Here is a 108,513-nt window from a genome sequence, read left to right on the forward strand (position 1 = left end):
ACGATATGGGCTATAGCCCATGGTCCAAAATGATGAGAAACGAGGCTAACTTTTTTTTTCAAAATTTCAAAAAACATGGGCTATAACCTTTCGTTTTTGTCATTTCGTAATTTTTTTCAAATCTTTAAAAATGATGAAAAACGGCGCGCTATAGAATGCCGTACGATATGGGCTATAGCCCATGGTCCAAAATGATGAGAAACGAGGCTAACTTTTTTTTTCAAAATTTCAAAAAACATGGGCTATAACCTTTCGTTTTTGTCATTTTGTCATTTTTTTCAAATCTTCAAAAATGTTGAAAAACGGCGCGCTATAGTATGCCGTACGATATGGGCTATAGCCCATGGTCCAAAATGATGAGAAACGAGGCTAACTTTTTTTTTCAAAATTTCAAAAAACATGGGCTATAACCCATCGTTTTTGTCATTTCGTAATTTTTTTCAAATCTTTAAAAATGATGAAAAACGGCGCGCTATAGTATGCCGTACGATATGGGCTATAGCCCATGGTCCAAAATGATGAGAAACGAGGCTAACTTTTTTTTTCAAAATTTCAAAAAACATGGGCTATAACCTTTCGTTTTTGTCATTTCGTCATTTTTTTCAAATCTTCAAAAATGATGAAAAACGGCGCGCTATAGTATGCCGTACGATATGGGCTATAGCCCATGGTCCAAAATGATGAGAAACGAGGCTAACTTTTTTTTTCAAAATTTCAAAAAACATGGGCTATAACCTTTCGTTTTTGTCATTTTGTCATTTTTTTCAAATCTTCAAAAATGATGAAAAACGGCGCGCTATAGTATGCCGTACGATATGGGCTATAGCCCATGGTCCAAAATGATGAGAAACGAGGCTAACTTTTTTTTTCAAAATTTCAAAAAACATGGGCTATAACCCATCGTTTTTGTCATTTCGTCTTTTTTTTCAAATCTTCAAAAATGATGAAAAACGGCGCGCTATAGTATGCCGTACGATATGGGCTATAGCCCATGGTCCAAAATGATGAGAAACGAGGCTAACTTTTTTTTTCAAAATTTCAAAAAACATGGGCTATAACCTTTCGTTTTTGTCATTTCGTCATTTTTTTCAAATCTTCAAAAATGATGAAAAACGGCGCGCTATAGTATGCCGTACGATATGGGCTATAGCCCATGGTCCAAAATGATGAGAAACGAGGCTAACTTTTTTTTCAAAATTTCAAAAAACATGGGCTATAACATTTCGTTTTTGTCATTTCGTCATTTTTTTCAAATCTTCAAAAATGATGAAAAACGGCGCGCTATAGTATGCCGTACGATATGGGCTATAGCCCATGGTCCAAAATGATGAGAAACGAGGCTAACCTTTTTTTTCAAAATTTCAAAAAACATGGGCTATAACCTTTCGTTTTTGTCATTTTGTCATTTTTTTCAAATCTTCAAAAATGATGAAAAACGGCGCGCTATAGTATGCCGTACGGTATGGGCTATAGCCCATGGTCCAAAATGATGAGAAACGAGGCTAACTCTTTTTTTTCAAAATTTCAAAAAACATGGGCTATAACCCATCGTTTTTGTCATTTCGTCATTTTTTTCAAATCTTCAAAAATGATGAAAAACGGCGCACTATAGTATGCCGTACGATATGGGCTATAGCCCATGGTCCAAAATGATGAGAAACGAGGCTAACTTTTTTTTTCAAAATTTCAAAAAACATGGGCTATAACCTTTCGTTTTTGTCATTTTGTCATTTTTTTCAAATCTTCAAAAATGATGAAAAACGGCGCGCTATAGTATGCCGTACGATATGGGCTATAGCCCATGGTCCAAAATGATGAGAAACGAGGCTAACTTTTTTTTTCAAAATTTCAAAAAACATGGGCTATAACCTTTCGTTTTTGTCATTTCGTCATTTTTTTCAAATCTTCAAAAATGATGAAAAACGGCGCGCTATAGTATGCCGTACGATATGGGCTATAGCCCATGGTCCAAAATGATGAGAAACGAGGCTAACTTTTTTTTTCAAAATTTCAAAAAACATGGGCTATAACCTTTCGTTTTTATCATTTCGTAATTTTTTTCAAATCTTTAAAAATGATGAAAAACGGCGCGCTATAGAATGCCGTACGATATGGGCTATAGCCCATGGTCCAAAATGATGAGAAACGAGGCTAACTTTTTTTTTCAAAATTTCAAAAAACATGGGCTATAACCTTTCGTTTTTGTCATTTTGTCATTTTTTTCAAATCTTCAAAAATGATGAAAAACGGCGCGCTATAGTATGCCGTACGATATGGGCTATAGCCCATGGTCCAAAATGATGAGAAACGAGGCTAACTTTTTTTTTCAAAATTTCAAAAAACATGGGCTATAACCCATCGTTTTTGTCATTTCGTCATTTTTTCCAAATCTTCAAAAATGATGAAAAACGGCGCGCTATAGTATGCCGTACGATATGGGCTATAGCCCATGGTCCAAAATGATGAGAAACGAGGCTAACTTTTTTTTTCAAAATTTCAAAAAACATGGGCTATAACCCATCGTTTTTGTCATTTCGTATTTTTTTTCAAATCTTCAAAAATGATGAAAAACGGCGCGCTATAGTATGCCGTACGATATGGGCTATAGCCCATGGTCCAAAATGATGAGAAACGAGGCTAACTTTTTTTTTCAAAATTTCAAAAAACATGGGCTATAACCTTTCGTTTTTGTCATTTCGTCATTTTTTTCAAATCTTCAAAAATGATGAGAAACGGCGCGCTATAGTATGCCGTACGATATGGGCTATAGCCCATGGTCCAAAATGATGAGAAACGAGGCTAACTTTTTTTTCAAAATTTCAAAAAACATGGGCTATAACCTTTCGTTTTTGTCATTTCGTCATTTTTTTCAAATCTTCAAAAATGATGAAAAACGGCGCGCTATAGTATGCCGTACGATATGGGCTATAGCCCATGGTCCAAAATGATGAGAAACGAGGCTAACTTTTTTTTTCAAAATTTCAAAAAACATGGGCTATAACCTTTCGTTTTTATCATTTCGTAATTTTTTTCAAATCTTTAAAAATGATGAAAAACGGCGCGCTATAGAATGCCGTACGATATGGGCTATAGCCCATGGTCCAAAATGATGAGAAACGAGGCTAACTTTTTTTTTCAAAATTTCAAAAAACATGGGCTATAACCTTTCGTTTTTGTCATTTTGTCATTTTTTTCAAATCTTCAAAAATGATGAAAAACGGCGCGCTATAGTATGCCGTACGATATGGGCTATAGCCCATGGTCCAAAATGATGAGAAACGAGGCTAACTTTTTTTTTCAAAATTTCAAAAAACATGGGCTATAACCCATCGTTTTTGTCATTTCGTCATTTTTTCCAAATCTTCAAAAATGATGAAAAACGGCGCGCTATAGTATGCCGTACGATATGGGCTATAGCCCATGGTCCAAAATGATGAGAAACGAGGCTAACTTTTTTTTTCAAAATTTCAAAAAACATGGGCTATAACCCATCGTTTTTGTCATTTCGTCTTTTTTTTCAAATCTTCAAAAATGATGAAAAACGGCGCGCTATAGTATGCCGTACGATATGGGCTATAGCCCATGGTCCAAAATGATGAGAAACGAGGCTAACTTTTTTTTTCAAAATTTCAAAAAACATGGGCTATAACCTTTCGTTTTTGTCATTTCGTCATTTTTTTCAAATCTTCAAAAATGATGAAAAACGGCGCGCTATAGTATGCCGTACGATATGGGCTATAGCCCATGGTCCAAAATGATGAGAAACGAGGCTAACTTTTTTTTCAAAATTTCAAAAAACATGGGCTATAACATTTAGTTTTTGTCATTTCGTCATTTTTTTCAAATCTTCAAAAATGATGAAAAACGGCGCGCTATAGTATGCCGTACGATATGGGCTATAGCCCATGGTCCAAAATGATGAGAAACGAGGCTAACCTTTTTTTTCAAAATTTCAAAAAACATGGGCTATAACCTTTCGTTTTTGTCATTTTGTCATTTTTTTCAAATCTTCAAAAATGATGAAAAACGGCGCGCTATAGTATGCCGTACGATATGGGCTATAGCCCATGGTCCAAAATGATGAGAAACGAGGCTAACTCTTTTTTTTCAAAATTTCAAAAAACATGGGCTATAACCCATCGTTTTTGTCATTTCGTCATTTTTTTCAAATCTTCAAAAATGATGAAAAACGGCGCACTATAGTATGCCGTACGATATGGGCTATAGCCCATGGTCCAAAATGATGAGAAACGAGGCTAACTTTTTTTTTCAAAATTTCAAAAAACATGGGCTATAACCTTTCGTTTTTGTCATTTTGTCATTTTTTTCAAATCTTCAAAAATGATGAAAAACGGCGCGCTATAGTATGCCGTACGATATGGGCTATAGCCCATGGTCCAAAATGATGAGAAACGAGGCTAACTTTTTTTTTCAAAATTTCAAAAAACATGGGCTATAACCTTTCGTTTTTGTCATTTCGTCATTTTTTTCAAATCTTCAAAAATGATGAAAAACGGCGCGCTATAGTATGCCGTACGATATGGGCTATAGCCCATGGTCCAAAATGATGAGAAACGAGGCTAACTTTTTTTTTCAAAATTTCAAAAAACATGGGCTATAACCTTTCGTTTTTATCATTTCGTAATTTTTTTCAAATCTTTAAAAATGATGAAAAATGGCGCGCTATAGAATGCCGTACGATATGGGCTATAGCCCATGGTCCAAAATGATGAGAAACGAGGCTAACTTTTTTTTTCAAAATTTCAAAAAACATGGGCTATAACCTTTCGTTTTTGTCATTTTGTCATTTTTTTCAAATCTTCAAAAATGATGAAAAACGGCGCGCTATAGTATGCCGTACGATATGGGCTATAGCCCATGGTCCAAAATGATGAGAAACGAGGCTAACTTTTTTTTTCAAAATTTCAAAAAACATGGGCTATAACCCATCGTTTTTGTCATTTCGTCATTTTTTTCAAATCTTCAAAAATGATGAAAAACGGCGCGCTATAGTATGCCGTACGATATGGGCTATAGCCCATGGTCCAAAATGATGAGGAACGAGGCTAACTTTTTTTTTCAAAATTTCAAAAAACATGGGCTATAACCTTTCGTTTTTGTCATTTTGTCATTTTTTTCAAATCTTCAAAAATGATGAAAAACGGCACGCTATAGTATGCCGTACGATATGGGCTATAGCCCATGGTCCAAAATGATGAGAAACGAGGCTAACTTTTTTTTTCAAAATTTCAAAAAACATGGGCTATAACCCATCGTTTTTGTCATTTCGTCTTTTTTTTCAAATCTTCAAAAATGATGAAAAACGGCGCGCTATAGTATGCCGTACGATATGGGCTATAGCCCATGGTCCAAAATGATGAGAAACGAGGCTAACTTTTTTTTTCAAAATTTAAAAAAACATGGGCTATAACCTTTCGTTTTTGTCATTTCGTCATTTTTTTCAAATCTTCAAAAATGATGAAAAACGGCGCGCTATAGTATGCCGTACGATATGGGCTATAGCCCATGGTCCAAAATGATGAGAAACGAGGCTAACTTTTTTTTCAAAATTTCAAAAAACATGGGCTATAACCTTTCGTTTTTGTCATTTCGTCATTTTTTTCAAATCTTCAAAAATGATGAAAAACGGCGCGCTATAGTATGCCGTACGATATGGGCTATAGCCCATGGTCCAAAATGATGAGAAACGAGGCTAACCTTTTTTTTCAAAATTTAAAAAAACATGGGCTATAACCTTTGGTTTTTGTCATTTTGTCATTTTTTTCAAATCTTCAAAAATGATGAAAAACGGCGCGCTATAGTATGCCGTACGATATGGGCTATAGCCCATGGTCCAAAATGATGAGAAACGAGGCTAACTTTTTTTTTCAAAATTTCAAAAAACATGGGCTATAACCTTTCGTTTTTGTCATTTCGTCATTTTTTTCAAATCTTCAAAAATGATGAAAAACGGCGCGCTATAGTATGCCGTACGATATGGGCTATAGCCCATGGTCCAAAATGATGAGAAACGAGGCTAACTTTTTTTTTCAAAATTTCAAAAAACATGGGCTATAACCCATCGTTTTTGTCATTTCGTCATTTTTTTCAAATCTTCAAAAATGATGAAAAACGGTGCGCTATAGTATGCCGTACAATATGGGCTATAGCCCATGGTCCAAAATGATGAGAAACGAGGCTAACTTTTTTTTTCAAAATTTCAAAAAACATGGGCTATAACCCATCGTTTTTGTCATTACGTAATTTTTTTCAAATCTTTAAAAATTATGAAAAACGGCGCGCTATAGTATGCCGTACGATATGGGCTATAGCCCATGGTCCAAAATGATGAGAAACGAGGCTAACTTTTTTTTTCAAAATTTCAAAAAACATGGGCTATAACCTTTCGTTTTTGTCATTTCGTCATTTTTTTCAAATCTTCAAAAATGATGAAAAACGGCGCGCTATAGTATGCCGTACGATATGGGCTATAGCCCATGGTCCAAAATGATGAGAAACGAGGCTAACTTTTTTTTTCAAAATTTCAAAAAACATGGGCTATAACCTTTCGTTTTTGTCATTTTGTCATTTTTTTCAAATCTTCAAAAATGATGAAAAACGGCGCGCTATAGTATGCCGTACGATATGGGCTATAGCCCATGGTCCAAAATGATGAGAAACGAGGCTAACTTTTTTTTTCAAAATTTCAAAAAACATGGGCTATAACCTTTCGTTTTTGTCATTTCGTAATTTTTTTCAAATCTTTAAAAATGATGAAAAACGGCGCGCTATAGAATGCCGTACGATATGGGCTATAGCCCATGGTCCAAAATGATGAGAAACGAGGCTAACTTTTTTTTTCAAAATTTCAAAAAACATGGGCTATAACCTTTCGTTTTTGTCATTTCGTCATTTTTATCAAATCTTCAAAAATGATGAAAAACGGCGCGCTATAGTATGCCGTACGATATGGGCTATAGCCCATGGTCCAAAATGATGAGAAACGAGGCTAACTTTTTTTTTCAAAATTTCAAAAAACATGGGCTATAACCTTTCGTTTTTGTCATTTTGTCATTTTTTTCAAATCTTCAAAAATGATGAAAAACGGCGCGCTATAGTATGCCGTACGATATGGGCTATAGCCCATGGTCCAAAATGATGAGAAACGAGGCTAACTTTTTTTTTCAAAATTTCAAAAAACATGGGCTATAACCCATCGTTTTTGTCATTTCGTCATTTTTTTCAAATCTTCAAAAATGATGAAAAACGGCGCACTATAGTATGCCGTACGATATGGGCTATAGCCCATGGTCCAAAATGATGAGAAACGAGGCTAACTTTTTTTTTCAAAATTTCAAAAAACATGGGCTATAACCTTTCGTTTTTGTCATTTCGTCATTTTTTTCAAATCTTCAAAAATGATGAAAAACGGCGCGCTATAGTATGCCGTACGATATGGGCTATAGCCCATGGTCCAAAATGATGAGAAACGAGGCTAACTTTTTTTTTCAAAATTTAAAAAAACATGGGCTATAACCTTTCGTTTTTGTCATTTTTTGTCATTTTTTTCAAATCTTCAAAAATGATGAAAAACGGCGCGCTATAGTATGCCGTACGATATGGGCTATAGCCCATGGTCCAAAATGATGAGAAACGAGGCTAACTTTTTTTTTCAAAATTTCAAAAAACATGGGCTATAACCTTTCGTTTTTGTCATTTTGTCATTTTTTTCAAATCTTCAAAAATGATGAAAAACGGCGCGCTATAGTATGCCGTACGATATGGGCTATAGCCCATGGTCCAAAATGATGAGAAACGAGGCTAACTTTTTTTTTCAAAATTTCAAAAAACATGGGCTATAACCCATCGTTTTTGTCATTTCGTCATTTTTTTCAAATCTTCAAAAATGATGAAAAACGGCACACTATAGTATGCCGTACGATATGGGCTATAGCCCATGGTCCAAAATGATGAGAAACGAGGCTAACTTTTTTTTTCAAAATTTCAAAAAACATGGGCTATAACCTTTCGTTTTTGTCATTTCGTCATTTTTTTCAAATCTTCAAAAATGATGAAAAACGGCGCGCTATAGTATGCCGTACGATATGGGCTATAGCCCATGGTCCAAAATGATGAGAAACGAGGCTAACTTTTTTTTTCAAAATTTCAAAAAACATGGGCTATAACCTTTCGTTTTTGTCATTTTGTCATTTTTTTCAAATCTTCAAAAATGATGAAAAACGGCGCGCTATAGTATGCCGTACGATATGGGCTATAGCCCATGGTCCAAAATGATGAGAAATGAGGCTAACTTTTTTTTTCAAAATTTCAAAAAACATGGGCTATAACCTTTCGTTTTTGTCATTTCGTAATTTTTTTCAAATCTTTAAAAATGATGAAAAACGGCGCGCTATAGAATGCCGTACGATATGGGCTATAGCCCATGGTCCAAAATGATGAGAAACGAGGCTAACTTTTTTTTTCAAAATTTCAAAAAACATGGGCTATAACCTTTCGTTTTTGTCATTTCGTCATTTTTTTCAAATCTTCAAAAATGATGAAAAACGGCGCGCTATAGTATGCCGTACGATATGGGCTATAGCCCATGGTCCAAAATGATGAGAAACGAGGCTAACTTTTTTTTTCAAAATTTCAAAAAACATGGGATATAACCTTTCGTTTTTGTCATTTTGTCATTTTTTTCAAATCTTCAAAAATTATGAAAAACGGCGGGCTATAGTATGCCGTACGATATGGGCTATAGCCCATGGTCCAAAATGATGAGAAACGAGGCTAACTTTTTTTTCCAAAATTTCAAAAAACATGGGCTATAACCCATCGTTTTTGTCATTTCGTCATTTTTTTCAAATCTTCAAAAATGATGAAAAACGGCGCACTATAGTATGCCGTACGATATGGCCCACGGTCCAAAATGATGAGAAATGAGGCTAACTTTTTTTTTCAAAATTTCAAAAAACATGGGCTATAACCCATCGTTTTTGTCATTTCGTCATTTTTTTCAAATCCTCAAAAATGATGAAAAACGGCGCGCTATAGTATGCCGTACGATATGGGCTATAGCCCACGGTCCAAAATGATGAGAAACGAGGATAACTTTTTTTTTCAAAATTTCAAAAAACATGGGCTATAACCCATCGTTTTTGTCATTTCGTCATTTTTTTCAAATCTTCAAAAATGATGAAAAACTGCGCGCTATAGTATGCCGTACGATATGGGCTATAGCCCACGGTCCAAAATTATGAGAAACGAGGCTAACTTTTTTTTTCAAAATTTCAAAAAACATGGCCTATAACCCATCGTTTTTGTCATTTCGTCATTTTTTTCAAATCCTCAAAAATGATGAAAAACGGCGCGCTATAGTATGCCGTACGATATGGGCTATAGCCCATGGTCCAAAATGATAAGAAACGAGGATAACTTTTATTTTAAAAATTTCAAAAAACATGGGCTATAACCCATCGTTTTTGTCATTTCGTCATTTTTTTCAAATCTTCAAAAATGATGAAAAACTGCGCGCTATAGTATGCCGTACGATATGGGCTATAGCCCACGGTCCAAAATGATGAGAAACGAGGCTAACTTATTTTTTCAAAATTTCAAAAAACATGGGCTATAACCCATCGTTTTTGTCATTTCGTCATTTTTTTCAAATCCTCAAAAATGATGAAAAACGGCGCGCTATAGTATGCCGTACGATATGGGCTATAGCCCACGGTCCAAAATGATGAGAAACGAGGATAACTTTTTTTTTCAAAATTTCAAAAAACATGGGCTATAACCCATCGTTTTTGTCATTTCGTCATTTTTTTCAAATCTTCAAAAATGATGAAAAACTGCGCGCTATAGTATGCCGTACGATATGGGCTATAGCCCACGGTCCAAAATGATGAGAAACGAGGCTAACTTTTTTTTTCAAAATTTCAAAAAACATGGGCTATAACCCATCGTTTTTGTCATTTCGTAATTTTTTTCAAATCCTCAAAAATGATGAAAAACGGCGCGCTATAGTATGCCGTACGATATGGGCTATAGCCCATGGTCCAAAATGATGAGAAACGAGGCTAACTTTTTTTTTCAAAATTTCAAAAAACATGGGCTATAACCCATCGTTTTTGTCATTTCGTCATTTTTTTCAAATCTTCAAAAATGATGAAAAACTGCGCGCTATAGTATGCCGTACGATATGGGCTATAGCCCACGGTTCAAAATGATGAGAAACGAGGCTAACTTTTTTTTTCAAAATTTCAAAAAACATGGGCTATAACCCATCGTTTTTGTCATTTCGTCATTTTTTTCAAATCTTCAAAAATGATGAAAAACTGCGCGCTATAGTATGCCGTACGATATGGGCTATAGCCCACGGTCCAAAATGATGAGAAACGAGGCTAACTTTTTTTTTCAAAATTTCAAAAAACATGGGCTATAACCCATCGTTTTTGTCATTTCGTCATTTTTTTCAAATCCTCAAAAATGATGAAAAACGGCGCGCTATAGTATGCCGTACGATATGGGCCCATGGTCCAAAATGATGAGAAACGAGGATAACTTTTTTTTTCAAAATTTCAAAAAACATGGGCTATAACCCATCGTTTTTGTCATTTTGTCATTTTTTTCAAATCCTCAAAAATGATGAAAAACGGCGCGCTATAGTATGCCGTACGATATGGGCTATAGCCCACGGTCCAAAATGATGAGAAACGAGGATAAGTTTTTTTTTCAAAATTTCAAAAAACATGGGCTATTACCCATCGTTTTTGTCATTTCGTCATTTTTTTCAAATCTTCAAAAATGATGAAAAACTGCGCGCTATAGTATGCCGTACGATATGGGCTATAGCCCACGGTCCAAAATGATGAGAAACGAGGCTAACTTTTTTTTTCAAAATTTCAAAAAACATGGGCTATAACCCATCGTTTTTGTCATTTCGTCATTTTTTTCAAATCCTCAAAAATGATGAAAAACGGCGCGCTATAGTATGCCGTACGATATGGGCTATAGCCCATGGTCCAAAATGATGAGAAACGAGGCTAACTTTTTTTTCAAACATTTCAAAAAACATGGGCTATAACCCATCGTTTTTGTCATTTCGTCATTTTTTTCAAATCCTCAAAAATGATAAAAAACGGCGCGCTATAGTATGCCGTACGATATGGGCTATAGCCCATGGTCCAAAATGATGAGAAACGAGGATAACTTTTTTTTTCAAAATTTCAAAAAACATGGGCTATAACCCATCGTTTTTGTCATTTCGTCATTTTTTTCAAATCCTCAAAAATGATGAAAAACGGCGCGCTATAGTATGCCGTACGATATGGGCTATAGCCCACGGTCCAAAATGATGAGAAACGAGGCTAACTTTTTTTTTCAAAATTTCAAAAAACATGGGCTATAACCCATCGTTTTTGTCATTTCGTATTTTTTTTCAAATCCTCAAAAATGATGAAAAACGGCGCGCTATAGTATGCCGTACGATATGGGCTATAGCCCATGGTCCAAAATGATGAGAAACGAGGATAACTTTTTTTTTCAAAATTTCAAAAAACATGGGCTATAACCCATCGTTTTTGTCATTTCGTCATTTTTTTCAAATCTTCAAAAATGATGAAAAACTGCGCGCTATAGTATGCCGTACGATATGGGCTAGCCCACTGTCCAAAATGATGAGAAACGAGGCTAACTTTTTTTTTCAAAATTTCAAAAAACATGGGCTATAACCCATCGTTTTTGTCATTTCGTCATTTTTTTCAAATCCTCAAAAATGATGAAAAACGGCGCGCTATAGTATGCCGTACGATATGGGCTATAGCCCATGGTCCAAAATGATGAGAAACGAGGATAACTTTTTTTTTCAAAATTTCAAAAAACATGGGCTATAACCCATCGTTTTTGTCAAATTGCGGAATTGCGGAAATTGCGGAAATTGCGAAAATGGTAATTGCGAAATTGCAGAAATGGAAATTGCGGAAATTGCGGATTTTTTTTTCCATTTTTTAATTTTTCTTAAATCCTCAAAAATGATGAAAAAAGGTGCGCTATAGTATGCCGTACGATATGGGCTATACTATAGCCCATATCGTACGGCATACTATAGCGCGCCGTTTTTCATCATTTTTGAGGATTTGAAAAAAATGACGAAATGACAAAAACGATGGGTTATAGCCCATGTTTTTTGAAATTTTGGAAAAAAAAGTTAGCCTCGTTTCTCATCATTTTGGACCGTGGGCTATAGCCCATATCGTACGGCATACTATAGCGCGCAGTTTTTCATCATTTTTGAAGATTTGAAAAAAATGACGAAATGACAAAAACGATGGGTTATAGCCCATGTTTTTTGAAATTTTGAAAAAAAAAGTTAGCCTCGTTTCTCATCATTTTGGACCGTGGGCTATAGCCCATATCGTACGGCATACTATAGCGCGCCGTTTTTCATCATTTTTGAAGATTTTGAAAAAAATGACAAAATGACAAAAACGATGGGTAATAGCCCATGTTTTTTGAAATTTTGAAAAAAAAACTTATCCTCGTTTCTCATCATTTTGGACCATGGGCTATAGCCCATATCGTACGGCATACTATAGCGCGCCGTTTTTCATCATTTTTGAGGATTTGAAAAAAATGACAAAATGACAAAAACGATGGGTTATAGCCCATGTTTTTTGAAATTTTGAAAAAAAAAGTTAGCCTCGTTTCTCATCATTTTGGACCGTGGGCTATAGCCCATATCGTACGGCATACTATAGCGCGCAGTTTTTCATCATTTTTGAAGCTTTGAAAAAAATGACGAAATGACAAAAACGATGGGTTATAGCCCATGTTTTTTTAAATTTTGAAAAAAAAAGTTAGCCTCGTTTCTCATCATTTTGGACCGTGGGCTATAGCCCATATCGTACGGCATACTATAGCGCGCAGTTTTTCATCATTTTTGAAGATTTGAAAAAAATGACGAAATGACAAAAACGATGGGTTATAGCCCATGTTTTTTGAAATTTTGAAAAAAAAAGTTAGCCTCGTTTCTCATCATTTTGGACCGTGGGCTATAGCCCATATCGTACGGCATACTATAGCGCGCAGTTTTTCATCATTTTTGAAGATTTGAAAAAAATGACGAAATGACAAAAACGATGGGTTATAGCCCATGTTTTTTGAAATTTTGAAAAAAAAAGTTATCCTCGTTTCTCATCATTTTGGACCATGGGCTATAGCCCATACCGTACGGCATACTATAGCGCGCCGTTTTTCATCATTTTTGAAGATTTGAAAAAAATGACGAAATGACAAAAACGATGGGTTATAGCCCATGTTTTTTGAAATTTTGAAAAAAAAAGTTATCCTCGTTTCTCATCATTTTGGACCATGGGCTATAGCCCATACCGTACGGCATACTATAGCGCGCCGTTTTTCATCATTTTTGAGGATTTGAAAAAAATGACGAAATGACAAAAACGATGGGTTATAGCCCATGTTTTTTGAAATTTTGAAAAAAAAAGTTAGCCTCGTTTCTCATCATTTTGGACCGTAGGCTATAGCCCATATCGTACGGCATACTATAACGCGCAGTTTTTCATCATTTTTGAAGATTTGAAAAAAATGACGAAATGACAAAAACGATGGGTTATAGCCCATGTTTTTTGAAATTTTGAAAAAAAAAGTTAGCCTCGTTTCTCATCATTTTGGACCATGGGCTATAGCCCATACCGTACGGCATACTATAGCGCGCCGTTTTTCATCATTTTTGAGGATTTGAAAAAAATGACGAAATGACAAAAACGATGGGTTATAGCCCATGTTTTTTGAAATTTTGAAAAAAAAAGTTAGCCTCGTTTCTCATCATTTTGGACCGTGGGCTATAGCCCATATCGTACGGCATACTATAACGCGCAGTTTTTCATCATTTTTGAAGATTTGAAAAAAATGACGAAATGACAAAAACGATGGGTTATAGCCCATGTTTTTTGAAATTTTGAAAAAAAAAGTTATCCTCGTTTCTCATCATTTTGGACCATGGGCTATAGCCCATATCGTACGGCATACTATAGCGCGCCGTTTTTCATCATTTTTGAGGATTTGAAAAAAATGACGAAATGACAAAAACGATGGGTTATAGCCCATGTTTTTTGAAATTTTGAAAAAAAAAGTTAGCCTCGTTTCTCATCATTTTGGACCGTGGGCTATAGCCCATATCGTACGGCATACTATAGCGCGCAGTTTTTCATCATTTTTTAAGCTTTGAAAAAAATGACGAAATGACAAAAACGATGGGTTATAGCCCATGTTTTTTGAAATTTTGAAAAAAAAAGTTAGCCTCGTTTCTCATCATTTTGGACCGTGGGCTATAGCCCATATCGTACGGCATACTATAGCGCGCAGTTTTTCATCATTTTTGAAGATTTGAAAAAAATGACGAAATGACAAAAACGATGGGTTATAGCCCATGTTTTTTGAAATTTTGAAAAAAAAAGTTATCCTCGTTTCTCATCATTTTGGACTATAGCCCATATCGTACGGCATACTATAGCGCGCCGTTTTTCATCATTTTTGAGGATTTGAAAAAAATTACGAAATGACAAAAACGATGGGTTATAGCCCATGTTTTTTGAAATTTTGAAAAAAAAAAGTTAGCCTCGTTTCTCATCATTTTGGACCGTGGGCTATAGCCCATATCGTACGGCATACTATAGCGCGCCGTTTTTCATCATTTTTGAGGATTTGAAAAAAATGACGAAATGACAAAAACGATGGGTTATAGCCCATGTTTTTTGAAATTTTGAAAAAAAAAGTTAGCCTCGTTTCTCATCATTTTGGACCGTGGGCTATAGCCCATATCGTACGGCATACTATAGCGCGCAGTTTTTCATCATTTTTGAAGATTTGAAAAAAATGACGAAATGACAAAAACGATGGGTTATAGCCCATGTTTTTTGAAATTTTGAAAAAAAAAGTTATCCTCGTTTTTCATCATTTTGGACCATGGGCTATAGCCCATATCGTACGGCATACTATAGCGCACCGTTTTTCATCATTTTTGAGGATTTGAAGAAAAGTTCCATGGACTTCTAATATGGACCCCCAACCCCCAACTGACTGCCGAGTGTGACCGTGGACTGCCATTTTTGGTGGAAGGAGAAGAGAAAACCAAGAGTACCTTCGGGCTTGTCCCTAAATAGACTTGTAACCCAAATGTAGAGAGTACAAACGCAGTAAAGAACCTGGGGGTTATCATCTCTGAAAAGGCAACAATGAGCAGAAAATGAACCATGTAAATACAACAAATTGAGGGCACCGCAGGGAGTTGAACCCCATTCTGGTAAACCAGTAGTACCACACCAGTGCCTTAGTTTGTTTTGTTGTAATTTACAGGTCCAAAAGCAATCACATTCATAATAATTTGAATCATAATGGACTATAAATGATAGCCATGATTATGTCTTACAATTGAAATCGAGAAGAAGACTAAGGAAAACTCCTCAGACATAAACTAAGAAAATATTTAATTTTTCCGTGCTCATAAAGAGCTGCAAAGTGCTAAAAGTGAAAAGTGCAGCAGAAAACCTTTGGGTCATAGGCCCATCGTCAATGCCTCGCCTACTGACCGGCATGAATTAAGTTTTAGCTGCAAATGGCAGCATAAATAAATCACATCAATACACACCACATAATGTGATGTGAACCGACACGATGAAGCTTCACTCGCACATTATAAAAGACATACATCACATCAATCCACATCACATACCTAACCCTAGCCCTAACCCTAAATTCATCATGTGATGTGGGGATGACGTGATGAAGCCTTACTCACCAATGTGAAATGATACGAGACATAAACACACATCACATACCGGGCCTGTGTTCATATGTGATGTGGGCTTAGATGAAGCTTTATACTCACAAATTGGATCTGATAATATAGCACAAACAATGCTCTTATGACCTAGAGGTTTGCTGCTGGACTTCTCACTTAAAGCACTTGGAGCGCTTTATGAACATGAACAAAACAAAAAGATTCTTGGTCTCCGCCCAAGCAGTTGGCCTTAGGTTTGTGGCCAGTCTTTCTAGCCAGTTGTCCCACATTTCTATTTTAAAATCTACATGTTTTCAAAAGAATTGCCCACATTTAAATATACATTACAATTTATGCCATTTGTGGACGATTGACAAATTATACGAGGTGCAAATTATGCAATGGCAGAAGCATTCTTTGGACCCCAGTATTTGTCAGCAATACAGCAACACTATGAACATGAGAACACAACATACATACAACACTGAGGATGACATTAGAACACAAGAGCAACGAACAGAGTGCATGGCGTGCAACGAGCTATCCGCAATTTGTGAAATAATCACATAAAAATATCACATAAATGCACATCACATACCGGCCTGTGTTCATATCTGATGTGAACTGACGTGATGGCGCTTTACCAGCAAATGACACAACGCAAATGACGTGAAACGATACAGCTCCAATCAAATGATTAGAAACTGTATGAGAGACACGACCCGACACACGCACCACATACACTAGTGAAGAACTAGTGATAGATAGGAAAGAAAGAAATGACTTATGAAAAATAAAGCAAAATGCGATAAAAAACTCTGACCAGAAAAAACAATAACTTTATTAAAGCAAAGAATAGAAGAGAAGATGAAAGGTCGGGGTAGAAACCGTGCATGTTCGATACTAATACGTTATATTCAATAATGGATGATCTTTGCATCGTGAGCTTGTAGATCAGCTATTTGCTACTTTAGTGTGTGACACTGTAGCATGACCAAGTAAGGAAATTAATTTACAAAAGGTTGAACTATGGAGATACAAGGTTTCTGCCCGACATCAAAAGATAATAAACTACGCCCAATTACCTTCAATATCAGCACTAAACAAAACAAACTAACCAACGAAGAAAATCTGCCATAATTTTCTTCCTGTTAGTTTGGACAGATCTACAGCATAGAAGGCTGTAAACAGTGTTAAGCAGGCTACATGCTACCATAATGATACCGGAAATAAGTCGCATGACGCCAAATCACATTTTGTACACACAGTCCACTAGTGAAGAACTAGGGCAATGGGCAAGGAGAAATAAAAAAAAATACTTTTTTTTATTAAAAGAGAAAGGAAATAGAAATTCTAATAACTCGACACAGAAAACAGCACAGAAAGACTACAACAGAACATACATAATGTGATGTGACGTGACGTGACGCGACAGCTTTACCCGTAAATTATGTTAAACAATACATAAATCACATTGCGGCATGTGATGTAGAGTGGCATTATACGCAGATTACGTGAAACGATACACGGTGCGAATGACAACCTATGGTATGGTAGCATGTAGCATGTAGCCCACTTACACAAGCATCAGGAATCAAAAGGTTCATTACTAACCTTCACTGCCAACAGCACCCAGGAGTGGCAACAGCACTGTACCTTCAATACCGACGTCGCCTTGTCAGCTTCACGTTCTGAAATGACAAGAAAAAAATATATCTATTTAGTTGTCGGCCTACAGGATGACATTTTGTAAGTCATAACAGTCACTAAAAGCTGTGTCACCAATATCTTACTTTATTATTGTCACAAATTGTGATTAAAGCTCCTATAAGCAATAATGTCAATTTTAATGATTTTTATTTCATTCAGCAATGAGTAAAACACACATGATTTAGTCTCTGCGATACATCCAGGGGCCACAATCCGCAGTCAAAGATATTCCTAGAAGCTTTGTCATTGGTCAGAGAAAAAAAAAGAACCCGGTCAAAATGACTGACCAATCAGGAAGTAGACAGGCAAATCGACCAATGACAAAGCTAGGAACATCTTTGAATGCAGATTGTGGCCCCAAGATGTGTCAGAGACAATATTGTTTTACCCATTGCTGGCAGTCTGAATACCAATTTTTTTTAAAGTAATTACATTTGACATATTGCTTATAGCAGCTTTAATGATTCAACCCATTAAACGGCGACTTCACCCCTTTTGCAACCAGAGCTTATTTTAATGATGTTTGGGAGACAAGAAACACTTTCCTGGGTTTTTTATGTGGGTAATCGTCGTTTTTATATATGTAGTATTTCAAAAGTGTCCATGGGCTCCATGATGTCATGGACAATGGGCTCACTTCCTCCCTAGACTACATGTTGTCTCAGTAAGACAGCCCTCCCCTATGCACAAGGAGCAGTGCACCAAAGCATTATGGGAATTGTAGTCTGGGTAGGAAGTGTCCATGAAATCATGGACACATTGAAATACTAAAAACACATAAAAACCTCAGTAAGGTTTTTCACCCAAACATATGTAAAATCATATGAATGAATGGTCAACTTGACATGTAATGGTGACACTGCCCTTGTTTCTACTACAGCCACATGTAATCCAGGTACATACCATGGGGGGGCTTCCGTCGCTCAGTTGAAGATAGCCGGTATTAATAGAGCCGCGTAGGTTGTATGGCACAATACGTCCAGAGCACCGTACGCCTCGTAATCTCAGGGAGCGTTCGTTGACACCGTTATACGTTTCAGCTCAGCCGAGTAGACACTCTATTATCAATACCAGCCATCTCCTGATGACCCCATCCAAGGTCACACATGACACCAAGGTCACATGATTAACCTGCAAGACATAAATAAAAACAACATTACTCTTTATCCAGATTTCATACATTGTAAAATTCATATAATATTTCACTTTATCGTCTACTCAGGCTTATGTGAACACTGCAGACAGCTTTTAAGTTGCTTGATTCAGTATTTAAATATTCATTTTAGCTTTTTAGCATTTTAACTTAAAAACTGTCTGTAGTGTTCACATAAACCAGAGTAGATAATACAATGACAAAAAGTTAGTTTTTTAAAGTGAATTGTCCCTTTAAGATATTGGTAAAAAAAAATCTAAACTTCAAAATCTACATTATATAACTTGAGTCAAAGTTAAAAGGTTTTGGCATCAAAATGTACTTAAACATTTCAAATGGGACAATCTGCATACTTGGTCATTTTGAACAGAAAAAACCTTTTGAAAATAGCAGATCTAAAAGCTCACAATGTGTCACATCACATTCACAATGCATTGTGAGCTTGTAGATCAGCCATTTTCACAGACAAGACAATGCTTTTGTTGCGATCAAGGCCCAAGGCCTCAGTCACACATAAGCATATGTTCTGGGCTCTGCCTGCATGTGTTTGATTGCCCCCCAAAATCAAACACAAATGTTTGGTCAAAGCATGTGCCTCCCATTGGAAATGCATTGGGGCGGCCATTAAACAGACAAGACAAATGGTTTTTTTGTGTGATCGAGGCCCAAGGCCAAAGAACGAGTCCTATAAAAGGACAAACATTGCTGACATTGTTGTCCATTTAGTGTCACAATAAACAGTCTTATAAATACTCTGTTTAAACAATAAACAGTCCTATAAATCATCTTAATGTCTAAACAACAACAGTGCTCAAGGATAAAACCGTGTTTCTCAAACAAACGCTTCTTACCTTGGAACAGCTCTGCTCACAGACAGCATGAAGTGGATCCCAAACCAAACAGCATGCTGGGAAAAAACATGGCCGCTCCTATTTAAATTCAAAGCCCCGCCCACTGGATCCGGTCACCTGTTCAACTAGTCCGTCCGTCATTGGTCCGTTAGTCAGAATGATTTGTGTTTGGATCATCCACTGTTGATGTAACTGCTGTGTGCACCCCACACACACACACACACACACACACACACACACACACGCACTCATGCACTCACGCACGCACGCACGTGCATTATTTCACCCTTTGGTTGGTTATAAAGGCTTATATTAATAAACACAAGGACGTGTGTGTCTGTGGCTGTCTGTATCAGCCTTTATAGGTTTGTTTATTCCGCCATCTTGTTTGATATTTGTTTGAGTGTCACCACCATCAGCCTTTAACAGGTGTTCAATCAGGCAAATGAGCACCAGCAGCCATCTAGCAGCTGATGCACTCTGGGAGATGTAGTTGTTGAGACTGTAGAAGTTGTCTGAGGTGTCTTGTAGAAGATCCATGCTCCATTTATGAGTTTTAACTCAACAATAACGATTCATTATGAACTAATAACCTATAAGCTCATCAAGTGTGGTAGGACAAGGTGTCAAATCTTGAGGTCCTGCAGAAGTGTGGTCTACCCAGTGTTGAAAGCCTGATCATCAAGGCCCAGTTCCGGGCAGTAATGATACTGCCTGTGATACTGACATGATACTGATACGATGTAAAACTTTTCTCAACAATATGACCCGTAATTACATTATTAACTGTGAATTGAGCGGCTACATGTAACACATTATTACATGATTACATTATGCAAAAATCCATTATTATGTTATGCTCTCATGATGTATTACATTGTGACCTTATTAGCCTACATTATGGGCCTTTACTACATTTAGGTTATCACATTATGAACTGTTATTACATTATGTGCCGTTATTACATTATGAGTTGCTATATTAGACTCAGTATAATTATGATATTCTAACTACCATAACATCCCTGAAACTGGCACTGCTGGGAAGGCAATTCCCAGCTGCCTTTGGTCTAGACCTCTGGGTTTAAGTAGAAGCGTTTATGACTGATTGGACTTGATGGCTCGTGCTGTTCTTTGGTCAAGAACTGGGGGAACCACCTGGAACTCTGTCCTGTAGTGTGAATGCAGTGATAAAATCTTCCCCGTGTCAGGCTAGTTCGGGATAAAATGCAATTATTTCACATAGCCATCTTTGTGTTTCTTTTAATACTCTAACGGGTATATACGGCAAAAAAAAAATGGCGCGCTATATTATGCCGTACGATATGGGCTATAGCCCATCGTTTTTGTCAAATTGTGGAATTGCGGAAATTGCGAAAATGGTAATTGCCGAAATTGCGGAAATGGAAATTGCGGAAATTTCGGCAAAAAAAAAACGGCGCGCTATAGTATGCCGTACGATATGGGCTATAGCCCATGGTCCAAAAAAGTTACTGCTCCAATATACTGACTGAGATACTGTATGTATGCTTTTGTGAAACAAGCCTGACTTGGACAGAATCTTAGCTTTGGGGACAGTAGGGTAAGTGGGGTGTAATTCACACACACGCAAAAGGAGTTACAACCTTTTTATGGATAAGGGCATACCAAGTCACAGCATTGTGGTACAATGGACAAAATTACAGGAAGACACACATAAGAACCCCCACATGAACACATGCATGCACCCGTGTGCATGCACATATATAAACACTCATTCTTTCTCACAACAGGCAAACTTATTTTTTTAACAGGCCAGTATAATTCATAACTTCATATCAGCGTAAAGAAGTACCTACAGAGTACAGAAAACAAAATGTTGCCAGCTTGAAGGCAGCGGCTGAAAGAAGTTTTACTATACAAGATGACACAGAAACCAAACAATTCTGAATGATGTCATCACGGTTCTTGCCAGCGGATTGGTTGATACACTGGTTGCATCTTGTAACATTATTACAGTTTTTAAGTCCATATAAAACCATTTACATTTGGGGTAAATGTCTTGAGTACAAAAAAGGCACTGCCATTTGTTATTCTAAATATGACTTTCCCAGCCTCGTGCATGCAAATCTAAAATATAAATTACACTTTTTTCAGTTGTATGTTTTTCTTCTACACTTTTTTGTCCTTTTTTCTTCATTTTTTTATTATTAAACATACAATATTCCTTTTTCTTTTTCAAATATATACGTAAGCCTGCAGTCAATACAGGACATCGGCTCTTCAAAAATAAAATACAACTAAAACGAAATCGAGAAGCACAGTCAAGCGGTAAATCTTTGTTACAGAGCGGGTGCTGTCGAGGTTATGGAAAAATGTAAATAAAATAAAAATTGCGTCTCAGCATCCCATAATGACAGCGAAAAGGAAAAAACAGTATATAGGTCTTCATTTAAACTACATAAATATATATTTTTTTCTTTTTGGAATATCAAGGTAGCATCATAAATGTTAATACTGCAGTGTTCAAAGCACTCTGGGAATGCCTCTCTATAGGTCAGATAGTCTAAAGTAGGGCTGGGCAATATATCCATATTATATCAATATTGTAATATTGACTACATATTGTTGCTGTCGAGAGGAAACCACAAAACAATTTTTGATATTCTTTGCATAAATCAGTGCAATGGAACACCCTTTGTCTGTGTGTTGGATGAAACCTCTTAACTCCATTGGACACTCAAACTGTCTTCTAAAGCAACTAACTCCACATTTTGGGGTTAGGTGGTTTATTCCCGACAGCAGCTCACACAACACGTGTAGTGAGCGTGTACATTTACAATTTTTACTATTTTGAAAATGTAAATTATAGTCAAAACATGAGATTATCGCCAAAATATCGATAGTTTATTTGGTAAAAAAATAAATGTGATATTTGATTTTGGCCATATCTCCCAGCCCTAGCCTAAAGGCTAATTATTATTTAGTTGAAATCTTCAACTAAGTATGCCCCATTCTTCAGGCAGCAGCCGCACGCAGCTGAAGAAATGTTTGTAGCTCTCATTGTCTACTGCTACTTCTTCTCTAACAGGCGCTTATCCTCGTTGCTTACATTGTTATCACTGCGATTACGATGCTCTTCTACCTTTGGCTTGGAATTGCTGTCAGAAACCAGCATGCACCTCTCACTTGGGGTGGGGGGGTTAGGGGTCGAAGGTCGGCCTCTAGGTATAGTAAAAGCCATCCCTGATCTTATCTTACGGCTGGTGACTTGCCTCTGAAAATGCATCAAGATTGTGTATTAGATCATTGACTGGCTCCGATTATTACATATGACAGCATTTGGCCATGCAGGCAGCTACCTACTATATACCAAAGCAACAGCCAAAAAAAACCAAAACAAAAGAAAAACATCAGTCTCAACAAGACCAAGATAAAGATACAAATAAGAGATTAAACAACTAAATACAAAACAAAAAAAAATAAAAAGTCAAAAATAACTATGTTAATATTTGAGATGTATGTATGGTCACCAGCCATAGCATGTTAATACATATGGTACTTTAAATAATAATACACTTGATGACTATAAGAATCACCTCCACAACAGTTATGGAAAACAAAATGAATAAATAATAGTTTAAATCTACTTAGTATTTATATGGCAGTGACACTGAAAGACTCCGAATACATAGGCATAGCCATGGAAAAGCATGACGTGCCAACCGACCCACTCACGATAAAATGGATCTGTGTCGTATATACTGTATACGTGCTTTGTGGAATCCCATTTCACACACACGTACACTCACTATAATTCAGAGAGTACAACTAATGTTCTGGGCTAGAAGCACTGTGCATGCACACTACTCAAAACACTCACTTGCTGCACGATGTTATTAACACACAAACGTGTGTGTGTGTGTGTGTGTGTGTGTGTGTGTGTGTGAGAGAGAGAGTTTAAAGTGTGTGCATGTACTGTATGTGAATGGTTGTAACCAAGAATGGCATGGATGCTGCAATGGCGTTCATGAGCTTCTCTCCTGTTTGCCGGTCAACAGCTTTAAAGTCCCTATCGACTAAACTTCCCATTTTTAAATGGCAAAAGATGGTTTGGCCAAAGACCTTTGGAGTCGAAGGTTCCAGCCCGGCAATGGGCTGGTTTTAGTTTGTTCCTGGGCACTGTGATGTAGTAAGAGAGGACATACAGTATCCCCAGTAATCAGGAAGAGATTAGTGTGTGATTTGTCTCTTGGGCAGGTGGGGAGGAAACTCTTGTGCCAATCCCTAACATTTGCCATTAAACCTTTTTCCATCTCTCCTGTAGGACTCAATACTGTCTACTGCACTTCACCTCTAGGTTTGAGCTTTGGCCAATACCTCCCCCTGCATTATACCACTCTTCCCTCGATTGGCTCGGGTTGATGTAACAATACTGCCTGGATGGATGTGGTACAGTCTTGTGATTCGGTGTGGCCATTAGTGTTGTGTGTGTGTGTGTGTGTGTGTGTGTGTGTGTGTGTGTGTGTGTGTGTGTGTGTGTGTGTGTGTGTGTGTGCGCGCATGCATTGCAGGCGCCAGGTGCAGAATACAAACGGAAATACCAGAGAATTACAAGAAACTAATAAAGAAACTAAACAATTGTAATCCACAGTACCCCTCACAACAGCCTTTCAAACGGTTCCAAAGTCAGAAAGTTGCAAATGTGGATATCTGTGAAAACTCTTTTAGCTGTTCTAAAACAGCGATAAGCTCGTCTCCCACGGGTTAATACCATCATGTGCTTTCTTTTCGACACAGTGGCGTTTTCCGACCCAGCTTATTTAAACATAAACCCATCTTTATAAAGTCTGCTTTCCAGACACAATGAACCAAGGATAAATATTAAGACACAGAATGAACATAACATTGATAAGTATGCTAAAGAAAATTCAAGGTAGGCTGACACTGTCAAAATGTTCAGACAGCCATATTATATAATTCGATCATTGATAATTTAGGCAGTTCTTTTTCTTAAATAAGGATTCCCCATGTCCTCATTTTCTGAGATAACTGTTTACTGACAACATCGCCTGTCTCCAGACTGCTGGCCCAGCTCCTCTAAGTGCCTGCATGTTATTGGACTTCTGCCCTGTCCTGACGGCCTTTGGCCAGCAGATGGAGGTAAACACAAATGAGAGACAATCTCTGGGAGCAACACCCTTCATGGACTGACTATAGCAGATATCATGTTGCTTCAAGGAAGATGATTGGTCTGACCACCAAGTCCTTCTACTGCCAGGTTGAAGCTCCCGTCGTAGCTCATCTTACTGTCTTCCTTTCTTCCAAGACAGAAACATGTATCCTCCATTCCTCAACACATCACCCTTTGTGAAGCACAACCAGCCCTGATCTCAACATAGATAATGATTCCCCTGACGACACAACATGTATCAATCTCCCATTTAAAACATAAAAGCCTATACTCACAATGAATACCTACAAAGGCTATTAATTCAAAGACACATGCTATATAGAAACAATTTGAAATTCAACTGTGCCAAACTCACTTCCTTATATATCACTCACACGATTAGGCCGCCAAAGGTGATCGGACATGACATCACCTTCCCCTATTACTCGTAGCCATTTAGAGGTCCTGCCTCTGATTTCATATCATTTGTTTTAACGTCCACTTTCCCTTCCTCCACTAAAATCACTTCCTAAGCACCCACATCTATTCTTCTCCTTGTCCTACACTATCGCAGTACTTCCTGTGTCTTTCTTTTGACTCCTCCCTCATCTCTCTCTCTCTCTCTCTCTCTCTCTCTCTCTCTCACCCCTCTTCATACATTGGCTGTGCTTTAACTTTTTCCCTCTTGTTACATTTTCACTCCAACATAACTTGGCAATTGGCATTTGGCAAGCAAAATAAAGAATAAGCACATTGGTTGTAAACTAGCAATGATGGCTACTGCATGGGAATTAAAGCAACCATGGCAGAATGCTGACACTGTAAAGAAAAAGGGGGGAGGGGAATATATATATATATTTATATATATATATATATATATATATATATATATATATATATATATATATACTTTCATACCTGAAAAATTCATTACATGTTTTTGTACCCTTTGAAAGTAGCATCATTATGTAAACAATACATACAAATACAAATTATTTGCCACCCGATACAGAGCGAAGAGTTTCCTCACGCTTCCAACCATTCTCACTTAATGCTCAAATCCACAGTCGAAGCAGTCAAGGAAATAACAAACTTCCCTATGTGTTTTTTTCTTAAATTCGCCTTGCTTTTTGGGTCTGAGGTACTATAAGGGTTTTGAAACGCATCGACTGCCAAGACGTGATCAGGACATGACCATGTTCTGATAGGGTGGGGACCGGAAGGGCCTTTACAGGTACACCGCAGTCTTACTGTGGCATCACCTGTTCCCACAGTTCTCCCCATTCTGCTGGGCCTGACAACATGACTGCAGTACTTCCTCTGTCCTGCCAGAGGGCGATCTTCAGACACTGTCCAGATCATATTCAAGGGTTTTCGCTCCCCCCCCACCCCACCCCACCCCACCCAGACCCAGAGGAATGAGAGCGTACTGGGATAGCAGGAAGTGTACTTTTTTTTTCCAAACCCGGTGGAAGGTGCCAATGTGATAGCCTGTGTAAGCCGAGTGACTCGGTTTTGTCACTCAGACCCCGCCCACAGTCCATTGGTTGAGCTCTACCATTGGCTACAGGATGAGGGAATGGGAGAGTTGGTGACCTCCAGGTGAGTTATCCATCCTGGGTGTTCACGGTGGCACTGCCTCTCTCTCCGGTCCTCGTCTCAAATTGTCGATGTGCGGTCAGCGCCATCTGAACAAGAACAGAGAAAAAGCATACAAATGAAATGCATTAGACTTTAACTTTCAGTGAACCTTTCAGGTGCTTTACTTGAGTGCATGTGCATTTTTGGATACTTGACATGACTTTCACTCCACTCCACTACTGGGTTGAGTACTTTGTCCTCCACTCATCCCCACCACACAGTGTAAGTACTCATTCCTAAAACGGTCCCAATACTTGATTCTGATTGGCTGGTTTCTGATTAGACCACGTAATGAATCTCATGGTAAGTTGATCAGTTTATATCAATCCCAGGTGCATTATTTCTTTCCACAGTGCTGTAGCTGAATTTCCTTACCAACCGTGGCCATGTGGGCTTCTAACCCATTCTGACCTGAGATCAGATTCATACGAGGTTTTCCACTGGACACACACTGGTCTGATTAACCCATTCTGACCTGAGATCATAGCGCGATCAAGCTCGTAGCGCGCCACTCGGTGGCGCGCTATGAGCTTGTAGATCTGCTATTTTTCAATAGCTAAAGCATAACATGATGCTAACACCAAAATGGGTTCCCGGTCAGAATGGGCTAAGCACAGCCCGCGCTCATAGGATGGTGAATGACATGGCTTGACTATTCCCTTGTCATCACCGCTGATCGCCCTCACAATGTCTCGGTCGCTTTGCTATAAGCAGCTATGCTAGCGTCTTCCATTGTATTGTTCACAGACATATTAGTTAAATCTGGAATAAAAAATATATGAATTTTTCTATCGAATATGTTAGTTACCATGATATTTATTGACCTAACACTTAAGTTTTGTTGTGTCTGTACAGTATAGGCCTAACACACAGCCTGGCTGGACTGCCTGAGTAAACAAGGAAGTGGCTCCGCCTGATGGCCGCAAAGTGTAAGTACTTTCTTTAGTGGATATTATTAGGAATAGTGTTGTGATTTTCATGTTGCCATGTTTGTAGCCATTTTAGAAAAGCAATAAGCCACGTGAGGTCCAACGTTACCTTTTATTTTATAATGTCTGAGAGGGTTGGAGGCTCTCAGCCAACCTATGAACCGCAAGGCCGCAATGTCTTTTTTCGGTGCTATCCTTTTGGATAAATGTGCTTTGACTGTACCATGTACTGTTTTGCATTTGTTATTGTCTAATAAAATAATCAATCAAAAACCTATTTATTTGCCACTGTGATGTGATGATGAAGATGCAGCTCTCACCATGCTGGCTCATATACAGTATCTCTGAGTATGGTTGTGCTGTATGTTCGCTAGCAACTGTCATGGACTGAAGCCTTTCAGACCCAGTGCACAGTGAGGGGCCAAAGGCCACACCTGCATGGTGGTGGCAGCAAAACACACACTACCACACACTACCCTTAACATGCTTTTTTGAGCTGACACTGATTTAGCTAGAGGCTGAACAAACATAATCGTCACTGTTGGGCAGAAAACTTGAAGAACATTGCCTGTCTTCTGATGGATTCAATGCCGTTATTATGTTGTCATAAGATCTTTTTAATACTTTTCATTGGTTAAATATTCATACAACTCTTTTGGGCTTATACATTTTCTTTATACACAAGGATTCTGCCTGACAGCGATGACATGATTTGTGCCCATAGTTCCAAGGCCTGTCTAGTCTGTGGAGGCGTGTGGGTGCAGTGGACGAGACCGGAACTATAGGTTTTGACTGAGTTAGCATTCCATAGCTGGGGGCACTCCCTCCCTCTGTACCCACCTCTGCTTCTTGCCTTTCCCCTGCTGCTAACCACCATACATGCACACACAGCCGTGCACACAAAGCAACACTTGTCCGCCGGCTCACTGAGGCTCACTGTCTTTAGCCTGGGAGTGCAGTTTGGTGGGGGGGGGGGAGGGGCAGGGGCAGGGGCAGGCGGCGACTTTACCCTGGGCTCAACTCCACTTCACGTGGGAATGGTTACTCCGTTTAACCTGCCCCTTGCTTCCACCCACTCACCCCCCCCCCCTCTTTTCTCTTACTCTCTCTCTGCACTGTATGCAGTCAAACACAGGCCGGAGCAAACCTTTACAGTGCAGCCTGTACCACAATCGCCACTTCCTACTGACTGTACTGTATGGAGTTAAGTGAATCACTTACAATACTGAAGTAACTCCAAATTCACACACTCTACACACAATGGTCGGCAGACAACGGGGGGTCCCGTGTGGCACTCATCAGCAGTGATCGTGACCCCCCCCCCCCCCCAAACTCCACATTTGCATAAATGTGTATTCTGCGCAGGCATGCAAAAAAAATAAAAAACATCCAGTATAATGAGTACATGGCCTCAGGTCTCCCATGGTCGTAACAAAAACTGCAGTGAAGTAATCTTGGAAACCACAAGTAGCCATGTGGCCCTTAGGGCAGGAGCCTAGTATCTCCTGTTTATGTAGCATGTGCATCTCCCAGCCATGATGTACAGTACAAGTACTGTACACACCCTGGTCATGACGCTAGTATGTCGAAGGGGTTACCCAGTGGTGTGGTGGAATCTGGGGATACGTTATTTTAATGTCACGTGATGCTCTGAGACAGCACAATGAAAATCCATATTGTGCCAAATATAAGACCACTCTGATTATAAGACCACCCCAAATTTTCAAGACTCATTTGTGGAAATATAACATTGAAGACCACATTTTCAAGACTCATTTGTGGAAATATAACATTGAAGACCACATTTTCAAGACTCATTTGTGCAAATATAACATTGAAGACCACATTTTCAAGACTCATTTGTGGAAATATAACATTGAAGACCACATTTTCAAGACTCATTTGTGGAAAAAGAACATTGAAGACCAAATTGTCTATTTGGTCTTCATGTTATTTTTCCACAAATGAGTCTTGAAAATGGGGGTCGTCATAGGGGGCGCCGTAGATGCAAAAAAAGTAACCGTTTGTTGCAGAAAAAAAAGACATTGTAATTGGCTAGCAAAATTAGTGGGAGGGGCCTAGTAAGCGATACCACACTTTTTTCAAAATTGCGACATTTCTAGTTTTAGGTTTACGAGTGCAAGTAATTTTAGTTTTAGTTAAGAAATCTACATTTTTTTATTAGTTTTGTTTTATTTAGTTTTAACCTTTTGAATATTTTTCAAGGAACATCTTGATGAAGTTAAGAAATGTAGGATAAATTAATAAAATGCATGACAAAAACAAAAATGAAGATTGTTTTATGTTATTCTAGTCTTGGTTTGACATTGTGAATTGAGTGTACAGTGTGTGTGTGTGTGTGTGTGTGTGTGTGTGTGTGTGTGTGTGTGTGTGTGTGCGTTACCTCCCAACGCGTGCTCTGTCATGCTCAGACACAGAGACTCGAGGCGGTTGTTGATGTCTGGTTCCGTCACTGGCAGCTGAAGATCTAAATGACAATTACAACAAAGTTAAAACAAGCATAATTGAACATAGCATGATGCTCTGTTGTAGAATCTCATCAGAGCACGGCATGAAGGAGAATTTGTTAGCCAGATTGGCACCAGTGATCCAACTGATATGGCCATATATAGAGATCTCTATCTGTCTGTCAGTCATTGTCCCTTTTATAGGCATTTATGCTGACTAATTTGTTAGGGCCGGATCCGAGTGGAATAGTAAGAGAGTGGCGTTGTCTGGCGACACGCTTTGATCTCACCGCAGAGCGGGTGCCTATGGGCTATAGTTCCAAACATTGGAACTATCCCATTGAGATAGAATGAGCACTTCCGCATTCCATTGTTACAATGGGAGTCAACGCTAAGTTCCACTCTCATACTCTCATAGTACTCTCATACTATTCCACTCGGGGCCGGATGCTATTATGACACATTGAGGTTAGACAACACAATTCATATTTGTCCGCAGCTGCATTGGGACTGGGAAATCCTTAAAAAAAATATGGTTATGGCTGATCGTGATGACATGACCTTGATGATGTGGTTCGTCCGCCTGCCCCTCCTCCCTTAAGGCAAATTTAATGTGTGGAAATATTGGGCCTTAAATGTACTGTATTATGTATTTAGAGAGTAGACCATTTGTAAAGGAAATGTACATATGAAATGAAATGGAAAAGCAAAAATACATCTAAAATAAATTGTATCCAGTGTCGTCAGGGGCACGAGCCAGCCACCTATTAATAATCTGTCCAATAAGCTAATATGGCCATAAGCATGACAAGATGCAGCGGCTCGCGCCGTTTCTCAACTTGAAAAGAGAAAGAATGCGCACGCAAGCACGCACGGCAAAATTATTGGGTAATAATGGCGTTTCAAAGAAACTATACATCGTGCAAGTACATTAACGGTGCAGAAAAAAGCTCAAGTTATAGCCAGAATACTGAGCAAGTGTGGAATTATTTGGAGCATGCGTCTGCTGTGAGACCCTCCCCAACACTGAGTCCAAACTCCACGGGTGTCCTCCTCTTATCTGGTAAACAGATGTTCTAGACAGGAATTTGTACATAAAAATGTTTCTTTTTAGTTTGATAATGATAATTTAGCTGATAGTTGCCAAACAGTTATCAAAGCATGACCTAAATAGGCTTGTTAACAATATGATGCAGTGATGCTAGCGTGTGTTCGTTCTCTAAACAAATGACAAAACGTCTCTTCAGCTACAGTGTCTGCTCTCTCTAACCCCTTTTCATTTCTGAATGGACAAGAAAGCACTCAGTGTGCTCTGGAGTGTGCTCCGATGTCCTCGCTAGGAATTTACCAACACACAGTTCATGAAACATGCATTAATTCACCAAAGAAAGTTAGTGAATTAAAAAATAATATATATATATATATATGTATACAGACGTCTAAATGTAGACGTCTAAATGTAGACGTCTAAATGTGTACGTCTAAATGTAGACGTCTAAATGTAGACGTCTAAATGTGTACGTCTTCTCTTATGGGGGTCCCTGGCATATCTTTTCAAATGGGGGTCCACACTAAGTAGTGTCAATTTGGGGGTCCTTGACATGAAAAAGTTTGGGAACCACTGCTTTAAACACTTTAGCACTTTATGAACATGAACAAAATAGATGGGTCCCCCCTGGAACTCCCTCAGGTACCCCTGGGGGTCCCCGGACCCCACTTTGGGAACCACTGCTCTAATGTATTGGCACCTACTGGAGGCCACTACTAACAACTTTTGCATTACTATGATTGCCTTTTTGTATTGCCAACAGATTTATTTCGTTGTACACCTGTGTTCAATGACAAAATAAAATCCATCCATCCATCCATCCATCCATTGGGTGTAGCCAGGCTATATTGTGTGTAGATTGTATGGACCAATATTGCAGAGTTCAACTTACAATTGGAAAAGATCAAATTTGAATTGAGAGGGAGTGAAGATAGATTCTACCAGACATGGCAACCCTTCATTGAATATTTCAATATGTGCATGATAACCCCTCCTACACAAGGAACTGAGTGTTTTTTCTTTATTTAATTTTTTATCATTTAAAAAATAATGTCTGTAAGTCACTTAATTGACAACAACATGTTGGGAAAGTTATTCTAGTTTTGTTTGTCTGTAAACTGTTTTTTGTTTTTTCATGTTTATCACATTTATGTCTTTTTTATTATGTATTGTATGTGGAACATTTACATTGCCTGTTATTTTTTTCATTTTATTTAACTGAACTACTCATTATCAGTGTCGATAATATTCTGTTGCCTAATAAAAACAGTATTAAAAAAAATATTGCAGAGTTCAGGTCCCAGTTTGAAACCAGTGAAGAACTAATGAAACACAACTGGGATGGAAAGTAACATATGACACAGAGAATGTGTAATGGATGTACGCCCTGATGGTTACACCCAAATCTCAGCCAATAAATGAAAGTTGAAGACAAAAGGAGCAACAGGAGAGAGATGTGAAAGAGAGAGGATGGAGGAACGTGTAACATGGCTAGGTCTGTAATGATGTACTTAATAATAATAAATAGTAATGGATTTTATTTATAACACTTTATATTCGTCAGAATCTCAAAGTGCTACAGCAAATGAATAAACAACACACCATTAAAAACATCTAATAAGAACAGGGACATTTAAAACTTAAGGGCAAGGCTATAAAAATGCTTTGGTAAAAAAGGAAAGTTTTTAGTCCTCTCTTAAAAGTGTCGACCGACTGTGGGGCTCTCAGGTGGGCGGGGAGAGCGTTCCACAGTTCGGGGGCGACCGAGCAGAAGGCCCGGTCACCCATGATGCGTACAGTAGGTTAGTCTTTATGGGTGTACCCCTGATGTACTGTATGTACAGTAACAGAAGGGTGTCAAATACAGAGTGGATTTTCTATAATGAGTGGGAAAAGTATTTCAAAGCCACACTAGAGTAAAACCCTGGTAAATATGAAAGTCAACTAAAACGAATAACGGGGGAAAAGAATTGTAGACAAAATCAACTGTAGACTTAGTAGACTAAAATTGTATGATATTTAGTTGACGAAAACTATACTAAAACATTTTTTTAATTTGCTGTCAAACGCCAAATCAACAATGGTAGCAATATTATATATTACAGCTTAGTCCTACTTGACACACTATTTTCTTTGCAAAGGAAACCCATTTTGAATGCCAAAATGTATTAAAAGTTAAAAGAAAAAAGTGGAAAGTAGACGTACTTAAACATATTGTACTCAACTTAAGTACAGATCCTCTTTACTAAATATGACTTAAACACCTCTGACAGCGACACAAGTGTACAAACCCTTCTCAATCAGGTATTTATTTTCTTCTTATCTTTTCCACAATAGAATCAGGATAATGCTTCCATATTTTTTGCCAAAGGAGTTGGCAGGAGACAAAAGAAGTGAATCCAGATCAGTCCTGTGCAGTCACAACTCACAATGGCTCAACAATACTATAGCCTCTGTAATCACATTACATTCACTGGCAATTACCGTAGCTGCAGCAGTATTAGGAGAAGCCATTGTATTGATAACACAACTACAGTACCACAGCCAACCAATAGTTATTGTGGCCATTAACTAGGGTGGTGTGGGGTTTGAACAGGGGGCACACGTTTCTCAAGCTAAAAGCTATCTATCCCACAGGACCACGCACAGCATGTTTTCAATCTCAAACATGTGTTCATAACGATTCCCGTTATGAACGATTCAAAATCGATTAATCATTTCCACAAAAATCGAATTTGGTTACATTTACGGGAGTTTTCACTACATGGTGTTTGTGATATGGAATGTAAGCTTACTCTAATCACAGTAAACATCAACATGTCTTCAGTCATTTTCAAGTTACTGTATAGTATAGTCACTTCAGTTGGCTGGAGTAGATTGTGATGAAATCCTATGTATTGAATCGATAATCATTTTGAATAGAGAATTGTTTTGAATCTGGGAAAAAAAATGCTTTCGAATATTTAATTTAATCTGAATCAAATGGAATCGCGGGACACCCAAAGATTCACAACGCACACACACACACACACACACACACACACACACACACACACACACACACACACACACACACACACACACACACACACTCAGATGTGGTCGTGAGGTTTCATACATGGGGAGGAGAGTACTAGTATAGAGGATGGAAGGGATGAAGGATTAGGCTACAGGTCTACATCACCCCCTTCCTTGTTGTCAACTCAACACAGACTGGATTAGGCTACAGGTCTACATCACCCCCTTCCTTGTTGTCAACTCAACACACACTGGATTAGGCTACAGGTCTACAGCACCTCCTTCCTTGTTGTCAACTCAACACAGACTGGATTAGGCTACAGGTCTACAGCACCTCCTTCCTTGTTGTCAACTCAACACAGACTGGATTAGGCTACAGGTCTACAGCACCTCCTTCCTTGTTGTCAACTCAACACAGACTGGATTAGGCTACAGGTCTACATCACCTCCTTCCTTGTTGTCAACTCAACACAGACTGGATTAGGCTACAGGTCTACAGCACCTCCTTCCTTGTTGTCAACTCAACACAGACTGGATTAGGCTACAGGTCTACAGCACCTCCTTCCTTGTTGTCAACTCAACACAGACTGGATTAGGCTACAGGTCTACATCACCTCCTTCCTTGTTGTCAACTCAACACAGACTGGATTAGGCTACAGGTCTACAGCACCTCCTTCCTTGTTGTCAACTCAACACAGACTGGATTAGGCTACAGGTCTACATCACCTCCTTCCTTGTTGTCAACTCAACACAGACTGGATTAGGCTACAGGTCTACATCACCTCCTTCCTTGTTGTCAACTCAACACAGACTGGATTAGGCTACAGGTCTACAGCACCTCCTTCCTTGTTGTCAACTCAACACACACTGGTCCAAGCCAGGCCAGGCCAGGCCAGGCCGGGCGGTGCAAATCCCCTTGCAGCCAGAGTGAAGAGCCGAGTTAGGCCTGGCCTCTGCAGCCCTTCACTTCACTGAGCTATTTATAGGGTTCCAAATCCCTGTTACCACTTCAGCTCCTCACGCCTACCCCAGCAACACACGCACTACAACAACGTCAGAATAAATACAATTCAAATGAGCATGTTTCTCTATCTTAATCAATCCCATCATCTGTCCATTGGCAGAAAGAGAGAGAGAGAGAGAGAGAGAGAGAGAGAGAGAAATACAGTACAAATCCTCTTCGTTTATACACTCACAGTGTAGAAATATGCACTGAGGGTTTTACTGTGTACTCTCACTGTGCTCCACCCTAGAAGGTAAGTGTTGTACAGTTCTCTGCAGGTCATCAAACAAAGGAAAGGATAAAAGCTGTGAGGCACCACAAAACGTAGGAAAGGTGTGCCAGTGTGAAAAGAAAGTCCCCCTTCGCCCCAGCTCACTCTTGACCGGGCGGCCGTCATTAAGATCTGTAGCTGACCTGTCTTCGTCCTCCCTCGAGAGTGGAGGATTATATTAGTGATATAATAGATATAAAAAGTACACAGTAATTTAACATTGGGGGTGTAACTTCGGGTTACTTCAGTAACCTCAGTTGTATAAGTGACTCGAAGAAGAGAGTCATATGGGTCCGAGACACTTGGTGGCGCTGGAGCACAGAACAAAACATAAACTCACGAGCTGCTGAGAGGCGGAAGTGATGGCGCCAGTGTGTTTGGCTGCTCGTCTCCTGCTCTCGTTTTGGTTTGTGTTTCTGCTGTATCTAAGCCTTGGCACTGTTCAGATTAAGTCTCTGCTGGTGTATGATCGCCAATCCCTCCTGGATATCCGACAAAATGCCAGGATTATTGGTTCATTTTACCACAATGAACAAAAAACCGCGCCGCCGCTCCTAACAGGAATCCCGACTCATCTGCTCTCGGTCGCGCCCCCGCCGCCGAGGAGGAAACGGCTCCGCCGCCGTGGCAAACGGAGTGGCAAACTGGTGAAGCTGAAGGCCCGGGTATGTTTTTCGTCTCTGTCTCACGTGAAACCTGGATTATCGTCTCCCTCCACCCTGCTGCAACGACTCCGGGACCCCAGCGCGACCTGCCGCGCTCCTGTTGCTAGCCTGGAGGTGCTATTCCAGCCCTGCCGCCCCTGCGCTCCTCGGCTCTTGAGACGTGGGGTGAATCCCCGCAACCTGCGGTCGCTGCCCCGCGATCCTAGCTCCTCCGGATCAAAGGCTCCAGCCCTTGTCAGGATTGGCCTGGTGAATGCCAGATCGCTGACAAATAAAACTTTTATCCTGAGGGATTTCTTCAGCTCCCGCGCCCTGGATCTCCTCTGTGTGACAGAGACGTGGATGGCGGCGGGTGAGTGCAGCGCCCTCGTTGAACTGTTGCCGGCCGGCTGTTCCTATTTCAACTCCCCGCGGCCCTCGGGCAGGCAGGGTGGGGGAACAGCGGTCATCTATAAGGATGATATTAAATGCAAGCAATGCTCTGCTTCTTTCTCCAGCTTTGAGGTGACTATGTTTGAGGTGGGTCGTATTGAGCCTGTTTTGTGCGCACTCATTTATCGACCCCCTAAATACAACAAGGATTTTGTGACTGATTTCTCCAATTTCCTGGCTGGAATATTGCCCAACTATGATCGAGTGTTGATTCTCGGAGATCTGAATGTACACGTATGTTGCCCCGATAAACCGATGGTGAAGGACTTCCTAACCCTCATTGAATCGTTTAACATGGTGCAGAATGTGTCGGGTCCTACTCATGAACGTGGGCATACGTTAGATCTCGTTATCTCATATGGGCTGCCTATCCGTAACCTAGAGATCTGTGATAGTACGTTCTCTGATCATTGCCCTGTTCTGTTTGATGTTGCTCTCTCTTGTACGGAGAATAGATCTAGGGCTCCTGCTAGACTCTGTCGGACTCTTAACCCCCGCACTGCTAGTCGCTTTTCAGCTGCCTTTGAACAGTTGTGTGCCCCGTCTGTCTCGGCTGTTCCCACAGAGGAACTGTGCTCTTGGTTTAACTCTTCGTGTGGGACCATAATGGACTCTGTGGCCCCAATGAAATCCAAGCTGCCCAGGGCAAAGCCCGAGCCCTGGTTTAATGACAGAACCCGTGCAGCTAGACAGGAGTGCCGAAAAGCAGAACGTAAATGGAAGAAGGATAAGTTGCAGGTTTCTTCTCAGATTTTAAAGGAATCCTGGCTCTTCTACCAGAACACTGTCAAAGAGGCAAAAAGAGATCACCTAGCGAATATTATTGAGTCTAACCGTCTTAATCCACGTGTACTTTATCAAACCATTGACTCTGTTCTTAATATCGCTCAGCCTGTCTGTTTTGAATCAGCTGACATATGTAATGACTTCCTGCACTTTTTCATTGACAAGGTGGTAAATACAAGGGCCCTCATCACTGCTCCTGCCTCTGACCCCTCTGTCTGTGTCCCATGTCCCGCCGTGCTCAGCTCGTTTGAACCTGTAACATTGTCCGTTTTGGAGGATGTAGTCAGCCACATAAAGGCCTCAGGTTCGCCGCACGACATTATCCCGGCTCGCCTCTTTAAAGAGGTTTTCCCCAGCGTAGCTCACACGGTCCTGAAAATCATAAATAGCAGTCTCTCTTCTGGTCTTGTTCCCACGTGTTTTAAACATGCTGTAGTGCAACCACTGCTTAAGAAGCCAGGCCTCGACCCCACTGTGTTGGCTCATTTCCGGCCCATATCTAAATTGCCTTTTATCTCTAAGATACTAGAAAAGGTTGTCTATGCCCAGCTACAGTCTTTCCTAGAGGAGCATAAGATCCCTGAGGTCTTCCAGTCTGGCTTTAAAACCCGGCATAGTACCGAGTCTGCACTAGTTAGAGTATTTAACGACATCCTCATAGCTAATGATGCAGGCGACTATGTCATTCTGGTCCTGCTGGACCTGTCGGCTGCGTTCGACACAGTCGACCACAGCGTCCTGCTCTGGCGCTTGCAGCACCTAGTGGGTATCTGTGGAACGGCGCTGGAGTGGTTCAGGTCCTACCTGACGGGCAGAACCATGTCTGTCAGCGCTGCTGGCTCTGAATCGTCCCCAGCGCCGTTGTCGTATGGTGTTCCACAGGGCTCTATTTTAGCCGCAGTGCTCTTCTCCCTATATCTCCTGCCGCTTGGGTCCATCCTCAGAAAACATGGCATTTCGTTCCATTTCTATGCTGATGACAGTCAGATCTATGTTCCCCTAAAGAAGAAAGACGCTGACCCTAAAGCTCTTCTCTCTTGCCTGGATGACATTAAAGCCTGGATGGCCCTAAGCTTTCTAAGCTTCAATGAGAAGAAAACTGAGGTGGTAGTGTTTGCCCCAAATGGTTCTGGTAACCCCCCTCCTCTTGATCTAGGCCCCCTGGCTCAGTTTGTGAAGCCAACAGTCTCCAACCTAGGCTTTAAAATGGACAACGATTTTAAGCTAGATCGCCAAATTAGCTCAGTGGTGAAATCTAGCTTTTTTCATTTGCGACAACTGGCAAAGGTAAAACCCTTTTTAACCACTCAGCACCTTGAGACAGTAATCCATGCCTTTATTACATCTCGGCTGGATTACTGTAACGCCCTCTACCTTGGAGCCAGTCAGTCCTCCCTTGCTCGGCTCCAGCTAATTCAGAACGCGGCTGCCCGACTTCTTACTGGCACGCGTAAGAGAGAGCATATAACGCCCATCCTCGCCTCTCTCCACTGGCTGCCAGTGAATCTTAGAATTAAGTTCAAGGTTCTGCTTTTTACTTTTAAAGCTCTAAGTGGTCTCGCCCCTCCATACCTCTCCGAGCTCCTCCACCCCTACTCTCCTGCCCGCTCCCTCAGGTCAGCTGACCTGATGCTGCTAGAGGTCCCGAGGGCGAAGCGGAAGCTTAGAGGGGACAGAGCCTTTTCAGTCGCTGCCCCCAAGCTCTGGAACGACCTTCCCCTGCAAATTAGGCAGGCCCCCTCTCTGGCCATTTTTAAAACCTTGCTTAAAACGCACTTTTATTCTTTGGCTTTTAACACAGCATGAGACCTCTGTTTCCTGAACGAGCCTCCCCCACCCTCCTTCCCTTGTTTTGTGTTTTGTTTTGTGGGTTGTCTTTGTTTTCTGTGTTTTTAGTCTATGCGTTTACTTACTGTTTTACCTATGTACTGTACAGCACTTTGTGGCAGCTATGGTTGTTTTAAATGTGCTTTATAAATAAAGTTGAGTTGAGTTGAGTTGAGCTAATTTATTGGTTCGTGGAGCTGTCACTCAAGGCGGCGCCTCCGGTCCTGACCCGCAGGTATAAAACCGGTGGGCGTACACGCCGAGTCATTCCTATCAACCATTTTTCTGCCGCTTGCCAAAGCAGACGGGCAGTACAATGACTCTCTTCTTCGAGTCACTTATACAACTGAGGTTACTGAAGTAACCCGAAGTTGTCTAAAGTGCCTCTCTCGAAGAGAGTCATATGGGTCATCATAAAACTCCCGTATGATCACCCCGGCTGACAGGACCGCTCCACGGTCCCCCCTTTTCCAGAGAGACGTCACCATCACGTGAATGTGCGTCCCTCCCGCAAGGGAGACTGAGAAGGTTAGCCAGGTCACAGACCTGGCTAACCAAAAGAAGGTCTCTTCTCGGCCGTCGGGCCAACACCCGGCGGCCCAGAGTCCCTCTAACAGGTAAAAATTCTAAAAATACTGATAGAGAGGTGAGGGAAAACACCCTGGGAAGCCAACAGTAAACCTGTCCCCTGCTACCCAGGAAGTTTCCCCAGCCCACAGACGCAACCCCTTTAAGAGGGCGGGATCCCAGGAACCCCCACCAGGCTCTGCCTGGCGGTCAAGGGACCCCCAAGAGGAGCCGACAGCCATGCTGCCTTATGTGCTCCCAGCAGTCTGCAGGGCTCATGTCTTACCAGACTAACGTGCGGCAGCTCCCAGAACTGCATGGGCCAGGTTCACGGGAGCCACGTCGAGATTGTAATATGTGGCGAAAGTCGACGGAGTCGACCAACTCGCCGCCGCACACACATCCTGTATAGGAACGCCCTTCGCTAAGGCCCAGGATGCTGACATTCCCCTTGTGGAGTGAGCACGTAGCCCCTCGGGGAGATCCACTCCACTGGTAGCGTACGCTAGTTGTATGGCCTCCACAATCCACTGTGAGAGCCGTACTTTCGTGACGGGTTTCCCCTTCCGCTGTGCTTGAGGGGCCCACGCAACGAACAGCTGATCCCCCTTCCTGAAGGGGGCCGTCCTGGCCTTGTACAGTTTCAGTGCCCTGACTGGACACAGGCGATGTAACCGTCCATCCTCCTCCGAGGCAAAGGGCGGTGGGTGGAAAGCCACCAACTCCACTGGCCCACAGCCAGAGGGAAAATTCTTCGGCAGGAACGACAGGTTCGGCCTGACCGTAACTCTAGTGTCATCGCCACTGAATCTCATGCAGCTCACGTTAACTGAGAGCGCGTGAATGTCACTCGACCTCTTAGCTGTCGTCAACGCGACCAGCAAAACGGTCTTTAGAGAGAGGAACTTCAGGTCCACCGCGTCCAACGGCTCAAAGGGCTCCCTTGTGAGCGCATCCAGCACAACCGTCAGATCCCAAGCTGGAACCAGGGATCTAGTAACTGGCCTGAGATGCATGACACCCTTCATGAACTGTCGGACCAGCGGGAGCTCGCTCACCTGGCCGTTGTTTATGCCCAAGTGGTAGGCGGAAATAGCCGCCAGGTTGACCTTCACCGAGGACAAACCTAGACCTCTGTCCAGGAATTCCTGTAGATAGGACAAAATGAGAGCCACCGGGGCTTGGAACGGGGGGATCCTTACTGGCCTTTCCGAACACCAGCGCACAAACAGCTGCCACGCTGTGTTGTAACGCCGTCTGGTAGACGCGGCCCTAGCGCTCAGAATGGTCTCGATGACATTCTGTGGCAAACCGGTTATTCCGAGAGCGGCCCCTTCATGGGCCAGACCCATAGGTCCAGGTCCTGGGGGCGTGGGTGGAATATCTCTCCGCCGGCCTGCGTGAGCAAGTCCCGCCTCAGGGGAAGTTGCCACGGTTCGCGGTAAAGGAGGGGGACAACGTCCTGCCTCCATGATCCCCATGCCGGAGCCACCAGCAGTAGTTGGACATCCTCCAATCTCACTCTGGCCAGCACATGCGGAATTAGTTCCAGTGGCGGGAACGCATAGAGCAGACCCTGTGGCCACTGGTGCGCCAGTGCGTCCAGGCCCAGCGGTGGTTCGCCCCTCAGCGAGAAGAAGAGAGGACGTTTCGCGTTTTCTCTTGTGGCGAACAGATCCGCCTCCGGAAAACCGAAGTTGTGCCATATCTGGTCCGCCACCTGAGGGTGGAGAGACCAGTTGCCGTAGCGGAGGGGGCCCCTCGAGAGGAGGTCCGCCGCTGAGTTCAGCAGGCCCGGCACGTGACATGCTGTGAGGGAGAGGAGACGACTGTCGCACCACACCAGCAGCCTGTGTGCCAGTGTGCACAGACGTCTGGAGGTGAGACCTCCCTGTCTGTTGATGTAGGACATCGTCGTCGTGTTGTCCGTTCGGACCAGGACGTGGTGTCCCTGAAGAAATGGTTCGAACTCCCTCAGAGCGAGGAAGACCGCCATCAATTCCAAGTAATTGATGTGGGCGGTCCTTCTCAGGTATGCGTCCCACAGACCCCTGGTTGACCTGCCCTCGTGTGTGGCACCCCATCCCGAGAGGCTGGCGTCCGTGGTGACGATCTTCCTGGATAGGGGAAGGCCCAAGGGCACCCCTTCCATCAGTCTGTGTCTGTCTGACCACCACCTCAGCGCCAGTGTGCAGGCTGGAGATACTGTCACACGGCGGTTCACACACCTGGTGGGAATGTGCAGGGACCCGAGCCATCGTTGGAAGGGCCTCATGTGCAGTCTCCCCAGTCGTACCAATGAAATGGCCGACGCCATGATGCCTGCCATGCGTAGGCATGTGTGTAACTGGAGGGTGCGTCCCGGTGTGAACAGTGACACACACTTCAGTAGGTCGTTGAGTCTGTCTGCCGACAGCCTCGCCGTATACGCAACTGAATCCAGTTTGATGCCTATGAAGTCTGTCGACTGCGTAGGCACCAGCATGCTCTTGGTGTAGTTCACAATGAACCCTAGGGAGGCCACGTGGGTCAACACTCTGGTTGTGGCCCTCGTTACCTCCTCCCTCGATCTGGCCATCAGGAGCCAGTCGTCGATATAGCTCGCCACTCGAATGCCCTGTTGACGCAGGGGAGCGAGGGCGGTTTCTGTGCAGCGCACAAACACCCTGGGGCTTAGGGACATCCCGAAGGGGAGGACCGTGTACTCGTACACTTTCCCCTGGAACCCGAACCGCAGGAACTTCCTGTGAGGTGGGTAGATGGGGATGTGGAAGTATGCATCTTTTAAGTCTATGGACGTGAACCAGTCGCCTGGGCGTATGGTACGTACTAGAGACTTGGCCGTCAGCATTTTGAACGCAAACTTCTTGAGGTGACCGTTGAGTGCCCGTAGGTCCAGAATGGGGCGTAGCCCCCCCCCCCTTTTTCTTGACCAAGAAGTAGCGGGAGTAGAACCCGCTGTGACATTGGCTCTGGGGCACCTCTCTGACGGCTCCTTTCTCCAGCAGAGAAGCTATCTCCTGTTGGAGAACTTGACCCGCTTGGCCCCGCGAGTCGGTGAAGAGAATTCCACTGAATGCGGGGGGTCTCATTGCAAATTGGAGCCTGTAGCCCTTTGCTAATGTGCGTAGGACCCAGGGGGACGCATTGAAGCGTTCCCATTGGGCTACGTGCTTGGTCAAGGGACTTATCCCCTCCAGACCCCGTCTGGAGGTAGTGTCCACCGGATGACCAGAGAAAATTTCGCCATGACCCGTCTCCCTGGTGGCGTTTAAGCCCGCCACAGGCCTCATATGCCACCACTCTGCTTGGGGCAGCGCTTCGGCTGTCCCTAACAGAGGGTTCATGGTCCCCCGACAATGTGCTTTTTGTTGTTTTTTTGTTGTTTTGGGCAAAGCCTTTAATACAGAAAAAACATGACACTGTGCATTCGTGCAAACATTGTGCGGCTCGGCGACAGACCCACCCGTGGTGGGGATCTGTGCCACGAGCTTCAGCCTTTTTGGGGGCGGTCCCGGTGTGCAGCCCGGGGCTGCTACACTCAGGCCGAGGCCCAAGGCTGTGGGGGGGTTGGGAGGCGTCCAAGCTCGCTTCCCTTGGAGACGGGGTCGGAGGGTCACTTCCGCTGCTGGGATCCGCCGGCCTTGGGGACTCCTCTCTTGGGCCTGGTCGAGGCGGAGGGGGGTCGGCGGCGTTGGTCACGGTTGGCCTGCTGTCGTCTGCCCCTACCTTCAGTTGGCTGGTCGCCCGGTGGAAGCGCCGGCGGGTCTGCCCTGGGCTGGCGAGAGCGCTGTGGGGCTTGGCGGCCCGCATCGCGATAGTCTGGTCGTCGCTGGGACCACTGTCGTTGGCGCTGGTCCGTGCGTGGGGGCTGCCCACGCTGTTGCAGGAGGACTGGGCGAGGAGCGAGAGCAGCGAGTGCCTCGCAGCCAGGCCTCTGTTGCTCTACTGCAAGCGCCATTCTTTCTAGGGCCCCCTTGAAGAGGCCACCCGGTTCGATGGGGCCCTCCAGTAGCTCCTTCCTGGCCGTGGCGTCGAGCTTGGGGCTGACGTCGAGCCATCTGATCCGTTCAGACATGATAACTGCAGTTCCCATCCTGCCGACCAGTGCTGTGGAGCTGCAGACAAACTTTATCGTCTCCTGATGGAGTCTCTTGATCTCGGCAAGCTCGTCGGGGGTGGGGATCTCACCCATACCGTTGAGTATGACCGAGAGGGAGCCCTGCAGCAGCGCAATGGTATTGTGGTGCTTGCCGGATGCGGCGATGAGGGAAAAGAGCTTACTGCTAGCACTGCTGGCGTCCTTGTCCCTCTTGGTGGGCAGGGTGGGTTCCTTGGCCAAAGGTCTGATGCTTGGGGCGGTGGGATCCAGTAGGTAGGCTCCTACTGTCGAGCCGACGGTTGGCATCGCCCCAAGACCTACCGACGGCATATCAATGGTGTCCAATGGCACCTTGGTATGGCGAAGAGTGGGGGGGGTCTGGCTGGGTTCCTTCCAATTGGACGTGAAGGTGGAGTGGAAACCTTGGGCCAGCGGGAGGATAGTCCTCCGCGCGGGGGCCTTGTTCTCCGTTCCAGGCCAGTGGTCGTCTGGGTTTGGGGGAGGTGCCACCTCCGGCCAAGCACGGTCACATCTGATGGCGGCCTGGCGTAGGAGCTCGGTGAGGTCCCATTCTTCGACGGGTGGGCGCGGAGCCGCCGAGGCCCCGTCGGGGGCCTCAGGGGGTCCATTGTCCTGGGGAGGAGCCTCCTCTTCCAGGACATGGCCACGGTGAGATGAGTTGTCGTCATCGTCCTCGTCATCGTCGAGAGCTGGTGCGTCGGCATCCAGGTCTCTGTCGTCCTCATAGCCCACCTGGTCTAGGACCCTGTACTCTCCAGGAGGTTCCTGGGCGGAGTACGGTTCGTCCATGGGACACTGCCGATCCATGAAGTCTCCCCACCTGTCACCAGCTGGCAGCTGGTAAGGGTGAGGGAGGGGTTCGTAGTCTGGCCTGGGGAGACCGTAGGTTTGAGTGTCGTCACAGTAGTCGTCACGGCATCGATCCAGGTCGTCACTTGAGTGAAGGCCGAAGCTACGCTCTGTCCTGAAGGAAGAGAAAGAGAAAGAAGCAGCAGGTTGGCGGCGTGGGCCGTCTAGTGCTGCTGCCTCGTAGGAGGTGTAGCTTGCGTTGGTCCTGGGGGCCTTTCTGACAGGGGATGGGTATCCGGGACCGTCTACGTGCCGCTGTGTAGCTGTTGATGCACGAGGCCTGGCGCCTGTAGATGCATCGGAGGGACCAGGGAGCTGTCTTCCAGACTGGGCGGGGGGGGGAGGGCCCGTGAGGTTGCAGAAACCCCCTCCAGGCGGGCCCTGACCCTGGACAGCCTGCGCCCCTTCTCTCTGTCTGTAAGCTCAAGGCAGCACGGGCAGAGGCCCACGACCTCAAAGGCGTTCCTGGCATGTGTTAACCCTAGGCAGTACATGCACATGGAGTGGCGATCATCTGGGATCAAAAGATTGTTGCAGACCCTGTTAAAGCAGAGTCTTGGACTGGGTCCATCCTCGTGGTCATCCCTAGCAGCCATGGTGAGATGGCTTATTCTCAAAAACCCTTTATTTTATATATATTTTAGTATTTTAATATATAAAAAATATTGTTATTATTATTTAGCTCTTCACTAAATAAAAATATTTTTTTTGACTTAACTCCCCTACTAAGGAAGGTGACGTGAAGCGGCACGCACACGGTGGTCAGCTTTCAGTCAACGGCTGAGAGCTAACGCACGTGTTATTGCTGGCTTACCGTGTAATGTGGGGCCAGAGAAGCCTGCTTCTTGTTCCCAATGCGGGGAAGGGTTGAGAAAGAGAGCGGGGAAGGGTTGAGACCGCGGCCCGTCTCGCCTGCGGTAGATTGTGATGTCGGTGTCGTCACCGAGTGTTGTAGACAGCTGCGGGCTACGGCTAGGAGGAGGCTAGCCAGCGGCTAACGAGAGGCTAGCGATGGTAGAAAAGAGCGGCAGCAATGCTGAAGCTAACCAAGACAGGCTGACGGAGCTAGCTAACAGCTAACGACGCTAGCTAGAGGGTAGCGAGGGAAGACAGAAACAACAAGCCGCCGGGCAGGCTCACTTGTGTTATTTAGTCTTATTTTACTTATCTGCAGTAGCTCGTAGAAACACCTTCTTGGCTGCGAATCCCCGCGGTACAGGTCGGTTTTAGACGCGTCCGTCTTTCGGGAAAATACAATTTCAACAGCCGGTGTGAATCTTTGGTACGTTGTGCTGTGTGCATCCAAGCGCAGAAAAATGTAGGAATGACTCGGCGTGTACGCCCACCGGTTTTATACCTGCGGGTCAGGACCGGAGGCGCCGCCTTGAGTGACAGCTCCACGAACCAATAAATTAGCTCGTGAGTTTATGTTTTGTTCTGTGCTCCAGCGCCACCAAGTGTCTCGGACCCATATGACTCTCTTCGAGAGAGGCACTTTAGACAACCATATGGACCGCTCGCTCGTTGCATTTTGTGGTCTCGAAGCACAAGCACACAGCGCGACGCGTTGTGAGCTTGTATATCGGCTATTAGGCCACTGGGAAAAGTGTGTGGGTCACAGTGCATGTGTTCACGATAACGCACGTAACGTTGTGGCTGCTAATTCCCCCGTTCGGGTGGACCCTAATTGTATGGGGTGGACTGGGACTTGAAAAGCCCTGTTGTAGCCAGCAATTCTTGTAATGGATAAAAATAGCAAATCTTTTCCTTAAAGGTATATTCTGTGATTTCACTTAATTCAAGTTTTGTTGTGATCCTCCCTACTATAGAGTATGCTGAGTATAGAGTTCCTCCCTGTCCCCATTTAACCCCTGGGGGGTCGAAAAACCTTACAGTAGGTTTCGTTTTTGGCTATGTGGCCCAGCCTTCGCATGTCACCCCACTGTAGTGCGTGCATGTGCACATCTTGTTACCGGGGCGGCGGACCGGGGTTTTTCCAAATCACCGAATGCTCCTTTAACGGTAACCGGTTGATAAAATGTCTCAATTTGGCCAGCCCTAGCTCCATCAACACCTATCTCTTCCATTCTCTACTCCCCTCTCCTGTGGTGAGGAGAGGAGGAGATTAGGTGTGTGTCACAGAGCAGACAGAGGAGCTCCTCATCTGCAGGTATGAGTCCGACCGACCAGCGGCTAGACTGGAAAATCAGTTTTCATTTAAGACTGAGGGTCCTTTTTTTTCTGTGACGCACCGCCACGCAACCCGCAAATGATAGATGTAAGAATTGAACAAACCAACATCCCAGTAATGTCAGTATAAATGTGTGTATACCGTAGTAGTAGTAGTGTGATCATCACAGTGGAAGTGGAATGAATTAGTGCTGTACATTTTTACATAGACGTAAACGTACCAACTTTAATGGAAATATAAATGTGACAGAGATAGCCATGGATGGAAAATGTTCTATAAAAAAGTGCAGGTGTTATAGTGTGTGTGTGTGTGTGTGTGTGTGTGTGTGTGTGTGTGTGTGTGTGTGTGTGTGTGTGTGTGTGTGTGTGTGTGTGTGTGTGTGTGTGCATGCGTGCGTGCGTGTGTGTGTGGCTGTGCGGTGTCTTACCGGCTTGCTGGAACATAACCATGGTGTGTGGTGTGGTGTGTGTGTGTGTGTGTGTGTGTGTGTGTGTGTGTGTGTGTGTGTGTGTGTGCATGCGTGTGTGTGTGGCTGTGCGGTGTCTTACCGGCTTGCTGGAACATAACCATGGTGTGTGGTGTGGTGTGTGTGCGTGCGTGCGTGTGTGTGTGGCTGTGCGGTGTCTTACCGGCTTGCTGGAACATAACCATGGTGTGTGGTGTGGTGTGTACAGGCAGGGAGCGTGTCCTCTGTACAGAGCTGTGCGTCCGGCTGGGCATGCTGTTACTGCCGCCCGGGTTGGCAAACCACAGGCCCTGATAGGAGAAACAAACACCAAAACATGCCGTAGGTTAGCGTAGTACTACGTTAACTTATTGTACATTGTCAACATTGGCCATATACGTACAGTACTTTACATAAACTTTGACCATTTCCCCCAAAATGTCATTCTTGTTTGTTTGTTTTTCGTTGGATCCATATTCAAATGTTAAGAGAATGTACGTGAAAACCTTTGTTAACATTCGCTGTAACTCAGCTGCATCATTAACATAACACTCCGAGCGGCATAAACTGAGGTCTCCGCCCTATCAAATAGTAACGCTCGACGCTCAGGACAGAGATTAATCACAGGACGGAACATTAATGATATCATAACCGAGCACATCGCTCCACAGGCTGGGAGCACCTGTTGGGCAACATTCTATGTAATTTCCGTTTGGGATGTCATGTTAGTGGATGAGAGGAAAAATCTTCAAACGTGAATAACTATTGATCTAAATCAATCCGTTCAATTCTAAAAGATTGTTTTTGACAAAAATGGGCCCTGAAGAAACAAATCGCTGGGCGTCCTGATTTAATGGTTACAAATTTGCTGCCGTCAATCTGAAACTATGTAAACAAACCACTCTGCATATGCGTGCATGTGGTCGTGCATGAGACAGACCTACGTCCCATAGCCTGGAGGGATGCGACGCTCCGATTGGTTCAGAAACTAAGATCCTGCCGTCTGAGGCTGAAACTTCAAAATAAAATGCCCCAAAAAGCCATTTCACTACACCTTTAAGTTGCCTGTATTTAGAGTAAAAAACGAAACTTTTGTTTTGTATTTTCCATAAAATAAGACTGTAAAGTTGGCCGAGTGGACAAGGCTCCAAAAAGTGACAGACTCCAGCAATACCTCTCCGGGTGTTTTATTTTCCTCGGTTGCAGTGTATTTACAGTTGAAACACCGGTCTAACAAACAAAAGAAACACTGAAGACTAAACTTACAACAATTTAAAGCAAATTAGGAAACCAAACCCAGAACCTCTATCAGGCTAAAACCCTTCCATCAAGGGCCCCCTAGCAGCTCTCCCTGGGTGTTACCTTCTGGTTGCCCCAAGCCCAACTGAACTGACTCACTGCCCCTGCAGCCTCCCTCTTATACTAGGCAAGACAATACCAAGGAACAGTTCTGTAATTGGTAACACATTTAACTCAACATCTGGCTAACTACGGCCCATGAGTTAACTTACACAATTACCTAGGTTTACTAAACCAATTCAAATACATTACATGCGCGGCGATGCGCCACAACATCATGCTAAATAGAAAACATAACACAAGCGCTCTTGTAACCCAGACAGACACCACTCCTGCTCTATAGCACTTCCTCCACTCAGTCAAGAGGATCACCAGTACTGCAGGAGAGCCAGGTGCCAAACAATCATCATTAAACACAAATGACACCAAACATATATGCTGTGACAATATTTGCAAAGTTCTCTTTTACAATTCACTGTGAGCTACAATAATAAAAATATGCACTCAGGTCCATTAACACAGTCTTCCAAGCCGGCCGGCAAAGTTAGTTAATTGGATGTAGTTTTGGTGTGTGCCTTGTTCTCCATCAATGTGTATGTGTATAGGGCACGGGCTGCCCGGTGACAATGACATTTAAAAATACATACGTTGAGATCTACTCAATTAGACTACTAAATTATTATACTGCACACCTATGTACACAAACTAATTTAGGCGAATTAAACTGTTATTGTCCTTTAAACTGCAGCAAATATAACTTACACCCCAGACAAAGTGACCTCTCGTGATAGTTAAATGATTTCTACAAGACAGACACAGCAACTAGGTTTAGCCTTAACCACTGGTAAGCATTTTATCGCAAAAGGACACAGCAAATAGGTCCAAGGGAGCATTTGACTTGTTACGGGACAACGCAGGTTTAAACTCATCTTCAACTCTAAACTGCAACTAAGCTAATGACAGAGCAACCTTCACGCTGAGTTTTCTTGTGAATGAAACAGGCGACACAAATCATGTTTGACAGTGACACACACAGCAGGATTACTCAACAGCCATGCTACAGTAAGTACAACGACAGGCCACAGATTCAAATGAACTTCCTTAGACCCCAAGGGTTTAAATATTTGATTCTTGCAACTATCATGTGAGCTCAAACACTCCCTCACTAGAAGCGATTTAGTGATGAAAGCATACTCTAAATGCCTGGAATTAAATTTTCCTCCCCTAAAAAGAAAAATAAGGAAAAATAAATAGTTACAAGTTCAGTAGCCCTGCAGTAAATAACACGATGAAGCTACTGCAACCCAAATGTACAGGTATTTTGAATGAAAAATACACACAGCTCAGACTGAATAATAGTATATAAACCATAAGTGGGCCATGCAATCATGGAAAGCAGGAACACCGTACTGCTAGCAACAACTGCTGTTGTTTTTCTACATTGTCTGCAGCTCAGCTCATTCGTTCTCGCATAAATCAATAGAGCACATGAAACACAATAACTGCAGCGTTGAAACCTCAACTTATTCAACATTTTACCTCTCTCTCTCTCTCTCTCTCTCTCTCTCTCTCCTTTTTCCCTTCCATCTACCTTCTCTCTCCATCCGCCCATTCCCTGTATATAGTTTACTTTACACCTAATGACTGGCTCGGAAGCTCACTGAGCAAATTCCTCGCTGTAACCTGCATATTATATATTATAACCATAACCCTTTCTCTCTCTCTCTCTCTCTCTCTCTCTCTCTCTCTCTCTCTCTCTCTCTCTCCCCCTCTTGTGGCCCTCCGGCAGAGAGGGCCAGGGAAAAACAGGAAATGCCTGTCCACTGTTCTCACTGCCTCTGACTCTCTCACTCTCGCGCGCACACACACACACACACACACACACACACACACGCACACACACACACACACACACACACACACACACACACACACACACACACACACACTTTCTCTTGCCCTCTCTCTGCTGCCCCTCCTTCTACAGCACCGCAGCGCACTACCTCTCCCAAACTATGACTCACACATTTCCCTCTCCTTCTACACACACATCCACACATACTACAATCTAACACTAGGGAAGTCTACTATGGAGGGATGGGAGGAGGAACATACTTGTAGGTATTTCCTTCCATTGTAAAGAGACGGAAATAGAGGGAAAGAGAAACAGTGACACAGAAATAACGTGAGACAGAAGGTCACTATTAAACTCTCAAGAGCCAAATCACGACAATCAGGATTTTGCAGCAGAGAGAAGGTTGTGACAAAGACAAGACTGGTGCCGGGGTTGAGACCGTCGCGGTTGTGTTGGGTCTGCCATACAGTGTATAGTTCCGCGCTTCCAGAGCTCGGCGGTCCGGTCCGCTCGTGGAGCTCTGACGCGGGGCCTCTGGAATGCGGGGTGACCTGCCCGCGAGTTCCATCTACCTCGCCTCATCTGCCAAACACCACTGTTCCCCCTTCCTCGCCCTACATTCTTCCACCGTGGGATAAATGCCTATTTTGGGAAGAATTACATGCTGCAGGAAGAATTCCGTTATCTGGGATCCCCACCGTAAACATCCTGGAGTGTAAACCTACTATGTGACTTAAAACAACAGGGTCAATGTGTGAATTGAAACCAGGTTATGAAGGTACACTAGCCCCTAAAATGTTCAATGTTAAAAACGGTTCTTCTTTTGCAAAAACCAAAAATGATAGATACCGAAACAAAAGTACCTTTTGGGGGCTTTATATGAATGAAGCTATATACTTTATGTTGACATTAAACAACATACTGTATTCCTGTAATAACTAGCTATACTTTTCCTATACTTGAAAATGTACTGCAACCATGTCTTGAAGAACTACCTTGTACATGGCAGTCAGTCAAGTTTCAGTTCTTCCAGTTTACGACTCTCACATAGAGTAGTAGGAGGTCAAGTGGGGGTAATAACACACACAGTATATCACCTAAAGTTGTACCAGCAGGTACAGTCAAGTCAAGTCAAACCCAATTTGAATGTGGAACTTCATATACACAGAAAAGCTCAATGTGAGCTACTCAATGTAAAGAATCCAGCGCAGCGATAGTTATTGCGACCATATTGTCAATCACAGCCACTACTGGCCAATCACAGTGGGGCATTCCTAGAACTGTGGTGGGATCCATAATAACGTGTCAGTGACTCCGTCGTCATGCCACCATATATGGTCATCAATCCGTCACGCCTCATGACACTCTCCATATATGGCCGTCTCCATATACGTATGATCCAAATATGAAGATCACGACACTGACCTCATCAAACCCTGGGTAGCCATACATGGAGAAGACTGGTCCTAGATCTGCATAATATGGAGCCGGCCAAACCTCGAACCCTTAGATCTCCATATATGGAGCTGACCTGTTCTGACATTCCATATGTTGATCCTACCCCATCCGTCCTTCCTCTTCGATGTCTCCCTTTTGACCGATACCTGTCCATTCAAACTATAGACGGGCCTGCCCCAAAGTTATTAGTGCATTCTCACGGCAGCCGGCGAAAACTAGAGTTCTCATTTTCTCAACAGGCCCTACCTAGGCCCTCATCAAACCCTGTACACTCAAGACACTGTCCCCGCTGCCACCCTTAGATCTCCATATATGGAGCTGACCTGTTCTGACATTCCATAATGTTGCTCTGACCTCATCAAACCCTGTACACTCAAGATGCTCCATATATGGCCAGTAGAGAATTCATTCTCTACTGTTGATCTGACCCACCCATGCCAAAGCGCCAGCGGTCGCCCAGCAGTCTGCCATCACTCAGGCGAATGCATGTGCGCGACCTCGCTCACCCTCAGGGCGTCTTACTGGTAATATAATAGGCTGCTGGGATGTATGCTTCTTTTATGATTTATCTTCCCCCCGAGCTTTTTTCATATTTTTTTATTTAACTACATTGCAAAAGTAGCATTACTTTTCATGTGAAATTACGTAATTTCTGTGCAACAACTGTAAACATTCTTTCTTGTTTAGAACCTAACTCGAGTTAACATGTAAAAAAAGCTTTCTTTGATGGCATCTCATGATAGATTAGACCTATTTGACAGTGCAGAAACATAATTGCCTTCCTTGATGAGCATCACCTGGGCACAGTCACAGACACAGACAGCTCCCCTATGCAGGCTTCTACTACTGAAAGTGACTGCATGGAGTCTGTCTCATTTACATTATCTCCAAAAGCACTTGAATATGATTGAATATGATTAAAGCTCACATTTCATATCACACACACCATAATTCACTAGCCCCCCTGATACCAGAGAGCCGAACCGAGTACCGAGCCGTTTCAGGCCCAAAGTATTGATTTGTCCCATCGGGAATAGCCTCGGAAACCCAGACGTTTTTATTTCCAGGGAGGAAAAAAAAGTCTGGGTCTGAGTCCACTTCAATTCGGCATAGAGTAGCGCAAACATTGCTCACTCTCTGCTGATTTCTGATTGTCTGCACCTTTGTAAAATTGACATACACACGCACACATGTACACACACACGCTCCTCTCTCTCTCTGTCGCTCTAAGTAATTAGTCTCATGTCGCGCAGCTGCGCATATATTCTCCCGGCGGATCCTGCCGGGAGCTGCCTATGCCATAAAAAGCATAGGTGAGTTCCAGGCTACATCGGGAAGGGAAGGGTCATTCCAAATTGCAGCGGGTATCGTTCGGATCGTCTTAAATGCAGTTACCCGAAAGGACCCGTGAGGATCTGAGCTTTAAATACATTATATACCAAAACCCTTCAACTTTAAAAATAGGTTTAAAAAATAGGCATGCGTGCGTTGTAATTATTACATTCTAAAATCCACATTGACGGTTGAACAGACTTAAATGCCGTCTCTCTCAGTCTCTCTCTCTCTCACTCACTCTCTTTCTTTCTCTCTCTCTCTTTCTCTCTCTCTCTCTCTCACCCCAATCCCGACAACATGCGCCGAGCGTTGTCGGGCGCACGCACGCACGCACACACATACAGTCACATACAGTCACACACACACACACACACACACACACACACACACACACACACAGTCACACAGTCACACCGCCAGCTATATTATTCCAATCATGGCGGCCCCCTTGAGCGAGCGAGGTGAAACGCAAAGCAAACTACAAATCAAAGCGAGCAGTGTGGGACAGTTTTGTTGTGATTGTCAACAGCTCTGGTAAGAATGTCGACTACCTTTTTTCACTGACGAAAACTAAATGGCAACTAAATGAAAAGCTAAGCTATAATGACTAAACTAAGACTAAATATATTGACAATTTCATTTCATCAAATAAAAACTAGACTAAAATGTTAGGGAGGGACTAGTGGACAAGAGATCCAGTATAAGTCATTTTACACTTGGATGCATGCTGAAAATAGCCGATCTACAAGCTCACAACACGTTGACAGGTCAGATCGGCTATTTTCAGCAAGTGTAAAATCAGTCATTACGACGGCATCAAGCCCCGCCAAAATACATTTTAGTCGACTGTAGATTTAGTCGACTAAAATCTTATAATATTTAGTCGACTGAAACTAGACTAACATTCAAGGTGACTAAGATGTGACTAAAAGTAAATGAAAAACTATTCAAGAGACTATGACTAAAACTGTCCAAAACAACACTGCATTTCAGCACGTCTACGAAAAAGAAGAAAAGAAAGAAGAACAACAAGTGGAAGTATATGATTTCATGCCATCCACTCCCTTCCCGTCCCTGCCAGACTCACCTGTCTACCTTGTTTCAGGCCGGTGGGCGTGCTGCTGGAGCTGCGCGGCGTGGGCCCCAGGAGGCCCCCAGGGCCCAGCAGGCCCAGCCTGGCCCCCGGCAGGCTCCTGGAAGGCATCTGGAACTGACGGAGGCTCCTTCTGGTGGACACGCTTCCCCCCACACAGCCAGCGGTGGGGAGAGAGTTGGACTGGCCGAAACCTCGGCTGGAGTATAGAGGGGAGGCCCACAGAGAGTTATGCGAGTTATGTGTACAGTGCAGTTCAATGAGTTGTTGTACTGTACTTTGAAGTTACTTGTCAATGTCATACATATGCTGCATGTTCAAGTGTTTAACCCATTCTGACCATGTTTCTATGTCAGTCGTTCTTCGATTTTTCAAAAATAGCAGACCTACAAGCTCGTAGCGCACCACTCGGTGGCGCACTATGAGCTTGTAGATCTGCTATTTTTCAATAGCTAAAGCATACATAACATAATGCTAACACCAAAAGGGGTTCCCGCCAAAGTATGTTCCAAGGAGATTCATAAATGAAGCATTGCACCAATGGCGTTGTGCAGAAATGATAGGAAAGGCCAGAGAAATTAGGGTGATTGTATGCGTGTGTGTGTGTGTGTGTGTGTGTGTGTGTGTGTGTGTGTGTGTGTGTGTGTGTGTGTGTGTGTGTGTGTGTGTGTGTGTGTGTGTGCGTGTGTGTGTGTGCGTGCGTGCGTGTGTGTGTGTGTACCTCCTCTGCTGTCGGTACCCTGCCATGTCGAGAAGGGTTTTCCTAGGAATGGACCGGAACAGCCTTTGGACCTGCTGTTTCCACGACAATAACCTCTTCTTCTGTGTCTCAGTGAAGGACTGGTGTGTGGACGGATCGCAGGGTTCAAAGAAGAACAAGAAGAAGTCGTAGAAGAACAGGTGGGTATCAGTATAAATTATTTAGCACAAAGCCTGTGTGTACTGTGTGTGTGTGTGTGTGTGTGTGTGTGTGTGTGTGTGTGTGTGTGTGTGTGTGTGTGTGTGTGTGTGTGTGTGTGTGTGTGTACTGTATATATACAGTATATTTTTGTCTTCCAGTAGAAGAAAATATTATAACCAATAACAATCTACATGGTACTGTGGTGAGGGTGTTTACCTCGTGGATAAGGCACTTATCAATGAGTTGCAAGTATGAGCTGATGTTCTCCTCGTCCGGTCTGGACACCAACAGTTGGGTGCAAACTAGGGGAAAGGGGGGTCGGGGGGTGAAAATAAGTAGGGATTTGACTAAATGCACACAACAATATGTGCTGATCAACTGAATGTAGCTCAAACATTAAGAACACGGATGAATGAATCATAAGATTTATATTTTAGGAGTAGGGTTTGAAGAAAGGCCTTTGAAAATATTCTACAAAATGGCAATATTTCTTACTACGACAACAACAACAACAAAACTGAATGACACTGATCTCAACTGATCATGAATACAGTTCAAACCACCAACTAAGCATGCTGGATCCAGGCTGTTGACTAGCTTACCTTTACCCATGACACGTGTGAACTGGCCAGGGAGGTCTCCCTCTGCGACGAGGCTGGTTCCGGGCTCGCCTTCGCCTCCTCCACCACCTCCCCCTCCAGTTAGGTGGGAGCCAGGCGCGACGCTCTTTCCCTCAGAGCCCAGCAGGGAGCGCTGTGGGGAGGACTCCTCTCCACCGCTGAAAGCCTTGATGGGCGTCAGGATCATCTGATGGAGCTCCTGTAGAGGTGCACGCAGGTTCCCACCTTCCAGCACGTCCTAGCGGTAGTAAGAGTAGACAGGAAGTGAGTAAAAACAATAGAATTGTCATGTCAACCTTTCTTTTTTGGGGTGTTGGTGTTTCTGTGCACAAGTCAAGGTCTGTATGTGAGGAAAGCAACATTTGGGCTAGAAACAGTTTCCAATATCACTCCATTTTACTAGAAATTTGCTTCGGATATTGAATACTGAGGCACTCCGCCTTCAGGTAAAGAAATTATTTATTTATTTCTGAGCAAGGCAACAGAGATGACCACTGCGTTTTGACTCTTCGTCTTCAAAAAGCGGTTCTCAGTCAGCTGCTGTCCCATCTCCATCAAAACGATATCCTAGAAAATATACAATCTGGTTTTAGGGCTGGCCACAGTCGGGAATCAACCCTTCAAACTTGTTTTCCTTGACCTCAGTGCGGTGTTGGATACAATAGATCACACCACCGTTAAAAGCCGCCTCCAGCAGGGAGTTGGTATCGCCAACACTGCTCGGTCCTGGTTTCATTCCTACTTTAACAATAGAACATTCACGCCGGTGAACATAGCTGCAGCTGGCTCCTCTCGCCAAGCAAATCTCACCTGCGGGGTCCCCCAGTGTTAGATCCTGGGGGCCCATACTATTTTCTCTATATATGCTCCCCCTCAGGCGATTTCATACCATGGCATCTCGTACCACAATTACGCGGATGACACACAACTGTATCTCCCACTGAAGGCCAATGACCGAACTGGACCACCTTAGAGACATCAAGGAGTAGATGGCTCAGAACATGCTCTAGCTAATTGATAGCAAGAGTGAGATTGTCCTCTGAACGTCCAACCACATAGTCTGCTGGATCACCTGGGACATGGGAACCTTTGCCCCCTTGGTCAAACCCCACGTCAAAAATTAGACAGCCAAGTTACATTAGTGGTACAGTCCTTCTTCAAACATAACACCCTTCCCGTCCTCCAGTGTCCTGTTGAGAGTTGTCCTGCTAATCATTTTTATTCTAACTACTGTACCTACTACACTACTGTAACGTCCTCTATGATGGACTCCTAGGTTCACTAGGTTGTTTTGTTTAGTGCTGTTTTGTGGGTTGTGTGTGTGTTTAGTTTCTACTCCCCCCTGTTGTGACTGACAGACAGTGACTGAGTTTCTTTTCTCTTCCTCCGGACTGCGCCCCGGGCCAGTGTAATAACTGGATGGGGGGGGGGAGCACTACAAATACAGAACCTATGAACCTATAGACAGGGTCTGACAATCAGGGTGATTAGTCACACTTAAGTATAGGCTGTGGGTGGCATTCCAATCATTCCAAACAATATTGTACACTTCACACCTCATCAGAGGATGCCTTAAGATCTATGGAAAAAAGGATGTCAACCTCAAACACATTGCAACATTAATCAACATTACCGCAGATTATCATGTAGGCTGTTTCTACAATGAGAGGCCTATGGATGCTAGCCACAGAAGCTAACGGAGGCTAAAAAAAAAGGTTAAACTAGAAAAAGTTAAACTAGGATAATAGCAGGATAATAGCATTTGTATATGTTTGGACAAAATGTGTAGGAGTAATATATGATTATATGATATGAAATGTAACAGATCTGTGTTGATCACATGACTATGGAGATAGTGTATACCAAATTGCGTGATGTATGGATAAAATGTGTTCGAGAAATGTACAGAAAACACACACGGACGGACGGATGAACAATGTGTGTGTTCGTCCGTGTGTGTGTGTGTGTGTGTGTGTGTGTGTGTGTCCGGACAGAGTGCAAAACATAATCTTGCCATGCCTTCGTCTGGTGGAGACAATAATAATAATTTGATTTTTAAATCATTTTTAATCAAATCTTGTGTATCTCGTGGATGGCTCAGATGGAATTAATAACTTTCTACGAGATATCTCGAGGATAGCATGGAATGGGTTTAAATGTAGATTGCAGTCTCTGAACGCCACACAACCTACACATACAATACTGCAAACCTCATACTCTCTCTCTCTCTCTCTCTCTCTCTGAACGCCACACAACCTACACATACAATACTGCAAACCTCATACACTCTCTCTCTCTCTCTCTCTCTGAACGCCACACAACCTACACATACAATACTGCAAACCTCATACTCTCTCTCTCTCTCTCTCTGAACGCCACACAAACTACACATACAATACTGCAAACCTCATACTCTCTCTCTCTCTCTCTCTCTCTCTCTCTCTCTCTGAACGCCACACAACCTACACATACAATACTGCAAACCTCATACACTCTCTCTCTCTCTCTCTCTCTCTCTCTGAACGCCACACAGCCTACACATACAATACTGCTCAAACTGGCCATCAGGAGAACATCCCCTTCCCTCTGACCAATAGCATCGATTCGGCCACCAGAAATCTGAGCGATGATAGGTTGAACTGATTATGGACAACATCAGCTTGCTTAATAGTAGCAGTGAAATGTGGTTTTGTGGTAAAGAAATAAACAAAGTTCTTTATCTTTGAGGCAGTTTTCCCCTACATGATTTAAAGCCATTTGTTTTTTAAGTCATTAGAAACCAAAGTGATAACACAAATATTACATTTTACAACTACCTTTCACAGTGAAAGTAATATTATTTCAGATGAAAATGAGCATACAGCATTGAACAGAAATCCAAGGCAATATTCAAGTGCACATAATGTTCTTTGTTTTGTTTTGTTTATGTAATTATTCATTCCAACCAACAGCAAATTCCAAGAAAGTACAATGTCTGAATCCTGACATCCTTTCCCTGGGCCATTAGCAGAGAGAGATGACGTATAAAGAGGTATTATAGAGGTATGCACAACAGCCTGCTGTGGAGTGCTAATATGATCACTGTACGCAAAGAGAATCGTTCTAGAAGACAGTTCTACCACCTATCACTGATGAGCCGAAGAATATATCTGACAGGAGAGAGAGAGAGAGACAGAGAGAGAGAGAGAGAGAGAGAGAGAGAGAGATTGGGGTGAAAATAATGTGATCTCCAAACAAAATACATATTTTGTTTCATGCTTGTGTTTCACTGCATCACAGAATCCCCCCCAATAGCTCTCATCCCCATTCCTGAAACCACTTACGGTGCCTTTCAGGCGGGTCGTGTGTAAAACCCAAAATACCAAGCCAACAGGTGTCCCATTTCCCCAGGCCCAACAAATGACTCGCTAACACATTTTAGAACCGTCACCAAAGCCTTTGGTGAAAAGGTTAGGCCTGAATTTAGCGGGTACAAGTAGACCCTCCTGTGGCGTGCCCTTGGATGCCATTGTCAGAGCTGGGCAGATAGAGCTAGCCGTGAGTCAGAGGGGCTGTGTGGTCAGGTGGGCGGGGGTGGTAACCACGGTTGCAATGCGCAGCCAAAAACACTCCTTCCTGGATTAGGTGTTCCCTTGGTTGTCGCCGTCTCAGAAAAGTAACACTTACTAAGACTGTGCACACAACAGAGACAGACACACATACACCCTTAAACGGAACAGGCAGACAAGCACACACACACACACACACACACACACACACACACACACACAGACACACACACACACACACACACACACACACACACACACACACACACACACACACACACACACACACACACACACACACACACACACACACACACACACACACACACACACACACAGACACAGACACACACACACACACACAGGGGCACCGGCGGCAGTGGCTCAGAGTGGCCGGCTGGATGGGAACCACAAGGTTTCTAGTTCGATCCCGAGCTGAGAGCTCCCCCAGAGTTAGTGTCGAAGTGTCCATGAGCAAGACGCTGAACCCCTAAATGGGTGAATGTAATGCACAATCTATGTAAAGTGCATTGGATAACACACACACGCGCACACACACGCACACACACACACACACACACACACACACACACACACACACACACACACACACACACACAAAACACGGTGCACTCGTCACTAGAAAGAAAGCCTGGCTTGTGTTAGAATTACTCATACACACACAAAATAGAATCACATGGATCTCGGAATCCACAAGGGGAAATGCAGGCTGTGGCTCTCATGTGGCCAGCCTGTGACATCATTCATATCTATGATGTATGACTTCAGACAGTTTTCATCCCAATCAGAGCCCTATTGACATTATACAATTAAAAGTTAACTATTTCAAATCGTATGAAACATTATGTGGCCTATTGGCAGTGACTACAAGAACTGTGGTTCTGGTGGGTCCACAGACAGACACACAGACCCTCTTCTGGAGAGAATACTGGACAACTCACCCCGGTGCTCGCCCGTTTTTCCTCCCGGAATTTTCACCAGTGAGGGGGATAACTTTGTAATATGCTATTGGATGTTTGTATCATTTTTGGAAAAATAAGGCTATATTATTTTTACTTATATTGACCCTATAAACAATTTAGTATTATTTAGTATATGTAAGGTTTTGCCCACTCAAATGGTACCTCGTCAGATAATCCCCACATATCCTACAACAACTTCTGTGAACAGACTTCACTCTAGTAGCTTTTCATAAATTATATTTGTACTTAGGCTGTCTGCTGTCATGAAAGTTTATAGTTAGAGAAATTCAAAGTCCAGCCGTCTGCCGTCCAGCCTCTCCCACCCCTCACTGGGGAAAGTTCTGGGAGGAAAACAGAAACGGGGTGAGTTGTCTTGTTACCCTATGGAGCCAGGGCCGTATACAAGCTTTGGGAGGAACAGAAGACAGCAGCAGGCAAGGCAAAGGCACAGGGGCCTATTTCACGGTAGTAATCATAGCTAATAGAAGGCTTCCTGTGTACAGGGTTGAAGAGAGAGAGAGAGAGAGAGATCTACAGACACACTGACCTTTTCCAAGCAGCGCAGTAGGTTCTGTCTCTCTTTGAGCTTCTGAATGCTGATGACTATCTTGTGTCTCGCCCCTTTAGTGACATTCTGTTGGAGGGAAAAACAATTTCAAATGTAATTAATCAACCATCTTTTCAGTCCTAATTTAGTATTGATGGTTCTTAGAATACAGGAATATTATCTGAAGTGAACGCAGCGATGTTGTAAAAAGATCAGTGAATCTGCTCAAATGATTCCACGCGAATATAATCGATGTGAACACAAGGTCCCTCCACTGCTAGCCCCGCAAACCAGGCTGTTTCACTCTCAACAGTACTCTGCTGATGTTCAAACAAAAACAACACAAATGTCAGCCTCAATACCTATTGTAGATCATAGTCCCATGATAATATCGACACATTCTTTGTTATCGTGATCATCATTATAAGAAGAATATTTATGTTACATCCCGAATGTTAACAGTTACTAACGCTATTTGTACAGCAGCTTTCATACACGGCTATCAAGACTTCATACACAGTTCAATTAAATTAATACTGAATGATATGTATAGCAGTTTCACCCAGTGAAACCTTTACATTAAAAAAATGTACACGTGATAGGAAATCATTGAAACACACAAACTCACAGCAAGGCAGTGTCCTCACCGTGTGTGCTTTATGTCTACAGACCTGTGACTCCAACTGCTGTTCAGTCAGTGACATCATCTCATCGTAGGTCATGGTGGAGAAGAGAGCAGCGTACTTATGGAGACGGAGGCTCTTTAGCCACGCAGGGACATCTGTGGGGCAGGCCACACGCACACGCACACACACACACACACACACACACACACACACACACACACACACACACACACACTCAACTTTAACTGACTTTGTCTTTAGTTCATTAAGAGATGAAAGTTCAGCGATAACATCAGTTTTTCACCAATCGTCCAAATTTTTCAAACAAACCAACAATCATATGACTACTCTGTCTCTCTGCAGCAATATGCCTGCATTCACAAAGTCTAGTGCTCGCTAGTAGAGTGACCAACTCAGACATCCATGGTAATGCTTAGTGAAATAAAGAATGCCGAGTGTGGCTGGTAGTGTTTTAGACATTTGCTCATCTTTGCGGTAAAATGCGGTTTGAGGTAAAGCAAGGGTGCTGGTTCAGCGTACTGTTTTCGCTCATGGGTTCTAACTGTAGTTCTTGCCAACATTGTGCAAACAAATCCATGGCAAACAAACAAATTAAATCAGGGTCTGACTCATGTCACACTTGAAAGCAAAACCTGCTTGCTTAGCAAGGCCAAAGTGTAATACTGTATGATGAATGCTTACAACAAGGGTTCAGATCACACTGTGCCGTTGCGAAGGCAGGTGGATGACGGGATACAAGGAGACAAAGTTGAACCTTTCATTCAGGAACACTTTGAAGTTTCTGAATTTAGTTAGCTATTTTCTTATTTTTTTGTTTGTTTGTTTTTTGTCCACCATGCGTGATAAAGGTCTACTGTTTGTCCTAAATTAGCCTTATTATTATTTCTTACTTCAACCAAAGGCGAGCATATAAGCCCAAAGTGTGCGCCTCACTTTGTGGCTGCAACAAACTATGAATGAATGGCTGTTTTCAGCAGCTTGGCACACAAAATGTACTGTAAGAACACGCCTCGGGCGATTCTATAAGTAGAGGGAAAATGAGAGAGTAAACATGAAAAAGGTTCAGCTCTCTGTGCAGACAGACAGCACAACTAAGGCCTCAGAACGGGGGCTCCTGAGGTCAGCGTGGTCCCCTCATACTTCCTGGCTGTATAAACCACTTCTCACAGCTCTGGCTGGCTGCCTCCACGACACACAGCACACACAGCTGTAGAATCAGGTTCACCCACACGCTGAACCCGTCATGTGTCTCTCTGTGTCTGTCTGTGTCTCTGACTGGGACCCGCTCTACCATTTTTAGCCAGCTGTTGCTGGAGTTACATATCATTATTTGTAAACACCGTTTCTTAATTTGGTGGGGAAATATAATTCTGAAACTTGTAAATGAAAAAGTTACAAGCTAAAAATTAATAATTTCCTGCATAATACAGTACGCCGCAGTACTGCTCTCCCCACTGTAACAACTAGGAACTAGGAACTAGGAATTAGGAACTTTGAAGCACAGCTCTTTTTGTGGTTTCGCTATATATTTATTAACTCACGTGTCGAAGGTTTAATTCACTAATTACCCTGGTCAGCAAAACATATAAATATGTAGTCTTGTATGAGAAGAAAAAGCTGAATAACACACCATGGAAGTATTAAAAGAACGCTCCCCAGTCACCCCAGCCAGGCACAGTCCCTCTCCATTTGCGAACTCAGTGGATGAAAACATACTCAAATGTCATGGGGACAAAAAATGCCGTGAAGGTTTCGTGTTTGGTCGGAGATGAAAGAGGTGAAAACGGAAATATATACATTTTATGCACAATCTGGAAGTATTTATTTAGCAATCTGTGGGGAACATTTATGTGTACAGTGCTGTCCTCTTGCCAGTCAAACACGGAGCAATATTATGCTCTTAATGTGCGTTCAAGTGTTTCATCAAATTGTGTTTGCCGGTCTTGGCAGTGATGGCTTTTTCCCTCATGTATATTGCATTGTGCACTATTGGCATTGAACCTGTTATAAAATGAAGCCATACTTTTGCAATCTATTAACACACATTATGCGATGCACACTGTAGTCCACCAACACTCACATGAGCCCTGACTCTGGGTGTACAGCGTAGTGTTACTCCTGCATGTCTTGTGAAAAGAACAGATCTATAAGCTAACAACAATGTGATGTGTTGTTGTAGCTTGTCAATCAGCTATTTTTGGCACATGACACCGTTTTACTACGGAATATAAATTAGGCTATAGGTATCGAAATTTGGTACCAAATGACATGACATTTTGCGGTATACTCAATGGTATCAAGGCAGTTCAGTGCCATAAAAGGTATCACATTTCGGTAACCAGCCCAAACGACAGGTAAAGGTAATGGTCGGTGACCCCCTCCTCAGCATCACAGTGATCATTGATATGACAGTGACTATCTGCCTCTTTCTAGCCATACATCTTTCCAACGCACCCCTCATGCCGCTGCCCTCCTCATGAAACGCACTGCGATGCCCTCCTCCTAGACCAGCCTCCTCCAGATGCTCACTGCCTCCACTGCCCGACGAAGCGATGCTACTCTGGGGGGAGAGGGGTGCGTGGGTCCAGCGCGGGGCCCCGAGTGGCCCGTAGGTCCTCTTGGGACAGCCAGACGTGGCCCAGGGGCTGACTGCTGGGCCCGCTCATGGGAGGGGTGAGGGACACGGAGCGCTTCAAGGGACTGTGCTGCTGGCTGCCTCCGCCACTCGACAGAACTGCAGGACAACAGCAAAAGTCAACAGAGGCAGGCCACAACTGTTAGTTATAGGGGGCTCTTTTGAGGGGGAAACAAATTATGTAACTACAATCATATTATAATCATCAGTGGGATAAAGGGAAACGGGTGTTCACTCACTGTAAAAGATAATTTCAGACTGTTTCAGAGGGAGAAGACTCAGGCTTGGTACAACGTATCTCTACTGTACTGTACATTGAGCTGACAACAGTTGATTCATGATTCTTATTTTTTTACGTAATGGGGAACCCCCCCATTACCCATATCCCGCCGTCACCATCAGACAAATTTGATGGATGAATAACGTTCCTGAAACATGCAGACATCAAACTACAGTAAATGGCTATGAAAGCAATTCCTACCTGTGGACAATAACAACTAGATATCTTAGCTTTATTCTATACGAAAAATAAACAAAAATGCTCCAGATGCTTGGCTGGTTACATTCCAGGCTCACAACTGGATATCTTCCAGAATTTTCTCATTAACTTTCACTTTGCACATTTCTTTTTTTGTACATATTCTAGCTATGAAACCTCTAAACCACAGAAACCACAGGGAAGCCGTAAACGCAATTCATACTTTGTCGTACAAACGTATATCACTTGGCAGAAATAAATGTAATGAAATTACAGATTTTCAACATGGTTGGCTGAAAATCATACTTGTATGAAAAAGTATAAAGAAGCCATAAGATCGCCTGTCTTTCTCTCAAATCTCCCTCTCTGTCGCAACCCTTTTGCTCTCTTTTACTTGGATACTGTATCTCTGCTGCTCGAGCTGCTTTCATGACATAGAGCTGTTGGGGTCAAACCAAACCAAACCGTTTGATTTTGTGGGGTTGGAAAACTCCAACGCTGAAGTTGGGTTGTGTGCATGGGTCAGTTAAAAAACAACAACAACAACAACAAAACTTCACACACAAACACACACAACAGGTAGGCCTTTCTGTAGCACCCGACAGAAACCGCCCTGGCATCCTGGAATATTCCAGAAGCAGCGAGAGGGAGGTAAACAGAATCAAAGATGGAGAGGAGAAGGGAGCTTTATGCGGGTGTAAACTGCCACCAGTCTCTCTCTCTCACTCCGTCTCCTCCTTCCTATATGTGGACCACTTACTGACACTATGTATAGGACTTCACGGCCCCCGTTTAAAATAGGTGCCCAGCTAACATTACAAGTTCCAGTCCCTAAATATTAGCCATTTTCCCTAAATACAGTGCCCCACAAAGGCAGCCTTACATGGGAAGGGATGGGTGGCATGTTGTGCTGTGGTTTGGGACAGAGCCGAGTGCTGGGCGGGGCAAATAGGCCGATGCGATGGGGATGAGCATTCCCAGCATAGCATACAGGTTGATGAGCTCAGACAATTATACTGATGTGTTTACCTACTAGCATGGCCAGACGCACACAGTGTATGTAAGGGAAGTGGGTTCAGGGCACTGGTATAGTTGACTTTAGGTAATAAGATCGCTGAATAAAATACTCCAAGAATAATATCACCTTCAAAGTGGTGACTGTCTTCAATGTACAAACAGCTGATACAGCCACTCACTCATCAGAGGCATTTGATACAACTTAAAATGTATCAGCAACATTCCCAGTTTAATTCAACAACAGTGTTCTGCTTATAGCAGACTTTGTTCTGAATAGCTGGAATTTGATTTAAATTGAGGAAACATATTCTGGATAATTGTACTGTATGCCGCAAATGTACGGTATACTGTATTTTCACATTTGAAAATACTGAATACAAAAGACACCCCCACATAAAGACACTCCCCCCCCCCCCCCCAAAGTGAATGTAAAATAAAAATAATAATATGTTTTACAAAAGATCGTTCATAATGAGCGTGTTAGAAGATGCTAGTAGTGGCAGCATCAAAGAGCAACTAGTTTGCCAGTTGTGAAATCCTCATGTCTTTTGTGTGTGTGTGTGTGTGTGTGTGTGTGTGTGTGTGTGTGTGTGTGTGTGTGTGGGGGGGGGGGGGGGGGGGGGGGGGTTCTGAAGTTGCTGACAGTCCAGAATAAGGAGGATCTTGCTTGGAGCCGTGAGCGAAGGGCTTTAAATGTGTCTTTATTTATAAACCCTCAGCTGTTTCCTTCATCTCCCAGAGCAAGAAAAAAACATAGCCCTCGCATTCTTGTCTGTAAATATCCTGCTGCAACCATAGTTATCTTCAATTTCAACAGACCCTTGTCTCCCTGCAGTTGTATGTGTGTATAAATACAGTGAGTGCACACACATGCACGCACGCACGCACGCACACACACACACACACACACACACACACACACACACACACACACACACACACACACACACACACACACACACACACACACACACACACACACACAGAGTCACACGCACACGCACACACACACACACACACACACACACACACACACACACACACACACACACACACACACACCTTCTACCTTCCACAGCTCATCTTCTCCAGTTACTCTGTGTGGCGGCTCTGTGGGTGTGTGTTGGGGGTGTATTTGGTATGACCACAGTGTGACAACCATGACTGGGTTATGATGAGTAACTGAGTAATTGTCTGCTCAATCGTGGGACTGCATACTGAAACGAGCCGACACTCGTCCACAGACGGTGTGCTAACAAACTTCCACCTTGCATGAGCATAAGTGAATATGGGTTAAAGATCAGGGTTGGGGCGCGCATAGTACCCAACTTGCATAATTTCCGAGTAGGATACTGGTCTAGTAAGTCTATACGCGGGGATGTGTTTTCAGACTTTGGGTTATGCGGTGTGTGTACACAGTATATGCTTAGTTACACTTTAGGAGAGGGGGCTGCTCATTTGATCAAGGCAGTGTGTATAACAACCCCGTCATTTACCTGACGCTGAGTCGTAAGTCGTTATAGCACAACCATGAGGAGTCCATGCTTTCAGGCAGCTAAGCTATTTTGTGCAAATAACACCACGTTCATGTGAACATTGTGCTTGTGAATAAATGCTCTGTCTGCGAACGCAACGAACATGATTTCCAAAGCTCCTCCGCTCATAAAACGCATTTGTGTGGACACGGCTCCTAAATCAAAGACGTTTATAAATTTAGCACCGTCTGTACTCTGCACTGCTGCCATTCTTCTCTGCGTGAATGTGTACACTCTGCCGCCGACGCTAGTGTGCATATAGTAATACCCAAACTCTGCAGAATTCACAAAAAATATAAGCTAAACATCTTAGATTTGGGAAAAGTGAAAAATGGCAGATAGACCTAAAATATAGTGGAATAACTTAAATGTACAGTGGTTAATTAATCATTATGTTTTCCTTGTATCTGGTAGGTCTGGGATAAAAATCCCATGTCAATGTATTTCCAGGACCTGAATAAACCTAAGCAGTGATAGGTGGCTGAGCTAATTAGCATGCACACAACATAGGCGCAGTGACCAAGTCATAGCTTTGAATCCTGGCTCATGACTTGTGCTGCATGTCAACCCTCTCTAGTTCCTCTGTGCATGTAATTCACAGCGGAAAATACTTTCTAACATAAAATAAAATGATTCACTGCAGCTTGAATGGAGTTCTATTGTGCACGCTTCCACTTATATTAGAAAAGCTGCACAAACATGACGTAACGCTCAAACAATCAGGGAAGCCAGTGTGGACACCCCACCAGCACCGTGACAGGCAGACACACACAAACAGAGATTCTGTTAATATACAGACAGATTATCCCTTTCAGTAAGAATGAACTGAAATCAGCAGGAGGAGGAGAGTGGTGTACTACTCACTGGTATTGCTACCTCCACTGATGCCGACCGTGTTAATGGTAGAGGGCATGGAGGAGGACGGGTAGAGCGCCAGGTGTCCATTCTCACAGCCCTGCTGTTGCTGGTGCCAGCCTCCGCCCAGCCCCGAGTCCCTGGAGCCCTGCCACCCGTTGAGGCGGTCGTCCGAGCCGTAGCGCTGGTGGTGGTGCAACGTGGGATAGAGGTTCCCCGACGAGGAGGTGTTGGAGGACGAGGAGCCCGAGGAGGAGAGGGTGGAGGGGGGAGTGGACTGATGGTGGTGGGTCCCGGCGAGGGGCGGCCTCTCCAGGGAGTCGCCCCGCGCCGCCGCCCTCTCCTCCAGGTGGTTGAGCCAGAGGGCCAGGGCGGAGCGGTCCTCCAGGGACGTGGCCGGGTGGATGAGGGCGTAGGAGAGCAGCTGGCGCGACTCCTCCAGGTGACGGCCGTGCTCGATGGTGTGAGCCAGGATGCGGGGCAGCAGACGCATGTACTCCCCCTTGGCCTCCACGTTGCCCGGCTTGAGCAGCGGGAGGTGGGTGAGGACCAGCGAGATGACGCGCTCCTTCGACTCGCCTTGCCACTGGCTGATCACCACTGGAGAGAGAGAGAGAGAGAGAGAGAGCAATGGGAGGGAAAGGAGAAATATTAAGCCTATCATCATAATGACATTAAGTCATCATTTAACTTTACCAAACCCAATGCTGTAGAGAACACAGACCACATCAGTGTTTCTATCGATGGTGTGGACATTATGCGTCTATATGGAGTCTGGACACACGTGTACCCAAACGATGACTTGGTACCACCATATTATATTGCTTCTTTTAGGGGCTGTATACAGTATTCATGTTATACTACATTAGTCATCCAGCAGTGCCACAGAAATCTATAAGTCAACAAATATCAGTGTAACATGAGAGAAATCAAAGACAGAGTAGGAGGTAACAGTCAAAAGAAAATAAAAGATTGTTTGTGATGTCTCCATACAATGAGTGGATACCTGCAAAAATAGGCCAACATTTTACCTTTATTCCTTAAAGAAAAAAACATATTTGAACCATTCAAATGTATCAAATTTCAAATACATATTATTTTTCAATATAAAATATTGTGATTTATAAAAGTTCATTTAAAGTTTCTCTCAATGCACTGGCTGTGGTTGGTGCTGAGAAACACAAATGAATGAGTCATACAGTAAGTGCTGTGATGGAACAATCTGTACCTTGACATGAAACTATATGAAATTATGATCAAAAACAATCTATTCAGTCAATCTATTCTGTTTATACAAAATGAACATACACTGTTCAGATAAATGTAATCCCCCAAAACAGAATTCAGCTCAACAGAAAACCTTTCCCGATGGGTAAACTGACAAAGACAGTTTACCGTGAGGGACAACCAGGGGGGGGGCAGTCAGACAGATATTTTGTGAAGCCACTAAGGAAATCGGGACATCCTGAAAGTTCATATAATGGCCTGTTGTGGCGCTGTCATTGGGCCCAAAAAAAACCCATAGCTCCATAGAGGTCCATGTATTTGGGCCCAACTTCACCTAGACTGTATTACCTTAATAAACATGGTCATGAATACTTTCTGCTTCCAGTCACTAGTTTAAAGTCTCATTTATCATGTCATAATATTCTTTTTGGAAAATGATGGTCCCATTTATAAAATAAATGACCATAAAGTCGCGTATGTTCTGAGGGGCGTGGCTACAGTTTATGATCGGGAGCCACCCCCTGTTCAGTCAAAATAAAAACCAACGTAGAAGAAGGGGGGAAGTCCCGCCTCGTTGTCTGGGCCAGCCAATGGCGAGCTGGGCCCAAACGGAGCCAGCCAATGGCCAGCTGGGCCCAAATGGATCTAGAAAGATGGCGACTTACAGTTCAAGGACTGACAGGCTTCATTTTCCGTCCATATCAGACCCGGAGAACGCTTTGTCCATATCTTTTTACAGTCTATGGGGACAACCCACTGTCAATGTGTGAGGGATGGGTTGATGGACAGATGGACAATATCATAGCGGTTTAAACAAACAGACAACACAGACTGTCAATGTGTGAGGGATGGGTTGACGGACAGATGGACAGATATGAAAGAGGATGCCAGGGTGACACTGAGCGTACCACATCATCCTCCTCATCATACTTCTCTCCTGTCCCTGAGTTCCTCCTCCTGCAGTCTGTAAATGGGAGCTGAGCTTTATGCTTCCGCTCTTTACATAAGCAGGAGGTCATGGAACTGCTATTGTTGTGCAAGTCTGTGTGTGTGTGTCTGTGTGTGTGTGTGTGTGTGTGTGTGTGTGTGCGCCGTATGGAGGAGTTTATTCCTATCAGCTCTTGGACCAACAGCTATAGATACCTCCAGGTCAGGGATGGGGGTTTGGTTGATGGGGACACAAATATAGATGTAACAGGACGCAGCCATGCAGGCCGCACTTCCTGTTTGAGGAGCCGTGTGTGTGTGTGTGTGTGTGTGTGTGTGTGTGTGTGTGTGTGTGTGTGTGTGTGTGTGTGTGTGTGTGTGTGTGTGTGTGTGTGCCTACGTGCGCGTGACCCCCTCCGGTCACGCTGTTACTGTGACCATAGCTGTCAGTGTGTACTAATTCAGCTGCAAGGGCCTTGTCTCTAAATCCAACCATAAGAGGTTGAGACCAGGAAATAGATCGGTTGCTCTCACCATCCAATGATACACCAATGTCACAGGCATACATACTGTAACTGTACAGCTCTATCTGATCCGCGTTTTCACTATAGAAGCAGGAGTCCAGGCCTGGAATTTCGTCATATTAGAGGCAAGGCCACTTGGACATTGGTGTAGTCCATTCTTTGAGGGCACTACGGGCCAAATGCCAGGGTTAGGAATAAGGCCATCAAATAAAACAAGATTTTAGCGGTTTGGTGATTTTTAAGAGTTAAGGATCATGTAGACTATGTGCACTAGTGAAATAAATTGCATGATCCATGATCAGCCCTGCATCAATCAAAGTCACTCGGTTGTTTCAAAGATGGGGACTCATCATGAGAGTTAAGAATCCCAACAAAAGACATGTCTACATGAAAGGAAAGTGACACTGTCTACATATTTACAAGAAAGAGGAAGTGGTACAGTCAGCTGGGCCATAAGCCCACTGTGGCCTCTGCCCAAGGAGCAGACTAAACCTTCTGTGACGGGACATGCCAAGTGGACAAAAGAAGCGCTTAGTTGCTATACTGTAGCTTACAGTACGAACAAATCATGGCCCGAAGACAACGAACAGCACGTTGTGAGAGAGAATACAAATGATTGGACTTGATGGACTCGGTCTGTGGTCTTAAACGGGTACTGGTCTGCTGTCAGTTGTGTGCTTGTGCAACACCCCTCCAAACACGACCCGCACTAAAAAAGGTAAACATTGCTATGCGGTTTTGAGGCAGACATTTCTAGTCCTTTCAATCCATCCACAAATACTGTAAGCGATACAGGTCAAATCTTCCTCACAATGTTAAAATGACATTCATTTTTACAAACATACCTGTAGCACACCCACACACTACCACAAATGACCTGTAGCACACCCACCCACACACTACCACAAATGACCTGTAGCACACCCACCCACACACTACCACAAATGACCTGTAGCACACCCACCCACACACTACCACAAATGACCTGTAGCACACCCACCCACACACTACCACAAATGACCTGTAGCACACCCACCCACACACTACCACAAATGACCTGTAGCACACCCACCCACACACTACCACAAATGACCTGTAGCACACCCACCCACACACTACCACAAATGACCTGTAGCACACCCACCCACACACTACCACAAATGACCTGTAGCACACCCACCCACACACTACCACAAATGACCTGTAGCACACCCACCCACACACTACCACAAATGCTGACACAGTGACGACTGCAAATCCATACTGAAAATACTACATGCACTTGCGCGCTCGGACACACACACACACACATACAAACACGCATGCACGCACGCACGCACGCACGCACACACACACACACACACACACACACACACACACACACACACACACACACACACACACACACACACACACACACACACACACACACACACACACACACACACACACACACACACACACACACACACACACACACACACACACACACACACACACACACACACACACACACACACACACACACACACACACACACACACACACACACACACACACACACACACACGCTCTCGGTCTGTGAGAGGCACACCCTCTCTGCCACTGTAAGGTTATGTGGGGCTCATGTTTACCAAATTGCCTGGATCCGTTTAGCACAGACGGGCACCATGCCATCTAGAAAGAGTCTCTAGGTCTACGCCACCAATACAGACAGACAGACAGACAGACAGACAGACAGACAGCAGTAGAGAACTACTTGGCAATATATCAATATTTAAGTCAGATTTCTGAAATACTGTATGCATTCTGGAAATTACTGGTCAACTTTGACATCCCGTACCATTCTGTCCAATGGGATGAACATGAACAATTTGATTGAAGACAATTAGAGTTAAAGCAGGTCTTCTAGATGTTTTTTTTTTGTCACACACGCACACACACACGCACGCAGTCGCACGCACGCATGCACGTACGTACACACGTTTCGTTTGGTTAAAAACTGCCTGTCCCATACTCCCATCGTGTATGCCACAAGAGAAGGAGGAAGAAGAGGAAGACATAGAAATAGAGGCAGAGAGAAAAGAGAAAGAAAGGAGATAAAGGGAAGTAAAACAGGAGTTCCAGTCACGTTTGAGAAGGAAAGGAGAGTAAAGAAAGACACTGTGAGGGCAGTCAGGGAGCTACGGTACTCCACCCCAATGTAGTGATGATGTAATGCTTCATTCCTCTGAATGAGAACAGCACACACTAAAAGAAACTACACAAACAAGCTCCAACACACACACGCACGCACGCACGCACGCACACACACACACACACATAGACACACAGACACACACACACACACACACACACACACACACACACACAGACACACACACTCACACACACACACAGTAATTCCTAGAAAAGAACGAGTCAGATGTAAAGCAATCCCACAGATCCACTGTGGTTTTCTATATTTTAACAGTGACCACACACTGTAGCTACAGTAGTATAAGCCACTCGGTTAGTTGTCAATGTCTCCGGACAAAGTTTCCAAGCGCAAACCGATATAGTCGCAGGTAGCTTATGATAGGTTTAAGTGCTAAACATTAAACAATTTGAGATGCCTTCCAAGAAATCACTAATACATTTAATCTGTGATTTACACATGAAAGCTGGCGTGACTGTCAGTGTTGGTGAATATGCCATGTAAAGTAGCTGTAAGTTATTTTTCTGGCTTTATCACTGTATAATTGATTCATAACACTGAGAAGCTTTAAAAGCTGATAGAGCCAAGCCAACTGCTCTTTGTCTCAGAAAGAGACAAAGCTTTTTAAAGGACGTTGAGCCAAATCTCACCTGTCCAATTCCGTCTCTAGGCTATAGTCAAACACCCCGAAGACCCTGAGACCTCTAACAAAGCTTTTCTATACTCTTGCACTCTTGGGGCTCTCGCTTGCGCCTTTGCGGGTGATAAACTTGCATTAGTACATGAAAAGTAACGCAATCTCCCGGCAGTGCTGAGATTCCATACTTTTTCTTACAGACATGGTAAATAGACTGTATTCGTAATATAGCACCTTTTAGTCTTTCAAGTCTTTCCGACCCTTCAAAGAGCTTTACAATGTATTTTACATTCACCCCATTGGCCCATTCACACACCGATGGCAGAGAAAGCCATGCGAGTCACCACCCTGCTCATTGGGAGACGTTCTGGGTTCAGTGTCTTGCTCCGGGGATTAAACCAGGAAACCTCCGAATCCAATAAGGCCTGTGCGGCTCTACCTCCTGAGCCACTGTCTGCCACCCCTACATAGGATGTAGTGCAGTGCTTGGCACCATGTCAAGCAAAATAGGGGTTCATTCTAGTTAGCTGGATATTGATAGAATGTGTAATAGAGAATGTTTGTTTCCCTCATTAGAAGTATTCATTGTGAAAACATTAAATACAATGATTATTCTTTGAAAAAAGGTGTCCACTGCAAATAACAAGCCTGATAGTGATACATCCACACTTCATTGGAAAACGAAACAGAAAAATCACACCCGTGTGAAGTGAGGGGCGCTAATATATTAATGTCTAACTCATGTTGATTAGGTGATGTAATGGTGATGTAAAACAAACGGTGCCAACTCAAACCTTAAACGGCATTAACAATAGAGACAATATGACGTAATGAGGCACATTTGACGTAAATTTTCCCTTCATTGTCAATGGCGTTTACAAAACAAACATTGAACTAAAGACAAACATTAAACCTGTGTATTGGAGGGGCTACTAGCACCCCTCAAAAATCACACCTGTGTGAAGTGAGGGGACAACATTGAGGAGGGAATTCGGTATTGCTATGATTAGGTGATGTAATGATGATGTAAAACAAACGGTGTCAAAACTAAATTCTCTTTATTGTTAATGGCATTTAATGTTTGTGTTAGGGACAAGATGACGTACATTTTCCCTTCATTGTCAATGGCGTTTTTAAAACAATCATTGAGCTAAAAACAAACATTAAACCTGTATATAGGAGGAAATGAGACCAGTCTGAAGTGAGTGGTGCAAAAAAACTCAGCTTCCCAACATGCACCTGTGCACAATGTGAAGCTCAACAGCGCCACTTTGACACCTGTTGGTACCCTAAACATATACATACAGACATAGGGAGGGACGGACATAGCTGGGTATTGGAGTGGCTGCACACTATGGTTGCACCACTCAAAAACAGGGAATTTGCCAAATACAGGGCACTGTGTCAAGCTCCACTGTGTAGTCTCAGCTGTACTCCTTCCACTGATGTGTCAAACATCTGAATCGGCCAATTACCTTGCCGAAAAACATTACACCGGAATCTAACAAAGGGAAAAGATCTGAGTGAGTGTGCAAGAGGAAGATAATCTAGATAGCCACAATGAGAGTCTAGAGAAGTGAGGAGCCAGAAAAGGTAGACTGAAAAGAGCATAAAATACAAGAGTGAGGTGGTGAGGTGTGTGTGTGCGAGTGTGTGTGTAAGCCAACTCATACACAGCTCAATTAATTATGAGAGTAAACTTTAACCCGAGAGTGTAAAAACGTACCCAAAAGAGTCCGGAGTAACTTCGCACTTCATGATTATACTGTGTAAATCTCTGACCTCACCGTCGATTCAGTCGATTCAGTTACGATTCTTTCCGAAAGGATTCAATGCATCATGAAATCTCTAATTTACCACAATTCCAATCAAAGAAACTTGAATTGACTAATTTAACAGGATGAACTGAATTACTCTGCATTTTCGGAAATATAGACAAAAATGTATACCAAAAGCATCAAGTTTCTGCACTTTTATTTTCATCAAGTGCAAAAGAAAATGACGTGAGTGCGTGCATGTGTGTAACGTGTATTAGCTAACGGCTAATGGACTGATGCTGTGTGCAGTGACTGGAACAAAGTATAAGAAAAAGACAATGTCAGCCAGTGTGTGAGAGAGAGAGCAAGAGAGAGAAAGAGAGAGAGAGAGAGAGAGAGAGAAAGAACAAGAAGAGACAGAGAGAGCAACAGAGGCTGACGAGGCATTTCCCTGGTGTGAACAATGTGCGTATGGTGAACTCTCTGTGCCACCCTGCCCTGGCACTACCCCATTCACACTCATCACCCATGCTAAGGACTGGCATTGTGCCCATTCAAACCCATGGGGAGCGTGTCTCGTACCCATAAAGTGACACGGTCTTACAGGTACATTTTTTTAACTAACACTAAGGATTGTGCAAGGTCAAATTCATTGCATTATTATTATAATGATTATTATTTTATTCATATACGTATAGGGATGCCCTGATCAGGATCAGGTCATTATGTCTACATGACTGGCCTATTCCAATCCTGATACTTAATACTTTTTATCTTTCCTAAAGTACCTTCTGAATTTGAAATGTGAATTTTTAGTCCATTAACAATTGTGTTGCATAGGTTAGTTTAATAGTCTTATTCAAATGATGTGGGAAAAACAGTTATCACAACTCACAACTGTACCATTTCTTTAACAAGGCTACTAATTACAGTGGGAGATACCAGGTGCCTCTGCAGTCTTGAGTGGGAGCAAGCACGCTAGTCGCGCGCGTGTGTGTGTGTGTGTGTGTGTGTGTGTGAGAGAGAGAGAGAGAGAAGAGAGAGGAGGGGGAAAGAGAGACTTCTTTACAGCTTAATCGCTGCATAGGTTCTCATTCTTAATCTTAAATAGCACAGGTAATAGTTACAAACACAATAGCCAATAATGAATATTCATTGGTTTTGCATGTGCCATCCCTGTCATACAGAATACCAGCTCGTCTACTAACGTCTAAGCACTTTATGGTCCTTGAGTCTCTGAAATGTGTCTGCCTGGTAGGCGCGCACGCACACACACACACACACACACACACACACACACACACACACACACACACACACACACACACACTTCGATTTCTTTATTTGAGTCCACATTTATAAAATACATTATCAAGGGCACAAATATTTTCAGTTGCTTCTGATATACTACGCACTCGAAACATCACGTGTCTCAGTGCTTGAGTCAAAACAAACCCTAAATGTACAGAATATAGGCAACACATGAACTTATTCACAGCCGACATTGGTCACTTCAGTCTGTCATATTACCAACACCGAAAGTAAATCATGGGTACAAAAAGCACCTTCTCCTCCAAATAGACCGACTGCCACACACACACACACACACACACACACACACACACACACACACACACACACACACACACACACACACACACACACACACAAAGAGTAGTTGTGCTGCAATTAAGACCGTTGCCCCAATTAAGATAATCACAGGAAGGCAACTGTTTGTTTCCACTAACACTTCCATAATTGCCACAATATTGGAGTATGATTGAATGATAAAGTGGTCCAGGTCATGTATTTGTGTAGTCGGGAGCAGAACGTTAGCAGCTTCCTGGTTCTATGGGGTTCAGGTTTTGTCAGATGCAAGCAGGGGGGCTAAAAGGGTCGGGAAGAATTGTCATTGAGTCATGTGACAATGACCGTCTAGGCCGGGTTTTGATACTCCATACCGGCGTTTACCTGTAATTGCCTTCAAACATGTGTGGGCAGGGTCTACTTCTTACGAAAAATGATAGAATGAACTCAACATCCAATCAATCATACCTAAATTGGATGTTCCAACATGCTTTCACTTCTGTCCACAGGTGCCGCCGCAAACATGAAAAGTTGCACTGTCTGTCGTACAAGCTCTATTTCCCCTCCACATCTTCCCTGTCTTGACAGCTGCACCCGACAATGGACACAGACCTAGGCAGGCAACCTAGCCAGGCGGCTAGGTTGGGACCCTCCTCCCAACCCCGGACACTCCTCCCAACCCCGGGACACTCTTCCCACCCTCGGGACACTCCTCCCAGCCCTGGGACACTCCTCCCAACCCCGGGACACTCTTCCCACCCTCGGGACACTCCTCCCAGCCCTGGGACACTCCTCCCAGCCCTGGGACACTCCCGAGGGCTGTGTTCAAATGTCCCTTCAAGGGTGCTCATCATCTGTGTAGTCATCAGCTGGGAGAAGCCGAATTGCCCCCGTAGGATAATAAGGTACCAAGCAAAAAATAAAAATGTTTATGATAGCATGACATTGCTAAAAGTTACTCAACAAACTTGTAGGTCTTACTATAGACTAACTTGCATGTAAGGCTGACATTGAAGTGATGGTTGACCAGTACCTTCATATGTGAGGAAAGACGGGACAGGACACATTCAAAACAATGCCATTGTTTTAGCTTTACAAACATTGGTTAATTGCACGACGCGTTCGGGCAGCGCTCCGCGCACAAATGCACAAGGCGTGCTCCTTATTGGACACATGATTCCTCTGGTTCTAAATATAGATCCGGTCAGCAGGACAGACGGACACACATTCAGATAAGGAGCACATAATTGGTCAGATCGTACACAGTACACAGTTACACACACAGCCACACACACAGCCACACACAGTCACACACACACACACACAGTCACACACACACACACACACACACACACACACACACACACACACACAGGCGGGGGAGCTGCTGCTTGGAAGCTGGAATGTCGGTCCCCGTGACGAGATATCATGCTGGTCTGGACCGTCAATATGGATCAAATGATAGATTCTATAAACCATGACGCTGAGGCCGGACACAATCCTACATGGATGGGACCACTGTAATCCTCTGAAACGTGAGGGTCATATTATATATACAGTATTATATATAAAGCAGCAGCATGATACGCCTGTTGTAGTGAGTGCGTGCGTGTGTGCGTGCGTGCGTGCGTGCGTGCGTGCGTGCGTGCGTGCGTGCGTGCGGCCTCTAAACCCCATTGCTGTGCTTCTCCTGTTAGCAAAACAAACATGTGGCCGTCCTACTTTGGCCCACTAGTCACTACCGGCACTTTCTATAGCTGTTGAGTCAACATAACATTGGGCGGCGTGATCTATGTTTCCACTGGTCCCACTACCAGCAGAGAAACAGAGGGAGAGGGGGAGGGAGAGAGGGAGAGGGAGAGAGGGGGAGAGAGAGAGAGAGAGAGAGAGAGAGAGAGAGAGGGGGGGGGAGAGAGAGAGAGAGAGAGAGGGGGGAGAGAGAGAGGGGGAGAGAGAGAGAGGACGGACAGACGGACATACGTCCGTCAGAGAGACAGACAGACAGACAGACAGACAGACAGACAGACAGACAGACAACAATAGGGGGGTTTCGCTATGGAAGAGAGCCTCAAGAGGCATGATATACTATAAACTAGTGAGAAGGGAGTGGACAGTGAAATCCTTCGTGTTACTGTTAGTCAAAATTGTACATGAGAGAGAAAAGTTAAATGGGAGAGAGAAATAATAGTAGTGTTTACTCAGAATGAGATGAGAGCAGAGAGAAAACAGTGAATGGATGACAATGCTTTTAAAGAGACATGCTTTAAAAGAGAGAGACAAAAGACTGGACAAAAATGACACTCTGTTCTGAAAGACAGACAGACAGACAGACAGACAGACAGACAGACAGACAGACAGGCAGACAGACAGGCAGACAGGCAGACAGGCAGACAGACAGGCAGACAGGCAGACAGGCAGGCAGGCAGGCATGCAGGCAGACTGACTGACTGACTGACTGACTAGCTACACAGGTTTCCAGACAAGGAAAAGATCTGACTTGAAAGAGTTTGGAAAAGGCAACTTTGGACTATGTTAAGGAAGTTGTGGGAGAAGGAAGGCGGGAGGGGAGAGAGAGAGAGAGAGAGAGAGAGAGAGAGAGAGAGAGAGAGAGAGAGAGAGAGAGAGAGAGAGAGAGAGAGAGAGAGAGAGAGAGAGTAAAGAAAGATAGGGGAGTGTAGGGGAGGGGAAAGTAGTTCAGAAGTTCCCATCCCGTCTTTTTCCGTGTGGATTGTCCAGCTCAGCAGTGGGGAATGCGTTGGCATGCTGCACTGCTGCTGTAGAATGCATGGTTTCTCCACAGTCTCTGCCTGGAGCCCCACACAGACGCTGACTTAAGCCTGCTCACATACTGTAACACATTGTTAGCTTGTACTGTAGATCGGCCCTTATACTTAACGAGTATAAATAAGGCTTTACTCTCTTCTGCGCGTTTTCTTGTGCCCGTCTTCCTCTCTCACCTTGTCCCTCCCTCACGCTGACTCTAGTTTTTAGGGCCAAATATCTCTCTCTCTCTCAAGATGGTCCGTCTCTTCATTCAAACACAAACCAAAACAGCAACTTCCGTCTCTCACCCTATAGCACTCATTCACTTTAAGCTGCTTTATTTATTGTGTGGGTCTTAAATTGTCGTGAGTCATTTTAAAGCCACATTTTCAGAAATCCTCATGACAAAGAGAAGACATTTCTCTCCGAAAATTAGAGCATCACTGCTAAAAGTGTCTAATGCATCCTATATCAGTTTCTTTCAATCTCCATCTGGTTCACTGTAACCTTTTGACTGAGAGTGGTCTGATGGTTAGAAAGACGAGAACAGTCAGCGCTCAGCGTCTTGAGATAGGGTTCAGACACTAGATGGTCCTCCTGCGTGAAAGAAGTCCTGGAACTGATTTCCATACAGCGACCCTGAGGTACTGGAGTTTTTGTGCAGATGTCAAACTGGTTTGCAGACAGACACATCCCATCTGGGGAGCTCGTGGGCGTTACGTGGAGAATACCAGTCCAGGATTAAGCCTTAAAGGGCCACTTCACCCCTATTTTAATGATGTTTAGGACACTAGAAACACCTTTCCTGGGTTTTTCTGTGTGCAATCTCTGTTTTCAGATATCCTGGTTAGGAATTCACGTTCTCTACGTAATGATGATCATAGCCCCTCCCCTCCGGACTACAACAGTCTAACCTCGCGTCACCTTAGAGTATGCGCGTCACCTACTGTACACACGGCTACACCTACGGTACACCTGAAGACAGCCCCGGTGGGTGTCCCTATAGTCTCTACCCCGTTCCACCTACAACCCAAGGCGGCCCCCACCGCTGCATTCATCAGATTGTCTGTGTATTATCATGGCGTCTGCGGTGCAGAGTGATACTGATCCACGGACTCCATGGACAATATTTATTTGAACCGGAATACACAGAAGACCAACCCCAGCGCAGATGAAACGAGCATGCAGGGCCCTGGATATTCTTTACTTGATCAAGTAAGTATTTCTGTAGCCCTGAAACATGACTGTGTCATACGGTCATGTGAACCATGGCTAGTATTTCTGCAAAGTGTAAACATTATGTAAACTTGCATAATCTAGCAATCGATTGCTTTAATGTGAATTTAATAAAGTTAGGGTAGTAGCTATAGGCTATGTATTTGTGTATTTCAGACTGTTCAGAGTGTCGTAGTACTAGACTTGTTTCATATCAAGATTCCAGTTCATAGACGCAGCCATGTTCTATCATATCGTTACGTTGGGTCCCGAAAATACAAGTTCTACAAGCTCACAGCGCACCGAAAATAACAGACCTGCATTCCACACTTTGTGAGCTTGTAGGTCTGTTATTTTCGGTGCAACAAAGTATAAACCAGGCTTCACGTCGGATAGATGATGGCCATATATTGTTCTCATTTGATTTACAGGAGTCAGGAGGACAAACAATACAGCATGTCGTGCTATATAGTCATCCACTCCAAAAAGGCTAGCAAAAAAAATAATCAACCAGTGAACCACCAATATTTACAAGCAACAAAAACAAGCCCAAAGTTGCTTATGATAAGCAGACATGGCAACACTGGGTCACTTCCATGTGTATTTGTTGTTTGTAGAAAACTAGAATTTCGCCCGGCTTCGCCGGGCTCATCCCAGTGTCGTTGCAATAACAGAAAGTGTTTTTTATTTCTCATAAATACGCAAACATGGTGAAACAACTACAGTCACAGAGAGCAGTGGCAAGGTAGCTGCTGCCTGCTAACGATGCAAACAACAGCCTTGCCTGTCGTGTGTGTGTGTGTGTGTGTGGGGGGGGGATAGCACTAATTTTCGACATTTTACTGTGTCATAAATATGTACATCTGTAGCCTATATTGTGATTACATTTGACCGTACATTTGACTCTTGTGTTATATTCTTGTGAAATATTCAGTAAAGTATTGTGGTGAAATATTCACCCCAAGTTGATAAGATATGCAGAGAATATAATAGCAAGAAGCCCCAGTTTGAAATGCATTAGGCCACAGACCCCCATTTGATACCATTTGCTCTCTGGGAAAATCAGGGTCCATTTGGTTCCATTTGTATGCTCTTGGAGTATGATGACTGTGCTAACAGTATTATCATCAAATATGTCTCAGTTTGAAGATTCAAAAAAACATATTTCATATGTGTGAGCTTGTAAAGTCGAACGTTCAACCTAGAGACAGTGTTGCCAAGTCTGATCATTATAAGCTACTTTGGACTTGTTTATCTATTGGTAGTCCTTGACATGGAAATGTTTGAGTTCCACTGCTCTGAAACAACATTAGACAACAAAGTGTGACAGTCAACACTATAATTGATTATTTTAAGACTAATTTCCGGACCATTTCTGATTTACCTACTTTGAACTGGCCTATTAACATTTTTATAGACCTGGTTGCTTGTTTCACTCTCACATCCACGATATGTGGCAACCCTGGTCCCTGGTTTGTTTTGCGTGTGGATGTTGTTTTGTGTTGCTTTAGCATCTTTAGCACAGTATCTATCACAGGGTGCAGCAGCTGCTGCTGTCATGAAAACGCAAGTTTCTGTCCCAGAAGCTCACGTTAGGTCTGCGCACACTGTACGTTGCTATGGCAAGCTGTCATCAAATGCTGCTAACGTTGTGGTCAGCACTGTTAGCATGTGTGCTATCAGGCAAAAGCTGAGATAGATATAAAACTACTGGCCAAAATGTCATACAAAACACAACCCCTCAAATCGGAATGTGATTGTGACCTACAGACCATCATGATTTGCTTGCTGGACCTATAAATAATTTATTTGCATTAAATTGCCACTCGCCTTAGCCTGCATGCCTATTCTGTGTCTCTGTGTGTGTGTGTGTGTGTGTGTTTGTGTATGTGTGTGTGTGTGCGCGTGTGCGCAAGACAGACGTGCGTGTGTGTGCAGGCTGAGAGCTGCTGACTGTGATTGACGTGTGAGCTGGATAAATCAGTGAGAGTTGGAAAAAGCGCACGCAGAGCCAACTCGCAGGCAGTGCCTCAGGCCAGATGCCTGAGAATCGGCACAGGATTCTCTGGGTCACCAGTGTTGGTGTGACACACACGGCTTCCACATTTAGCTTCATACTGGGTGAAAGTGGCGTTCCAAAAATTATTTTTCCCCTCGGAATTCTTATTCACAATGAGATGGAGTTGAGGTGTTTGTGTTTGCTTGCTGGAGCTATAATTAATGTATTTGCATTAAATGTCCACTCGCGCATCGAAGTAAAAAGCAAGATGGCCGATTGTGAGACTGAAAAGTAGCTGTGGGGGCGGGCCTGGAGGGCCTATGAGAACACGGAACAGTGTTGCCAGGTTTGCGAATTGTAAGCGAGTTGTAGTGTGTGTAAGTAGCCTGGTTAAAAGGCCTTGTTTCTGCCCGTGTTGGGGCAACAGAACATGTCGACCAGTTTCTGTCAACCGCTTTTGGTCAGGTGACCAACTCCACAAATGTTAAATTAGATGGGAGGATAAAGTCACACCTACACGCAGCCTCCCCCTGAGGAACAGCACAGCAAAGCATTATGGGCATTGTAGGAATTCAGCAATCCAGCCAACCCCTAGTCAAATACACAGACGTCATTGTTTTTCTGGTCAAAGGGTGCAAATTTCAAATTGTGTTACTGTTATCTATTACAAATACCATTAACATTGAGTGACTGGATTTTCTTCCAGAGGTGAAGTGGCCCTTTAACACACTGACAGCAGTGGCAGCTAGCAACTCCAACTGAGCTAAGATCATTCTCATCAGAACTACAACCCTTAACCTTCTCTAAACATCCTTCCATTCAGCAAAGTTTTAGACATCTTCACTCATTGAAATAAACCAGAGCGGCTCCTATGCACAGCGTTGTGTGTACTGTATGTCTGTCGGTATATGAGCACGGAATGCGCTCAGCTGATTGGCTGAGCACAGAATGTGATGTATGATTATAAGAGTGCCGCTCACTTCACATGATTGTGATTTTTTTTTAATCATGTCAATGTCCATCCCACTGAAGAATGCATTGTAATAACGTAACGCATTGCCCCATCAGTCCCCTATCAAGGGCGGCCCCAAAATGTCTTCAAAAACACCAAAGTAACTTTTCAGAAAACAGGCAACCCCAGTCCTGTATACTTCTCTACTGGAGCCTCTCCACTTGGCCTTTAGTCAACATCAGGCCCAACCCTAACAAATCATTCCTTAACGTGGCCTCCCAACACATCTCTGCTCCAAAGAATAGGGCGGGACTGATTTATAAGACTACAGTCAGAGCTAACAACACAGAGCTATATAGCCTTTTTAGTTGACAGCCTTCACATTTAAATAGAACAACATAACATAAGAGGTATATCTCCTTTGATAGTGAAGAATAGATAATGAAATGAATGAATAAAGAAAGCAAGAAACAAAGGCTGAGGTGGAGCTATTACAGACAGATGTCTGTGCGTGCATGCGTGCGTGCGTGCGTGTGTGTGTGTGTGTGCGTGCATGTGTGTGTGTGTGTGTGTGTGTGTGCGCTCTGTATGAGCTCATGCTCTCCACCCTCCCTCCCCAGTGGAAAGAATATAATTGACAGATAGAGAGAGAAGACTCTACTACTCAGTAGAGGTCTAGGCCCTGACAAGTACTATAGACAGGCCCCTACAGGCTAGGGAACCTGTGCACGCACGTTCCACACACACACACACACACACACACACACACACACACACACACACACACACACACACACACACACACACACACACACACACACACACACACACACACACACACGCTCTAGTCTCTAGAGGAGCTGTTGTGTGTGTGTGTGTGTGTGTGTGTGTGTGTGTGTGGGGGGGGTTAAGGAAGACGAGACAGATGTGAAGGATGTACGACAGGCATGTTACAGAAAGTCGGGGTCAGACAGTACAATATCTGGCTTGACCTCACTGGCTTCAGAGAGAGAATGTGTTTCCTTTTGCTGCATTTGCTGATTATTCATTGTACGATCATTATAGTAACAATTAAGGGCTCAACTGAGCACTGAGTTTTTAACGTTTTTAACTAACACAAGACAGTTTTGCATCTGAACAAACTAAAGGGTTTACTATATTAAGTTGGACGGCAGAAGCGGCGAGTAAATAGAGAGATGAATGAAAAGAGAAACAGAAAAGTCTGTCCACCACAGATTGCAATTAGGGTCACTTGTATGTAGTAGTTATAACCCATTCTGACCTGAGATCAGATTCTAAAAAGGTCTTCTACATCCTGACCGTTTTCTGAAAACTATGTCAGTCGTCAGTCATTTTTCAAAAATAGCAGACCTACAAGCTCGTAGCTCGCCACACGGTGGCGCACTATGAGCTTGTAGATCTGCTATTTTTCAATAGCTAAAGCATAACATAATGCTAACACCAACAGGGGTTCCCGCCCAAAATGGAATAAAGGCCATGAAACAAGTGACAACTGTAGCTAGTGGAGAGAAAGAAAAAGAGAAAGAAAGAGAAGAGGGGAAGAACATTCTTCTCCAGACAATTAGTGAGACAGCCTGCTTCCCTCTGTCTATCAGACAGGGACACAACAGACAGGTATGGCCAACAACACACAGGAAACAAGCAGTCATACTGTCAGACAACACCAATCACGCTTGATTTACGCACGCACACACGCACGCACAAACGCACGCACACACACACACACAAACACAAACACACACACACACACACACACACACACACACACACACACACACACACACACACACGCGCACAATGTCTCCTGTGAGCCATAATAAGAGCGGAAGAGGAACACCTTTTCATAGCAGTCCAGCAACCAGCCAAATTATAGAACATTACACAACGCACTGCTATCATCTGTCCCACAACTCTCTGTGTGTGTGTGTGTGTGTGTGTGTGTGTGTGTGTGTGTGTGTGTGTGTGTGTGTGTGTGTGTGTGTGTGTGTGTGAGAGCGAGAGAGAGAGAGAGAGAAAAAGAAAGAGAGAGAGAGAGAGAGAGAGAGAGAGAGAGCGAGAGACAGTGAGGAAATGAGGGAGTGTGTATTATGAGCACCAGACAACCCCCCAACCCACTCTGTGAGCGAGCGAGCATGTGTGTATTGAAATACTGTAGAGGCAACGCAGTGTTGGAGGTGCATGGTTGAGAGATGGAGGCTGCAGTAGCTCACTATTGAGCTCAGCTGGACAGGCAAATAAAACATGGGAAACACCTGCCTCTGTCAGTATCCCTGTCACAGTCAGCCAGGCACCGTGTTGGTGTGTGTGCGTGCGTGTGTGCGTGCGTGTGTGCGTGCAACTACTTCTCCATTGTTAAGTGTCTGACGATGGGTTTAACACATTTGTTGCTCAGTGAGTGTCCACGACTTCCACAGGAAGAGGAAACGCTACCTTACACACGTTTCTGTCCAATTTTAATGGTCTTGTCACAGCAAGTGCTTTTCCTGATGTCAGCCCACGACATCCACTCTCAACAATCAAACCGATCATCATTGTGTGAGTCCCATATGTCCATGTACTTGGTCAGCAGTTAAATGTCAAGTGAACTACAACTGGAAATGCATTAACATAATGACTTAAACAATTGTGTCAGCAGTGCTGGTGGAGGAATAGGAATGAATCAAATGAACTGTTTAAATGACTACTTCAAATTAACAATGTGGTGAGTCTACAAACTCCATAACGACAATGACACACCATTGCTATCTATCTATCTATCCATCCTGGATCTGATGGTGGAAATGGTTCTATTACCTATCCATTTCCCCATGCTCATTAACCCATTCTGACCTGAGATCAGATTCAAAAAATGTCTTCTACATCCTGACCGTTTTCTGAAAAGGCTATGTTTCTGTGTCAGTTTTTCAAAAAATAGCAGACCTACAAGCTCATAGCGCACCACTCGGTGGCACGCTATGAGCTTGTAGATCTGCTATTTTTCAATAGCTAAAGCATGACATGATGCTAACAACAAAATGTTGGGTTCCCGCCCAAAATAAAGTAAACATGCAATACCACTATTGTATGTTTGTTTTTTTTAGGAAACTGAAAATGAACTTGCAAGAGACTCGAAACTTGCTTGATCCAACACAGTGAACCTCGTGGCCAGTATGAGTAGTAGGTGCATACTGTTACTGTACTGTGTGTGGTTGAGAGAGCGTTAAGAGAGTGTGTGATGGATGTGTGTGTATATTGTTTAAGTCACAGGTGCATGGTTTTCATATTGTAAATATATGAACTTTGGCTAAAAGCTTGTGTTTAATCCCCGTGGGTTCATGTTTATTTGGATAGACTAGCACTCCGAACGGCAGCCGCATCATGGCAACTTTCACATTCAACAACTGTCATGGCAGAAAAAGAGGGGATAACCAGGTGCTCACCGGAGATATAAAAAGGTGATGATGGTAAAAAGGTGCTCACACGGATCAAACAGGATCAAGGCATAGAAAAACGAGGAGGAAATAATGTATTAAATAAAAAAGGCAATAGCCAACATGTTTCGACAATTAACTGGTCTTCTTGCCCTGATGAAGACCAGTTAATGGTTGAAACATGTTGGCTATTGCCTTTTTCCCAGCTGCTATGCAATGGCAAGCTGAGTCTATAATCAATGTGCAAGCTAGTCCAGTAGGTCCTCTTGTGCTGTAGTCTAGCTAGTTCTCATTGGCTGAGGTATGTGTCCGGGCGGAAACGAACAACTCAGAACACGATAGTTCCGCCTTCGAGAATTTTGGTTCCTACATAAACTACTGCGCTGAAACTGACACAGAGGCAGTTCTAGCAGACCCCCGCAGATAATAATAATGCAGCTGGTAATTCATTGATTTAATCAATTTGGGCTTTTTTTTCTTGTTTATTTAATAAAGGCTTTCCTCCTCTTTTTAACTTTGAGTGCCCTGATCGTCTCTCTTTTTTCAACTATCACGGCAGCTTGGTTACAACCGAAACAGACGTCCTCTTCCTCTTCAAAATAAGAGCCACTTGTAACGATTAGTCAACACTAGTTTTATTTCTAAGTATGTGAAAACCATAGCTACTAAATGTTGGTACCAGCAGCAGTACGCAATAGTGCTTAATTTCGTTTGATCTGCCGCAGAACATTTATTTTGACTATGCGTGCCAGTTATGTGCACCTCTGAGTATAGAGCTGTGCATGCCATGCAGTGGTGTGCTGTGTGCGTTTACACTGTATCTGTATTTTGTCAGTACAGATGTTTTCTCTGTTGGCAGGGCCCTGTTAATTGGCATGAGTGACATATTATCACAAACCAGTTGCCATCTCTTTTCCATGGATCCGTTCTGAAACACTGCGTCTGTGTTCACCACAACGTTGCTCTCTGCTCCGTAAGAGTAGCTGATGCTATGGATTTATTAGGGCTGACCCGAATACTTCAAAGCTTACATGCTTTGTTTGTTTGATCCCATTGGGATTCGATGGAAACTAATTCTTATTGGACTTTTGTTTTTCCTTTTCTTTTGTTTTTTTTTACCCTACCCTACTCCTCTAACTGTGACAAGACAAGACCTGTGCCTCCCTCCATTTCAACACGACTGGAAGAAAGCGTGTTTAGTCCCTTCCTATGTGAAAGCCCCCACTGTGCCCATCAACTTTGAGTGAGATGATGAGATCTATATTGATCATAGCATGTTGTGTTACTTGTGTATAGCCTACATGTAGGCAGCAATGTGTTGTTTCTGAAAATCAAAAAGTGCTTAGTGATTTTATTTGGTTAAAATAAGTGTTAAAAAGCTCTATATTGTGATAGTACTCGTTGCTACAGAGTGTTTGTTCAGTAACAGGAGTCTCCATGTCTCTCCAGCTTTTTATTAAACAGAAAATGCATTTTCAGGTTGGGATACCAAGCGACGGACACGCTGCTAGGCGGTGGCCATCAGCGATGTCTTTCTGAATTAAAGAGATGGACAGATAGGGAGACACCCGTTACTGAACAAGTCTGCACAGTCGGCAGTGCTGTCGCCTCACAACTAGAAGGTCCTGGGTTCGATTCCCGCTGGGGACGCCTATGGGCGCCAGGGGCGTGCCCTCCCCCCCGTGTCATCAGTGCCCATACCCGAGGCGGGGTTGGCGAAAGGGCCCCTAGTTTGCATGTTCTCCCCGTGTCCCCTAGGGTAGGCACCCTCACAAAAAACATGCAGTAATCCTGACCTCTAAACTACCTCCCCCTGGCCAGCCGGGGCACCTGATGGATGGGAAAGGAACTGGTCCGAATAACGTGTTCCTTCCACATGCTACGTCCGGCCGGGGAAACACACACACAATTTGTGTGTGTGTGTGTGTGTGTGTGTGTGTGTGTGTGTGTGTGTGTGTGTGTGTGTGTGTGCGCACGCACGTGTGCGTGCGTGTGTTGGTCCGTTTGTGTGTGTGTGTGTGTGTGTGTGTGAATGTATATACAGTATGTATGCATGTGTGAGTGCAAGCAGATCAGTCGAATTTTTCATATTCCATTTTGATTGGCTAAGAACGAAAATACATCGCATGGATGCAACTGGGACGTATCCTCAGTGATGTATCCCAAGGTCATCGGGGTTTCGGGTCTCACGAACATCATACCCCTCACTCGGTTGACCCACCCGGGGTGATCAAGTCCCGACTTACGTCCCAGTAGCTACCCTCGATCAGACCCACTAGGGAAAGACCAGGGCCACACAATCCATTGGAACCACTCTGGAACTATACTATGCCGAGACTGAGAGGTACAATTCTGGTAGGGACTAGGCTCTGTGGGTTGACTCCTGTCCGGGCCCCTCCTACGTCTCACCAGGTCCATCCTGCTCTCACCAGGAGTACAGCGAGGACCTGTGCGTTGCACCAGACTCCCAGCACCAGACACTTCATTCAGGAGTGGTGGATTCTTGAGCCGCAATGGTTCTGCAGGCTCCACCTGGGCAATGGTAGTACTGCACTTGCGGCTCAAGTGGAGCCTGCATCCTCATGGAGGATGCAGGCTGGGGCGCTAACCCATACGGCTCACCCGGGTGCCGTCTACATTCCGGCTGTCACCCGTCTCTCCGGTGGTCACCAGACTATACCTGGTTGTCACATAGTCTATTCCTATGAGTCACTATGAATAGAATACCTCAGAACGAAAATACATTGCATGGATGCAACCGAGATTGGAAACTAAGATTGGCTTCCAAAGTTTGCACAGGAGTTTAGAACAGCATCAAATGCCTCAAATAATGAACGAAGCGTCTGATTGCCATGAAACACTGCTGGCCCACAAGCTACCTATTTTTGGTTCTTTGTTTTACCTGTGTCTTGTGTTCCCCCAGCCAATCCTTGTGTTGATTTGATTTGAGTTCACCTGTGTCCTGTAAATCTTGTGAATATCTAAGCCCTGTGTTTGGTTGTGTTGGATTATTGTCATGTAAACCTGAGTTCCAAGTCTGTTTGTTTGATGGTGTTGCTCTCCTGCAAACTTCTGTTAAAATAAACTTCCACTTGATTCTGACTTCCTTACATCCTGACAACTTCCAACTCAGACTTCAACTCAATCTACCAACAACTCCAGGAATGTATCCTGAACGTCATAGCCCTAACATGAAATGGTGATTATGACAGTCTTTGTGCATGTGTCTTATATGACCGCCAATCGCGCGATTTACAGTCATCCCGCTCAGCCATAAGTAAATATAAATACATTATTATTATTATAGCTACAGTGAACACGAGGTGGCTGGATGGCACCTGTCCATTCTAAATGAGTGCTTCCACCATAAATATCCTTATAGAGTAGTCGCATGCCCCCGCTATCACACAGAACATCGGCCTGGAACTAAATGGACAAGTACAAACCACCAAGTCATCACTTTTCAATTACAGGCAAGCCTGAAGGAGTGTGCAGGAATTCTAGTACCTGTGGAAGACCATGTAGCTCTCCAGTGCTGAGGAGGCTCCGTATGTGGCAGTCGCAGCTATGACTGGAATGTGAGCCTCGACTCTGCCAGGGTGGGATTGGAGAAGCCCACAGCTCTATTTAAGGAAATGGCAGTCAGGGGCCCATCAGGCTCTCTCTCTCTCTCTCTGTTTGTCTCTGCTTAGAGCCCCCCTTCCTCATTTGTACTAGAATGATAATTATTTTCCTATCAAGACAGCTTTACTTCCATATCCACAGGGAGAGGAGGGGCCAAAGCCCCGCATGGGGTGTATGGACACTTTTCTGAATTACATCTTTACACAAAGTACGTATGTGACATACATCACAAAACACAAATACTGGATTCTTTACAGATTTCCAGGACAGGAAAGTAGTAGCTAGCTGAGCACAAGTGCTCATTTTCAGCAACGTTGTGCACATAGACACACACAGACAGTCAGACACACATTAAAACCTGGGAGGTGACCAGTACAACCACAGTCTGATACTGTTGGCCACTGAGCAGCTCCAATGGAGCATTTGTTCAAAATAAAACATATCATCACACAGATTGGCAAGTAAGTTAAAAGCATTTTGCATTCCCTTTCGACAGAGAAAGAGGCAGAGACAGAGAGAACGGCGTGATTAGCCTGAAGATTAAAAAAAAAAAAAAAGACAATGCCTACGTGTTTTTCAGCATCTTTGCTGTCAGTGGTGCAAACTGCACCGACAAGGGTTTATAGGGTACTGTATGTATACATACTCTAGTCTAGGATCTAGTCTCTATTACATTCAGTCTCATCTCTGCTCCTCACATTGACAACGTCACGTTACTATATAGTAACCCACAGTAGCACTACACTGGGAAGCTGTCCTTGCGTAAATTGCTTTTCCACATGTGAATATATTGATCAATTGCCGATATTTGGGCTGACAGTGACTGATGGGAATATTGTGACATTATCGCCCATCCCTAATGTTCAGTTAAAAATCACACCCGTGTGAAGTGAGGGGCGCTGATATATTAAAGTCTAACTTATGTTGATATGGTGATGTAATGGTGATGTAAAACAAACGGTGCCAACACAAACATTAAACGCCATTAACAATAAAGAGACAATATGACGTAATGAGGCACATTATGACGTACATTTTCCCTTCATTCAGTTCATTGTCAATGGCGTTTACAAGACAAACATTGAACTAAAGACAAAAATTAAACCTGTGTATAGGCCCTCAAAAGATTATGAATGACGCCCTTTTTTATGATCTGATGAGATATGACAAGACAAGACATCTGTCATGTCAGGTGCCAGGAAATAGGACATTATGAAAAGTACAATAGAAGGAAGACTAAATTAAAGTCTCTACAAAATCTAAAACACTAAATAAAATCTCATAGCATTTAGCCAAGTTCAGCACTAAATAGCCTACTATATCCAGTTATACATGGCAAGCCACACAGGAAGATATTTCACTACAGGCATGGTTCACGTCTAATTCACTTTTTGGGGGCAAACGATCCAGCAGCTTGGCCAGAAAGCAAGAAGCCCTTGCATCTGGAAGCGGATGGTTGAACACAACTTCCTGGACACAGTCGAGAAGATGAGGTCATTTCCCACCCACTCAAAGACCCCTGTGTTCTTACTGAAGTCACGGTAACCGTTGCCACAGAGCTCCGTCTCACCGGCTGCTCGCCGCTGGTGTCATTCAAGTCATCGTGGCCAGCCCCGTGTCAACCAATCAGATGGTCAGTGAGCTTGTCCGACCGATGGCGCCTCGCTGTGTCCTTCTGCTGTCAGCCCCATTCATGTTTAAGACAGGGGAGAGGCAAGAGACCGAGACAATCCAGCTGAGGTTGTGTGCTGTTTGTTTCCTTTCTCAATGTGAGCACTACAGTTCTACTGTCATCAAATTATTCAAATCAACAGTGAATATAAAGTGCGGTTGTCTGCATATTCTTTTGTCAGAATGAATGTGTGTATATGTATGCATGCTGCAGTGTCCTGATTCTAGAATTGAATCCAGTGACGGCAATTCCGTGACTGCGGAGAGCAAAGGTCCGTTTCTCAATGGATTTGTCATCTAGGAAGGTCATTAAACAAATTGAGCCCCCATGTCAATCTCAAAAATGCGGGGAGAATTCATATGGCCACAATCAAAAACCTCGCTGAGACGCTCTACGTAGCATGTACAATTGGTTTTTCAATATTCACCACAGCTGTAAGAACTAATATTTGAACTTGAACAATCTTTTTTTTTTATAACAATTTGAGATTATTATGATTAACTTTCTTTGTGTTATTTATGTTTGAAATATACAGGTATATGGTTGATCAAAATAAAGTTGAGGTCCTACACCTTGCCTCTCTATGGCCGGTGTGCCTTCAAAATAAGAGCATTCATCATGCCACAGGAAAGTAAACCTTTTTTTTTACCGTTTACCGTCATATTACTAAGATAATTTGCATAAAGTAAACAGTGATATGAAATGTGTCCATATCGTGCAGCCCTAAATCAAATATAAGTTAAAATGTGTCAAAATATTATTGATTTTATAGGGACACACTCAATTTCCCCAAGGAATGCACTTGAATGAACCCCCCATGGGTCGCAGGGTGACGCACATTAAAAATGGTTCAACATCACTGCAAGACTTATGGAATATCGACGTTAGGGCCACAAGTATGATATCACTTTTAAGCCACATTGGCCAGGAATAGTTCGGCAATATTGCAAGTACACATGCACAAGCATGCCATTCATTATTACCATGGGCATATACTTGTATATGGTGTTATACTGAATATAATCCATAGGATGATGTTTTTCCTGTCCTGAGTCAACCTCATATTGTTCTGCAGCACATGTTTGGCCTGGATGGGACCCAAGTTTAACCAGCCTCCATACAATGAAACACACAGTATAGCACAGTCAGCTTAGCTGAAAGAGGGGAGAAAGACTGGTGGGGGCAGGGCTGGGCCAGAGAGAGAGAGAGAGAGGGAGGGGGGATAATATAATATATGACGAAACATTATATGTATGTATGTCTAGTCTGGAGAGACAGACTGGCCATCAGCGGCGAGACATGCTGGCATCTGCACTCCCCTTCACCTGTTCCCACGAAAGTGGAAACGCTTGGACACAATCGTCCAGACACACAGGCAGACATGTAGCCAAACAACACAGAAAAGATCTAGATGTTTCCAAATTGCCTCATTTTCAGCCTTTTAGGAACACATGTCGCTTCATCAGCTAACACTCATTGGCCCTCTCTTGCTGGCAAAGCAATCGACCAGCAATAAAAATGCATTTACCACATTTCCGTGGATTCTGTCTATTTCAACACTTCCTCTGCAGCACAATTGAATCGGCTACTTGAATGAATCAGTCTCCTCTGGGCAATACTCTTCATTTGTGGTTGAGGGTAAAAGCAGACATACACACAGTGTTCGTCCAAGTACGTGTGAGGAGAATTAAAACCAGTCTGACTCACAAAAAGGATTTCTCGAGGTTTCGCAGGGAAATGCTTGACCGACTGCACTACAGACCGCTGCCGTCCTTTAAACCATCCATTTCCCAAAGTGGGAACCACTAGGGGTCCTTGAGGGAGTTCTAGGGGGTCCCCAGCTAAATGATACTTTGGAACCAAATGGGCCCTTATGGGTCTGTAATTCTGAGAGTTAAATTAACATTGATTTTACTATAATAAATTGGGGTCTGAGAGATAGAAATGCCATTAAATGGGGGTCCGTAGCCTAATGCATGTCAAACTGGGGGTCCCTTGAAATTAAATGGGTTGAGAATCACTGCTAGAGCGGGACAAATCTCCTCTCATGGGGGTCCTTGGCATATATTTTCTATAGGGGGTCCGCGGGGCTAATTAGTGTTTTTAACCAGTGCTTTTAATAGGGCTGCGAATCTTTAGGTGTCCCACGATTCGATTCGATTCCGATTCTTGGGGTGACGATTCGATTCAAAAACGATCTTTTCGATTTTTCCGATTCTCGATTCAAAAAAGATTTTTTTCGATTCTAAAGCAGTTTATTTTATTAAAAACAATTAAATAGAATTTTAGCATGATCTACTCCAGTCTTCTGGCATGAAAGCAGAGTACATTTAGTAAAAAGCTTGTATAATTGTAAAGGTTTTATCAACTGAATGATTTAAACACGCAAAGGTTAAATCCAAGAGTAAGAGAACATGTCTCATTTATTTACCTTGCACAAATTTGAACCAGTACAAAAGTTACAAAATCTCTTCTCACTCAATACCAGAACAATACATTAGTATTAAAACAGGTGTAAAATAAATACAATTGGCAGGCTTAGCTTAGCTGGTAGTAAATGCACTATGCAGAAACCCAGGCCATAATGCATTGCATGCACAGGTACATTTGTATTTTTGCATTTGTAAATTTGTACACAAAAAAAAAAAAAAAAAAAAGTTTTTTTTTTTTTTTTGAAAAATCGATTTTTGGAAAATGAGAATCGATTCTGAATCGGACAGCATTGGAATCGCGATTCTAACTCGAATCGATTTTTTTTGACAGGCCTAGCTTTTAACTACCCGCCCGTTCTCTCATCGATACAACATATCCAGATCTCAGAAGGCCATTGGCAGCTTGTCTCCTCACTAACTAACATGAGTGTTAGACAGGGTTCTCCCAGTACATCCTTCCTCTCTCACTCTCACACACATACACACACACACACACACACTCAATGAGCACGGCGAGATCTATGCACAGCAAAATCCTCTTCGTCAATTTAACCAAGCGTAGAGATGGACCAAGGGGTCCATTTTACGTCATGGTAGAAAGCTGAATAGAGAAAGTGCCGGCGATCGGGAGGAGGCAACCTTTTAGTTTTTCCCCCGGTTGTCTTGGCAGCCATCGCCGTCCCCATTCCTGAGGTTCAGTATGAGTTCACGGAACACGCCGCTGACTTCCAGAAATAAACTGTTTGCTCATGCGTGGGTGCGATGAAATAGTTTGACACCCAAACGAGAGACAAGCTTTCTTTCTCTCTCTCTCTCTCTTCCTCCCTCTTTATGTCTCTGTCTTTATCTCTCTTTCTGTTCTTCCCTGTTTCACTCTCTCTCAGCAAGCAGACAGGCTGGGACAGGCAGCATGACTTTTAGTCGAGGCACGGCATGTGGATCGGATCACCTGTCTCCCACTGCTAACCGCAAAACAAAATGCTGTAACCTGCAGATAAAACTTGAACCTTAATCCTTCTCACCATGACCGACTCAACTAATGAGTCTGGCAGCAGAGAGAATGCGAGTCAAAACTACTTCCCCCCCACCACCCCTCTGGCCATCGCACACACACCCACTCTCCCATACCGCGACACACTCCAGGGACCTTTGCTCTACTCAAGGCGGAATCTGTTTTCCCTTCTTTTCCATTGTGTCTTTTGCCTTTTTTCCGCTCATTGGGAACACACTCTATTCCAATTCTCGCTGAGCGAGTCTGACTCAGTGTGCTACGACGTGCCCACATTCCTAGACAGTATCCCTCCAACGCCGGAACCGTTTACTGACTAGGCCAGGAATGCTGATTTCCAGCCCAGGTTTTCATCATAGGCCCCGGCTCAGCTCTATGTGAGATGCAAAGAGAGGAATTCGCAGAGTAATAGTATAAGGTTATTATTACAATCGCCCACTTTCCCTGTCTGTCACTCATCTTGTTGACGGATGGAAGACTACGCAGTAATATAGTTTTCTTTCTTACTTATTATCTTGCACTGTACTAATACCAAATACCAAATGCCTGACGTTCATAATACGATTGTGCTAGGTCCCCCACATCTCATTACCATAAATATAGCAGCCACGCGATCTAGTATGACTCTCTCTCATCTCTGACTAGAGGAAAAGCTCTGACAGTGGCACACACACACACACACACACACACACACACACACACACAGCACTAGCTTTCATTCACAGTGAGAGACAGTTCTCTACACAATCGACCTGTCACATTTCTCAAGTAAAAAGACTGACACATGGACCGGAGAGATCGTACGTGGCAGAGGATGGGAAGAGGAGCACTCGTTTTGGTTTACTTGATTAGCTGCTTTTTCAATAACTTGCACAAATGCTCCAAATTGTGTTTTGAGGTCACACAAATTGAATTTTGAGGGTGCATATTATCCCGCATATGCGACCCCGCACTTGCAAGTTTTGAGCTCTGTCTGCTACTTGAAATTGCAATCAGTAATGTTGGAAAAACACAATGTGATTCATGCCACGGTGGTTCAATTTGGATTGTTTTGATGCTACACTAGCCAATAAAGCTATATCCAGTTTTGTACAAATTAGATCACACAGTTCCATGTTACTCTTGACTTGCACTATAACCCTGGTTTGGAATGCTCATTTAGGTTGAGGCGGTTAATTCTTGTGAATGAAAGTACAGAGTTGACAAGAAACTACTAAGCCTACTGCACATATTCCAAAAGGAGCCAATGTTTATTTCCAACCACCATTTCAAGAGATTATTTTGAAGTTTTGCTGGTGGAAATGAGTCACATTTGTGTATAATTTCAGTTAAAACAGAGATCAGTGACCTCTGCTCACAGGCCCACAAAACAGCTGCCTGAGTACAGTACATGTAGACAGACAATCTCTCTCTCTTTTTTCTTCTCCTTTCCCTTTCTGTCCCTACACAGTCCACACCCCTCCTCCTCCTACCAGTCCGCCTAGCCCGGGCCATGCAGGCAGGCAGAGCCAGGTCAGCAGTGCATGCACCACACCACGTCCCAAAGAGGCTAGTCATTCAGAACACCAGGCCCACTGTCCTCTGCTAACACCACCCCTCTTACACCCAGCTCTGGACTCCACCTCCCAGACATCTATGTGCGTGTGGTTGGTGTGTGTGAATGTGTATGCGTGCGTCTGAGAGAGTACCAAGCGAGCGTGGACTGCTTTTCATGTCCCTTTAAAATGTGTCTCATCTAGGGGACATCAACAAGAATGTTGTGTTGTTGAAGGCAAAAATGGGCCCCTAAAGTTGAAATGCAGTTTCATACAAATGCTGGGCCCAACATTTGTATGAATGTTTACACAAAATCTGATGATAAAAAAACCTTATTGAAATAATAACAGTGTGGGATTGGTTGGCATAGTTTGTGAGGAAGTGTGTGGGATCTAGAATAAGTATAGGGATTCCTCATGTTGACTCATGGTCGTACTAATGAGAGCAGTGGCTAGAATATATGATCAAAAAACTATCATCAGAAACAAAATCGTATAATCATTAGGTCACATCTTCAAAATGACAGAAAGGCTCACACTCAATAAATATAATACCGTTGCTGTCCGGAGGAAACCTCATAACTGTGTCTGTGTGTTGTTTTGAAAATATTGAACCAATATTGAACCAATGGAAAAACACATTGGACAAAACCTCTTAACTCCATTGGACCCTCAAACTGTCTGCTAAAGCAGCTAACTCCACCACCTCTCCCCTTCTCATGCAAGCAATTGACAATATCCAAAGTCACAACACCAACTTCGATGAGGCAGTATTGCATCATTTAAAAAAATATAAGGTTTTATTCATTTCCTTAAAAGATTATATTTTTCATTTCCTGAAAATGAACATTTTGGAGTTACGAGGTTTCCTCCTGACAGCAGAGATAATCCTACATGACTCAACAGTTAGTGTCTGTCTTTGACATTAATAAGTGTCCCCATTGACTACAGTGGCTTAACCAACAAATACGTCGCATCACTTGCCGGTTTCCAGAAACAAGGCAGCCTCTTCAGGCACTGGAAGAAGTAGGTCATTGAGGATTCCATTCATTTGTACACCACTTTCCAAATAGTTGCGCTTTTCCACTCAACTCAAGACTCCCAGCAGCTGCATGTTAACCCTTCAACTGGATCTTAGAATCCTTATTATTGTCTCCACCAGGCCGAAGGCATGGGGAGAGAGTACCGGTATGTTTTGCACTCCGTCCGTGTGTGAGTCTGTCTGTCAGTCTGTGTGTGTGTGTGTGTGTGTGTGTGTGTGTGTGTGTGTGTGTGTGTGTGTGTGTGTGTGTGTGTGTGTGTGTGTGTGTGTGCCACATTCGATGCCACATTTTGCACACACACTCCCTGGATTCCAGAACGGTCTGTTATAGCGCCACCAGGAGGCAGACATTTGAAAAGCATATTACTCCTCCAGATTCTGTCCAAAAATCCCGCAAATCGTTACACAGTATCTCTATAGTCATGTGTTCAAGCCGGATCTGTCCGATATTTCATATTCTATCCTAATTGGCTAACTTTCACAGAATTTCCTACTAGGCTGAGGAATATATCCCACCCTTTTCACATTGGCCTGTTATAGCGCCACCAACAGGTGGATTTTTGTAAAACACATTTTTGGAACAAAATGCCTCAAATCATCCAATTGCCATCCAAGGCGTAAGAAGAAATGGGACCCTTTTCACATTGGCCTATTATAGCGCCACCAGGAGGCAACAACCTGACCTGCCCTAGTGGAGACCTGTGGCCCGAGGGGCACTTTATCTAGTTTATTACATGTTATGTGCACGTGTTATGTGCACCACCCAACGGATTGCTACAGCTGAGTAACGCAGCGTGCTCTTTTCATCCACAGATAAACTGCACTCTGCGCTGCTCCTGGGTCTATAAAGCATAATGTATCTAATCGATCATGCAGGGTTGTTGCTTGCTAAAAAGACAATTAAGTAGTTGGGATGGACGAGTGAAATACACTATCTACAAGCTACACAGCATCATGTGCTGTGATATTACACAGAATAAATTACATAAAGTGCCCCTCGTGGCACAGGTCTCCACCAGGGCAGGTCAGGTTGTGGCCTCCTGGTGGCGCTATAATAGGCCAATGTGAAAAGGGTGGCATTTCTTCTTACGCCTTGGATGGCAATTGGATGATTTGAGGCCTTTTGTTCAAAAAAAGTGTTTTGCAAAACTCCACCTGTTGGTGGCACTATAACAACAGGCAAATGTGCAAAGGGTGGGATATATTCCTCAGCCTAGTAGGAAAGTCTGTGAAAGATTTCATGTAAATTGCACGCTGCGTTTATGATTTGAGGCTTTTTGTTCAAAACGGGCCAATCTTGCAAACTTTGGATGGAATATGAAATATTGGACAGATCCGTCTTGAACACATGACTATAGAGATACTGTATAACGATTTGCGGGATTTTCTGACAGAATCTGGAGGAGTAATATAAAAAACAGAAATTCAAAAGTTGGCCTCCTGGTGGCGCTATAATAGGTTGTTCTGAAAAATTTGGGGCAGAGGTTCATCGTTGGCATCCAGGGAGTGTGCATGCAAAATTTGGCACCAACCAGGTTAACATTGCCGGAGATTAGCTGGTAACAGACGGACGGATTCACACACAAACACGGACGGAGTGCAAAACATACTCTCTCCCCATGCCTTCGGCCTGGTGGAGACAATTAGCCAAAGGCCTTTATTTAACGGCTAACGGAACCCTTGTTCCAGAGAGATCATGTAGCCACTAGCCAGACTGCCAGACAACCATTCTGCTACCTTCCAAGAGCATTAGGCCTAATGTAAATTCTCAGCGGCTGGGACAGGGCTGCTGATACTGTCATACTTGCCTAGCTGAGTCAGCGTGAAGGGAAACGACCGCAAGCTGACACAGGTGGGATAGGACCGTAAGGCGTGGCTCTCAGTCAGCGTGGAGGTAGAAACATTCAAAGACTCTTTTAGTGTCAGTGGTACTGTACATTTTGAGGTACTTTTACTTTACTGGAGTATTTGATTTCAAATGTTTTTTGTACTTTTACTTCTTCCACTACATCTGAGGCAAAAAAATTACTATTACTCCACTACAATTATTGTAAATGTTACTAGTTACTTTGTAGATTTTGATTATTATTACAAAACATTACCCACTTCAGCCCATATACATTTTGGCCATTTGAAAATAGCCGAAACAATGCTTTGGCATGGCAGAGACAATAATGCAAACCAAAGCAGCCTGATCACAACAATGTCCATAACTCTAACATTAAAATCTCTCTCCACACACACACACACACACAAACAAGCGCCCCATCTAGCCTACACTCCATAGTACGATGGTGTTGCTAGTCAGAAAATAACCGATATACAAGCTCAAAATGAATTGCACCGTGACACATTCCATCATAGCCAATTAACCCTTCGCTAAATCCCACCCAAAAAAGCGATTGTCCAATGCCAATCCAAATAGTTTAGCAACTGTTAGTCCCTCCCCAATTCAAAATAAAAAATTGCAGTTGACAAGGTTTTCCAAACGGGAGAGTGAGTGCATGTCTTTACTCTTTTGTGGTCATATGCACTCTTAAAAGAGTTTCATTTCTCTCAAATTACTGATGCTGGCAAGTTTGGCAACTAGTGAGTGTGTGAACAAACTCATTTAGATGAAATAACAGTATAATAACAGTATATGCAGCATAAAGGTTGTATATGTCATGGTCATGTCCGTTAAATCACACAATATGATGCATTGATCTTGAGCTGCACCATCCTTTCAGGCTTTATGGATTTAATGTCACCTATGATAATGAAGGCAAACTCACTCTCACTGTGCAATCACTGGGCAACACGGATGGATCAAGACTAAATCACAAATGCCAAAACAAATAACCAAGACAATAGATTATTATTATTATTTTACAAAACAATTATAACCACATATTGACTTTACTCTATACACCTGCCTCTCCCTCAAAACTAGAGTACAAGGGCTGGTCAGCTCCTTTTTTAAATAAAATAAACTAGGCCAGTAGGCCTACGATATGTCTGTTATTGGTTGAGTGGTTAGGAGCTCTGTATACGTCCAGACACACACGTACTGTACCCCAAAGTGACCTAGTGTCCTATCAGGACCTTCTGTCCTGTGCCTCTCCATCAGCTCCCTGAACTGTGAAATCTAAATACAGAGGGGAGAAAGCTATCCACGTGGGAGACAAACTAATGAATGAGACTATTGAGTTGACTAATAAAAGAAAATGATAAAGAAATGCCAACCTATCAATTGGCACTACACTGTTTTACAATGTGTAGTCAAATCATGAGGTACGGAGTGTTTCATTGAGATTTTTTTACCATAGTGTTGTACATAATTCGATTTGTGGCATCACATAAATAAACTACTAACTTGTAGTCCGGCAGCCGACAGGCTTCTTTTGTTTAATGTGGGAAATTTTGGTATATAGTCTTTTTTTATTGGCCTAAAATATTGTCTATATACATGCATTCATGAATCCACTTGCTGACTGGCTGTCACTATTGGGGAATTTATTTTATAGGGGTTTATTCATTGTGACCCTACCATTAACATCCTATGCGAGTTCATTTATGTGAAAACATCAAAATGCAATACAGAATGTTATTTAAAAAAGAAAACATCCTATGGGAGGCAAAAATGTCAAACTTTCCTTTTGCTTTAAGTTAGTAGCATGTGACTTGTCAAACTAGGGGGTTTTCATGATTCTGTATCCATTCGAAGCATTAGTTTCGCACAACAAAATGACAAAATGTGATGGGGTCAGCACAAATGTGATGAGGTCAGCACATTTTGAGCAAGTGGTCAAGTGGTGTTTTTAGCCCAAGGAGTGTATTTTGTGCTGGAATGGAAAAAAAAAACCTAGTTTGACATGCTGCTTAAAGCAAAAGGAAAGTTTGACATTTTTGACATCTTTGCCTCCCATAGGACATTAATGGTAGGGTCACAAGAAACCCCTATAAAAGAAATTGCCTAATAGTGACAGCCAGTCAAGCAAGTGGATTCATGAATGTATGTATATAGACAATATTTTAGGCCAATAAAAATGACTATATACCACATTGCCCCCCCCCCGTCCACCCGTCCACCTCGGCTGCTTGACTAAAACAATGTCCACTGCTCAGTGAGGCTTCCTTGTTTGGCAGAAGGAAAGATATTGCACTGGGCAGTGTCACAAAGTACCATGGATTCATGCTATGAAATATCTCAGGCCTACAAATCAACGCAAATAAATATGTACGTATTCAAGCTCAGCAAATTTCCCTTTACCCAGGTTAAACATATAACATACAGAATAAAAAACATAAAGATACAAAGTATTATTACACATATTTTACTGAACAACGAGAAATGCAGTAAATATGACTCATATATTATTCAGATTTAGATGCCAAAAGCTTTTCTCATGTAAAGCCTGCCTTAGAATAGAATAGATACACAGGCTACTTCCTCCAGTTATCACCTCTACACGTCATAGTAGGGAATAAAGCAAATTCTTTCTGAAAAAAAAACATTCAGACAATTTGACTGCGTTATTATCTCCTCTGGAATGACCACAAACTCATCACAGAAACCCAACCAGTGTCCAGTCCACCAATCACACACACAATGTAGAAAGATGTTGGCAGGTGGAGCATATTTCCTGTAGACTTGTTGGTATTATGTAAAAGGCCTCGTTGCAGCCCCTTACTAATGACTCTGCTCTGATCCCTGTCAGTAGATAATCAGCTTCACTGACAGTAGTCTGGGTAGGACACTGACACTTAACCACCTGAACCCAAGCCAAGTGTCCCTATTGGGCGCTGCATCATGTCTAACAGGCGAACACTTGGCAAGAATAGAACATCTATACTTAATGTAGAATCATCTATGTTCGGCTAAGACATATTTGGCACAGAAAATGATAAGCCCTGGTCAACAAAGTACTTTATGCATATAGTTTAAGTGGTTAATGAACTTCATGTGCCTTAACCGTTATACTAAACAATAAACATAACAAGATGAAGCCGATTGTAACGCCGGTGGGAATCCCATGCAGTGTGTGTGTGTGTGTGTGTGTGTGTGTGTGTGTGTAACAGATACTGCAGCAGAGGGTGTCTACATGTGTCCTCATCACTAATCATTCCAATTCCTTTGAAAGCTCTGCAGGAGTGGGCAGATGTGTTACCATGGGTGCTGCTCACAGACAGAGAAGTAATGCCCTGCCATGCGCACGCCACCAGTGGTGTCGGCAGAAGAAGTGTTTCTATTTTTCATGAGCCAGGTCAGTTGCCACGGTTTCCCGTTTCCATGGCCACCACGCTGCAGTCTGATGCAACAACCCTGGTCAGACCCCACTGGGTGCCTCCAAGTGTTACCAGCCTGGAGATTGGTACATACTAGAGCTACAGCCAGACACTCACTCTGGCCGCCTGATGGACTGACCCCTCTAGCCCGCTACAGTGCCAGCTGAGACAACACAACATATTGACACTCTCCACATCCGGGTTAATGTGGACTTGACTGTGTTGAATTCTCGCCCGACACAGTTTCATCCACCACTGATCAAAGCTTTTAATTGAAATGGTAGGATCTGATAAGAGTGAAGGATGAAAAAAAAGGGTGCTCAGCGTTCAAAGAAGAGTGGTTTTCCACAAACATCCCATCCTGATGCAATGCTAAGAATAGCAGCATGATGTCCCTAAATGCAGTGTGTACTGTGCATCATCAATAAGTCAGCAATATGGAGTGGAAAGGTTTTTTTTTGGAGGCATTGCTAAGTTAACCATGACATTAGATCTAGTGGATGGTGTCTGTCAAATAGGAAATATGAGTTTTTTTGAGGGGCGCTCAACTTTTTAATGTTTGATTTAGAGCACTTTTAACGTGATGTCATGTGGCAGCCAAGTATGCAGCCATGGTTCATGACTCTCGTATTCATACGAGAGTCATGAAGTAACTGCACCCTGTTTTTGGCGCTCGCTACATTTACAACGTTTCCGTATATATAAACATTCGGAATTCAAATATAAAGTACTCACAATTTGTCCCACGGGTGTTAGTTAGTTGCAGCTCCAGCGATTAGAATTTCTGCATCCCGCGTTGTTTAATAAAAAGCATTTTTATCCGAGCTGTTATTTTGCCATTGGCTTTCAACTACGCGCCCCTATCGGTCAGAAGGAGGGTGGCAATCGGTGTGTTCGATATAGGTACGCTGACCGCCCTGCCAATACAGGCTCGCAGGCGAGTGCGCTCCCGGTGTGCAACTGTGGATTTCCCAAAGGAACCCCTTTTGAAAAAAGTAGCCGGGGCGCTCGGACAAAAATGCTTTTTATTAAACAACGCGGGATGCAGCAATTCTAATCGCTGGTGCTGCAACTAACTAACACCCGTGGGACAAATTGTGAGTACTTTATATTTGAATGCCGAATGTTTATATACACGGAAACGTCATGGCAGTCATGTTTCAGGGCTACCAAGTATGTTAAGTGTGTTTTAACGTATCTATTGTGTGTGTGCATGCACCCCATGCAGTAATATCTCAATGGGGTATTCCTAAATAAAGAATTTCAAACAATATGTCGTGGACCCCCCTCTGAACAGTGGCATTGACAGCATCTGAACCTACCTGGGTTGTTGGCCTCGCCCTCCAGCACGTGAAGCTCGGTGCACTCGGATAAGGAGTGCTCCAGGCACAGCTGCAGAAAGCGAGCCTGGGTCCGACTGACTCGCTTCAACAGGGACAGCAGGGCCACGGTCTGCTCACACTCATTCCATCCCTTAAACCAGCTGGCCAACACGCCCACCTGGTCGCGAAACATCATGGTCTGCGGACACCGGCACAGGCAGGGAGCAACTGTGAGCGTGTGGACGCCCTCCTGCTGATCACCGCTACGCCAAGACCTAAAAGGTGGAAGATAGTCGTCCCTTCCACCCGTGGGACTAGTGCTGTGGTGATGGAGCAAGTGACCTCCCTTCAGTTGCAGTAGTTCAGTGGTATAAGGTGGCTGGTCGGTCGAGGATGCTGTCGACGAGGCCGGGCGAAGGTGGTCTTACTAGCCGATTGTTTGATGAGCCGTTTTTTCATGAGAAGTTGTAAAGATTGCGAGAGGTTTCAGCTGCTGGTCATTTTCTTTCCTGTAGTGATGGTGGGGACAGCAGAACAGCATTTGCAAAGCATCTGCCCTTTTTTGTTGTCGTTGACCTGTATGTATCGTTGAGTATCTTCCTATAGTATTTACAGCTACAGGCGAAGTGAAGTCCTCTCATGTGCCTAGTACAGTAACCACTGCTTGACAGTCTCCAACAGGGCGCTCGAAAGTGTACATCTAGCTTGGCATTAGGTGATATTAGCTGCTCTCAGGTACTTCGTTGCACCAGAAGGATTGATTTATGATGAGTCAGCTTCCTTCCAACACGCCCTGTCACATCAGTTTCACCCACATTGGCATTTTTCTTCAGGGATTCCCCCCTAGGCCTGCAAAAATGAGGTAAAAAAAAGTATAGAAATAAATTTCACATTTTAAATAAATTACCTTCTCTGGCTCTTACATCCACACACATGCACATCCCAACACACACACATTATGTCTCTGCTTTAAGAGTCTACTTTGACTGTCTGCGAACAATGGAAATAAATGTGACACTGTCCCTAGAGCTGTTGCTTAAAACACACAGAGAGAGAGAGAGAGAGAGAGAGAGAGACCAACCACTGACTGCACACTTCTGACTACTGACTTCTGCAATGAGCCGTTTTAAAAGAATGCATTCAACCAAACCAGCACAAAACGGTCCTACTTGCATTTATAGGCCACCTCCTCGCTGTCGCATATGCATGGGGCCTGTGGCGTTCACCGCCGAGACCAAATTAAAAATAATCCGTTTCGTATCCACCCCATTCCTAAAAATACTGTGTATGTACTTGCACTGTACTGTACATTCTACACACAACACATCTCACTCAGGATTTTCCAAAGGAACGACGCCGGGTCGCTGCAGATGGCGACGTTTTGGAGTATAGGGATAGCACTAAACTTCATTTCAATATTATTACCGGTAATTATAAAACGGCTTCGTCTTATAAAAGCCATATTTCGTAAACACCGGACACATTCTACTAGTGGATTGAAGCGAATAATAAATACAAAAAGGGACAGCCCACGAATCTCGCCTGTCGAAATGTTACCTTCAAGACCGTCAGTCAGAGTCAGCATAAACCGCTGTCTAAAACTGTCACTTGCCTTCATCAGCAGAGAGACAATAATCAATGTGCTCACATGCCGTGAAAGGAAGGCACACAAATACCATCGTATCTCACCTCACCCCCATCTAAAATATTACAAGCCAGCCCGTTATGCCATAGTAATATACGCCACCATATAATTATAATAATTCAAACTCAATATGCTCCCCGATCCCCCTCCCTTACGTTAGGGCGCTCAAAATAGCTTTTACATGTGAATTGCGGAATCCGGGGATAGGCGGCAGCCTAGGTCTAATTTCTGATGATAAAATAGAGCCTGGAAGGAAGGTCATATTTTAACATTTGAGACAAAAAGAGAAGATTTGGCTTGTCCAAGATTAAGCTGAATAGTTCACTTGCGAATATGAAATAACAAAAGTACAAAGTCAAAGCTATAGCTTACTTACTTATTCTTGGCTCAAATGCATCCGTGGTGGTGTGTCTCGAGCTAGCTGGTCTCAAGCAGCATACGGGGCAGCGGTCGGTGCCCCTTCACTCTCACGACTCTGTGGGATTTGCCATCTTGACTAACTTTTCCTCCACTCTCCGTCTAATAACCACCAGAGGAGAGCACAGGCATTGCTTTGGTGGAAATCCACATCCCATAGCCCGGAGCGGTCACAACTCCGTGATTTGCCAGTTGGTTGACGGAGCAACCAAAAAACTGACGCGGGGAGACGAGAAGACCAGACAACACGTTGAGTGTAGCTTTTCCACTTCCACTTCCAGTGTGTGTGTGTGTGTGTGTGTGTGTGTGTGTGTGTGTGTGTGTGTGTGTGTGTGTGTGTGTGTGTGTGTGTGTGTGCAGTGTGCACTGTGCCACTATGTAGCCGTTTTGTTTGTGATTTTCTTGTATTCTATTATTATTTTTGCATAGAAGTGTATATTTCATATTTGTATCAAATGTACTTCTATAAATGTTCAGATAAATAAAAATATTTTTTAAACAAGTCTAGTGCATTTTCCAGTTTTAAATCCCCACTATTATATAGATCTCTAAACTTGCACCAGTGAAAAGTCAAAGTCCATATAAACCGTTTATAAAGTTTCTGCATAGTAATGTCACTTATGTATGTCATTAAATGTTCAGATGAATTGAATATGAAGGACCCCAATGGAAACAGGCCATATGTTGCAATCTTATCTTATAATTAGGCTAAATCCTCTGTAATTTCCTATGCCTTTTTCTGCAAACAGTTAATAAAGTAGACCTATTCAATCAATCAATCAATCAAAAAATATATATATTTTGATTGATTGATCATGTTTTGACCTAAATTGAACACAATCACAATGATGGGACCCAGGAGCCGTTGTCAGGGTCTCAAACCCAGTACTGTCTGTGCGGTCCAGTTTCCCCGAAGGACCCCTGAGAGCCAAGGGCCCCTGCCCAGCCGCCCCAATCATATATAATTTGGCCCTGCTGGTGGTAAGCCTGCTGCCTGACAGCAGCATGGGTTCGAGACCTGACGACCTTTGCTGTAGGCCTATCTTCCCCTCATCTCTCTCCCCATTTCCTGTCAAAAAAGCCCCCAAAATATCGTAATAATAATATTAATAATAATATTCAGTATTATTTGGACTTTACATTTTTTTATAAAAATAAGCTTAGACAAAATATGTTCAAAATATATATTCTTTGCACATTTTCATATTCATTTTAACAAATTAGCCGTTTTTTGTTTTTAAAAGCCTTATTATTATATTAGCCTACAGTCAGAACATTTTCAATTCAATTCAAATGAGCTTTCATTATAGGCATGAGAAACCAACGTTTGACTTGACAATGCACGAGCCAATCACGACGCGACGGATTCGTACCTCCAATCTATGGGATCTAGACTATACCCGTTGCTCTCTCCACATGCTAATAATTAACGTGGAGCATTACGTCAGGGGCTTGGCAGCGCAAGGAAGCACAAAAATAGAGAATGGAGAATTTAGGGACACAGCGCAGAGCCTACAGCAGAGCAGCTCAGCAGCCTAACCAGAAACAAGAGACGACCCAGAGAAGGATTACAGAGGAAAGTTTTTTCTCTATTT

At 43.4% G+C, this 108,513-nt stretch overlaps 1 protein-coding gene across 1 annotated transcript; it reads right to left on the reverse strand.

Moving 5' to 3' along the window:
* Positions 1-21,129: 21,129 nt before the first annotated feature.
* Positions 21,130-107,028, reverse strand: samd4a (sterile alpha motif domain containing 4A). Its single transcript, XM_080765160.1, is given in 14 exon segments — positions 21,130-26,355; positions 29,642-29,725; positions 47,115-47,241; positions 53,965-54,169; positions 54,692-54,810; positions 55,088-55,173; positions 55,474-55,729; positions 60,570-60,656; positions 61,241-61,350; positions 63,671-63,797; positions 63,799-63,950; positions 67,746-68,336; positions 104,857-105,705; positions 106,878-107,028. Coding segments are annotated over 13 exon segments (2,169 nt in total). The 5' UTR covers positions 105,053-105,705; positions 106,878-107,028; the 3' UTR covers positions 21,130-26,326.
* Positions 107,029-108,513: the final 1,485 nt, after the last annotated feature.

Source organism: Protomyctophum bolini (assembly GCF_963924005.1).
Source record: "Protomyctophum bolini genome assembly, chromosome: 1".
Taxonomy (NCBI): Eukaryota; Metazoa; Chordata; class Actinopteri; order Myctophiformes; family Myctophidae; genus Protomyctophum; species Protomyctophum bolini.